This window comes from Coptis chinensis, chromosome 1 (genome assembly GCF_015680905.1).
Source record: "Coptis chinensis isolate HL-2020 chromosome 1, ASM1568090v1, whole genome shotgun sequence".
In the NCBI taxonomy this organism is placed as follows: domain Eukaryota; kingdom Viridiplantae; phylum Streptophyta; class Magnoliopsida; order Ranunculales; family Ranunculaceae; genus Coptis; species Coptis chinensis.
Genome location: NC_141456.1, coordinates 22,602,131 through 22,746,309, shown reverse-complemented (window position 1 = coordinate 22,746,309; position 144,179 = coordinate 22,602,131). Strand labels below are relative to the sequence as shown.

At 35.6% G+C, this 144,179-nt stretch overlaps 3 protein-coding genes, 9 long non-coding RNA genes and 7 pseudogenes across 27 annotated transcripts in view; 10 read left to right on the top strand and 9 right to left on the bottom strand.

Moving 5' to 3' along the window:
- The window catches only part of LOC147522959 (uncharacterized), a 19,093-nt gene extending 3,999 nt beyond the window's left edge, over positions 1–15,094 (top strand). For 2 of the 11 annotated variants that reach the window (XR_015215295.1, XR_015215268.1), the window contains 5 exons: positions 10,045–10,672; positions 10,765–11,767; positions 12,874–13,008; positions 13,139–13,232; positions 14,644–15,094. This is a non-coding gene — a long non-coding RNA (uncharacterized LOC147522959). Of the gene's footprint in view, positions 1–10,044; positions 10,673–10,764; positions 11,768–12,873; positions 13,009–13,138; positions 13,233–14,308; positions 14,378–14,643 lie in introns of all 11 variants that reach the window. The other 9 variants (XR_015215305.1, XR_015215287.1, XR_015215304.1 and 6 more) reach the window with 9 other exon arrangements.
- A 1,170-nt stretch (positions 15,095–16,264) lies between these two features.
- Positions 16,265–20,632, bottom strand: LOC147522958 (hexokinase-1-like; annotated as a pseudogene). The gene is made up of 4 exons (XR_015215260.1): positions 20,475–20,632; positions 20,318–20,373; positions 18,009–19,356; positions 16,265–17,919 (listed from the first exon to the last, which is right to left on the bottom strand). The product of XR_015215260.1 is annotated as a hexokinase-1-like (transcript).
- A 7,924-nt stretch (positions 20,633–28,556) lies between these two features.
- On the bottom strand, positions 28,557–29,608 carry LOC147522957 (uncharacterized). The gene is made up of 2 exons (XR_015195774.1): positions 29,390–29,608; positions 28,557–29,186 (listed from the first exon to the last, which is right to left on the bottom strand). It is a non-coding gene; the product is annotated as an uncharacterized LOC147522957 (long non-coding RNA).
- A 1,588-nt stretch (positions 29,609–31,196) lies between these two features.
- On the top strand, positions 31,197–32,998 carry LOC147522956 (uncharacterized). The gene is made up of 2 exons (XR_015195768.1): positions 31,197–31,400; positions 32,635–32,998. It is a non-coding gene; the product is annotated as an uncharacterized LOC147522956 (long non-coding RNA).
- A 10,172-nt stretch (positions 32,999–43,170) lies between these two features.
- On the bottom strand, positions 43,171–43,677 carry LOC147522955 (uncharacterized). The gene is made up of 2 exons (XR_015195766.1): positions 43,551–43,677; positions 43,171–43,449 (listed from the first exon to the last, which is right to left on the bottom strand). It is a non-coding gene; the product is annotated as an uncharacterized LOC147522955 (long non-coding RNA).
- A 109-nt stretch (positions 43,678–43,786) lies between these two features.
- On the bottom strand, positions 43,787–47,812 carry LOC147522954 (uncharacterized). The gene is made up of 4 exons (XR_015195765.1): positions 47,335–47,812; positions 46,207–46,362; positions 45,093–45,292; positions 43,787–43,896 (listed from the first exon to the last, which is right to left on the bottom strand). It is a non-coding gene; the product is annotated as an uncharacterized LOC147522954 (long non-coding RNA).
- A 182-nt stretch (positions 47,813–47,994) lies between these two features.
- On the bottom strand, positions 47,995–52,920 carry LOC147522953 (uncharacterized). Of its 2 annotated transcripts, none has more exons than XR_015195762.1 (3): positions 52,639–52,920; positions 50,904–51,178; positions 47,995–48,225 (listed from the first exon to the last, which is right to left on the bottom strand). XR_015195762.1 is itself a non-coding variant. In XM_086561069.1 (3 exons), exons 1-3 carry the CDS (start codon positions 51,848–51,850, stop codon positions 48,216–48,218), a joined length of 357 nt encoding a protein of 118 aa, XP_086417195.1. In that variant the 5' UTR covers position 51,851; the 3' UTR covers positions 47,995–48,215. The 2 variants fall into 2 exon arrangements, 1 of the variants encoding a protein (XP_086417195.1); XM_086561069.1 differs by lacking the exon at positions 52,639–52,920 and adding an exon at positions 51,779–51,851.
- Positions 52,921–71,083: 18,163 nt separating this feature from the next.
- LOC147522952 (glycine cleavage system H protein, mitochondrial pseudogene) lies at positions 71,084–71,776 on the bottom strand (annotated as a pseudogene). The gene has a single exon (XR_015215253.1). The product of XR_015215253.1 is annotated as a glycine cleavage system H protein, mitochondrial pseudogene (transcript).
- Positions 71,777–72,601: 825 nt separating this feature from the next.
- Positions 72,602–74,310, top strand: LOC147522951 (transcription factor MYB1R1-like). The gene is made up of 3 exons (XM_086596186.1): positions 72,602–73,276; positions 73,386–73,594; positions 73,686–74,310. The coding sequence occupies exons 1-3, from the start codon at positions 72,994–72,996 to the stop codon at positions 74,076–74,078; spliced, it is 885 nt and encodes a 294-aa protein (XP_086452312.1). The 5' UTR covers positions 72,602–72,993; the 3' UTR covers positions 74,079–74,310.
- Positions 74,311–80,343: 6,033 nt separating this feature from the next.
- LOC147522950 (uncharacterized) lies at positions 80,344–82,045 on the bottom strand. Its single transcript, XR_015195761.1, has 4 exons — positions 81,928–82,045; positions 81,300–81,404; positions 80,730–80,846; positions 80,344–80,644 (listed from the first exon to the last, which is right to left on the bottom strand). It is a non-coding gene; the product is annotated as an uncharacterized LOC147522950 (long non-coding RNA).
- Positions 82,046–82,940: 895 nt separating this feature from the next.
- LOC147522949 (tryptophan synthase beta chain 2, chloroplastic pseudogene) lies at positions 82,941–84,460 on the bottom strand (annotated as a pseudogene).
- Positions 84,461–87,923: 3,463 nt separating this feature from the next.
- LOC147522948 (uncharacterized) lies at positions 87,924–88,502 on the bottom strand (annotated as a pseudogene).
- A 17,087-nt stretch (positions 88,503–105,589) lies between these two features.
- LOC147522947 (putative inactive receptor kinase At1g27190 pseudogene) lies at positions 105,590–108,047 on the top strand (annotated as a pseudogene). Its single transcript, XR_015215225.1, has one exon. The product of XR_015215225.1 is annotated as a putative inactive receptor kinase At1g27190 pseudogene (transcript).
- Positions 107,642–112,834, top strand: LOC147522946 (putative inactive receptor kinase At1g27190 pseudogene; annotated as a pseudogene).
- On the top strand, positions 111,727–113,879 carry LOC147522945 (MDIS1-interacting receptor like kinase 2-like). Its single transcript, XM_086596167.1, is given in 3 exon segments — positions 111,727–113,170; positions 113,273–113,355; positions 113,357–113,879. Coding segments are annotated over 3 exon segments (603 nt in total). The 5' UTR covers positions 111,727–112,866; the 3' UTR covers positions 113,573–113,879.
- Positions 113,880–118,369: 4,490 nt separating this feature from the next.
- On the top strand, positions 118,370–126,218 carry LOC147522943 (uncharacterized). 2 transcript variants are annotated; one of them, XR_015195757.1, is made up of 3 exons: positions 118,370–118,435; positions 125,642–125,940; positions 126,092–126,218. It is a non-coding gene; the product is annotated as an uncharacterized LOC147522943 (long non-coding RNA). The 2 variants fall into 2 exon arrangements; XR_015195758.1 differs by having other exon boundaries at positions 125,639–125,940.
- On the top strand, positions 119,011–119,539 carry LOC147522944 (small nuclear ribonucleoprotein SmD1a pseudogene; annotated as a pseudogene).
- Positions 126,219–126,897: 679 nt separating the features above from the next.
- Positions 126,898–127,575, top strand: LOC147522942 (uncharacterized). Its single transcript, XR_015195755.1, has 2 exons — positions 126,898–126,951; positions 127,032–127,575. It is a non-coding gene; the product is annotated as an uncharacterized LOC147522942 (long non-coding RNA).
- A 10,842-nt stretch (positions 127,576–138,417) lies between these two features.
- On the top strand, positions 138,418–139,822 carry LOC147522941 (uncharacterized). The gene is made up of 3 exons (XR_015195753.1): positions 138,418–138,480; positions 138,927–139,064; positions 139,674–139,822. It is a non-coding gene; the product is annotated as an uncharacterized LOC147522941 (long non-coding RNA).
- The last annotated feature ends 4,357 nt before the right edge of the window (positions 139,823–144,179 follow it).

Sequence of the window (144,179 nt, the reverse complement as noted above, 5' to 3'; positions counted from 1 at the left end):
CTATGCCCCCCCCAAACAAAAAGCATGCTTTGTCCTCAAAGCATTTAAATAAAGAGGGTAGGAAAAATACCATTGAAACGCGTGAATTTCAGGAACATCTGCAAAACAAAGTTAGAACGTACTAATATAGGAAATAAAAACTGACACAACTCTATAAGAGTTCTACCCATTATGGGGTTAACATAATTAAATTGCTTAGGACATAAGCAGACACTAACAGAACTTAAACTTACCTCCACTCCCGTTGTTATTCGTCATCTTCGTCATCCTCTACTTCTATAAAGAAGTGAGGTTCCTTCGCGTCCTGCCATGCTATGATAATTTGCCAGGCTTCACGCCATTTATCATCTATGATTGCTAACCTATTAAGTGCCACTTGGTCTGATGGGGTGTAGGGCTTAACCTCGGTGAGGTTGTATCCGCCACCCATGCCAAGTCATTGCAACGGAAAGATCGAATAGTACTATTGGTGGGTCGCGACCCGTCTACCTTAATCCAATCCCGTGAAGCGTGTACAAAAAACAGGAAAGAAACATAGCATAATACGTGAAATTAGAACAGGCATAAGAAGGTACTTATGCCTCATGGTATGGGCTCGTGCTAAACTAGACATCAAAGTCCCGGGAAGGTCATAGAACCGGGCGCCCATTGGCTAAAGCAAGGAAAACGCCTGCAAGTGGCGCCATTCACGTAAGAAAACGCCATTCCCCTAAAATGTTTAGCATAATCCAAAACATAACAGTTCCTATGTTCATGGGACGGGGCTACCAAGGGAACGCGTTATAGTCCCCTTGGTCCTCAATCACGGAAAATGCCGCCCCATAAGCCTCGTGCGGCAAAGACTCATAAGTATAGACATGCATATTATCGAATCTAATAGCACCATGGGTCTTGTATCTCAGCCGGGCATAGCAAGTCCAAGAACAAATGCTAGCAAGAACCGGTAATTTCCATTGGTTCATCGTCAATGTTGATGGAGAACACTTGTTCTCCATCCGGTCTCAAAGAAAATGCAGTTATTATAAAAATAAGATGCAAGTCTTTGGAGAATAAAGTTCACCGGTGTTACCATAAGAGGTTCCCAACCAACGATGTGATCACTCATGAAACCAAGCACCGTAAGTAGTGCTTTGGAACAAATCTTCGAAAGACTGTTCCGTATCAATGTTGGAGATGTCATCTCAAAATTACGCTTTGGAATAGCTGCGAATGATCCGGATACTACGAAAAAACTGGAAAATTTCTGGTCCGGAGAAGTCGAGGCGCTGCGCGCTCGATCGAGAAGGCTCTTTGTATTTTTAGAATTCCAAGAACTTAGCTGGTCGCTTGACTTGAAGCGCTGGCGCTTCGAGCAAATTTTTCGACGACAGAAATGGGCGAGTGGCTTCTAAACTAGAAGCGCTGGCCCGAAGTTGCGATTTTGTGAAAATGGAGACTAAACGTGGGAATCGCGGGTGTGAAGGGTGAGTGATGGAGTTTAGGTGTAGTGTGAGTTGTGAGGATAGATTGTATCAAGTTTATATAGGTTTAAAGTTGCTAGAATGGATCGGAAGGTTGCCAAAACTAATTACGGCAGTTTCAGGAAATCCTAAAATTTCCAAACTCGAAAACGGAAACAACTCATCTCCTGGATTCTAATTCAAACCCAGTATCTCTTATTTGGATTTTATGACTGAATGTACCTATTTAATCTAGATTTCATCCTACAATGAATCTCAATCATAGATATGCCTAAACTACCATATTTTCACCTTACTCATGAGAAATTCTAACACTAGGGTTTTTATAAAAATACAACTTGACATAATCAAACCACCCCCAAACAAGTTGGGAAGGTGGGGGTCAATATGAAAAACAAGCACACAAACTGAAAATAACCCCTTATATTAAAATTTTTCATTCGAGGTCCTTTTCACTTACAAAATTCAAATTACGGAAATAAAAGTTACATTACAATAAAGACAACAAAATAAATAAAACAACAACTTATAAAACACAAATAACACGACTATCACGCTCATCCTCTCTAAACACCTCGCCATCGGGTGGCGGAGGGCCTGAACTTCAGTGGTGGCTCACGGGCTCCGAAGGTCCAAAAGAAGCCGTCCTTCGCCGACGACGCTCATGTCTCGTAGTTGTGTCCCCGGGCAGAATGCGAGGTGGGAAGCGTGCTAGCATATCCACTCTAAACCGGCGGCTGGGCTTCCATCTCGCCCGCCGCTGCTCCCATCTCTCATCCTCCCTGGGCGCGGATCTCGAAGTTGTGGTGAATGGTCGCTGTCGAGTCCGGAGGTCTACACAGAGAGTGTTGAATGAACGCGATGCCCCTATGTAGCATAGTGCGCCAAAGATCGACCAACACCTGGAAGGCATCCGTATCAAAGCAAGTCCCATCCTCCTCATCCTCCTCCGAATCATCCTGCTGTCCCCGGCCTCCTCTTCTTCTTCCTCTCTATCCTCGCCCCTCAACCAAACTTGTTGGACACACTCCCTATAGATCGCGGGTTCCGTGCGGGGTAATGTAAATCCTCTCAGATGCCGGAGTTGCCTTCATCTTCAGATGATCTTAGTGATAAGCACAGGAAGAGGTGCCAAAGACCTTCCGAACCCCCTGATCATGTTCAGCAAAAACTCCAGGATACAGAAATCATACTTCTGCTCCTGGAGTACCCAGAGGACGTGGAGGCAGGTCAGACCGATGTCACTGACCTTGTCCTTGCCTAGGACATTCCGACCAATCCACTGAGCTGTAGCCAGTTGGTTGGTCCTGAGGGAAGCCTGGCGAACACAATGGGAGTTTGGATTGTAGCTCCCATTGATGACAGTAATGCCCATCAAGGGCTCAACCCCGTCAAACTGAGGATCCTGTAAAGTGGCATCCAGATTGATTCTAGGCGGAATGCCTAGAATCTCAGCCAACAGGCCCGTAGTCAACTCCCTTCTCTTCTTCCTGACCATCACAAAAATCCTACTCCCCTCCAACTCCCTAGTGTTGTAGAATCGTCGGACCAAGTCTTCGTGGTAGAAGTCCTCGGTCGAGTACCAGAGACTATTCCAGTCTCTACTAGCCATTTCGTCACCGTAAAACGGCGCGAAATGGTCGGCAGTGAAAACTTGCTCCGGTATGATTCGGCGTTGACCCATCTAGTTTTTGGAATGGAGTGAGGGTTGAAATGTGATGTGGTGGTGGTGGAGTGGTGGCGGCACAGCACCAAATTTTGTAAATTTCGGTGGGTTTTGGTGGTTGAAATCGGTGGTGTTTGTGGTGGTTGGTGTTTGAAGTCGATTTGGGGTTGGGATTTGATTTTTTTGGCGTGGGTTTATGGTATTTCTTTTTAATTTTTATTTTTCTAGGTTTTGAGCTTGTTAATGGCGGTGGAAGATGGAAGAACGATGAACTGTTGCTAAAGAAGGTAAGGCCAGCATCTCCATGGGCTGGTGGGGCTGGTTGGCCCAAGCCCAAAATCGAAATTTTTGATTTTTTAGATTTTTTTTTCGCTGAATTTCAAATCAAAATTCCCGCTTAGCCGTTACGGTCCGATTTTTGCGAATGAAATATGGAAATGATCAGGAGAGAATTTCCTATCCAATGATCCATAAAACACTCTATTCCGACTTCAGATGACATACGTGATAGTGGAAAACGCCTCGAAATGCGCGTGCATGACGTAAGTTATCGCGAAAGCGAATGAAATCTAAATTAATAGATTATGTCAATCCGAATCGTAATACAATAAAACGCCTAAGCAACTCTAATGGGACATAAAACATTTTAGTATGGAAATTTAACACCCACCCCCAAACAAATTTTTACAACGAAGCTTCAAAATTTGTTTTAGCAAATTGGTCTTTTAAAGTCGATTCGAGACTTCCTAGATTACTATGTTTATTTTATTTTTTTATTTTTTATTTTAGTTTTAGAAGGAAAAACAATAAGCAATAATGACATAATTCACACCATAGAGAAACATGACTCAAAAATCCGAGAAAACATGCAAGAGTGGAAAACGTGAACTATGTGAACCGTGGACTTAGGATCCGGTACTTACAGCCACACACTCCATAGGGAGGGCCCGGTTACCTTAATGGTGCATTCACCAATATATTGGAATGAAAGGAAATGCACCAACACAGAAATTTGAGTCGTTTATAGTCAGATACTCAAGACTTTATCTAAAACATATGTATGAACATGCAGTTGATCATATATCAACAACCAAATAGTTGTGGATCATTCCATAAATAAATATCACAGAAAACATATCCAAACACAATCAAACACCAAGATTTCCCTCACGACCTGACCTAGTGGAATCCAAACGAAGTTGGATAACCCTATTGTGTAACCTATCATGCACCTTCTTTTTTCATTTTGAATGAGTGGGTGTTCTAGTAAATAAGTGTGGAAAAGTGAATGGTTGTGGAGAATATGGTGGATATGGATAAGTTGTAGAAAGACAGCTTGTACACAATGAGGATGTGGTTTTAGCATCGAACTCATTCATTATGTGTGTAGGGACTGCCTCGGTTCTGAAAATGAAGGTGTCAAATAGGTTGTCCTTCCGAAGTATCCGCTTGCTAGGAGGATTTAAAAATTATGAAGCACAGGAGAAACAAGAGGCTCGAGTGCAAACTCGAGGTTCCTTTGAAAGGGTGGAAGGAGGGGAATCGAGGTGGATGTTGTGCAAGTTAGTTCTTGATAGGGTGAATTGTCACCTACTCGAAGAAACTCATCAAATTCCTCATCAAGATTGGTCATATCCACATTACTATGGTAGTCCTCTACATCTTTGAGAAAGTTATCTATCCCGTCCTCATCAATAATATGTGTATCGACTAGTGTAGGAATGAAAATGTTGGAGTCTGACTTTCCAAAGGAAAGAATTTTCGGCATATGACTATCAGGGAACGTGTTGTTGAAATAATCTCGAGCAAAGCTCTCGATCATGCTAACCTCTCCATCCATAGACGAATCGGGTAACTGTGTCCTTGTTTTAAAAACATTGACTTCAACAACAAGATGGCCAAAAGACATGGACATTGAACCATCACGGCAATTAATGAGCGCATTGGGGTTGCCAAGAAAGGACGCCCTAGAATGATCGGGAGAGTCGTTAGCTTAATGTATCGAGGACTACAAAATCAGCCGGATAGTAGAAATCCGCACTTTTACCAACACATTTTCGACTACACCCTTAGGATACTTAATAGACCGATCCGCTAATTGCAACGCCATTTTAGTGGGTTGCATTTTGTCTAGACCTATTTGTCTATACAAATAAAATGGGAGTAAGTTAACACTAGCCCCCGTGTCTAATAATGCGGTGGTCGATAGGAATCTCCTAAGGTGCATTAGACAAGAGGATCTACCGGTGGTCCTTGTACTTAACAATTCCATTATGTTCGGATAAGGTTGGGAATTGTTCGTTAAAAGGCGTCTTTCGGTATATTTGTCTTTACGCCTAGTAGTACACAATTCCTTAAGAAACTTAGCATGGTGTGGTAGCTTTTTATAGCTTCGAGGAAAGGAAGGTTTATAGTTAGATTCTTGAAAACGCCCCTAATCTCCTCGTAATTTGTATCCCTAGTTAACATGGCTAATTTTTTGTGGAAACGGTGGTTTCGGCTCTATATTTAGCAATGGTATCATTTGGATGTTTAACCGTGGCTTTTCGTTTCTTAGGTTGTGTTGTAACTGGTACCTCTACAGTGGTAGGCTCTTCAGTTTCTATTTCGGTATCTAGTAAAATAGCAGGTGTAGGGGCTACTGGTGGGGTAACTATAGGCATAGTTACTTTGTTATCAACCACTCTGCCAGAACGGAGAGTGGTGATGGCATTTATCTCACCTACATTTTCATATTCATTACTAGTATTATCGGTGACCTCAAAGGCTGTGTTTGTTGTTTTAGGATTAGGTATTGCGTTACCTTAGAAACACACCTTTGGGTTGGGCTTTATCTTGAGCCAATTGTTGGGTTAAATTATTTACGGATTGTAGAAGCTGTTGGTTGGATTGAGCCATGGTTTGGAAAAGTTTTTGGCTCACTTGTATAAAGGTGTCTAGACGATCCGGTTGTGTGGGTGTAGTGGTCACGGGTGGTGTTACTGGAACTATTTCCCGTGAATTATTTATTGGTGGATTTTGATAGTTATTATTTACCGGAACGATACCTCTATTAGCATTATAATTATTATAATTACCTTGACCTTGTGCTTGACCTTGTCGAGGTTGCACTTGGTTGTTATAATTATTAAAATTACCCTGACCCTGTCCTTGTCGTAGTGGGGCTTGGTTAAAGCTTTGCGTAGGCCTAACATATTAATTATTGTACCCCTTCGAGGTGTGACGTTTTGGTTATTTCTCCAACCGAAGTTGGGATTTTGTCTCCAAGTTGTTAGGTTCACTATTAATGGAACAAGCCCTGTTCATAGGCTATAGACAATTGTGAATCGGGATGCTCGGGACTCCAAACGTAAACTACATGGATTTGAATTTACATTCATGACGGGATTGGCTTTTGTTGTACGTAAAATGGCATCTACCTTTTTAGTGAGGGATTCAATTAGAGTTTTAAGCTCGGGGATCTGATTTAACCTCAAACATACTTGGTAGCCTTAAGCGTGGAAGAAGAACTAGCGGAGCGGGGATATCATCACTACCCCCAGGTTGTTATTTCGCTTAGTTTGATCCTCTAAAAATTTATAAGCCTCCGAGGCTCCTTTACTTAAGAAACTACCCCATTCATTATGTCTAGGACTTCTTTATGGTGATGTTGAAGTCCTTTGAAAAGGCACACGAACTAACGTGTCTTTGCTAAGTTATGGTGTGGACACTCTATAAGCAGATCGGTGAAACGATTCCAAGCCTCTGAAAATGATTCATGAGGATTTTGTCGAAAAGAAATGAATCTTGGAAAGCATCTCATCCGTCTTTAGGGGTGGGTAAAATGTTCCATAAACGGTGAACAAGTTTAGCCCACGAGTCCACGTAATTAGGCTTTGGGTTAACCAAAGCCGCCTTATCGGCTAAGGTGAAAGGGAATACCCTTAATTTGATTTGTTCAACCAACCGTAGGATGGTGGAATGTTGTAAGGACTTGTTCAATCCTACGCGATGTCTTTGGTAAGGTTTTTCATGGTCTAAACCATGAAAACGGGTAACAAATTAAAAATATTTGGAGGGATTCTCAAATCCCCGGTGGGTCCGCTAGAACGATGCAAGATTTGGGGCTATCGCTCAAGGCTTTGTAGAAGTCCGAGAGGAGTCTCTTTCTTCCCCATTATATCGGTGGTGTGTGTGATATAGTAGCTAGAGGTGTAGTTTGTGGTATACTAGATAGACTTGTTTGTTGATGTTGTTGTGTATTTACGTTAGGTGTTTTTGTTCGGCCAGACCTTAATCTCATGCAAGGCTAAGTCGAGCTTAACTAAACATGCAACACTCCAAACAATTCTGATGTACTAGTATAAACCTCTAACGGAGACGCGAGGTGTGGAAGAAAGGAATACCCGACAAGGTCTTTGCTTCGCTTTATGAATAGCGTCTTGTGTACGCGTGTTCAGTGTATATAAGAGAGTAGAACACTGAAAACTTGACAACTCGAAGTTTGAATCAACCTCGCGGAAATCCGAAATTCCGGAATTTAAAGGTTGGCGCTGGCGCTTATCTTAGGCGCTGGGCTTCTATGTAAATTCGAAAGTCCGGTAACTTAGCTGGTCGCGCTCTTTTGCGCTGGGGCGCTTCGATTGTATTGATCAAATTCCAAGAAACATAGCTGGTCGCTCTCTTTGTATGCTGGCGATTGTATTTCCTCGAATTTTTCCAAAACTGAAACGGCAACCACAAGTATGAATCAAACAAGGGTGGGTGGGTTTAATGGGACTTAAAATTACTAATTCTATTATGAAAACAATGCTAAAGTGCAACTAAGATGGCGGCCATTTGATTACTATAAATGAATAGTCTACCTATTTAAAATGAACGATGAATCCACAACGTAAGTAAACTAAACTTCTACTTTTCGTTGCCTAAGTTATCAAATCTTCAACTCTCGAATCTATCGAAATAGAATGGAGTCACGGTTCGTTCCACTCCTAGTGCTCTAGCATGGATGTTTTCTAATCTAACTAGTCGTTTTTAAGTCTATGAGAGTTTTAAGGGAATTATACTACGATGCAACTACCCACAAGATGCAACTAGTCGGTTATCGAATACTAAGGGAATGCTACGTTGATTCTATGATAAGGAGTTAGAGGGGGATTGATTCCACCATAACTCATCTTCATCCACTAACGATTTAATCGTCAGTAATCGAATTGAATCGCTGCAAGAACAATTGGTTATTCCTAATCCCTAATTATACATGGCATTTCTACCAATTCATAACTAGCATGTGAACAATTAAACCCATTCTCATGGTGAACTAATCATTTTTTAGAGTGGAATAGAAAAAAATTAACGACTACGATAATCGAATCAAGCTTTCATCAAGGCTTCACAACCCCCTCTAATGGAGGTTTAGCCTTGAATCATTCATAATCATTTCCATTTATATTAAAACTAAACATAATATAAAGCATTGAAATTTATTTAATTAAACAATAATGAAATCTAATTTAATGACTAAATTGAACTAAGGACATGAATTGAAATTAGATCTAGAATTGGAATTGACAAAATCGAAATTGATAAAGAATACTACTTTATTGATCTAATCAAATGAAGAACAAGATTCAAGGTTTAATCTAATGAAATGAATTAGATATTGAAACTATACTTAATCAAAACAATTAAATAAAACTAGATCTAGAAGCTATTTTAATGGCTACTTTCTATTCTAAGCTAACTATTATTTTCTAACTACTTTATCTACCATTAATGAAGAGCTAAGCTTTTGTTTTTATACATTCAGATCCAAAAAACGTGCATGGGCTTGGAGCCATGTTTTGGGCGGAAGAATCGGGGCCCAAAACCCAATTCTTCAAATCCAAAAAGGCCTCTTCAGCTGCAGCTGGCTTCCACAGACTTTTCGTCCATTTCTGCTCCTCTGATTGGGTCAAGGCTTGGACCATTGCAAAGCTCTTTCCGCGCCGGTCGTTTTGACATAAGGTAGGCCTCATTCCGAGGTCTGAGTCCAAAGATATGGCATTCGGAAGTTCCGCTGACTTTTGCTCCTTTATTTCGCTAAAGTGGCACATTTCTGCACATAATGGACTTTGAAGCCTAAAATGCATAAAAACACGTAATCAGTATTAACTCTTACTTATTATTCACATAATTGGTCTAACAGTATGATTATTAAGGGGTTAAAACTACAGTTTTGGGCTCTTATCAAAACCCGTTAAGTTCGAAAGTTCAAATCACACGCTTCGCCCTTTCCATCACTTAAATTACAGCGGAAAAATCTCCGAACAGGCGTGCCCTTTCCATCACTCCTTAAATCACAACGAAAGGAAACAAAAAAAAAATAAACGGCACACAAATCTTATATTCACAAATCTCTAAAGTCTCTTCATCATCCGAAACTCTGTTACACACAAATTCAAATTCATTGTTTCTTTTTTGATTATTTATTGTTTTCGTTCTTTTTGTTTTACTGAACCGAAATTGTTCTAACCAGATTATCAATCTCTCTTATTCTGTCATCGGTTCAATTCATTTTCATTTAGTCACTCTCCAGTCCCAATGTTAGAGGTAGGTTTTTTCTTCGTGAAAATACAGCCTTCGCGGTTTCCAAATTAAAAAGAGAAAAAATAAAAAATAAAAACCGTTCCTTCTTCTTCTCTGGTTGTTATGGCTAATCAACAAATCAGGCTTTGCAAACAACTATGATTCGTTCTTCAAATCAAAAGGTCTGGCTGTCTTTTTATTTTTATTTTTATTTTTTTCTAATATTGTATTTCTTTTGGAATCCAAAATCATTACTTATGCAACTTTGGTATGGTACTATTTTCTTTGGTTTTCTTACTGTCGTGTGTCGATCTTCTCCTTTTTTTTTGTTGGTTTTACATTGCCATAATTTAGTATTTTCTTTTCTTTCAGATTAACTTCAAGGGTCTGTCAAATTACTCTCAGGTATGGTTCTTCAATTCTCTGCAATTCAATTCAGTTCGAAGTATTTGTTGGATTTCACATTTCGCAATTTCATGTTTTGTTTTCACTACTTTACCAAATTAAAAAATCTACCTAAACTCGGGTAAACAATATGGGTGTCTCTACCTAAGAAACTCCTATCTCTCAGTTTCTATGGTTGAAGTTTTTTTCCCCTGTATTTGTTTTTTATTATGTGACAATCGAAAATCTTCTCTGCAATCACATTTAACTCAGTTGTTCAAGGACGTTCGACGAAGCACTTCAATACCATATCTAGGTTAGTGTGTTTTTCTTCTTTTTTAAGCATTGCAATCACCCATCAGTTGAGTACTGTCTAATGAAACTGGTTTCAAGTTCATGAACTTTTTAAATCAGATTTACTAACTATCAAGTCTTCAATTGTTTTAGTTGATCTCTTTCAAGTTTAATGAAGATTTTGTCATTCCATGGCCTGAGCACTGCAATGCAATCACACATCTAGGTGAAAACATGCGAATTTTTGAATGAACGTATTTACTAGATGTCCACGATGATTTCTAAATGGAGTTGGGAAAAATTTAATATCTTACTGAAATCAGTAAGACATTTTCTTTCATTTCGTTTTTGTTCATGGATAGTATGTCTTTTCTTTATATATTCATTTATGTTTTTATTTTTATTTTTGTGTAGGAGCACAACAAAATATGAACGACTTGAAGTGTGAAGTGGAAATAAAGTAGTTGTATTTTTTTCTTATAGATTTTTCGAAGAGTCCTTTTTTCCGAATACAAGGTATGTTTCTGGACATTAAAGTCTTATGCTATGTGCTGAGTTTTTGGTGCTTTTGCAATGATAAACCTTTTTAATGCCAAACAGGGAGACACTATACCGTTATACCATGTTGTACAATTTCGACACAAATCTAATTTTTTTTGTTGACGGAACTCCTGCTTATTATGTGATTTTGTTAACATTGATATTTGTTGTGTTTGTGTACTCCCTTATATTCTTAACTTTGATTGTCTCTGAATACCGGTCTTTGTGTCCTTCCCTCACTTTGAAGTATTTGGTGTCTACATCAATAGGAGTAAATAAAGGACTCAGGAAGATAAGTGGTTGAATGGTTGTGAAGAGTAGATGGTCCAATTGGCTAAATATACACTTATAACCCCTTTATCAAGTTTTTGTCTGTTTGAATTGCTATCTAATAGTTGATTGTTTATGGTCTGAGTGATTGTTATTTGCTCAACTTTCATATGCAGCATCACAAAGCACGACATCTATCCTAAAGACAATAAATGCAACACGATTTTATCAGCTTGCTTACAACACTGTAGTCCAAGTTGTGTTACAAGACAAAGGGATTATTGCACCAAAGTTTTTGTCTGTTTGAATTGCTATCTAATAGTTGATTGTTTTTGGTTTGAGTGATTGTTATTTGCTCAACTTTCATATGCAGCATCACAAAGCACGACATCTATCCTAAAGACAATAAATGCAACACGATTTTATCAGCTTGCTTACAACACTGTAGTCCAAGTTGTGTTACAAGACAAAGGGATTATTGCACCAGAGTGTCATCATATACATGTGCATACTTTCAATTAAGAGAATCTCAACCCAATCAAGAGGAACACAAATCGAGTACCATATGCTGGAAGGAGTGCTATTAGATTCAGAATAGACAATCAAGGTAACCACTACATTCACCATGACAGTATGTGATGGTCCCAAACATTCAAGCATAATTATGCAAGACTTGCACATTTTCTTTTTTCAGTTTTTTTCTTAGGTATTTGGTTCTTGCATTGCCATCTAGATGTCATATTTCGAATCAGCAAGAAGTCAACAAATCACCATTTATGTGATTAACCATTTATGCTAATACTTTCTCACTGTCACCATTTATGACAGTTAGAAAACTATGATCCATTTTGGTTTTTTTTTTTAAGATTCTGTTTCGATAATTATTGCCTCATTTTGGGTCTGCATTTTGAGGATTGTACTTTGAATTTTCAGATCCATTTCATTTAGTTATCTCCCAACTAAAGCCAAAACAGACTAGGCGTATTCCAGGCTTTCCTAGAGTAGAAAAAAATAGTTCCTCCTCTCCCCTCTCTATGTATATGTCTCCAGTGGCAACTTAGCACTTAGCGCTTCTCTGTCACATCTTCCTCATATACACTGATCTTTCTCTCTGAATAAGTTTCAGACCCACTTCCCTATTTTATTTTCTATTTTTTTGTTGAGGCATTGATCCTGTCCAAATTTCTTAGGTATGGGTCGGATTACTGATGTCTATCCTTTCACATTTTGAGTTTTCATGTAGTTGTCATTTCAATGTTGTTGTCCCCCTCTTACTCTTTGCTTCGTCAATCCCCATCTTCATCTTCCAATGCACTCTGGGGTATAACTTCCTCACTTTGCCTCCCTATATTTGAAATAAACCATATAAAATAGTAGAAACCTGCACAATTACATCCACTCATCTCCGAAATCCCCTTTCACAGATTTTGCGTTATAATAGAAATCCCACATTGCATTTACCTTTTGCGTTTTTGTTTCTAATGTTTTATGCATGTATGTTTATAATGATTACCCTTTCGAGCTGCAGATACACTCCGGGAAATTTTATGTGATTGTTGTGGTTTTAATGACTTTTTTTCCTTTTAAGATTTGGAGATGGAAAGTTTGAATGAATGGAATCATTGTTCCATTTTTTTCGTCATACCTTTTTCATATCTTTAGTGATTTGACACAATAGTTTTGTTATAATGGATATTGGTTTTGAAACTTTAGCACTCAGTGCACAAAATAGTCAAGGTCCAAGATATTAATGGCTAATGGCGATTAATGGCTAATGACGAAAATATGGAGATTCATAATATGGAGAAATAGTCAAGATGCATTAAACGTTGGGGGGACACATTGGAGGTATTGTGTAACCCACAACATGTCTTTATATTGAATGCCCTTTGTTTTATATTTTTTAAAGTTAATTCGAAATATAATATATTTGGAGTTATGATTAAACTAATATATTTGAAATTATTGTGATTATTAGGCAACGTTTGTAGGAATATACTTCCCCCCTCTCATGCTGGTAGCCCGCGAGATATACATTGCCGTTATCAGGATGCAATGACATTAGTAAAGAGGTATGGAACACTTGATTTATTTATAACCGTAACCTTTAACTCATCGTGGCATGCAATTAAAGAAGATTTAGAAACTGGTAAAAGTTCACAAGATAGGCCTGATTTATTCACTAGAACATTCCATTATGTTTTAGCAGAACTAAAGCATGATTTATTTCATAGACATATATTTGTCAGAGTTATTGTATAGGTCCATGCATGTTATTGATTTTCAAAAAATAGGACTACCACATCCTCATTTCTTGATTATTCTACATGAAAATGATAAATACATAATCCTGTAGATATAGGTAAAATAGTTTCTGCAGAGATCCCCGATTCCGATACGTAGCCTTCTGTATACTGCTGCTAAAAATCATGTGACGCATAGTGCATGTGGAACTCTTAATATAAATGTTGTTTGTATGAAAAATGGCAGATGTGAAAGTGCATTTCGTAAGTTATTTGCACCTTCAACTTCAAATATATGAGACATGATAATGGAAGACATGTTCGTATAAATAGATTCACTATAGACAATCGTAACGTTGTTCCGTACAATTCTTATTTGCTTTTGAAATATAATTGCCATATTAATGTTGAGATTTTTTCAAGCATAACTTTTGTTAAATATTTATACAAATATGTTTATATAGGACCTTATCGGGTTTCATTTGGAGTTAGTACTAGGCCTTATGGAATTGCCGTTGAGATTTCACAATTTGTTAATGCGAGATGAATATACCCTCCTGAAACTTTCTGGAGAATATTTAAGTTTCTTATGAATGAATGGCATGTTTCCTTCAGTTGTGGCATTGCAAATACATTTGCCTTTAGGCAACAAGTTACTTACTATATTGGTGAAATGCTAGAAGATATAGTCTTTGTTGATGAATACAGATTGAAAACAATACTTACGGCGTTTTTCAGAACAAATAGTATTGATGTTCAAGCACACCAAATGATACATAAGCCAAATGATCTTGATAGTAAAATATAATTAATTCAATAACTTTAGTTTCCAAGTACCAATGCAGACATAAACATATTGTTGCTATGAATATTTTGTTTTAGTTATATATTTTTTTATATTGCAGATCCATAATTTTTATAGTCATTAAACAACTTCATTCACTTGGATAAAAGATTGAAAGATGAATATGCAGGTACATTACCGTAAGACTTAAAAAGGTACATCCTTTGAAGTCACATTGCCAAGTAATGTCTATAAATTTGAAGGTATAATCTAGCTCCCATGAGCTACTTCAAACCGGAAATACGAGAACCAACTATCTTAATGCTCCAGATCTGGATGAGAATTATACTCCTTTTAGTCTATAAACCTTTTAAATATTATAAGTATGTTACCGTTAGATTTGACAGGGTACATCTTTTGAAGTCACATTGCCAACTGATGTCTATAATTCTGCAGGTAGGATCCACTTCCTTAGCCACTGAATTTCAGACCGCAGTGCAAGATCGAAACTACCTGAGGAATCCACCAGGGTGGCACTCCTATGGGGCTTTATCGTACATCTCTCAACAAACTAATTAATGTGATAAACATGGTGTTCTGAATTCTAAATTCTGACAAGTTGATAATAAGAGTTTTGTATAAAAGTGACACTGACATAATATACAGATATATATATTTTGGAGATGACTGCCTCTCAATCTCACTATGGGAACAAAGTTGAAATAGCAAGGAAAACCCGATTTTCCTGCAGAGTTACAAACCCCATCCATGGTCATTTGTTTATGGCAGCATACATCTATTAATACTTAGCACTCGATCTTTCATACTCTTTTCATTGTATTTTTAAACTTATTGTTAATGTTCTCTCTTCTTGGACCTCCTAATGTAAATGTTGTTTATGTGTCAATTTCAAATGATGATTTTTATTTATTATGATTTATATCTGTGAAAAATACACGTTATCTTTCCAACTAAATTTTATATTTATGCCCTCTCTATAGGTCTCATCGCTAACATTGCTTAAAAGTTTGATAAAAGAGTTGAATTATGAATTATTATTACATAAATATATATGCCCATTTACCTAAATCTATATATAGCTGAAAATTAATTTTTCGTTGATATACTTTCTTATTCTTATGAATCTAACAGGAAAACCACAAACTAAAAACTTTGAATTGTGTACAATTGTTTTTTGGAATGCTAAAGCGCTTATCAAACACTTTCTTGAGTTTACTTGATTTTAGTGTAAATGGTTGAATGAGTTGGCAAATAATTGTCCCTATAACGAGTTGGCAAATAAATGGCTGAATGAGTTTGGCACAACTTTTATAATAGTTTTGTGTCATCATACTTGGTCCTTCAATTCCTAGATAAAACTTCACCATCGTTTTTACACAACACGTGCAACGACGTGCCCGTTTGCTAGTAAGTAGTAAAAAACAAACAGATTTTAGGACATACTTATAAGTGCTAGGAAAAACAAACACCCCCTAAGTGTTAGAAGTTATAAGTTGAATGGTTCGGAATCTCCAAAAGAGAGCGCAGAAAAACAAAAAACAATAAAACTCTAGACATTACTATTTTACAATCATATGACAATTCCTTTCAAAATAGGTTTCAGGCATTAAATAAACTTTTATGGTCGTATTTTTTTCTTCAGCAAAAATGGTGGCCGGCCGCCACCGTTAATTCTCTATATGTTATTGCTACCATGGTGAGCAAAGCACCATGAAAATGACGAAGAGGGAATAATAGCTGAAGACAACGTGAAATGATTATGGTGAACTGATCAACTCATTTTTCTTCTTTTCAATTTTCTTTTACTCCAAACTCTACGGTCTAAACTCTTGAGTAGACTTCATACTTACATACCGTTATAGGGTTAAAGAATTTAGACCTGGAATAGTTGAACCTGAATTGAAGATAAAGAAGTCCCCACTTGTCTGCATCGGTTTTATTGTTGCATAATCTGGTATTCTAGTGTACAAAGTCCAGAATTCCGTTAGAAAAGTTGTCCTTATAGGCGATATTGGTTTAGCAGTAGCGCTTTTTTAATAGTGAAAAAAAAAAACGATTTAGCACTTCAAAATTCCTTCCATTTGGTGCTTTGTAAGCAAAGTTGATAATGCGATATATACCTTACCACCCTATAAATCTTCCATTTCTACAACAAAACCTGTACTAGATGATACTTGCATAAGTGCATAACACTATTGATTTACCTCCTGGACAAAAATACAAGGCAATGCACACAGAAATGTACAGAAATGGATTCCCTTTTTGGAAGATACCTGGTTGCTAACAACTACACCAGTCTCAGACTTCATGTCATTGTACTGGGAATGTGAAGCAGCAATAAGAGCTGCCCCAATCACGGGGGACATCATTAGCATGCTCGATGACAACAGTGTCCTTAACCTCCTCCCCAGTAACTCTTTAAGGGTGTTCTCCAAACACTTGGTGAGTTCTGAGTAATGCTTAAATACTCCACCATCGATGGCTATCACTGTCTTCTGCTTGACTCCCTTTTTGACTGTCTCTCTTCCTATTTTTTTTTCAAGATGCCTAAGATTCCAGCTGCAGAAAGGCGAGCTCCACGCTCTGCAACAATGACACAGACCTCAACAACTACTTTTCTAGTTGTCAAGGATGTGTTAGATATCCCCAAGATATCTTGCAATATGCTTCCGACCACTCTTAGATCAGGAGAATTGTCGTGATGCATCGCAGACATTTCATGAGTCCTCAATGTAAATGGAATTCTAAGCTTTGAGGGAACGGTATCACCAAAAAAGTCAGCTTCTTCAGCCATTTTAAGTAATACCCTGCGCACAATATCCCCCATGTACTTACCAGATATAATCTTCCCAAAACTCTGTTCACCAACATTTAAACTCTCCACATCCAGAGCATGATCATATTCTGTCAGAGGAAGATGTACTGATCTGAAGTTACCCCACTCCATGTTAATAACCATCTCTCCTGATTTAGGTAGAACACCATGCCACTTAGAAATCGCATTTGCACACTCCACATATGCCGCATTTGTTCCAGTACCTAAGGTCACTGCAGCAACGACATCATTATTGAGGTATCTGCCACCAGCCAAAAAACTTAATTGTGTCGTTGACTACAGCCGCCACACGCATATCAACACCTTTGCTTTTCATGGATTGTGTCAATTGTGCCACCAGATCTTGGTCAACCGCACCATCTATGGATGACGAGTGTTTTGTGCATTTGATAGGAGTCCCGGATGTACGTGTCATAGGGCATGAGAAACTAAACCCCATTTCCCTTTGCCTACTAGGAGAAATATGAAAATCACCATCGCCTTCCGTAGCAACAAAGGTTGCTAATTCCTCAGTAATAAAATCACATAGTCCTTTAGAAGTTCCAACCATCATATGAGGAGGTATTGACACTTCAGTAGATTCTTGCTCAAGAACACGTCTTTTCTTTCTACCCAATTGTACACGTGAAAGGCAGAATTTTGTTCCACCAAGGTCCAATGCATAGAATAATCCGTGCTCATTCCCTGTAGGAAGATTATCAACAGAGCTGATAAGCATCCCAAGTGTACTTCCACCTTCTGAAGCTAAACCAGCATGCATTTCAACAGTCATGGCTTCAGCAACTTGTTTCAATTTCCCAAGTGGTGTATCACTCATGTCTTCGAATTCTTTCAGTATCGCCATAGCTTTAGCCCAGTTAGCGGAACTCTGCGTTCTGCATTGCACAATTAACGTCAATTAGGAAATGAAGGGGCATCAAAGATTTAATTTCAGAAAGAAAAATCTCATAGCTAGTGTTCTTACCGTTCACTCCGGGTGAGAGAGACATCAGAAGAAACTGATGAAGGAGGAGGTCCACTAATTGCTGTGGAGCTAGCTCCCAATTTGCTTACGTTTAAAGAGAAGCTATATGGATAAAGCGGATCGGGAGGGGGTGGAAGTTGTATGTACCCCTCAAGAACTTTCACCACCTTGCCCAAGGTTGGTCTGTCACCGGGATTGTGCTGAGTACACCACAATGCGACAATTGCCAATGTTGTTGCATTTTCTCTATCCATGTCCTCAATTCCACATTCCTCCATAATTTCGTTTACTTGTCCATTCTTAAATTTTTCCCAAACTTGTCCTGGAAACCAATTATCGCCTACACAAATTCTCCTCCTCCCCAAAACTTCGAACAACATCATGCCGAAACTGTAAACATCACTTTTGTAAGTTATTGGCATTTGCATCCACATTTCTGGGGCAGCAAAGCTACGGGTCCCTCTGAATTCAACCAAAGATATATTACTAACATCTCTTTGAGAAACCTTGGCAAATCCAAAATCTGAAATCTTAGGAGAAAGATTTGAGTCAATGAGCACATTACTAGCTTTTACATCATAGTGAACTATTACCTCGTGGCAACTTTCATGCAAATAAGAAAGCCCTTTTGCTGTCTCAGTTGCAATATCATACAACCTCTGCCACGGCAACTTAAGATGGTTCTCATACAAAATAACATCCAAAGATCCATTCTCCAAGTATTCATAGACAAGTGCTTTCATGTTCGTCTCAAAACAATACCCATAAAGTCTAACTAGGTTTCGATGAGAAGTGCTGCTCATTGATCTCACTTCAGCCATGAATGTGTATTCCATAACATCCACTGCGGTTTTTTTTAATTTCTTAACTGCAACTTTCTCACCATTAGGTAATTGGCCTTTAAAGACGTCTCCATAAGCGCCAGAACCTATTTGACAAGTGAAATATTCAGTAATCCTCATAAGATCTTTATGTGAATATCGTCGTATTTTCTCTCTTTCAAGTTCTAACGACACTTCCATTGCATTTGAGCTAACAATGGCCCCTTTGAAAACTTTCACCACTTTGAGACTTTCAAACATTTTATTTTGAAGCTTGTCCCTACCATCAAAATGTAGATTATTTACTCTATAAAGTTTTTCATTCCTTTTTTGTACTTCATCTACATCGTATTCTTTGAGTTCTACTTCTGATGTCAAATAGTTCTCCATTTGGCTTTCTCCTGTTCACGCCACTGGGTCCAAACTTCAAGACTTCAATCCCGAGTGATATAATACTCTAGCTTCAAGTGGCAGTCAAACCAACTATAATGGCAGTAAGACCGTAAGAGAGATTAAGAGATTCACGTCTGCGAAAGAATACATAAATATAGAATCTTTCAGTTTATGTATTGAAAACACTTAATCATTTAAGCATACCAGAGAGCTACACATGTTATTTCGAAGATCCCACAAATGAGCTAGCGCACAAAAGAATAATTTCACATGCAAAAGGATTTTTTTTAAGACAACAACTCTGTCGTTGGTAATTTTGTTTTATTCTAAATAATTTCATTACATGAATTAAAACATAAGCATAAATTTTATAAATATATCAGTCCAATATGTTCCAAAATTTAGAGATCCAATATACGCAATGATAATGATATTCTCAACTTTGGATTATTCTGCCAATTGAAAAATATTTTTTAGCGCGAGTATGTCGCTACGCTGCACATGGAAAAATGGGAGTAAGATCTCGGAGGAGAGTGGGTCTCAAGAAAAGTTAAGAGTCTCAATAGCTAGTATGTCGCTACGTTGCACATGGAAAAATGGATTTCTTTTTTATTTTGTTTTCCATAAACCATCTGAGTGCAACTTCACAAATCAAACAAGAAGCAAGAAAACAGAAGATACATGGAGCAAATATCATTAAAACAAACAAAAGACAAAGGAGAAACACAGAGCTAGGTCCCCTCATATTCCCCACTGGAGTTACTTCAACACCAACATCGATCACCCAAGTGTGTTGTTGGTTCTCCCAAAAAGAAGACCCAAAGATCTCCAAACTACGAAGCACGAAACTCTGTGAAAGCAACAAATTAGCTACTCCTAGAACGAGAACCTCACCAAAACCCCTACTAAACCCCCCCAAAACTAGCAAAAGGAATTGAAGGAGAATAGGTAGATCTGATCAGATTTAAGGTTGCGACTTGCAGAGTAGATTTTGCTTTAACTTGGAAAACTGGACTTTCCTGATATTAACCTTAGATTATAACACCAAAAGGTTGCACTGAGTTTTTGAAAATTTTCAAAGGAACATGCCATTACCTCGACCTAATCGACTCTGTAAGTTCATCAGATATCTTGGTTCCATTTCTTTGTGCCTGTAAAAGTAAGAGACACTTACTACGACTTGGTGTATCAGTGTATGTACAACTTTAAAACCATAGGCTGAAGTAACAAGTGGAGGCTTGGATATACTTACCAACTAAGCCGTGTAAAGATTGTCAGGGGACGTTTTATAGCATAACTTCCAAGCCTCTGTAGTCTGGTGCGGTGGTGAAATGAAGAACTCTGAAGTTCGATCAGAGTTTTTTGAGTGATAGACTGGACTGCTACTTTTTTTTTTTTTTTTTTTTAATATGGCAAGTGCAAATGCTGAAACAGTTTCCCTTTTAGTCAAGCAGATGCAAGAAGACTTCGTAATTCAGTTCACATTTACTTTTATTAAAATTTAAAAGAATAAATTCTTTAATGCGCGATAACAGTTCCAGGTTTCTGGAATTCCACTAAGTGCAGATTCACACAGATGATTAAATATTAATTAAATATACTTTCTCAAACTAATACTTAAGGGTAGAATTTATTGAGCTGAGGGCTCAGGCATGCTCGAGCTTGTTCATTTAATAAACGAGCCAAGTTTGAGTTTATATTATAGGTCGTGTAACAAACGAGTTTGATGAAGCTCGGTTCGATAAGTTAAAATAGTATCACCTTAGTGTAAAATAACCGAACTATTTGGACTCGGCTCGCTAAAAACTTGACTCGGGCTGGTTCATGTATTAACTTGAGCATAGTGAAATTCAGCTTGATTAGTTCGAATTCCATCCTTAGAGGCTTAGGGTTACGTGCATGGGTTGTGACCAATCAATGTTCCCATTCCAACTACACCAATCTTGTCGCAAACAGAAGTTTTTGCACGTCCTCGATTGTTGAAACCATATGTTCTATACTTCTATACAAGTTTGTACGGAATCTATACAAGTTTGTACGGAATTTTGTGTGGAGTTTGGAGTTTCATGTTCTGTGTTGAAGTGTATTCATTCTCATCTGCCGGCAATTAAGATTAAATCATGTGTCACCTAAATCAAATGGGATTGACCGCAAATTTAATGGCAATTTAGTAATTACAAGATTACATTGGATTCCCACAAACAATTAACAGACGGTGAACCTGATCCATTAGTTAAAAGTTGTTCCACTATCAAAATGCAATTTACCCTAAAAAAAAATTGTTCCACTATCTGTGGACCAGGTCCTGTGTTAGAAGCTTATATTATTGTAAGAGTTCAATTTGGAGATTTTTATACTTCATCAATTTTCATTTCCTTTCCTGTAGTCAATATTTCAAGAAATCAATCTTTTAACCAAGCTTAATTTTTCAATTATGCGGAGTAGATATCGTACATTGCACGCTAAGCGCAAGTTTTCAATTATTCAAGGTGTGCAAGTTCAACTCCTAATTATAAAATAAGGTCAGGTCTGCGTACTGTAATTATAAAATTGGTCACTCCTTTGATTTCTCCCGGATTAATAGCATTCCCAATACAAGTGACTAGGAGAGGAAATTGAGAGTTTTCATCTTTGTAGATAAGAAAACACTTGCCTAATGCAAGGGTGATAATGATGGTGACTTGTAACTAAGTCACAATGAGAGTAGCAGTTACTATTGAAATTAATTGTCATTGAGCTGTGAGTTTCGGACGGAACTTTTTATTCCGTCTCGTGTGTTTTTTTTTTATATTTTATTGGGTTTTTTTTTTTTTTTTTTTTTAGGACAGAATGAAACATTCCGTCCCGTGTGTTTTTTCGACCTTATTTTTGGGTTTTTTTTCTTTCTTTCGGACAGAATCCCACCGTTTTTTCAATTTTTACATTCAGACAGAATCAAACATTTCGTCCGAAGTTTTAAATCACTTCTGCATTGGGCAACATTTTCTTGTTTTTAACCACAAAGATAGCAAAGAGGGAAAATAGTCTTACGTGGAAGTGAAAAAAAGTGGTTTGCATTGGGAATGTTCTAATAGGATAGCTTGCAAAAAGTGAATTAGAGCATCCCAATGCAAGCAACAACTTGTTACTTCCACGTAGGCGCCACATGAGACTATTTCCCCTCATAGTTATTTTTTTGGTAAGAAGCTACTAGGAGTTGCCCAATGCAAATGTGACTTCAAAATTTAGACGAAATGTTTGGAATTCCGACAAATCGAAAAACTGAAATTGACAATATTTTGACATTTGACCCATGTCAAATTTTGATTTCAACAAGATTTCAAAATGATTAATATTTCGACCCTATGTTGTATTTTCCGGTTTTTTTTAAAATTGAAATATCCGGTAAAATTCCGACATTCTATTCGAAATTTTGAACACTGGTAGCAAGTACTACCCTCATTGTCACTCTTGCATTGTGTCATTGTTTTTGGCTCATAAAGGCATCTCTAATGGGGGGTGTAAAATTACACCTCCACATAGGCGCCACCTAGGCTTCACGACAACTGCAAATATCTCATTTGGCTTCTCAAAGTCAGAGTTAACATCAGTAGAAACCAATAAAAGCGGGAGCTTCAAAGTGATAGATGGAAGACTTAGGCCTGGCATAGGAAGGAGCCAATTGAACTTTCAAACCAGCCTTGACAAAAGAATAAGTATTTAGCTTGCAACGATGAATAACATCCACATCAAACATCCAAGGGCACCCAAGAAGAACGTGACAAGCATTCATATCAACAACATCACAAAGAATAATATCCTTACACTTGCCAATAGAAAAACTGAGAAGGCACTGTTCCTTAACATGTTGTTTGCACTCATCTTGTATCCAACCAACTTCATAAGGGCGGGGATGTGGCTGGGTAGCAAGTTCCAATTTCGCCACCATTTTCTTTGACACAATGTTCTCACTACTACCACTGTCAATAATCAGAGAACACAATTTGCCTTGAATTGTATAAGTAGTCCTAAACAAATTATGTCGGTGTGGAATAGAAACATGTGGAGTATATAACAAATTATGAACCACAAGATTAAAGTGTTCACCATCGTCATCACCATATGTCGGTTCATCGTCATCACAATGAATATTAGCCTCAAAACCATCATCCATATTAGGAACCTCGTCTGCAAAAGCAATATTATGTTTTCGACACTCATCTGAAGAATGACCAGATTTACTGCACTTATAACACGTACCAGGTTTGGGACGGAGATATGGATTGGTGGATAGAGGTTTAGGATTTTGAGTGTTAGTGTTGGAGGAATTTGGGAAACGAGTTGAGCGGGTATTAGGACGGTTTGGAGGTTGATGATAAGGAGGTGTTTTATAAGGAGAGGTTGTGGGTTGGGTAGAGGTATCATGTGGAGTGGATGGGCTAGAAGGGACTTCTGAAGATGGAGACGGTGAAACACTAGAAGATGGGGAATTATGATAAGATGGGTTGGATTTAAATTGTGAGGATCTTTGGTTATATGAAGGATGGTTAAAAGGTTTAGGTCGCTCTATGAATTGTTCAACCTTAAGTGCATTATTAATAGCGGCATGTAAAGTGAAGTGTTGATGTGAAACTAGATCTTTCTGAATATTCCAGGATAAACCATTAATGAATCTAGCAATTTGTAAATTCTCATTCTCTTGCAAATCATTATGAGAAAGCAACCGATAAAATTCATCAATATATTCTTGAACAGTACGATTATCTTGTCTGCAATTTTGGAGTGCAGTGAAGAGAAGTTGAGCAAAATTTGGAGGAAGATATTGCGCCATTAACATCTGCCTCATACATTTCCAAGAACGAATCCGTTTCAAACCTTGACGAATACGCTCTTGTTGTTTCTGCTCCCACCAAGAAGAGGCGCCACCAGTAAATTTAAAAGCCACAATCTTAACGTGCTTCTCTGGAGGAATTTCCATAATATCGAAAAAACGGTCCACGGATTTAAGCCAGTCAATAAAATCCTCAATATGCAAAAGACCATTAAAAGTTGCCAAACCTGCCTTGATGCGATACTCATTACTATTTCCACCAAAATTATGTCTGTTACCACCATAATTATTTCCTTGTCGACGAAAATTATCTTGATTTTGCAAATTTGGAGGATTATGTGGGATAACAATTTCCTCAATTTCATCGTCGTCGTCGTCTATACCATTATGTGGTTGGCGATAATCTCAAAGATTGGGCTGAAAAATTGGGTAGGGTGCAAAACCAGTTTGGGCTAGCCCATTAATGGGTGTGGTTTGAAGTGGTGGTTGGGCATTTGGGAATTGATGGACCGGACCGGTGGAATAAGAATTGGTAGGAATTTGGGGTTGGGTATATGGACTGTTATGGGATTGGGTGGTAAAGTTAGTGCAATTAGGAAAGTCCAAAAACACAGGTTGGTGTTGGATACGATGGTGTGCTGGAAATTCTTCATCTTCTCCAACTGTTGTTCGCCAGATAAGAGTGGAATTGATGCCTTAAGAGTTGCGTTGAAAATTAGGAGGCCGCGTTTGAGGAAGATATGTTGGTTGTATATGGGGTTGAAAATTAATGGAGTAGTGGGTGTGATGCTGACTGGAGGTGGGATGCAATTGGTTCTATAGTTGATATGGAGTATATTGGGGTTGGGAATTGATGGGATGGGTGTTCTGTAGTTGATGGGTGGGTTGGTGGGTGGGTGGATCGATCGGTACTGTGAGAAAGACGTTCAAGGTTGGAATCCGATGCACTATGGGTGGTGCTTTGAAGTCGAACTTGTTTGTCGCCTTCAGCCTGAGTTTTCCCTCGTTCTCTTTCTTTCTAGAACTCCGCTGAAATTGCCTCTCATATGAAGCGTTGATTTTCCATCGAAATCCGTAAAAGCTTGCTCCAAAGCACGATTGACATCTGCCATGGTAACAAAATCTCCTGTATTTTGCGTCCGGGAGGCGTGAGTCGAAAACATCATCGTGATGGGCCATCGAACCGGCTCCGATACCAATTGACGAGGCGGAAGCGAATTAAAAGTAAGAAGGTATGTAAAAGACTTTGATAAATTGATAATATTGAATGAATCCTGTTTATATCCTACGATGTTCTTATATAGACTAGTATATTACTAATTCTAGTATGGAAATAATTCTAAATACATTCTAATTCTAAAACAAACTAATAGATAATAAGAAACCAATCCTAATTAGAAACATATTACTGTCCTGCATCAGGTCTACTATACAAAAATGTAGGACTTATTTGAGGACATATGCCATTGCAAATAGGTTTGAGTTTAGGGTTAAAAAGAATGATGGTGACAGAGTGAGACTTAATTGCAAGGGAGAAGAATGCACATGGATGTTCTATGCAAGGGCTAGCAAATCCAAGAAGAAGGATGGGTATACTACCAGGTGTAGGGGTAATAGTAAGTTTGGAAACAAATTGGCTAATGTTGTATGGGTGGCTGAGAAGATGGAGGATATAGTTAGAAGACATCACAAGACTTTTAAAGCTAACATGATCAAAGAAGAAGTCTGGGACAAATTAGGTGTTAAGATTTCATATTATATAGCTTGGCATGCTAGGCAAAAGATAATGGAGTTGGTAAATGGTAATTATGAGGAAAGCTATGCAAAAGCTCCAGAGTTGTGTGTCCAAATATTGAAATGAAATTATGGTTCTGTGGCTAGCTGCTCTAGATGGTACTCTTGAGTTTAATCATGTGTGTATTGCATTTTCAGCTAGTAAGCAATTTTTTTATATTAAGGAGTATACTTACATATCTGCTGCATACCACATGTTTACTGTGCTTAGATCACATGGAAGCAGATGGTTAGTGAACCTAGATGCATACGAATGTAAGTGTAAGGTGTGGCAACTTCTTTGGAATACCTTGTATGCATCTTTGTTTGTATCATTGAGCAGAGGAGGTTGAACTATGCTAGGTTAGTTTTTCATCGTGATCTTCTTACATATTTTTATTATTATATGGTCTTTGATTGTCTTATTAATCAATATTTTAATTTTTGATGTGTAGATATTGTAATGAATACTTAACAATGAGGGCATATGTGAAAACATATAGCAGGGTTGTTCTTCCTATACCTAATGACAGACTAGGGGAAACCAATTACTCAAGTTCTCCCACCATCATTGAAAAGATAACCAGGAAGGCCAAAGAAAAATAGAAGAAAGAATGCAGATGAACAAACACAAGCAGGTGATGGACATAATGTTTCACAAGCTGGTGCAGGACAAAATAGGTGAGGGACAAAATGATTCTGAACCAACAACAAAACCCAAGCAAATAAAAAGATGTAGCAAATGCCACTCCTCAAGCCACACATCAGGACTTGCCCAGAACAAGCAAAGCTTAATGCCGAAACAACACAAGGTCAATCAACAACAGAGGCCCCACAAGCACATGAAGGAGCTCAAGCTAGTGCATCAAATAAGAAGAGGCCAAGGAATAAGAAACAACCTAGTACACCAGTTGCAGCTCAAGTTGAAGTGCCCCATACTGCAGTACCAGAAACACAAACATATGAATGTGCAGTTGAACCAGAGAGAAGTTCAGAAAAAAGACTTTATTTCAAGCCACCACCAACAAGCAATAGAAGAGGGTGGGACCATTTGAACATGTAACTTCATGCGTATTTTTAGTGGGTTTGTTAGTAAACCATGACTTGAGCAGTTGAATATTTTTCATCTTTTTTTGTGTTTTGGGAACACGTGACATGTGTTTTGCTTTTGTGTATGGAAGGATATGTCACTGGTCAGTGTAGATGACTGATTTATGTGAAGTGGTTTCAACTGAAATTCTCTCTTAATTTCTCAGAGGGCAAGAATGTTGTGTATACCGTTTACAGGTCTTTAACTTGGCGTAGCGACTGTTGGTTCAGTTGTTTTGCATTACCATCCTTATAGCTTTTTGTTAGATGGAAGGTGCTCTTGTATTCAACATATATAAAATCCTTATTTTACTGATAAAAGTTGGCAGGGAGTTCAAAAAAGGTGGCTGATATTTGTTGTTTGTAATGGACAGTTGGTCGATCCTGTATTGAGTGCCCATTTTGGCTGCAACTTTGATTCCTCGCACTTGCTTTGGCCCTCGCTTGATATATCATTTGTGTTTCAATCTCTGTTAAATTTTGTGGTACATGTTTTTTTTATCCAATCGTTGGAAGTAATATACTGAACTTTCCAAGTAAGTTGACAGGTCTAGTTCAGGAAAGGTGACTGATCATGGTTTCATCAATCTGGTTAAGAAATTAGAGCCTCTTAAAGCTGCAACCTTTCTAGCGGCAGCTTTCGTTCGTCTTCCTGGCAAGCTAAGTTGTATATTTGAATGGGGAGTACTGATGCCCAACGATGACAGTGAACGCTCCTTCCATCTAGAGTCCAACAAAGCTGATGGAACGACTTCAGATCCTGTACTAATTCCATGTAGATGATTGAAAAAACAATGTACTATGTACATGTGAGAATGAGCGCAACTCACTGCTAAACGCGAAAATCGGTGGAGATGAGGATCCTGTTGGCTTTTATTTTTATCTGGTCAAATACAGAATGACATGTGAATCTCATAAATCATAATTGTCATAGAATGAGTCTATGTTGCACGGACACGGACGCAGACACTGACGCAGACGCGGACACTAACGCGGCGACTCGGTTATATCTTAAAAAAGTAGGACGCGGACGCGGCAAAGGATACAGAAATTAATTAATATTTATAATTTTATTTTATATAAATTAAATTTTAAAAACTAAATTAAATGTATCAACATTCATAAATTCAAAACTATTAAAGATAAATAGCCACAAAATTAAGTTTAATATTTATTAATCAAACTTTAAAAACATGTCATAAGTCTTAACAAAACAAAAAAATGAAAAAATTGAGTTTTTTAATATTATTTTGATTTATTTTAAAAATTTTCCTATTAGGAGGTGCGTCCGTGCTTTAGAGAAATGAGTGTAATATTTTTAGTTAGAAGAGTTATTTTAAGACTATATTAAACCATTTCATAATGTGTGATTGAATAGGCAATCTACCTTCAGCAAAAACAAGTGAGACCTTTTTGGATTGCGACCCTAGAGGTTAAACCTTGGATTCACAACTGGTTGCTTTATGTCCAAACTTTTACAATTTGTGCATCAATGCATCAGTGCAGCAAAATGAATTGGGCACCCAAATGTATTAGCTATATTTAGCAGAACTCTTGCTTTTTTCGGCAAGAGCCATAGGCCTCAACTTACAGAATACAACAACTGTGTCTAGGTTTAGCAATATGCATAGACAACGTGATGTATATATAGGCTATATGAAATTCTCACTAAACTTCTTTCATTAAATATAGCTGTAATGGATACAAAACCTGCAGAATACAAAAACTGCAATGGATTTCTTACATATGAATTCAATTATTTCATTACAACTATTCACTTTATATTAAGCTTTGAAAATTCTGACAATGTCATTTTCAAAGTAGCAATTGATTCCACAGCCAAAGTAGTTGTCTTTGTTTCCTTTCTCAGTGCATCAATAAGCCATTCAAAGCTCCCACATGCATAACACTTCAAATACTTCTTCCCAGCATTCAACCCACTCTTTGTTGTCTTAAGTGTCCTCCTTCCTCTACAATTCTCTGTCGTGCATTGTAGTCCACCCATGGGCATTCTCTCTTCCAATGACCAGTCTCACCACATTCAAAACATGCAATGGTAGATGAGCTTGGTCCAATACCAGATAATTTTTCACAAATAGCTTCTTCTAGCCACTGTAAATAACTTGGGCATGATTGATATTAACACTTTAGATACTTTCTTTCTGGATTAGCTATTGTATGTGAGCTGCCCAACATTCGAATGCCGTGACAAGTAGGTTGCTTGCAAAGAGAGTACACAAATTCACACTCAATAGCCAAGTGTCCAAGTTGATTACACATCTGACATTCAACCTGGGCAGTACAATGCAAAGTCAATAACCACTTGTGATACCCCCAATTTTCATAATTAAATTAAAGCCCCCTCCCAAAAAAAAAAAAAAAACAATGCAAAACCTTCATACTTAAAGAAGAAGAAGACGACTTCATTTTAATTCAAAACTAACCACAAAATCTTATTTTGAAAGCATAACCATGGTTTAGATACATGATATTACCTTCATTTTGCCTAAAAAGTGTTGTGATTTGTACTTGGGCGTCGTCGTTGTTTGCTCTCACTAGAACCAGTAATGGTGGTGCGTCGTCGTCGTTTGCTCTCACTAGAACCAATAATGGTGGTGTGACATCGTCGTTTGCTCTCACTAGAACCAGTAATGGTGGTAGAAGGTGTTCTTACAAAAGAATCTCTATAATGGTCATAATCTCAGATCTAATATATAATAGCTTTTTTGATCAACGGTCATATTTAGGTAAGGGTCATCAAAGACCATTAATACTGAGTAGTTGAGAATGCTCCCAGTGACCCAGGTCAGCCCCAATTTTTTCTCTTATACTGACACATCAGATTTCACTTCAAAAAATGACTTCTACGCACTTTTTTTGGCGATTTCAATTGTTCGTAGCCCAAAATAATTAAAAACCTATTTCTGTACTCTTTTTTCAATTCTACTAAACACTCTCAGCTCTCCAAAAAAAAAAAAAAAAAAAAAATTAATCTCTTCAAACCCTCTCTCTTATTCTTCTCTTCTTCCAAAATTAAACGAGTGTAGCTCACACAATTTCTACTTTGCATTTTCAGTTTCACAAGGTTCGTGGACAACTCATGAAGACTGGTTCGCTTTGCTCATCAGGTGCCCATCCCTTTTCCAAGATTTGGCGAGAAAGTTGAGATCTCCTGCCTCATTTTTATGGCAAATCCTCATAGAACTCGTTATTATTAGGTTCAAATGTTCAATTAAATCTTCCTAAAAACTTCCAAAAGACTATTAAGCTTTGGAATACGCTGGGTGAATGGAAGTACATAATTCAAGAAGCTGATGGGCATAGTAATTGGGTCAGTAGTGTAAAGTTTTCTCCTTTTGTGGAGAATCCCACGATTGTTTAGCGCCGTGGGACGGAGATGATGAAGGTTTGGAATTTATCAAATTGTAAGTTGAAATCTACTTTGTCGGGTCATAATCGGCTATTTGAATGGTACATTTTCACGATGGAATGGGCTTTGTGCAGCGGTGGGAAGGATGGGGTGACTTTGCTTTGGGATTTGGTGAAGGGAAGAGATTGTATTTGCTTAATCTTTGGTGGGATTATTTATGCGCTTTGTTTTAGTCCTAATAGGTATTGGCTATGTCTTGGGGACGGAAGATGGGATTAAGATTTGGGATTTGGAAAGTAAGAGTATTGGTCGATTTGAGGCTGAAGTCCCCCGCACAAGGAAAGAAGCATGTAATATACTTTCACTTCCCTTGACTTAAAGTTGCATGTATTGTTATTGTTGTTTATATGTTGTTTGCATCAAGTCTTTTAGTTCTTGTTATTCTCGCATAATATGCATTTGGAATTGATTAGTTATAGGATTTTTTCCTTGAGAGCAAAAAACATGTGTCTGATTTTCAAAGATTTATTTACAAATATTATTGTTATTCTGCATCCTTGAGATTGAATAGAGTATTCGATCTCCCTTCTGAGTCCAATGCCTCCAACTCCAGCGTTTGTGTTTCATTTTCAAAATTTTATTTACAAAAGTTGTGTGCAGAATGGGCAATCGTAGAAATGCAAGGCGTAGTTGAAGTTCAACCTTCTTTTCAAGACCGTCTTCAAAACCTCGAAATCGGTCGCCTCTGCCACTCTTCGTTTCAGGTAAAGTCTTAATTTTTCATTTTTCTTGAAAACATCTCTTTACAATATATTAATTAACAACATCTGGTCCATCCCGAATTGGGGTTGGGTATGGTAAAGGTGTTTGATTGAAAATGGGGGGATCCAAATTGATTCGTCGAATTAACTGATTCAATTTTTTTCTTTTCAGGGGAATTATACTTTCCTTTGTTGGGTACCATGAATGCGGATCAAGAATGTCCTTGAAAAAACCATTGTTGGTATTGAAGAAAAAAAGAGATGGGGACCCAAGCAAGCTTGATGAACCTACCTCATCAAGGGTAGAATTGGAAGTAATTGGAATTATACGTCATCGGATATTGTTCAAGACCCGACCCAAGGCCTTGATATCAAGTAAGCTTACTTTCATTTGATGCTATTTTTTAATCGATCAAGTGCAGAATGAATTTCTGTAAACAAAGATACTAAAATGTAGAATGCCAATCTTATCTCCATTCTTAAATCTTATCTTTCCCCTTTTCTTAAATATTTAAGTAGACATATACTTAAATCTTATTTTTAAGTTGCTTTCTTGCCAAAAAGCACAGTTTTGATCCATTTCGCGTAAGAACTTAATAAAGGAGAGGATAAAAAAACCTTTTGTCAAAACTCAAAACCCCACCCGCCCACCCCGACCTTTACCAAAACCAATTCCAAAAAAAAAAAACAAACAAACAAACAAAACCCAGACTTCTTCTTCTCTAACTTTTGCTGATTTATACATAAAATTTTCATCCAAAAATGGTATTGGTAGTGTTAAGAACAAATGGGGTTTACTTTATATACTTAAAGTTGTTTCCGAAGATCGAAGAAATGATAAGAAATCTGATTCTAGGGTTTCTTCTGGTTTTTTCGCATCGACTGTTAATGGTAGGCTACCTAATATATATGGTGATTCGAGTAATGGGCATCATAATGTGGTTTTGTTAGTTTCGAAAGATCCGGAGAATTTTAGGGAAATCGCGTTTAGGAAGTTTGGGGAGTTGTTGAAGGAAGAGAGTGAAGTGAATGAAGGGGTTTTAGTTAGAGATGTTGGAAGTGTGCAAGTTCGATAAGCGTTTAGATGGCTATGTTGTGTTGGATTTGGTTAAAGTGCCTAAAGCAACTAGGATTATGGTTCGGAAGTTATGTGAGTTGGGTTGGTTGTTTAAGAAAGTGAAAGGGTATGTTTCTGAGAGTATGAATAAGTTTCCAGCAGAGGAAGTTAAGACAGTTGGACAAGCGTTTTGTGCTGCGTTGCAGGATGAGTTTTCGGAGTATTATAAGTTGTTAGCTGTACTTGAAGCACAATCGATGAATCATATTCGGATGGTTTCGGAGGTGGTGAGTTCAGGGAATTATCTTTCACTGAGGAGGTTGTCGATTTGGTTTGCTGAACCGACGGTTAAGATGAGATTGATGGCTGTTTTGGTTGACAGGTGTAAGGTTATGAATGTACTTATCCAAATATTGAAAATTTGGCACATGAGTATACTGTCATAAAAAATTAACCTAATTGAAATTTCCAATTGATAATGGTTATGTTTACCAATTTGCTAAATGCATGACCAATATGCTGAAGGAACTAAATTCAAGTTCTTTTGTTCAGGAGTACAATCACCAATGAAGGGAAAGGTTGGACAGACGAGTTCCACTGTCCAGTAACATGAAGGCATCTAAAGGCATGAAGCTACTGTTCCACCCTGCCCTCTCTCTCTCTCTGTGTGTGTGGGGGGTGGGGCTATTGCTCACATACATCTATTTTGGTTGGAATACAGAGCAAGAGAAGTAGCTCATTTATGTGAAACAATGTTAATTAGTAACATAAACCATGTTTGATCTTCCGATGCTGTACATAATGTATCATAGAAAATGGACTAGAGGAAATCCTTTTGGTGAACAGTGTTTGTCCCAGTCCCTGTTGTATCTTGATTTTATGAAGTTCATTTGATCCACGGAGTTTGAAGTAAACCTATTAGTTTGCCCTTGCACCTGTGAATTATGGTAGTTCATTATCACTCCACCTGTGAATTATGAGATTGAGAAGGTTAATAAGGCGACATGACTGACTCCTATTCTACTTGGTGATAATTCTTACAGGAGACCTTAAGTAGGACTAATTCTCTGGAGTCTAGGATCAGGAAAGCCACCAAGAAGCACTCAAGACAACAAAATTAATTTTGGAACAATCTGCATTTGTGAGAGACCGATGGTACGGGGATGCCGCAAATGTTTGATGAGCGACATTCGGGACGGTCTTTGTAAAGCCCGGTTACAATAGTGCCATTTGCAAGTCCAAATGGAGAAGCTCGCCAGATATTCCATCAGGTAAACATAGCATATATATTTGGATTTGTGTAGTAATTAAAATGAGAGTTAGTCATCTGCTAAGAGTATATGGTATGGTATCTGCAGGGGAACACACCTATATAGATGTGGTGGGCAAAAACACGAAGAAAGGATTTAGGGGTTCGTCGAGCTCCATTTTTCACCTCCCATTTCCCTACTCATTTTGTCGTATCTTGCTTTTGGATTAATACTGACTTTGTTTCATTACCGTTTTCAATAGGACGAACATGAAGAGATTCTTAGAAACAGAGAAAATGTGGATTCTCCACTAACTTGGAATGAGTACAAATCTATGGCCTTCACATCTCATGTAAGTCTAGCTAGGAAGCATTTGTGTAGTTTCATATTCAACTTTTCCAATGTGACATGGTCTAACACATTCGATCTGATTCTTTGATGTTACATGTTATTGATGAAACACTTGGGTTAGGAAACATTGCTCCTTTGATTTTTAGAAAGAGTAGGAGACATTCAAAATCGTGTATAAAACTCAATTCAATGGTGAAGATAACTATGTAACACGGCGAATAACGACACCGAATCGCTATTCCTCCACGGCTTTGTGAAATTTCGAAGTATTTGGCACTACCATGGCAACCAACATGCCCAAGACCAATTCGAGGCCACCACCACCACAACAACAACAACAACAAAGAAGCAGCCAGCAGAATAATGTGAATAATGCGAAGAGCAATGGTGGGAGTGTGAAGCGAGAATAACCAAACATACCCGAATCATCAGTCCAAGCATGTCTTCTATGTATGGGAATAGTATTAAAGGGAGGGAATCCGAAGACCACGCAACTAAAACTATGATGAAGGCGATGGCGAAAAGAGCCTTATGGCATTTAGCTAAAGGGAATTCGACAATTTGCAAAAGCATTACGGAGTCGAGGGCGCTTTTGTGTTTTGTTGTTCTTCTCGAGAAAGGTAGTTATGAAGTCCAATACAATTCTGCAATGACATTGATGGAAATCGCTGCTGTTGCCGAACAAGATGCTGATTTAACGATTGCATGCTTCACGTTGGAGTCTGCATACTCATGACCAAGGGTGGGGATGCATCATACAACTAAATATGTAACACAATCCAAGAATGACGACATGCCAAAGAAGTAGAAAAACTAATAAAAGAAACTTAGGTGATCAAACTCCTTTATAATCAAACTAACCTTTGGGTTGGTCTTGAAACAACCTATGGTTTTACTTAAACTAATTTAGATTTTATCTTCTTATATGATCATTTAGCTCTAGAATCTAGCCCTTTCCCCCTCCACTTTATATGATCTTGCAGTTTGTCATGTTCGATTGGTTCGGATCTGAGTTTGTAATTTGAAATGTCCCCTACAGATTGTTTAGTTCGTGAAGTGGCTTGAAGATGAGTGAAGCTCAATGCTCTTCACAACCCGGCGTCGTCGAGGTAGTGGTAATGAGAAAGCTGCTTTTAGTGCAAAGAAGTGCTCTTTGTGCAGCTTTAGGAGGTTAAGTTGAAGTGGGTGCAATGAGCGCAATTGCAGGTTAGTAATTGAATGAATGTCTTTCTCTTTACTTCTGATATATAGAGACTCACTGGTGACTTCGTTTCAAAAAATTATGGAAAATCACGAGTGAAGGTTCTGACTGTTGGACTAAAGATTAGGTCAACCTTACGTTTTTTTCTCCAAAAATATGATGTTTAAAGTGTTTAAATGAATTAATTGAGTTGAAGAAAATAAATAGGAGGCTTTAATCGTCAGTTTGGGAAAGTCCATGTTTCTTTGCCATGAATTAGGGGAGTAACTCAAGAACAACTTTTGATTGGTTAGATAAAAGACATGATATTTATTTTGTTCGCTGTCCTTCCTGTGTTCGGTCTCTGCAGGCGTTAAGGCAACCTATCTTCTTTGCGGTAGCTTTTTTGGAGATAATTTGTTTTAGCAGCAATGGTGGCATCCTTAATGGTGATATGGAATTGACTGCTTCTAGAAGTGCCTTCAGCCGTGTGTTTGAATACCTCAAAACTCCAAATCTATTACCGGTTGTACTTCAGGGTTTGATTGCAATTATCCATAGGTCCTTTGAAGCGGCCATGTCATGGCTGGTATTACTTCCATTGTGAACTGTGAACTGCTGAGTCTTATTTCTTTATTTTATTCCTTTTGGTTTCGCCCCAAATGACATGATATTATTAAATAATATTTGTGTGTGTGTGTGTGTTTTCGATAATATTTTGTGTGTGACTATGTGTGTTGTTGGTGCATTTATTCCCTGTTCTCTAAACTGCTTAGGAGTTATCTGTAAATTAGGAAAATAAACTTTAGTTCTCCAGGTTTTCATTTGTTGATTACTTGCATTAGTTATCGAGAAAAGGTTTTCTTATTCTTATTCTTTACTTTGGATAATTCTGAAGAAAAGAATATTGAGGAACTAATTCGGTACTAGCAGGAGATGTAGTGGGGTAAAGTTAACCGACTCCAATGAAACTTGCGTTATAAGGAATTTCTGTTGGAATTTTAACATGGGATGGAGTAAAGTGCTTAGGGTTGGGGAGGTGGTTGAGTTAGACTCTCTCACTTACTGGGTTTCTTAATTGATTTTTGGATATTATGGATAATCAAATTTATCTTCATTTTTCTCTTTTGTCTATCCTTCGTTGTACCACTCATGTTTTTTAGACTCCCTAATCTCAACAATGATTTTTCTCAGTATGTTTCAAAGAAAGGACATTTCCATGAAATACCTTTTTTTTTCCCTCCCGAAAGACCTCTTTGCCACGCAAGAATGTATTTAAGGGTCCCTTCACCTTTGCAAAACCCCTAAACTGGGTCAAGAAGGGATGGGAGGGTGTGTTAAAGCTATCACATAGGGACATATCTACCTCTTTCTTTTGATTCTGTATGCCTAATAAGTCCAACCCGATGATGAAGAAGAGGCGGGTTTTAACCCCTAAACCAAAACACCTATTAATGTCGGTCAATCGGAAGGCAAAAACAAACATTTAGTCCATGAATTAGAATTGTAGTTTCAGATTGTCACTAATGATTGCGAAAAGAGTTCGATCTTTTGAATCATTACTAGCTTCGAATCCGTCATACTGAATGGGTCTTTGTTATAAAAGTATTAGCAGCTATGCATAACTATGAGATATGAATATTATATTGACCACTCATCCAAATTTCTTGCAATGTGAAAATCTCACTTACAATAAAAAGAAAGAACCCACTCTTGGTAATCTTGTAATTTGGGGTTGGTGTTGATTGGGACGATGGGAAAGGTAAACACAATGGTTCAATCAATGGTGTTTCTTATTTGAAGCAAATATATATGCCCCTCGAAACTAATATTTGCTTAAACTAATATTAAGCAAAATTTTTACGTTAGAAGTATCTAAGGCATATCACACATGCAACAATGGTCTTACAAAGGATATGAGGAACTTAATATTTAATTTGTACACCAGACTTGATGAGGACTGGACAAAAGATCAAATCATGGTTAACAAACTCTAGCCAGATACATAATGCAGCTTATCTAAATCTTTCTATTGTGTATTTTGGCAACTTCAGTGAGGTTTTATCGTGTTTCTTTGTAGGTCTTTATAATGGATTAAGGGCAATGTATCTCATAAGTCACGAAAAAAAAATTTATTGAAATTTGACAACAAGACCATCAAACAAACCATTCTTCAAATGTAAAGATATCTCTAATACCTAAAAACAATCAATATATCAAAAACACTAATAATATGATATGATTTAAATGTTAGGTTCTATCAAAAACACTAACAAATCTGATAATTAAATGTTTAAGAGAAGGAACCAAAACCACTCTGACTCAATTCCAATAAGAATGAATATAGCAAATTACAAAACTATAAATAACGATAGCGAGTTCAAGAGATTTTGCGAAAAAGAAAAGTACCTTTGAGAGCGTCTGAATTTACTTTTTTGCTAAAGTAAACTGAAAATAGATACTCAAGAGACTAAAGAGGTTAACCATTTGCTTTCTTAAAAAAATCAGAGTGAGAATACACGTGTGGAAATTAGATATACAAATGGTGAATGTGACACAACGTGTTAAGTATACTAATGTGTTTAAAAATGAAGCCAACTTTTATCATGAAACCCATAAAAAATTGGACATCTTAATAATAATACACTCTAATACCCATTAATACAAAAATAGAGCCTTTTAGCCTCATCAATTATTGGCGTTGCTACTGAGTTTCAATATATTTTAGAAGTAAGATTGTTGATACATACTAATTCATAAACTTTTATTATCAAACATTACCAATAATTAAAAAAATTATATCAATGGTCAATACCCATTTTATATAAATTAATGGTAAACAATTGAATTAATGGTTAACAAATGCTCATCCATTATTGAACTTTAAGGATTTTGGAGATATACTTTAAGGAAATGTGTTAAAGGAAGGCAATATCTACACATTAGAGAAATTTGACGTGATTATTGAACTTTAAGGATTTTGGAGATATACTTTAAGGAAATGTGTTAAAGGAAGGCAATATCTACACATTAGAGAAATTCGACGTGTGGTTTGCGAAAAGTTATAGGCTAATTGAGAATGATCACAAGATCTTTTTCAAAACTGGCACATTAGTCACGCCAATGAATGAAGAAGGTATTGACATTGCAAATTTCAAGCCAAGTTGAAAACAAAACTCACCTAATAGGTAATATTTTATTTCAATAACCACTTTCCTTTGTTAACTCGACTATTTGTTGATTAGGTTTCTCCTGACATTTATGTGAAAACAATTGTAGACGTTATTGGCCTACTGAAGAGCGTCGGTAACATTACACCCAAATTTGGAACAATTTTTCAGGAGATTGTTATCATGGATACTTAACTTATAACGTTTTAGCACTTATATACTTTAAGCTTCGACTTTCTGTTATATGTCTTCTTATCTATTGCTTTATTTTAGATTTACTTTGTTTTTTAGGACAATAATACTTCAAAAAAAAAAAAAAAAAAAACATAAACCCATCAAACAAAATATATATATTATAAGTAATTAATCATTAGCTATCAATACACATATATTATTTATTCAAGTAGACTTTAGGTTTTTGAGTCATTAGCTATCTATGTAGCAAGTCCGGCCATAGGCCGGGCCAAATGGCTAGTTAAATAAAAAAAAGTGAGTGAAAGGGATGAAAAAAAAATGAGAGAGAAAGGGATGAATACGTGGTTTTTCTCTTTCTTTTATTTTCCCATCTATATCATCTACGGTCACATTTAATCAAATCAAAGGCATTTTCATCATGTAGTTTGAAAGAAAAATGAAAATATCGCAATAATATTTTCACCAAAAATCTTGACCAAGGTCAATGAAGCCAACTACCTGTTTGACTGACGGGAAGTTAGAATGTGGGGGGTAATCTGAATTAAATTATTATGTGGGGGGTATTGCAAAATCAATCTTCAAAACTGGGGGCAAACGCTAATTTACTCTAGTTGAATTAAGCACTTCAAATTTGGTAATCTCATTCTCTCAACAACCATCATTAACTCCATAGTCCAATGAAATAAATCTAATTCTAAAAATTGAACAAAAGCGGAAAAATATCCACGTGTACCCCAAACACTAAACAAATCAAATCCCCAATCATTGGCTAATATGAAACCTTATATATATTAAAAAATAATTACAAAGATACACAATTTAATACAAAAATGTCCATTTGATAATTACATTTAGAACAAAATAATTTGAGTTGCTATTTTAATTGCGGCATCTCTTCAACGTACATGACTTCATTTCACACTAAGAAATAAACAAAAACCCAATTAGTACGTTGACTTGAGTTTGGAAATTTGGATATGTACATGGCTTATTTTTTCTACAAACTTTTTCCTCAATTGTTGAATTGGATCATTCATGCATAAAAATGCAAAAAATAACAATTCCCTAATAGTTATTACAACAAGAAATTGGGCTAGAGAGTCTCATTTAAAAAAAAAAACAACTCTAAAGCCCTATCCATAATTTTTTTGGGTTTTAATACCCCTACATTGTTTTTATTCGCCATAAGTGTTTTTTTATAGAAAATCTTTAGAATCTAAGCTTTTGACTCGAGACCAGGTGTCACATGTTATTTTTTAATATAAATTATTCTCTTTTTCACCCTTCCAAAATAACTACTTGTAGATAAGATAACTACCAGAATAAAGATTGAATAAGATAACTACTTTTAGATAAGATAACTAATAGAACAAAAAGAGTAGATTTTGGATTTGAATAGAATTTAGCAAACAGTACCGTGTATTGCTCCAAAAGTTAAATTTGACACTCTGTTTTCATCCGAATGTGGACGTTATAAACTTATACATTTCAAAATGCAGATGCACCATGTTATAAATTATATATTTTAAAATGCAGGCACCACGTTATAAATTATACATTTTAAAATGCATACACACCACGCATTTTTAAATGCATATACAAAATGCATTTGATTATTTATTTTGTGGGTTTGATTAACTACTATTAAATGAAACGGGTTGGTTTAGAGTTTAATGTTTATAAATTTAGGATATAGGGATTAGGGTTTAGTGTCTTAAGGTTTAGGCTTTAGGCTTAGGGTCTAGTTTATAGGGGTTAGGGTTTAGTGTCTTAAGGTTTAGGGTTTAGGCTTAGGGTCTAGTTTATAAAGATTTTGGGTTTAGTGTCTAGTGGTTTGGAGTTTAGACTTAACGACTAGTGTCAAATGCCTCCACAAAATATTGGAGGCATAATATTTTTAGTTTTTTCATTACCGAAAAGCTAGTGTGCTGCAGGGTGTACTCAGCGTATAGCATCTGGGCCACTCATATAGGCACAAGTACTGGTGTATTGCAGCAAAGAAGTATTGTCCAAGGGCTCTCATTCCTGCGCACTCATACACTCTGATGCACCCTAGATGCCCTCTTTTCATTATATGCATTTTTAAATGTGAAGGCAGGTAGTTATAAGTGAATTTTTTGTGTGAAATTCAATTTTTTGTTTTGTATCCCACTATGTTACTGGGTAGATAGTCGGTTATGTTTGTTTCCAAGTGAGGATATTTTCGTCTATTCTGATAAAGTTGGATAACAGGTGGTTAGTTCCATATTCTGGTCAAATTGGGGTATTAAATTCTAAACAAATTTAAGAGGAGTCTTAGGACTACTAAATATTTATAACTAACTCTTCTAAACTAATTTCCCCGTTATTACAAGTAGGGCTGGAAATGGAGCGGGTTCGGGTCGGATTCTCACTCAAAACTCTTTACCATATTTGGATCCATCCGGATTCGGGTCGGATTTCGAATATCCATATCCATTAAAAAATACACTATTTTAATGATTTTCATATATAAATATAAGATATAAATTATTTTTTAGGCATTAAAATATAAATCTTGTTAAAATGATCCGGATTTTCGGATATTCGGGTCGGATTCTAGTCACAAACATATAAACCATATCTATTAAAATGGATTTGGATATGGTCGGATTCGAGTCGCATCCCGTACCATTTCCAGTCCTAATTACAAGTATTTCGTAGTTAGAGTACTCATATTATTAACACCCAAACCTCTGTATTGTATTTAACTAAGATTCTAGGATGGAAATCGGTCGAAGAGCTTGAGTCTAACACCTAGCCAAAGGCTAGAGAGTTGGATAGGTGACCTAATCTCGGCGCGAGCTAGCTATTTGAGCTGTCACGGTTCTAACAATTCGTCATTTTCTGACATGTGTCACATGAGCCGTTTTAATTGTTTATTTTTATTTATTTATTTTTTCTAAAAAATAGTCTCACTCACAAAAAACACAAAAAAATAAAACACGTGGCCAACCACTATAAAATTTTGGAGTTGTCCATCAATTCTAAACTAGTTTTCAAACCCGTCCTACAAACGGGCTGTTATATTATAGTGATCACTCATTCAATTTTTTTGTAGCGTGAAAACCCATAAAAAGAAACAACCCAGTTGCCGATTTCCCGTTAATTAATTATTCCTTACGCACTTGCTTTGAGTTTTCGATTTCTTGTTAATTATTGTTTGAGGTTAGTTCGATGTTGTTGCATTCAGTTTTCGATTTCCAGTTAATTTTTCTTAGAGATTAGTTTGTTGCATTTGTATCCTATTTCGAAATCCCGTTAATTATTATTTTATATTAGTTCGATGCATTTGCATTCATTTTTCGATTTCTCATTAATTATTCTTTAATGTTAGTTCAATGTAATTACATCCAATTTCCGATTTTCCGTTAAGTATTCTTTGAAGTTATAGTTCAATATAGTTACATCTAGTTTCTAATTTTCCATTAATTATTCTTTGAGGTTAGTCCTATGCAGTTGTATCAAGAATTTGCCGTTAATTATTATTCAATGTTAATTCAATGATTTGCATCAAGTTTCTAATTTCTCGTTAATTATTCTTTGAAGTTAGTTCAATGTAGTTACATCCAATTTCCAATTTTCAGTTAATTATTCGTTGAAGTTTGTTCAATGTAGTTACATCTAATTTCTGATTTTTCGTTAATTATTTTTTGAGGTTAGTTCGTTTGAAGCATTTGCATTTATTTTCTGATTTCCTATTAATTATTCTTTGAGGTTTGTTCTATGCAGTTGCATCCAAAATTTCCCATTCAATGTGTATGTAGTTACATCCAGTTTTCAATTTTTCGTTAATTATTCTTTGAGGTTAGTTTGATGCATTTGCATCAAGTTTCCAATTTCTCATTGAGGTTAGTTCAATGCATTTGCATTGCGAGTTTCCGATTTTTCATTAATTATTCTTTGAAATTAGTTCAATGTAGTTGCATCGAGTTTCTCATTTCCCGTTAATTATTCTTTGAGGTTAGTTTAATGCTTTTGCATCCAGTTGTCGATTTCCTGTTAATTATTTTTTGAAATTAGTTCAATGCATTTGCGTCTAATTTCTTATTTTCCGTTAATTTTTCTTTGAGGTTAGTTCAATGTATTTTCATCTAGTTTTCGATTTTCTGTTAGTTATTCTTTGATCGAGGTTAGTTCAATAATTGTCTCAAAAAAGACATGGGTGATTGTAAGAACTTCTGAAAGAGAGTAGATAGTAATGACTTTAACTACGATGTTGCAGGTATATTCAAGAATATGAGCACTGATATGTGTACTGTGTAGTACCTTAATCCATCAAGATTGTTCCAATGTCCCATTTGCCAAAGAACTCAAGAACTCCTCTTCATGGTTTAGTATTTTAAGACCATCTACTCAATGTAATTCTTATTAGTACCATTAGTACGTAACACACATATCTAATGAACGTAATTATTTTGGCTTGCTACGTATATAGTTGATGATCAGCTGATTGAAGTACCCAACCATTTTAAAAGAAAATGCAATTATATTATTAAGGTGTATTGGGTTTTCAAATTGGTTTGGGCATTTCAATTATTTTAGTTGTCAAGACCTTTTTGTTGAAAACGCATTATTTGTGTAAAATGCACAAATTTGTGACCGGAGTTGCTACATTAATTAGCACATCGTCACGTTAAATCAAATAAACAACTGCAAAATACATATTTAGTGAGCATCAAATTATATTTTCCATTCAACCATAGATAAACTCGACGTTCCTTCGACACTAACTATAATCACCAAAAACGAAAATCATTATAAGTGGGAAATCTGGAAAGAATATCTCTACTATTTTTCAGAAGGCTGCAAAGACAATTCACATTCATTGAATTCTGCATCATAGCTGCACAAATGTGTCCAATGGTAATTCGAGATGCCAAAATAACGCCATAATCTAAATAGACTTAAACATAGAAAGACATCAATACAACCAAATGAAATACAAAAAATATGAGAAAGAGAACACATAAATAGTCTTTCCTGGTTTCAAAAGTGAGGACGGTACCAAAAAGGGGTCACATTGTAAGAGCAACCGCCAAAGTATGCCCTCAATAGAGTACACAACATTGTATACGATCATAACTTTCCCATAAACCCCATAAGAAGACCCTAATCACACATCCAATGTCAGGCGTCATATTTGTAAATCTGATTCCTTGAGAAAACTTAATCTTGAAGTAGGTAATTGCCTGTTTTAACACTGTTAAAGAGAGTTAGTACAAAACGTAATAAATATTGAAGAGAATAAGAAATTGAATATTTAGAATAAGTGAAACAAAGACAAAAAACAATCTTATTCACCTTTATATTCTCCTTATTGAATTCTTCCTCTCATGGGTTCAAATGCAGTAACACCTTCTCATAGAGACAAAGAAATAACTTGCAATGAGTAATACATAAGTAGAAATAGGAGCAATGCCGTGCACAACTATGAAGAAAAAGATAATTACTGTACATATTAAGATGGATTAACCCATGCAAGAAAAATCATAAGCGGACAACAAAAACCGGCAAGAAGTTGAAGTAGTACCTGAACTCCAGTGGGGAGGTTGAAGGTTCAACGTAACCCATCTCGATCTGGACTCGAACAAAAGTAAGGTTCTTTTGGTTCAAATGATCCTCGGAAGGGTTCATTGGACGCATGCCCCTGTCCGCCATTTGGGAAGTTGTGAGGCTTTTTTTCTTTTAGTATATAATAATGAACAATAATGAAGTCGACTCAAATATATATTTAAGTAATTAAGCTTGGTCACCAATAAGAGGAATCATATTGTACTGGATGCTAGAATAAAAAAAAAGGTAGGAAAGATGTAGCTACTCTATAATTGCATTTTATACTTAGACTATGCTTAAATAGAGGTCTTAAAGAAAGTCTCATACTCTTTGTACCTTTTTTTTAGCACCTTAGCAGATCATGTGCATTGTTGCATATTGTCAAGCGAAAATTTTGATGCGCTTTAATCTATTTGATATAGTTTCATGATCAGTATTAACTTGTGTCCTTACTCTTCTACCTCATGTGACATCATCTTCTAATAGAAATATTTCCAAGCTTTCCTGGTATTTCGTTACAACAAATTCCCAACTGCATACTAAGAAATAACCCCTTCTACAAATTAAATCCAAACCCATAGAGAAGTCATATTTACACCATTTTATCTTTTATTCTATTAGGAAAACAATAATTTAAAACAATTAAAATTGGTTTACACCATTTAATCATTTAGTTAGTAGTTTCAAGTTTGAAAATGGAACGGCTCAGCGCGACTAAAATAGGAAATCAGCAGCCGTAAAGGAGTAGGAAAACTGGATCCAAGTCAATTCATTTTACGTGGTCAAGACCATTCACCTATTCTTTTCCACCTGTTTTATCAAAGATTTTATTTTAATACTAACCAAGCACTCTATGACCACCATAATTAGTGTAGTACACAAAGGTTTAGTCATCAGGGTCACTACCAACAATCTTTCCAATAAACCAAGTAGAAACAGTTTTATTTCCTAGAAGAATTGTCAAAAAGCTTCGAACGGTGACTTCTTCTCTAAGTATGATCCTATAATTAATTAGGAGACCCAATAACATAAGATATTTGAAATAACCTTTAAAAAAATTCCCTTTGGTACTATCCAATATAAACATCCTCACCGTGAGACTATGACCCCTCTACGGATGAAGTCCTTCTAAATATCATATCCATGTTATATGCTAATGACTACTCATCTGGTGTTAGCTATTACATAATCTTTCAATAATTTCAAGTTATAGAAGAACCATGAGAAAAAGGAAATAAGATCAGTGTGAAAGGTACATGGTAACAGAAATTTGAGATAAAAACAGTGTACCTAGATAATTAGTACTTGGAGTTGCCTACTTGCATATTAGATTTTCTCGATCTCTTGGCTGGAATGTTGCACTACTTGATACACTTAGCAGAAAAGGTGACAATCTAAACATCTTGAAATCCAGCACACTCAAATGACCTTTGCTCATTACAGTGACCACAATTTCCATAGCCAAATCCATAGCGGATCCCCTGAATGACCTGCATCATAGAGATCACTATTATCTACTAACAAATGTTAAATTTCTTAATAATTTGAAAGAACAAAAGAAGACTAATAATACATGATTAAGCATAACTTGCCTACTGTATAAGCATATTCTACTATAGATTATGGTGCCTAGATTTTCTTCAATTGCCAAGCTAGAAATAAAGAGTTTGCTTTTATGTATTTTTGTGTCTCGGATATGGTTTGCAATATCTTTGCGGCTTGGATTCAAGTGAAAAAAAATAAAAAAAATCAAATGCATCAAATGCAAAAAACATACCCACTACCACTGCAAACTGATTTAGAAACAACAAACTAATTCAGAAACTGTGTAGAATATTAGGTGTTTCTCTTGTGAATACTGGATCATTTAAATATAATAATATACTACAGTTGGACACTTTATCATGTCAAATATACTACTCGGGTCGTCTCTGTATTTTGTTTTTCTTAGATATAAGTATTAGTTTCTAACTAAGAAAAAGTCAACTAAAATTAATCGAATGGATTGAATATTGCTTTGCGCCAAAATAAACAAACACACCTAAGAAAGATTTTGATCTGTATTATCATCTTACATAATTTGTACACAAACACACACCCAAGAAAGAATATGTTTACTTAAGTTCCACGGCTTACTCATCCGTTATCTATTATCTGCAGTAGACTTAATTTATTTTTTATTTTTTATTATTTTTTATTTTTTTTCCTGTAGACTTAATCACCTTGGTCTCATTGTAATAAGAAGCACAAAAGATATATATAGGTCCAGCCATACATTAAGCATATATAAAATTCAGATGCGATAACTTGCCATGAGATTATCATGTAGTCAGGTTACTTTACCAACACAGAATTAAAAATTATATTTGAAAAACAAAAAAGAATATGGGGATTAAGTGCTCACAGGAAGAAGCATGAGAATGCCAACAATGCATAGTCAGTTCCATTTGTTTGAAGTGCTTGTTTTTCCTTATCCGTTAGTTCATCTCCCAAAAGTGCTCTTTGTAGCAACCCTAAAGCAGCAGCTACATCAATGGCTAATAGCCGAGTGCCAAAAGTCCTGTTGACAAATACCAAGCAATTATCTGTATCACAATTAAATTAAAATAACGAATTGGAACGGAAATGGGTTATAAACAACTTGCCCACTGTAAAAATTAAAGCAAACTTAACATAAGAAAAGAGTAGAATTAACACCTCATTGCAACACTATATTAGAAAAGAATTCTTGTACTGTATAACCCTATATGTTCATTGTGTGCTTTCATATTCTCCACTGTGCTAAAGTCGAATTTCAAACCTTAGCATGTATATGATAACTTATTCATCTGAGCGGCAGAAGATTATGTAACCATGGAGATCTGGTCTAATATTTTAACCTCTTAAATGGACCTTGGTCAATGATAGGGTCCACAGGTACTTGTGTCTCAGTCCCTTGCTATTTTTCAAAGTCTTTCTCTGCTTCAGACATTGGAGACACATAGCCTTCTGGGAATGGTGGTGAACGAAGGAGGGACTGATCCAAGTTGTGTGAATATAATATATTACGCAAACCACAATTCTTCTAAGAGAATTGCTAGTGTCCTGACCCTTTAAGGGGGTAGGACGGACCTGACCTACTATGAGACAAAATTAAGTGAAAGGAAAATGATTTGATCAGTTACTTGATTCAAAATTAAAAAATAAACTTAATACACTCTCCTTAAACTGCTCACCAGAAGTTCATCGGAAAAATAAATGCTCACTATCCACAAAGAAATAATAATTCAATGAAAATCCATTGTATAAACAACAACTTTCAAGTAAATATATGTTTATGTTAAAATGAAGTCTCTTGCATAATTAATTAAACTCAAACAAAATAAACATTTGAACACTTTTGTTTTAACCCAACAACTTTGAATCCCATAAAAATTGTTTTTCCACTTTGTTTTTTCTTCACTTAAGATTGGGTTTGAAGGTTATACAATCTTTTTTTTTTTTTTTTTTTTGAAATTTAAAAGAATTTGGAAAAGGTGTGTAAACCCATTACCGGATCTGACAATCGACAAAGTTATTTGTGTCTTGGATGGCACCTTTGCAATCACTACTTTATGAAAATCAAATCTGTACCATTCGCCAGTGTTGGAAAGTCGTTGGTGGTGTTTGGAACAATGGTGGCTAGATTGGGTTCTAACTAACTGTTATTTGGTTTGGAAGAATATAAGTGAGTCAACTCACTGATTTATTTGTTTTTTCTTATTGAAAAATAGAAACTTGTGTAAAATGTCAATAGGTAATTTATTTTGTCACGTAGTAGGTCAGGACGCTAGCAATTCTCTTCTTTTAATCTTTTTTTTTTATGGTACAACAATGACTATTGATTTACAACTGGAGCAAAGTTGAGAAAACAGGTAATTAAGAAAATCAACTTACCTTACGTTGTAATGATGCAAGAATGTGGTCTACTCGACTTTAGCTTCAAAGGTAACAGTTTCAGACTCGCTATCAACTGCATCACATATAACATTGTGGCTGCATCATAGCATAGAAAGGTAAACATTGACGTTTAGTAGCAACAAATAACGGGACGTGAACAATAAGAAGAGGGCAGCATTAAGTGTCATAATGGATGCTAACTTTGAGCCCATAAATTTTATTTTGTTATATCTAGCATTTCTAGTGCTGAAAGGAAACAGGTGGTATTGATGTATCATACTCTTATCCATAACCCACATGCTAGTTCAAAGTAATAGCATAAGTAATTCAACGGGATAAATTTTATATGTACCTGTGGTGAGTGACATTAATGCTCTTAAACTAAACTCACACTCCAATTCAAGGTAAAGAAAGGGGGCAATGAATCCAACACATGATGCCTTGTTGCATCCACATTGATGAGTTGAATTGCCTCCAAAATATTTGCATCGTTCATCATATGTACCTGCGAAAAGGAAGTGAAGATGCATGGTAAGTTTTGTTAAAAGAATTTGGTGAGCTTCCACTGTAGCACCCAACGCATACTACTCACAATGACACTATGATTCCATTCAAGAACTGATATAGAACTATATTGTTACAAAAAAATTGATATAGTAATATGTGGAATTACGCCCCCATGAGAAATTTCTAAATCAATTGTAATATATTGGGTGAAACGCTTAACAATTTCAAAGTAGTTGTTATCAAGTTGTATTTCATTGTATTCTTCGTCCATAATAGCTTGCATGTTTTGTTGATGTTGTTATGTTAGAATAACCCGCTACATAACCAATTATGAAGGTAATCGGAGGTTTCGGATAGAGGCAAAAATAGTTATTCTTGATTAATGAACACGCCTTCAAAAGTCACTATGTTAAAATCGATTGTGTATAATGAAGTGTTCCACCAATTGATATACCAAAACTTAGATATCTATCACTTGACTTAGTAGTATTGATATAAACAATGCACAACTAATATCCACAATACCATTACTCCTAATACTATTTGTCATATATATAAGCTAAGCAAATGCATCCATAGCTTACAGATTATCTTCACAACCCGCTTATTTGTTATTATGAAGTGGATTGAGGGGCAAAATGGGAAGCCAAGGGGATAATTTTGTCTAAGTACATAAAAGATCGAGTTGGGGAGAAATACCAAATCCAACACAAAATTACGCACATAGACGTGGATAGTCTCAGAGAGCTTGAAAAATTTGCTATTATATAATTTTACGGTGGGCGGTTTCATTCTGGCGATCTTTGCGGTGAAACACCCCGATGGCTATATAGAGATTAAGGATAGGTCCAAGGACATCATTATATTCGGGGGTGAAAATATCAGTAGCTTGGAGGTAGAGAGCTTTCTGTATCAACACCCCCCTTGTGTTTGAAGCATCAGTGGTGGCAAGACCAGATGAGTAGTGGGGAGAGTCACCTTGTGCCTTTGTCACATTGAAGCTAGAAGTAGATGGATCAAAGTCTAGTTCTCTGGCCGAAGATATCATGAAGTTTACAGTTAAACCAACCCAAAATTAGATCTGACTTCTTCTTCTCCACCAAGTGAAATCGACCCTTTCTCCTCCAGCAACCCAACTCCCCTACTCTCCAACACTTTTTTTTTAACTCTATTTTTTTGTCTTCATCATCATGACTACTGAAGAAGTTAATAACCCACTTTCTTTTCGTCATTACTCTAAGTTAAGTAAATATTTTTTCTTAGTAAGTAAACAAACCTTTTTAGTGTAGGTTTCTCAAGCAATCAATAAAAACTGCAAAAGAGCAGAAGATCTTCCCTGAAAAATTCCTCGCCAAACCCCTAGAGTCTAATGAGGTTGAAAAGAGAAATTAATGACTTCTCTAGGTGAGTGATTCGTTGATGCAGTGGCCAAAGTGTGGGGTTTAACAACACTTTGAAGTGCAAAGTAACTGGCGAAGATTGAGAGAGTTCCGGAGTGGGGTTTAACCGAAAGTTTTTTTTTTTTTTCCAATTACTCGAGGCTCAAAAGGAGTTAGTAATATTCCTGTGTTTTTCTCTCCTAATTTTTTGTGAGTAAAAATCTGGCGTGGACACCCTAAGAGAGCTTAAAAGGGGACTGCTATGATATATACTTGAAATGCCTAACTCTGTTACAGACATAGCATGCACTTCTTAAAAAAAATCCAAGCTAATCGGCATTTGTAATGCATACTACGTAAGTATGTACATAGTGTGGGTGTGGGTTGGCACTTCGTTAACTCAAAATGAGTGACCCTGCCTTAACTCTACAATCAATAACAATTAGCACAATACTTAAAGTGATCATGGAACACTCTAAACCATATATTTATGTGTCCCTCGATGCTCTATAGTCTATACTAAATTAGAAATCACGTCCGAGTACGTAATATTTGTATTAAGTAAAAGCATATAAATAAAGATTAATAAGAAAAATAAATAAATAATTTTATCTTGATTAATTTGCAAACAAAAAACAAAGTAAATTGGGTAGAACAATCATTTGAGAAAAACTATATATATGCTAAGAACATGGCAAATGAGAAAAACATTAAGGTAGCACTATTAAATGAACTTCTTAACAAATAAAGAGAAAAAAAAAATATAAGGTAGCACAATTAAGGGGGTGTGTAATATGCAACTAAGAGGAGTCCTCCGAGATCAATTAATTAATATGCAATTGTATATCAAGTTGGTTACTTCAAAAGATTCCCAATCGACTACACAATACAATTCACCTGATGGCTAATCCATTCTAAAACAAATAGTATACCTAATTTACTTATTAAAAAAAAAAGGAACACACAAATTAAGCATTGAAAAAAGTGTCAAATTATTTTTTCCAGAACAGTGATGGACTCTAGATAAAGAAGTTTCTCCCACTTTCTCTCCCCATAAATCACATAGCCTTTTATGTTAGCGTCCATCAATTTATCTACAAATTTAATAATAGCAAAAAAAAAAATTAAAATTAGAGATTCGTTACCTTGAAAGACAAACCAAGCATTACCAATATCATTTTGGCAGCTCAACATGAGTAAAGAATTGTTTTTCATATACCCCCATCATTGGTTCCAAGTCAATACAAACAAAAAATCCTCTGGAAAAATAATAACAGTTGTTTGGAAAAATAATTACCTGAAGTGAACCATATGAAATATCTTCTGGAATCCGTGAAACTTCCTCCTTACTCTTGCACAATAGAGAAAGGTTTGTGTCTTAAACTGCAACCATGGCAAAACAACACCATCTATTTCAACAGGAAGAAAAGTAGATCTTGTAGAGCACCCAGCAGCTTCACTTTCCCCATAATGCAATATAAGGTCTGTGTCTTCAACATTTGAAAGGAAATCATATATGTATCTCTTTGCATCCTCGGTTAAACACTTGGACATCCAACCTCTATCATTATTCTGGTAAAGAAGGAAAAATACACCAGGCGTATCAGGAAAAAAAGAACCAAGTGAAGTAACGTTTACTACAGTTCAAATCCTTAAGTCTTGCTAGCAGCTCATAGTTCAGGATGGAAGATTGTCGGTTTGAAATCAGTAACTTTAAAAGGCTCATAAAATAATTGGGCAAAAAAAGAGCCAATCAACAATGGTCGAACTAAAAAAATTTCATGTTAGATTTGTATCTATTAAATTGAATTAATGAGGATATATACTTGATATTGGAAGTCTATCAAAACCAAACATACATTTTCTTTAGGTAAAATTAGAATCGATGACTTGATTTGCTTGTTTTGTAGTAAAATGCGTATATAGGGCTCAAAAATTCATTTGAATACTTCGTAGCCCGCAAAATGCGTGTTTTTATTTGTATGTGGTAACAAAGGAAAGAGTTAATTCCAGTATAATTGAATCAGTTCTTTGGAGTTAGATGTTTGTTCTTCAAAACACAAAATTCTCCAATCAGCTAGTTTTTCTTCTAAGAAATACCAATACCAATGCCCTAAGCTTCAAACATAACTAATAATTAAAATCAATCTAGATGTGTTATGAGAGGCCTACCTTTCTACCAAGTGACGACTTTTCTTGAACAGCAGGATTTTTTCTCTCATAAGTGAAGACCTTGAATATCATGCACGGGGAGTCCCACATCAGAAATGTTGCACTTATCAACGATCCACGAGGGGATGAAATGTGATGGGATGGGAAGATGAAGTGTTGTTTGGGTTTTTGAAAGAGGTGCGGTGGGTTTTAGAGTGTTTTGTTTGCCGTGAATTCTTTTAAAAAAAAAAAGATTCTCTATTAGATGTTGTTGCTCTTTTTTTTTTTTGCCGATTCATTGTTTCCTCTCTTTTTTTCTCCTGATTGCTCATGACTATGTACTCATCAGAGAATCTCAAGGGTTGTTTAGTCGTGGGGGTTTTTTTTTTTTGGGAGCGGGGAACAAATTGGGTTTTTAGGCGGGTTTCCATTCTAAGTGGGAGACATCTATCTTAGTTTTTTTTTCTCCATTTTTTAAGTAATCCCTCTCCTGATTTCTCGTGAGTAAAATAGAGTACTTAAAATTTGCCGACGTGGACACCCTTATAGCGCAGCAAAAGGGCTGCTATTATATATATATATATAAAGAAGTATATTTTTTAGTATTGATTAAAAATGACTAAATAAAGGACCAATCGGCCTAACACATAGGAGAGAAGATACCAAAATGAAGGTCAATCAAACAATCACTAATTCACTATAGTCCAAGTGAAGTTCTTACAGATAGATATTCATTTGAATACTTCGTGCAAGAGATGAAAAACTAAATACAGGTAAGCAAGTTCAATTCTCTTGGAATCCAAAGTAGAATTTCAGAATCTAAGATATGAATCCACTATAACAGATACTACATCATAATAGGCAGTTAAGACATGTCATACCTAGAACTTTTGAAGCAGTGAGACGTTGGGTGGGATCAGTACAGAGCATTCCAGTGATCAAGTCCTTGGCGGATGCAGATATGTGATCAGATGGAAATTGCAAATTGGCAGCTCTGATAGAATCGAAAATCCTCAACTTAGTCTTCCCCCAAAATGGTGGCATCCCACTAAGAAGAATGTAAATAATAACCCCAGCACTCCAGACATCAACAGCTTGGTTGTAGCCCCCAGCTAATACCTCAGGGGCTATATAAAATGGACTTCCAACTGTCCCCTGTAGACTTTTCCCTGCATGCATAGTATTGTGATTAAACTTGATATAAAGTGAGCTATGCTAAAGGGTTTTTTGCAGCTATCCTGCTCTTACTCTAAGCATACTCGGCGTCGCCAGCGTACTTGTCTATCTTGCTCTTGTTTTAAGTGGAACCCAAAGTGCTGCCATTGTACATGGCCATCTTGCTCATGTTCTAGTTGTTGTCGGTTTTATCGGAAAAACAAACTGGAGGAAAGTTCACTGGGTAATAGATAATGAAAACTACGTGTAGTTCTTATTTGTAGTTAAAAAACCAATATGAAGCACACAAATCAGCAAAAATAGATATGAGTTTTGATGATTTACAATCACTTAAGATAAATAAAAGATCCAAGCCTTGTAACTTATAAAACAATTGTCGAAGCTCCAACTCAAGGAAATCACTAAAGGCATTAAGCATAACAGTTGACAATTGCAAAAAAATGGCACCCATATAAATTCCTCCATCCATTCTTGTGTTATGTTTCATCTCGATGCGAGGGAAGATAGTCATTGCGATGAAAGCGACAACAATGAGCTGAAATCAGAAAGAACATGCAGGATGTTACGACTGAACATTTAATAATATAGTTTCTTGTTCAGCAAAATTTGAACTTCAAAGGCTGAGCCGATCGAGGAATGTTCTAATGGTTGTTAGAACAATGAATTATATTGGAACTTCCAAGTAACTCAGCTTCTACTTCCTTATAACTACAGCTATTAAAATGGGCTCACAGCACAGCCATCTTTACATTACTTTCCTCTAACAGTCCACATACTGATCATGCATAGTGTCTATCGTCCAACTTTTTCCTTCCACAAATAGAGATCCCGTATAGAATGTAGAAATAAATATTTCAAAGCAAACAATTGGTAAAAGAAAAAAGGGTTATATTTCTTCTAGTAAGCACTACACTCTATCAATCCAAAGCCAATAGCCATTCCAATCTGACCTGACGGCAATTATGATAAATAAACTTTCTCGGCACTGGTTCTTGCAATAGTCCGACAATTTCAAAGTCACCGAGGAAAGCATGCCTTTGCCGAAATATGGAAGTACCAAACCAGTTTTCTGAAAATCTTTTTCCTAACTGCCATTGGCGATTGGAGGACCTCAACTAATCAATCTCTCCTTCCTCTACATCCGTTAAGGGGTCCTGAAAACTATTGGGCTCACATTCTTCCTCCTCCTCTTCGTCCTCTTTCATGTATAAGCCAAGTTGCTCCAAGGGGTTAGTACATCCTTGGAGCTTAGAGCCACCCATGCCATCTTCTGAGTGAATTGGACTTGTTTCATCTACAGAACAGGTTATCTTTGCGTCCAACTTTGATTTGTGTCGGTGGTAACTTTATTTTGGACTTGAAATCACAGATTTTGACTTAAAAGTCTTTCAAAAGAGTAATTGAGTTACATTTGACAAACTTAAATGAGTCTTCCGTGGATTAGGAAAAGATGGTAATTGTGTAGTGTTATGTCTCTCACAGATCTCTGTTTTGAGCTTGTTCATATTTCATGTCTTCATTGTGTTGAAAGAGTTTGCTAAACAACAATAATTTCAATCGGGCCGCTAACTTCGAACACTGTTGGACTTAATTTAGTTAAATTTCTTTGTCGGATTTAACTCCGTCGATATAAGCTAATGATGCATTACAAATTTTAGGTACTCACTTGCATCATTTTGAAGATATACACGGAGGAATTCCTCTTCATCAGCTGACCACTCCTTGAAAAGCAAGTTTTCAAAGGCTCTTTTTGTTGACACCATACTTTCGGAAGTTATCGGGCGGCCAGGTGGCTCTTTCTCTTGTCAAAAGGGTGCTAAGTTCTTTCCCTTGCTTGGCCAACATGGAACGACTGGAATGCATCTGCGAATTCTCGGGCGTAAAACATAGGAATAGGGTTCGTCTTTATTGGCCCAAGATCTTGGTACGATCTTTTCTTGATGTTACGTATGAGAGAAGAAATTACAGGTCAGATCTTAACATTCTACTTAGTTAATTTGACAGAATTGACAACTAAAAATGCGTACAAAATTTATAATTCAAATGATAGGAATAGAATGTAATTGGTTGAGTTAGGAAATCTTACTTCTTGCAAGAAGTATGCAACCCCTTTCTTTCAGGACATCTAAAACCCTTGGCTTCAAAGAACTCGAGCACGTTCTCCCAAGGACCTTGGTAGACGATCTGTCCGTCTGAAAGTAGAATAATATCATCGAAAAGATCATAAGTTTAAGTCTGGTGTTGGCTGGAGCTTTTCTACGTGAATTCAGAGGCGGAGAAAGAAGGTTTTCAGAGACTCGTGGGGTTTAGACTCTTATTTGTGGGGGACTCGTCGTATAATTGAACTTTTTCCCTCTCCTGATTTTCTCGTGAGTAAAAAGGGTACTTAAAATTTGCCGACGTGGACACCCCCACAGACCAGCAAAAGGGACTGCTATTATATATATATAAAGAATCTGGTCTTTTTTGGGTGGCCCCACTATAAAATTTATTATTATTTTGGTTTTTTAATAAAAAAAAAACAAATTAGAACCTACTATGTACATATATTAAAAAATAATTTATGTTCCCGTGCAAAGCACGTGCACAAGTGTAGTTAAGGTAATACAGGTGTACATGCAGTTAAGTGCATTTTTATATTTGAAAATTGATCGAGTAGTGGAAAAAAGAGAGGGAGAACGCACATTGTAAATTTAGTTCAATCATTAAGCATTTGATCCTTAATGGAAACTTGCAATGTATATTATAATAGATGTAAAGAACAATATTTTTGTTAAGTATATTATGGTTATTTCAACAAAATATGATCCAAATATAAAATGAAATAATGTAGAAAAATAGTGAAAAAAGTTATGTTGATAATAGTGAGAATTATGGCTGTCAACGGGCTGGACTTGAACATGACTCGCCTATGTCCAGGCCTGACCCAAATTAGGATTAAAATTATGAGGTTCAAGCATAGCGTTGGTCCTATTAGGACATGCGCTTAGCCTAGGTCTTCGTAAGGAATAAAAGCAGTTATCTTTCACTTAAAAGACATATTGAAATTGAATATATGAAGATTCGAACCGTATCTCCAATGTGGTGACATTATATTTCCACCATTCCACCAATTTTTTATGTGAACTATTAGCTAAAACTTATAAGTAGTCATCTTAAAACAAACAAAACTACTTTAGATTTTGGGCTGGATTAGGCTGGACTATAGTAAGTCTATAACAAGTCCTTTAAGCTATTGAGTTGAATTTTCAAAGTCTTTGTCGTTCCTTGTCGGGTTGGATTTAATCGGGCTTTGGGTTTGGCCCAAACTGTTGATCGACAGCCCCAGTGATAATGGTGTGATTGTACCTTTCTATTGTCTACATGCCCAAAAATTAGATGATAAGTCTCACAACGTTGTTTTTTGTGGAAAGTAGATTTGGGGTGTGTTTGTTAAATTTTAGCTCACTACGGAAAGGAAAAAAAAATAAAATTGGCGGTCCACTATGGAATGGAATGGAAAGGAAATGATTTAAATGGTATGTGTTTGGTAAATTTGGAGAAAAGAAAAAGTAAAACTAGATAAAAGAATAATCATGTTTGTTTGCAAAAGCTATGAAAATGAATAATTGTATTGTTGGATGTGCTAGTAGTAAGTCCCTAACTATTTATTTCCTTTCTACAAAAAATTCAGGAATTAACTAAGGACATAAAACTTTTTCCATTTCCATGATTTTGTTTCATTATGGAAAAAGCCCGGCCATTTCCTTTCCATGGGTAAACAAACACCTTAAAAACTATGAAAAATGTGGACCACTCTTATTTTCCAATGTGGACCACTCTTATTTTCCTTTTCTTTCCATGGTGTTTCCATCATAACAAACACACTATTGGTATTTATGTGTAGAATAGAAACTTCTTGTAGTTGAACATGACTTGTAATTGAACATGACTTGTAATTAATGTTTATATCTTTATTAAGAAAGGGAAATTTAGGCTTTAGTCCTATTTTTTTATAGGGTATTTAGGTTTTACCCTTAAAATTATCGATTATTAGACTTTAGTCCTACTTCTATCTATTATCTATTGACTGTGAGTCGTCTCAGTTAACCGTGGTCAAATTGTTTTCTCTTTTTATATTTTTCGATATTTCTGCAAATGGCCAAACTACCCTTGAGCATTTCAAAGTCATGTATTCCTACTATGTTGCACCTTAGACTACTGGATCAAATCTTTAGTTTCCTCTCCAATTTGCACGAACAGATCCATATCTCCCTCAAATTCCAGTGAATGAAATCGAACATCGAATCTTCCATGTGAACCAACCACACACTACCATACCATAAGCCTAGCTACTCCTACTACCACTGAATCATAGCCACTTACTATTCTCTATTTCACAGAAATCCCACAAGTCAAAAGAGAACCAACAGTTGAACTAAAGAGGCGCACCCTTCATCTTCATCTCGAGAAGACACAAAATTTTGTCCACTGTTTTCCAGACACCGCTACAACTCACCATACAAATGTTTTCCAGACTAAAACCTTTGGAAAGTTAAGATCTTTTCAATTTGGATTTAGGTGTTGTTGGGTGGATATATCTAGTTGAAAGATTGATATATTTGAATGAGTTCCAGTGTATATTTGTTGTAAATCAGATTGTTTGTTTCATTCAGGTGGTGGGTTCTTTTCGAATTGTTGTATGGTTGTAAGAACTGGTTTTGAAGAGAATGTCGAAGTTATTGATTTGAGTTTCCTGTTAATTGGTTTTGTGGGAGTGGTTAATGAGTGAAAGTCTTGAAAGACTTTTACTTTCCTGTTTCATGTCCAATTCTCTTAAGTAAGCCATGTGTGGCCTTTTGCCTAAGGAGCATTGTGTGCCTAAATCGGATTTCTCTACTCTTTTGTATTGCAATACCATCGGCGAGTGTCCAAAGGGGCCTGAATCGGATCTCTAATTTTGGCCATTGGATCAATGTGCGCTTCAGATTTTTAACACGTGTCCCAGCATGTCAAGCAAACTCAAGTGCAGTTTGGTCATTTGCAAAAATATTGAAAAATATACTATGAGAAAATAATTTGACCATAATCAACTGAGACGACTCACGGTCAATGGATAGAAATAGAACTAAAACTTAATAATCGATAATTTTAAGACTAAAATCTAAATACCCCATAATAAATAGAACTAAAATATAAATAACCCATTAAAAAAAATATATATATATATATATATTAAAATAAATAAATGGCAATCCATGTGTCTAGGACTTTAATGGGCTTTTATATTGGAGATTGATCCGCCAAAATTTAGGCCTTGGCTCTATTGAATCGATTAAACAAATAAGGGCGGAGACCCACCAATAGGTTTGCCACGTAGAGCGGTAGACCGTAGACACAATGGGTTACTTTCTTTGTTTTTTTTTGAATTCAGATTGGCTAAATAGTAAATATATAATCTCCACCGGCCCAACAATGAGGGGTTGCACTCATCACTCATTAGAGCATTTGCAATGCAAGTCATAACTATCACCCCCTCTATCACCGCCACCTCCTCACTTTTCACCCCCTCTATCACCAACCCGGTGATAAACAAGGTGAAGCTGTGCAATGCAAAGGTGATAAAAAACATCTCGGACGGGATGTTAGATTCCGTCTGGAGTTTTATAACGAGGCGGAATGTAACATCCCGTCGATATTTTATAACGAGGATGTAACATCCCCGTCGATGGCTCAATACCAACAGACGCGAACAGGCTCCATTTTCACTTCATTTCCACCAAAATTCGATTTTGTAGCCTCCATTCACAACCTTTGAACACAAATTTCCATTCATAATGACTTCTCCATCCCCAACCCATCCCCACCAAGCTCACCACATCAAGAGCATTCCGATGGTTTGGAAATGTCAAAATTTCAAAAAAGGGGCAAAAGGGATCGTCGTCGAGAGAGCGGCGTAATGTGGGCGAGGAGGGACTAAATTGAACTTGGGTTTAATTTTCCACCAGCGTTGTGAAATCGAGGACCACCCACCATTAAGCGTCAACATCGGTCCGACCGCGTAGCAAATCGAGTGTGGCGGAATCTCAAATAAGTTTTGATTTTTTTAAGTTAATTATTATTATTTATGTTAGTTTATATCAAGTTTGTTGTTGTTTGAATTTGTATTATTATTATTTTAGTTTGAATTTGTATTAGTTTATATTAGTTTATTTTTAGTTTGAATTTGTCATTATTATTTTAGTTTGAATTTGTATTAGTTTATATTAGTTTATTTTAGTTTGAATTTGTCATTATTATTTTAGTTTGAATTTGTATTAGTTTATATTAGTTTATTTTAGTTTGAATTTGTCGTATTATTTTAGTTTGAATTTGTATTAGTTTATATTAGTTTATTTTAGTTTGAATTTGTATTATTATTTTAGTTTGAATTTGTATTAGTTTATATTAGTTTATTTTAGTTTGAATTTGTCATTATTATTTTAGTTTGAATTTGTATTAGTTTATATTAGTTTATTTTAGTTTGAATTTGTCGTATTATTTTAGTTTGAATTTGTATTAGTTTATATTAGTTTATTTTAGTTTGAATTTGTCATTATTATTTTAGTTTGAATTTGTATTAGTTTATATTAGTTTATTTTAGTTTGAATTTTATCATTATTGCGTGTTTGTTGAATGTAGGAAGTACACTTATGGAAAGTCGTTGTGCACTTTCAAAATGTTAATGTCGTGGTGGCGTTGTATGAAATCAAAACGGATCCTAATTTTGTCACGGTTACCGATATTATATCCGCCACACCATTTGGGAGTTTTTTAATTGTAATTTGGGACAAAATGATCAAAGGCGTTGTTGTTTGGGATAGTTGGCGGTGGTGGCCAACTACCCACACATTTCATTTCCCATGGGGTGAGCTTGGGATTACCCCTCTTGATTTCCACAATGCTCACGGGTATCCCAATTGGTTATGGAGATGCCGTTCCTTTTTGATGAAACTTTAGAGGTTTTACTACGGCGATGAGTTTCTTTGAATGTTTTGATTTGGTTGAAGATGATGAGCAAGGCGAGTTTTTGAGATTATCGGTGAAGCAGTTTAAGGGAGGAGCTATAAATATGAGTTGGTTTACGTGAGATATTTGAATAGACTCAAGGAGAAGCCGAAAGACTATCATATTGGTGAGGAGTCGATCCACGAGTATGTATGCGTGCCTTCCTCTTCTACTTTGTTGGTGCGGTATTATTTGGATATCTTTGATAGTTATTTACGATCGGGTGGATGGCTCTTGTCTCGGGGCGTAGAGAGGATGTGGGATTATGGTAGGGGTCAATCCATCTTAGCATACCTTTACCGTGGCTAGACCTCATGATTGAGAGGCGAAAGCCGCTAAAAGGCAATTTGTGCGGCTTTGTTTGGATTATACCGGTAAGTCTTATTTATTAAGTTATTGTTTCATTTCATTTATTTATCTAATTATTAATGTTGACATGTTTATATATATATTGATATTGTATTTTATCTATTGATGACGGTATTGGTGAATACGAGCATTTTAGGTGTGATGCATCCTGTGTTGAAGAGGTTGGAAGAGGATGAGACTCATGACTGATTCCACGTATTCAAGCATGGGGGCTTCATCGTGAGCGAGAGGGGTATGGGGACCTATCACATAATATTCATAACACTTCGTCGCCAGATTGAGCTTTTAGGAGCTAGTCGAATTGAGTGGCAACCCCGGGGCGAGTCCTTCATCTTCGGACCCTTTATGCGGATATTCGGATGTTCCAGAGAACACTGAGTACCGTAGACTATCATATATGTGTCATAGAGCAAGGTTTCTTTCTCAGCGGCGAATGATACTTATAGGGTCAGTCACTGCATGGTACCTTGGGGACAGATGTTGGCGGCAAGTATCTGGAGAGATTGTTATACCTTACCCACCACCTATGGATATGACAGCCTCTGATATTCTTCCTGCTGTTCTTTCACACTATAGAGCAAACCCAAATGAGTGGCGGGACGCGATCGACTTTCGGTTTTCACGAGGCGACTATGACTTATATTGGAAGAGGGTTGGTCGAGGTCTCTTGCTAGGTCGCGTTATACGGGGCACCAATTTTGAAGGGTTATACGGAGCATTGAGGCCCGACATTCATTTCGAGGAGGAGTGGAGTTACCCACGATCCACACCCCAGGGGTGTTTCATGATATTGAGGATGCATAAAAAGAACTCCACGGATATTTGATGATGATGACCTTTGGCATTGGAGCATGATTTTCTTCGGGGGCAAGATATGAGAATACCTATTCCACCAGTAGATGCGCGGTGGTAGCAGATTTGTCGGTCTGAGATTCGAAAGCGATTAGCGAGGTTAGTATGATTTGAATTTATTTATGATTTGTTATTATTAGTATTCACTATAACCCCTAACTTGCATTTGTTTTGTTAAACGGGATGAAGTAAGGTCGAGCTCCTTAACTTCTGACTCTCTCACTTATGCTATCGTGGAGTCCTTCATGGAGTCCTCTCGTCGCAGTTTTGAGTACTTACAAGAAGAACGTAATCGAACTTTGGAGCTTGAGGCGTGTGCAAGAGTTGGAGAATCTTTGGAAAGTGGAGTACCTCAAGCTCAAGCTCAACCGGAGAGGCGACAACGACGTAGGGGGAGAGCTCTTCGACCGGGCCTTCGTAGGGGAGGAGGTCGATGGAGAGATATTTTTGTAGTTTGTAATAAGCGTGCGCCATTACTTGTCTTATGGCGTTTGGGATTGTTGTTTGTAATGAATTTTTGATTAGCGAGGTTTTCTTTGATGAGTTTTGGATATGAATATGTCATTAAACAAAGGAGGTTATGTCCATTTTTTAAGAAATTATAAGTTAGTTTTTTACCGAGTTTACGTGTTAGACTTGGGTGTTGTTCATGATTGTTGTTTGTCTTCTTTATTATTTTCAAAGTATATTAGCAGGTTTTTATATGAATATGTCAATAAAACAAATGAGGTTATGGCCAAAAAAAAATTAAAACTTATAAGTTAGTATGTTTCCAAAAATGGAACATTCGTTTATTTCGTTTCACATTTGTTTCACTAATTTCATCATTGTTGAAACTTGACAAATTTTTAGTTTGGAATATCACTCATTTTGCAGGTGGTTTGGTTACATGAGGTTCGGCGGGTATAGTGTATGGGGATACCCGAGGCGGAATGTAACATCCCGTCTGGTTTTTTAGACCGAGACGGAATGTAACATCCCGTCTGGTTTTTAAGCCCTCCTTCCTGCGCATTTTACTATTCCAAACAATGCAATTATGGATGGTGGCCCATTTGGAATTATTGAGGGTACATGGATAGACATTTGGATACAATGTGTTGTCACTTGGAGAGTGAACAAAAATCTAATAAAATGTGTTGTCAATTGGTAAGTGGACCAAAATCAAAGTATCACATGTGACCTTATCATATGTGACCTTACCTTTCATATTTCGTTTTACTCTTCTATCTTTTATATCAAACAAACAACATAGCCATCTTCTTCCCCACAACCAAGCTAAAAATAGGAAAAATGTCTAGAGAAGAAAAGAATTACATATAACCAAAGGTTATGGGGAGGATCTAGTAGTAATAGTTAGATCTTACGGTTTCACCGAATTCGATCTTACGGTATGGCGAAGATGACTACATGGAAAAGAGTAAAGAGATGAGCATAATGATATGATGATGAAGGAGGAGGAGGAGGTTGCAGTTATTATCCACTCTTTGGGGCATTAATGACTCAAGCAGCCATTGAAATTGAAGATGTGGATCAGACAAACGCGGTGGATCATGCGCGAGGCGAGAGTACACGTTTAGAGATGGTGGTGATTTGATGAAACAAAAGATAATGAGGGATTACTTCACAACACCTTGTAGGTGGCCTCCTCATAAGTTTAGGCGAAGGTACGGGATGACAAGAGAGCTTTTTATGTATATGTTGCATCTTGTTGCATCATTCGACGATTACTTTAAAGACAAGGTGGATGGATTGGGTCGGCAAGCAATTTACGGGTTACAAAAGGGACTAGGCTGCGGTTTGCACAATTAGCAACTGGTTGTTCTTCGATTCAACGGATGAGTATTTACAAATTGGAGATTCCACGGCAAATGTATCTATGAAGGCGTTGGTGCAAGGCAATTATCACGGCGTTTGAGGAAGAGTACTTGAGACGACCAAGTGAAGCCGGAACCTTTCGCTAGGATATTAGCTGAAAAATGCGACAAGGGGTTTTCGGGAATGCTTGGATCAATCATTTGTATGCATTGGGTGTGGAAGAATTGCCCAAGTGGATGGGTTTGGAACACATGTAAGGGTACAAGAAGGAACCAACTTTGATACTTGAAGCCGTTGCGGACAAACATTGTTGGATCCGGCATTGCTTCCCGGCCTACCAGTTCGCATAATGACATTAACGCGTGCTTCATCGTTCTCATGTTTTGAATCATTAGAGCAAGGTGAGGCTCCGGGCATTTGCATTTAATGTGAATGGTAATGACTATGATATGGGATATTATCTTGTTGATGGTATTTACCCAAAATGGGGCACATTTGTTCAAGCCATTCGTTATCAAGAAATAAGCATGAAAAGATCTTTACTCAAGCGTCAAGAAGCCGCAAGAAAGGATGTTGAAAGGGCGTTTGGAGTTTTGCAGTGCCGCGATGGCATATTGTTAAGGCTTAGCGGCGTTGTCATAGTGTTGTTGTTCTTGGAGATATAATGAAGGCATGCATTATAATGCATAATATGATTGTTGAGAATGAGCGTGAAAGTGGAGTTTGGAATTGGAAAGGTCGAGAGGAAAGAAACAATACCTGCGCTCTTTCGGAAGATGATGGTTTTCATTTTGTCTATCCGATGATTGAAGCAAGAAATAAGATCCAGAAATGAAGTTACACATACTAATCTTCAAAAGGACTTAGTTGAACATGTTTTTAATTGGTGGCATTGAAGAAAGACGGATCCGGTACCAATTTATGATCCAAATTGGTCGGATCCAGATGAGGGAGAAGGAGGCGAAAATTAAAATGGAAATGAAAATGTATTTCCTATGTATTTCCTAACGTGAACTATTAAGTTCCAACGTATTTCCTATGTATTTCCTATGTATTTCCTAACGTGAACTATTAAGTTCCAACGTATTTCCTATGTATTTCCTATGTATTTCCTAACGTGAACTATTAAGTTCCAACGTATTTCCTATGTATTTCCTATGTATTTCCTAACGTGAACTATTAAGTTCCAACGTATTTCTAATGTATTTCCTAATGTATTTCCTATGTAGTTCCAACGTATTTAATCAGTTGTATTTTAATGAACTATATTACAATGTATTTTAATTTGATTGGTAATTGTATTTCTATGAAAATAATTATATTGGAATGAACATACATAGTGCATTAATTAAAAAAACAGTTAGATAAAAATACATAGTTCATTAATTAAAAATACAATGAAATTAAAATACATAGTGCATTAATTAAAAGACAGTGAAATTAAAATACATAGTGCTTTAATTAAAATAAAATACTAGATAATTAAAATACATAAGCTTAGTTAGAGCTAGAACCACCTCTAGCCCTTCCCCATTCAAAGACGTATTTCAGCTTGTTGTTGCTTTCGATTATAAAAGCGGTATCGGGATGGAGGACACTTGTATCGGTCGCTAAAATCTTAGCTTCATATTGCATCTTTTGAAGCCGATTTTTTCCAATTGAACCTGATTTTTTCTGCTTGAATCGATTTTTTTTTCTTCTCTTGCCATCACAGTTCTTTGACCATATGCAAGTTCCCTTTCCCTAAGTTCTAAGCATTTTTGTGTTTCATTTGCATCTGTGCAAATGTATCCTCTAAACGATGTAAAGTAACCCTCCAACATACCAAATGATTTTTCTTGGTTCCTTTTGGACTTGGCTTTCTTCGATCCAAGAGGGCGCTCCATTTCTTTTGGAATGGCTCTATTTCTTGAGAACCCTCCAATTCAACTCCACCAACACTTGGTGAATTAGAAGTTGAATCTTCACCATCATTTTGCGACCTTTTCCCTTTGGGGGGCTTGACCTTGCCTCAAAAAGCGTTACTCCACTTTGGATTATCCTTGAGTATAACGTAACAATGATCAAGTGAAAAAGCCGATTTTTCTTGTAGTTGGTGCGTCATCCTTGCCTCGGACAACTAAAAAAATGGTGGTGGTAATTAGACTAAAATAATCACTAGGACTAAGATAATTAAACTGCAATAATAATTAGACTAAGATAATAATTAGACTAAGACTAAAATGGAAATAATAAATACACTAAGATAATTAGGCGAAGGCGGAAATAATTAGACTAAGACTAAGATAATCAATAAATTCCAAATTGACAACGTTGTAATTACCGGCTTTGTATTGTTGTACCACTTGCATGTCGAGCCTCCATCGCGATTCACAATTGCAACAAATTTGTTCATCATTTTTGAAATATATTTCCACCTTCCGCTAATTGAATCGGAGACCTATCCGACCCACGCTTGATTGAACTTCGTTTGTTCACCGCGATTCCAAAATCCTTTTGCATTTTGGAAAGCACCAACAATAGAGTCTTCACTAATTTTTATCCAAGCAAGACATAGAGCTTGATCATCGGACATGCTAAAGTGAGCTCTCGCTTTTGCTTGAGTGCTACCACTTGCTTGAGATGCTTGAGTTGATGCCATTTGATATTTGGTTTTTTAAGAACTGATTTTAAAGAAGAAGAAATATGATATATGATTGTTGGAAGTGTGAGTTGAAATGAAACAAATGTTGTATATATACCAAGTTTTTTATTTTGACCGTTTTTGACCGTTCGACTTTTTGACCGTTGGTAGCGTTAGGACTCGGGACGGGATGTTGGATTCCGTCGGTGAGTTTTGTAATCGGGCGGAATCCAACATCCCCGTCGAAGTTAACAAAGTCGATGATAAACTTCGGTGGTTGGTTTCACCTCGTTTTTGAAGCTGGGGATAATTATCACCTTCATTATCACCCATTGCATTGACGCCAGTGAGTTTTGGACCCAAGTAGGTGATAATTATCACTACCCCCTCTCTATCACCTGCATTGCAAATGCTCTTAGTGACTTTTGCAATTCTCTTGCACATTTTAGTTTTTTTCATTCATGAACCATATATTTGGATTTTGTTCATATCCAGTGTATCTGCAATATCCAGAAGAATATTTGGAAATATATTGTAGGGCTAACTCATAAAATCTATAGATGTATGTTACTCACTAATCTTCTTTGTGCTTTATGAAAATCGAAATGACAAAAGCAACTCTCTCACCCAATTTGTAATATTGCCTCCTGAGCTTCATCAATAAAATTTAGGGTTATATTGACATACCCCCCACCACTAGTTGCAATTAGGATTACCTCCCCATAATAATTGAAATTAGGATTTCTCTCCCAACTTGACAGTCAATAGGAGTCAACCAACAGTTTCCATCAGTTGACTGGTCAAGGATCATGAATTGTCCTAAATACCCTTTTTCTATAAAAATTACGAAATTAGCCATTGACACTGTTCAAAGCCCACAACTCAAAGCCCAAATTGAAATTAGACACTGTTTAAAGCCCACAAACTCAACAATATCTTCCAACTAATGATCACAATTGGGATTTGTTTAGCTAATTCTGCCCAACAGATTCATCCCCTGTCCGTTTGGCACATTGTAGTTACCAATATCTAAATGAGCAACATCGTTCTCGTACACCCCATTCGGTTTCTGTCAAATACAACTGAAGTAATTCATCATAATTGATTAAAGTTTTTAATAACTAACCAAATTCCATAAGCTGGTGACAAGAAATGCACACGTAAAGACAGAAGAAAAGATTGAATTGAGATAAACGAACCAGCCAATCCCATATGCCGGTTTGAGCAAATTGTTTGTGGATCGTGACATCGCCAATGGACAACGAATTGTTAGTATTACCAGCAATACCAAAGTGAATAATCCCTGATATATCAAAGAGATCTAGCATTTGTTGCGTCGCTGTTGCAGCATTTCTCTGATATACAAAGATCGACGCAGTTCAGAAATATGCAAAAGTATAACATTCTAGAATCTGTTTGCACGTTGGTAGCTCAATATCTTGCCAGTTGACTCTGAAGATGCTGGAGAAACTATTTCACTTTGCAAGTTAAAGAAAACTTTTACTCAGCAAAAGCTATTTAAAGTTGTCGATTTAAATTTGCTTCATACGCCATCCCCAACCTCCTTTAATCGTGTTGGTTTCATAGTTGACTAAATTAGCTAAACAAATCCCAATTGTAATCATCAGTTGGAAGATATTGTTGAGTTTGTGGGCTTTGAACAGTGTCTAATTTCAATTTGGGTTTTGAGTTGTGGGCTTTGAACAGTATTAATGGCTAATTTCATAATTTCCATAGAAAAAAAATATTTAGGACAATTCATGATCCTTGACCAGTCAACTGACGGAAACTGTTGGTTGACTCCTATTGACTGTCAAGTTAGAAGTGAAATCCTAATTTCAATTATTATGGGAGGGTAATTCTAATTGCAACTAGTGGTGGGGGTATGTCAATATAACCCTAAAATTTAACTTATCAAAAATAAAATAAATAAACCGTATACTTTTAGTAGGGAAAACAAATATTTGCGCTTATACGGTTATATCTTTATATGAACTATGAAAATTTTATTGAAAAATAGGTATATATGAAGTTATGAACCGAAGGTCTGATTTCTTAAGTTACCCAAAAAGTACCCCAGCAGGGCAGTATTTCTTATGAGCAATTTCCAGCACATTTTTTTTAGGTGGCAATCTGGATGTAATGTCCACTAATAATAGAGTTGTAGTTAATTATTGGTCACATTCAATCTGTGCGACATAAATTACTGTGTGGCAGAAAAATTCCGGATAAAGCAGTTAACTTATCTTAATCAGGATATACTGAGCTCTCTATTTTCTTCTCAGTTTTAGTTATTGTTTTTCTATGTCTGGTCTTTACTGGAGACACGATCATTATCACCCCATCACAAATTGACCAAAAAAACAAATTTCTTCAATTCATTCAACCTAAACTCTAAAAAATGCGCGATTCTGCTGTAACTTTTTGACGTGCCAGGATAAAATATATGCTTGATAAAAGTTTATTTTACCAATTAGGGTGTATTTGTTTCTTGGAACACTAGTGCTTGTACATCAGCTAAATTAAAAAAGGAGTTTGAGCCTGGACCCTGAAGATACTGAAGGTCTGAGTGTCTGACTGAGCACAGCTTAAGTATATATTTCTACAGTAGTAGACCAAACGAGGCTGGACATTTTATGCTTGCATTGCATTTTGACTTACGAGCCAAGCCTGAACATATTTTAAGGGCCATTTGAAGACAAGCCCCAGAAACTAAAAATGAGGCTCAGTCCTTTGGTTCTAATTCGGTTGAGTATAAACTCTCTCCTATCGACCCATATCACATAACTTTCCTATTATTTTCTGTTTTTATTTTCCATTTTATTTTATTTTATTTTTTATCTTTTTGGGATTGAAAATTTTTCGACTAATATGTAAATGTATTTTTACATAGTCATATATATATATATATATATATATATGTGTGTGTGTGTGTATGTGTAAAATTATATTTGCATAGTCATTGGAGCAATAAAAACTTAAATTTACATAGTAACTTTTGGGATTGAAAATTTCTCCTGACACCTGACATAATATATATAAATGTATTTTTACATAGTCGTATATATATAAAACTAAATTTATATAGTTATTGGAGCTATTAAAACTTAAATTTACATAGTAACTTTTGGAATTGAAAATTTTTCGACACTTGAAAAAATATATGTAAATGTATTTTTACATAGTCATATATATGTAAAACTATATTTATATAGTCACTGGAGCTATGAAAACTTATATTTACATAGTAATTTGATCTATGTAAATTTAAATTTACATAATAACTTGACCTATGAAAAATTAAATTTTCATAGAGAAAACAGGTCGATCATAACTTATACAAAATTATTTGAAATGAACACCATCCCAAAAAGATTTTATTTTTGAATTGAAAAAAACTTGACTTTCATATTCAAAATATTTAAAGAGATTTCATCTTTGAATTAAAAAATTAGACAATTCTCAGATCCGATTTTGAGTGGAAGAAATAAAATTTTCAAATCTTGATATTGTTTCTCAAATCTAATTTGTTTGGTTGGAGAACAACAAATTTCAAGAGAAATTGATTGAGAGAAAGAAAAGATGAATTTCGTATTTGAAAAAAATGAAAGAATGAGAGAAAGTGAGAAAGGAAAATTTTTGGTTGTTTTGTCATCTTATCTTCTATGTTAATTTGGTTTTGCATGATATCTAGGGTTTACCATAAGAGAGGATGCGGCGAGAAGAAAGAGAGAAGATAAATTTGAGATATAAGATTTTATGTGTGGGGGGTATTTTAGTTAGTTTGGGTATTTTAGAAAAATATGGGGTTTTTACGGGTTAGCACGTAATGAGAGGGTTTTTATGCCGGGATGTATCAACCAGGGAGATTAAACCCAAAATCTGCCCCATAAACTACTTGTTCCTCTCTAGCCACCTTCTAATTCGGTTCCATCAAAGTTATGAACTTATGTCTCTATTATTGATACATTCCTTATACTTTCCTTGATGTTCTTCAGGCTGTTTTCGAAAAAACCAAAGATGTTCTTCATACTAATTTTGCTGTTTTTGAAAGAAAGTTCATTTCCTTAGCTTTATTTTGCATCAAACACTTTAGAATTTTAGATCTTATTCTCATTTTTCACTTTTCATTTTTCCTTTGTGTATTTTTCGCATAAAATCAAGATTCCATGAACAAATTAAATACACCCTAATTAGGACTTTAATGTCAATTTCATTTCATTAACAACTTATCATGTATGTATACGATTAGGTGAACAAAGATAATATTTAGTGCAATGTCATCATCACCCTATACATCATAAGAAACGGAAGAAACCAAAAATAATTACTATTTGGACAGATTTGGATAAAAAAATAAAATATCTGAATAAGACTAGTCGACTAGCTAAAATGATCTTCTCATTCTTGTCCTTAACTAATTCATTTTAGTTAAGTAGACGGGTCTCTATCCGATCTCTCAACTTGCACTATTTTTATTTTATTTTATTTTTTCACTGATGGTGTCATGCTGGTGTCAGTTGTTAATTGTTATGTGCAGATCGTAATTGAATTCTAGTGTTTATAAAATTAAACATATCATTGTCACCGTAATCATCCATACATCATTTTGACATTATATGTTCACAATAATGTTGATTATAGTCTACTACATATTGGATTGGTTACTATAAAACAAAAATTAGTGATAATTAACTCACACATAATATTTATCGCCGAGCCAGGATATGATCGTTACCAGCTTTATAATGTACTTATCGATCTCAATCGATAGTCATGAATAACAAACACAACAAACCAAAGAAGAAAGAAAAAACACCATAAATTAACCCAAGTGGTAGATTAGAAAAGTTTAGAAGAGAAAGTAAAGTAGACCATATAAAACCCCCAAAATGAAGATAACAAAGTGAGAAAAGGACATCCACCAGCACTTAACCCACAAAATGCCAACCAACGGACATAAAAGGCTGAAGCAAAGATTAAATAAGTGGAACCTACATCTCCTTATCCACCCAAACGCAGCCCACGACGGGAGTTTAATAGAAAAAAAGTTGAAGTGGAGACAAAGAAATCTTTTTCTCCCTGAGGAAATTTCCCAAAAGAAACTAAGAGAATATGCTTAGCCAACGATGGATAGAGACTCTAAGTCTAAGCTAGTACTCTACTCTTTGACAATTTCACTACTTCACCTCTCTTCTCTCTTTCTTCAATTTATCTCTAGTACTGTTTTGCTTTAACAATGGACATATCTAGTAATCTACAACTCATTTTGCTGTCAACAACAGTTAAACAATTATAATTAGGTATAAACAAATCAATAATGTGACATGTAACATGTTGCCTGTGAGCAGTAAGGTTTATGCTCTGTTGGCCCACCAACAGACTAATTATGATTGATTATGAATCTTAAACATAACTCCTATTTTTAGGAGTTTTTCACATTGACCAATATGGACAGGCAGTGATTGGTTTATCGTGCATGTACGTATTTCATCAATCAAGACAGACAAAAAGAAAAAGAGTACACCATAAATTGTAGATTTAAAAAGTTTAGAACAGAGAGAAATGCCCCTAGTTCACTAACCAACAGGATAACTTGTGTCAACTTTGGAAGAGCGCAAGCAGTTAGTCCAGGAAGATACCAGATTCTAGTCTAATGAGAAGCATCTTGTTCTTCACAGAATTTTGTATATTCCTTGGAACCCATTAAGGTATCCAATTCTGTAGGAGTACTAGGCTTAACCTTGATCATCCATCCTTCTTCATATGGGCTTGAATTGATAATTCCAGGTGATTCAGTAAGCTTTGAATTCACCTCAACAACCTCGCCTGATACAGGAGAGTTAATGTCACTAGTTGCTTTAACACTTTCCACAGCTCCAAAACTGCTTCCTTTGGAAACTGATACACCTAGTTCTGGTAACTCCACAAACACAACTTCTCCAAGATGGTCTTGAGCATGATCAGTAATGCCTACTGTAGCCACTGAGCCTTCATGCTTCACCCATTCATGCGAAGGCGCGTATTTCAGTCCATCCAAAACTGTAGAGAAACATCTAGGGAGAGCAAAAGGTGCCTTGGAAGCACATGATATTTTAAGTGCATTGGCAGTTGAAGAAGCCCACATTCTCATTGCCACTTTTTTTTTCTTTTTCTTTTTCTTTTCTTTGTGTTTGTGTTTTCTAGCTTGGTTTCAAAGCAGATAGAAAATTGAAAGATAGTAATGGGTCGTCATATTTTCTATGAAATGTTGATAACGAATGGATGGTTGGATGACTGCCCAGTACTGAGAACCTCATCCTAAACCTCAGTGGATAAATCCGTATGCATGCATAGAAAACTTGGCCAACCACACTAAAATCACAAATGCCAACCACATGTAAGGATGAGGCAAGATTGAATAAGTGGAACCCACATCTCCATATCCATTGGAGTTTAATAGGAAGTGGAGACAAAGAAATATTTTTCACCGTCTATGCAAATCTTTCTGAAAAGCGAATATGCTAAACCAACGATGGACAGAGATTATACTCGTACACCATCCTTTTTTATTTGATACAGTTATCCTCGTCTTTTTGATTGTTTTGTATTAACAAGGAACATATCTACCACTCATTTCGCTGTCAAGATTAGATAAATAAATGTAATAATGTATAAACAAATATATGTTATGTAAGTTGTTGCCTATGAGCATTCCGGATTATGGCACTCTTAGCCCACCAACCGACGAATTAGGTTATGAATTTTAAACAGTACTCCTATTTTTAGCTTTGACCCCTCTGGATGGGCAGTGATTGGCTCAATGAATGTGATTTAATTAATTTGATTAAACAAACCCGTATTCAATTGATTCAAAGTGCAAAACAAAAAATTCAACTGAATAGTACCTAAGCAGATTTACCAATTGTAATGTACATTACTGCAAGTAATTGTTGACATAATGCTTCACAAATAAAATCCACATACACATAATTTGATAGAGTGAGATAACTGGTCCATGGCTATAATGGATCTCAATTTAGATTTAGATAGCTTTATATATATTCACCAAAAAAAAGATAACTTTATATATGCAAAACTTTTTCTAGTGTTCAGTTCAATAACCTCCATCCATCCAACTATCTCTCCTTTAAAATTATATATAAAAATGTCAATGATTAATTCTTATCCAATGACTAAACCACAAGTGGCCCCTTAACCATTATTTTCTTAAAATAACACACCTGAACCTCTATTATATGAGCCAGGCACCACCCTCCATTCTTAATTTCCAAAACATTTCTTCCCACCTTCCATATCCTCATTCCTCATTCCTCACCATCATTATCTTCTCTATCACACTCACTTTCACTACCTCTCTTTATCCAACTCTAACATGTCTCATAATAACTTCTCACAGTTTGGAGCCAATACTCATAACTCACCCACTTGTACCACAGAGTCAGGTAGCTGCCATGGTGTCATCCCCCCCGCGACTGCTTCTGGTGGATTCATGCTGTTTGGTGTGAGAGTTACCGAAGGCTCGATACGTAAGTCTGTTAGTTTGAATGATCTATCTCTATATGAACAACCTCAAGAACCTAATCCTGATCTTACGTCTGGTTATGCTTCTGATGATGTTGTCCATAACTCTATAAGAAATCGCGAGCGCAAACGAGGTGTGTATATTAGATCTATAAGTCGAAATAGAATAACATAAACTTCAGCTTTTTTACATTTATTTTACATGTTTGATTCTGATGTCTATGTATTGCTTTCTGTTTATAGGAGTTCCATGGACAGAAGAAGAACATCGTTTGTTCTTGTTAGGATTGAAAAAGGTTGGCAAAGGAGATTGGAGAGGAATTTCTAGGAACTTCGTGAAAACTAGAACGCCTACACAAGTTGCTAGTCATGCTCAGAAGTATTTTCTTCGCAAGAATAATCAAAATAGACGACGAAGAAGATCTAGTCTATTCGATATCACAACCGATACCGTAAGCTTTCATGACCAGTGCTTAAAACATTTTTCAGTTTCTTCATTTTTGTAGTTGTTATTGATTTCATTTCATTCTTGCTATATTACAGTATATGGTTGACGAAGAAAGCGTTCAACAAGAACCAACCCCACAATCACCACAAGAAATGAGCTGCAATCTGGGGTTCTCTATGTCGACTAATCCAGTGCCAATTAGTCCTGTATTGTTTTCAGAAAATCAGATGGAACAGAGTGACTTCATTGCCATACCAGCAAATATAGTCCGTCCCATCCCAGTAATTCCAACACCACAAGCATCAAGAATGGTTGATCTTGATTTAAATCAGAAATGTACAATGGATCCATCTGCTTTATCCCTTCAGCTATCTAATTCATTTGAGAAGCAGACTTCTTCAAGACATTCAGCTTTTCAAGCTATGTTGAGTTTAAGTACTGGAAACAATGTTGATTGTAGTGGTGGTAACATGATTAGTGTTGCTTAATTAATTAGAGTGGACTATTACTTTTATGCTGAGGGTTTGGTGGGATTAAGGTTTTTTAGATTGAGATATTAAATGATTGTACAGGGTTAGAGATGGATAGAGAATTCTGTGGGTGGTGGGATTCTTCTTGTCTATTTGTCTATTTGTCTAATTGTCTGTCAATGTTTATTATTATCTTTGAGATATTGGTGGAGAAAACAACGTGGCCTTGTACCGTTTGAGCTTTAGAAAATATCTTTTTGTTGCAAGTAGATCACCAAAACGTAAGTTACTTATTGATTAGGGGAATGGATGAATTTTATGAAATTTGATGAAATAAGAATCAGATTGTTGTTTAATTATCAGCCACATCTGATATGAACTGTGTATCAGAAATACTAGTGAACTTCTCTAGATGTCTGTTAGTGATCTAGCTACCCAGATTTGCGCAACTGCTGTCCCATGTCTAATGTTTAAAGAGCAATCCAGTACACAGCCATTTTCATTTATGGTCGTGCCTGTATACCCTGAAAATGTGCTAGTTTACACAGAGACATTAACTCAGAATTACAAATAAGACTTTGCATCCTTTTTAGCAGGATTTTGATGGTAAACCTCTACTAGGTCTTTGATCACCGCCAGTTGTTCAAAATTCAAACGACAAATAGAAACAATTTACATGGTAAATAAGCACATCCATATGTTGCATAGTAGAAAAACTTGTTTTTTGTCTTCCGATAATTCTCCATCATATTTATATATATATTATAGCTCTACCCCAATTGAGGAAGCGTTTTTAGAGTGTCCACGGGTCATGGCTAATTAAGAAAAAGTAGGAGGTAAAATAGGAAACATATATTTATCTTTATCCTTAGATATATATTATAGTTATACCTCATAGAGACTCCAGTTCTTTCTAAACTCTATTACTAAATATAAAAAAATATGATATAAATAAGGAAACAATCCCATCTCGAGTTTCATAGACTCGCTCTCCAACTTTTTCTAAACATTATAGCTAATTACGAAAAAAACAATCTTATCTAAAGTTTCACAGAATCTCCAACTTTTCCTAAACAATATAGCTAATTACGAAAAAAAATATGAGACAAAAAATTAAATTGCTAAAAACAATAATTTCCACCAAAAACGATTTTCCTAAAACCCTTTCCATTTCTTTGCGTCATCCATTTGTGTGATTTAGACATTTATTTAGTTAAGGATTAAAAAATCACAATTCACGGTACAATAATTACGACATATTCTAATTCCTTAGATATATATTATAGTTATACCCTCACCAATCTATTTTTTTGAAACACTTCATGAGCACTCCAATTTTTCTAAACTCAAGTTTCAGAGAGTCTCTAACTTTTCCTAAACACTATAACTAATTCTGAAAAAATAATCTCATCTAGAGTTTCATAGTCTCCAACTTTTCCTAAAAACAATATAGCTAATTCTGAAAAAAAAATGAGACAATAAACTAAAATTCTTAAAACAATAGTTTTTTTTCAAAAAGCGATTTTCCTAAAACCCTTTTCGATTTGATCGTCATCCACAATGGAATTTAAACATTTATTCATAGTTAAAGATTCCAAAAATCACAATAATTAATTAATTTATAAATTTTCAACATTATATATATAGTGTTGAAAATTTATAAATTTAATTTTCATAATTATTGTGATTTTGGAATCCTTAAATATGAATAAATGTTTAAATCAAATCGATCAAAAAAATCGAAGACAAGAATCTCTAAAAAGTAACTACTTAAGTTAACTTAAAATAAGTAAATGCGTAAAACTTCACCTACAAAATGAATTCAAAACCTAATTTGTTGTGGTTATGAAGCACTCACTATAATGATTATCTTCCCAAAATTTAGGTTCATTTGGAAAGATAATTAAAATTTGAATCTTGAGATTGATTAAAGTGAGCGTTAGGCTTAAATAAATTATATACCAAACCAAAACAAATTACATGTGAAAAATTAAATTATACAAAAAATAACATCACAAAATATATAATAGAAAATGAAAAAAAAAAAAAAAAACTGCAAAACAATAATGACAAATATTTTAAAACATATATAATACTGAATGAAACTAACGTCAAAGAACAATAAATGGAGAACCGAAAACTGGATGCAAATGCATCGAACTAACCTCAGATAATATTTAACGAGAAATAGGAAACTGGATGCAAATGCAAGCATTAAACTAATCTTAAAAAGTAATTAATAGAAAATTGGAATATAGATACAACTGCATTAAACTAACCTCAAAGAATAATTAACGGGAAATCAAAACTTGGAAGCAAATACATCAAACTAATATAAAAAAATAATTGTCGGGAAATCAGAAACTGGATGCAAATGCATTGAACTAACCCTCAAAGATTAAATTAACGGGAAATCGAAAACTGGATGCAACTGCATTGAACTAACCTCAAAGAAAAATTAATTATAAATTGGAAACATGATACAAATGCGTGGAACAAACCTTAAAGAATAATTAACGGAAAATCACAAACCGGATGCAATTGCACTGAACTAATCTTAAAAAATAAATTGGATGCAAATGCATTGAACTAACCTCAAGAAATACTTAACGGGAAATTGGAAACTTGATACAAATTCATTGAATTAACCACAAACAATAATTAACAGGAAATCGGAAACTAGATGCAAATGCAACCTTATCAAATAATAAACGAGAAATCGGAAATTATATGCAAATGTATTAAACTAATCTCACAGAATAATTAATCGGAAATCAGAAACTGGATGCAAATGCATTGAACTTATCTCAAAGAACAATTAACATGAAATTGAAAATTGGATGCAAATGTATTGAACTAACTGCAAATAATAATTAACGAGAAATCGGAAACTAGATGCAACCGCATTGAACGTACTAACCTAAAAAAAATAACGAGAATCGAAAATTGGATTCAACTGCATTGAACTAACCTCAAAATATAAATAACGGAAAATCAGAAACTGGATGCAAATGCATTGAACTAACCTCAAAACATAGTTGGATTATATGTTGTGTTTTGCATTTAAAATTGTGTTTATCTTATCTCTTTCTGTATGATTGGTAAGTCCTATTCAAGTAGCTTCATTATATCTGAACGGCTTGCAATCTCACAAAACTTCAATCAAAGTTCTATTATTAAACAACCAAATGAAGTTGAAAGGTTTTATCAAATGTGAGTTTTTCTTTAATAGAGAGTGAGGTTTTCACATTATAAGAAATTTGGATGAGTGATCAATATAATATTAATATATAATTGTTCTGCATATTTGCAAATATTTTTAGAATAATTAATATAACAACACCCGTTAGGAGATAATCTTTGCAGATTTCACATAGTAAGTAATGCATAATTTAAAGAATAATTAACGGGAAATTGAGAACTGGATAATCTTTGATGATCCAATATAGTAAATCAAACATAATTTATTTTTTATGTCATGTTTGCAAGGACACTACAGATGGATCAATAGAAGTTTGTATTATAATTAAAAGGAAATCGAAAACTAGATTCAAATACATAACTAAGTTAAAAAAGTAATTAACGGGAAATTGAAAATTTTATACAAATGCAATAAACTAAACTCAAAAAGTAATTAACTAGAAATCGAAAACTGGATGCAATTGCATTAAACTAACGTCAGAGAATAACTAACGGAAAATTAGAAATTGGATGCAAATCCTTGAAAAATATTTAATGGGAAATCTTAAACGGTATGTAAATATATTAAACAAACCTCAAATAATAATTAATGGGAAACCAAAAACTAGATGCAAATGCATTGAATTAAACTCAAAAATAATTAACAGAAAATCAAAAACCGAATGTAACTGCATTGAACTAACCTCATAAAATAATTGGTGGAAAATCAGAAACTAAATGCAAATATGCATTGAAATAACCTCAAAGAATAGTTAACGGAAAATCAGAAACCGGGTGTAATTGCATTGAACTAACCTCAAGAAATAATTAACGGGAAATCGGAAACTGGATGCAAATTCATTGAACTAACCTCAAACAATAATTAACTTGAAGTTGGGAACTAAATACAAATGCAATCTTATCAAATAATAAAGCGAGAAATCGAGGCCCCGGATGCAAATGCATTAAACTAATCTCACAGAATAATTAATCGGAAATCAGGAACTGGATGCAAATGCATTAAACTTATCTCAAAGAACAATTAACATAAAATTGAAAATTGGATACAAATATATTGAACTAACTACAAATAATAATTAACGAGAAATCGGAAGCTGGATACAACTGCATTGAACTAACCTCAAAAATTAAATAACGGGAATCGGAAATTGGATACAACTGCATTCAACTAACCTCAAAATATAAATAACGGAAAATCAAAAATTGGATGCAGATGTATTGAACTAACCTCAAAGAGTAATTAACGGGAGATTGGAACCTTGATGCAAATGTATTGAACTAATCTCAAAGGCTAATTAACGAAACATCAAAAACTGGATGCAATATATCTTGAATTAACCTTAATGAATAACTAACGGAAATTATAAAGTGGATGCAATTGCAATTGAACTAACCTCAAATAATAATTAACGAGAAATCGAAAACTTGATCTGTGCATTGAACTAACCTCAAAGAATAATTAATGAGAAATTGAAACCGAATGCAATGTACTACATTGAACTAACCTCAAAGAATAATTAATGGAAAATCATAAACTTGATGCAAATGCATTGAACTAATAACCCTAAAACATGTTTGTATTATATGTAGGGGGAATAAATGTCTCGACAAATATAGTTTTGCATTTTAAGTAGCGTTTATTATAATTTTGTTATTATGATTAAGAATGTCATGTTATTCAAGTAGCTTCAATATTATCTTCGTCACGTTGAGAATTCTCACAAAACTTCAATCAAACTTCTATTATTAAATCTAACAACAAAAAGAAATCGATAAATTTTATCAAGGTTTGATGCTTCCTTTTTATAGAGAGTGATGCAAGAAATTTGAATGACTGATTAATATAATTTTCATATCTCATAGCTATGCATAGTTGCTAATATTTTTTACAATAATTTAATATAACGGCACCCGTTTGTAGGACGGGTTCAAAAGCTAGTATTACTTAAAACAGAAACAGGAACAACGTTTAATGTAGCAATCCAAGTTGGCGGAGGACCCATGGCTTGATCCTAAGGGTCCATTTGGCAAGCTCATTGACCGCCCCATTAAAACTCCGATAAATCCACTAGAAAAACACATTAGACAACGGACTACTAGACTCCCTAATAGATACAACTAAGTGCTCCTAACACCAAGCTAAAGACAAGGAGGGGGAAGGTTTAGCCAAGGCCATAAGTGAATATCTCCCACTATTAAAGAAGAAGCATTTTCCAACATCCAAGCTAACTGACTGCAACTTCTGCTGCCATGAGCTCCGCTCTCTCTGCGTTTCTGGTTGTAAACCTTTTATAGAGAGCTCCAACTGCATTCCCCTATACATCCCATGACACAGCTGCTGCAGCTCCCATTCCACCATACCTGTCATAGGATGCATAAAACGATATTACACTTTCAAGTAGTGCTGATTTTTTTATCCCATGTCCAGTACAATATGCAAGTCCAATGAATATTAATATATTGGCTCAAAATGCAATCAGATGTAGGGCCCTATATAAGAGAGATTAATGATCATTTTTCTAAAGGATGGTTCTCGTTGTACTCTTCAAACTCGGAGCATATTATTGCTCAGTTCACACTTCAAATAATGTTTATGTTGGGTACTTGGGTTCGATACCTCATTAACTTTTATTAGTCCCACGGCTTGGAAGTGAACATATGAACGCTTACTAGACTGATTGCTCCGAATTCAGTCCCTTACTGATATGATATTCACTCATTCTCCTTCTAGCCACTTACGACCGTTTAGTTATGCCTATTCAGCTGGATCACCTGATAATCGCAAATCAACAACAGGGTTTTGCGTGTCTTTAGTGCCTTGTGTCTTGGGGCTCCAAGAAGCAGCCTTTAGTCTCAATTCCACTATAGAGGTTAAATACCGCTCTTTACACTACAAAAGAAACGACTTTACCCAACTGACAATAACAGTCGGCAAAGGCATTACCCGACAGACGAAACCTGTCGCAAGACCGTCGGAAATAAACTTCCAACAGTCAAAAATTTTAATATAGAAAGGAGTTACACTTAGTATCTAGCACAAGTAAAAAGGACAAAATGAATCGATGAAATTATAAATTAAAAACAACAACCACAAGTTCAACTCAAATGTTTAAAAACAATCCTACATGAACCAATTTATCACTTAAAAAACTAACATCAACAAACTGTACAACTCGTAAGGTGGAGGAAAAAAATGACGAAGGAATTGGAAGGACACTTTTGAAATTAATCTTCAAAGTTCGTTAGCGATTCAAAATGAGAAAGACACTTTTGAAGTTAATCTTCACCTTCACCGCAACTTTGTCCATTAAAGAATTTAAGCGATTTATAATTCGATGATGAACCACTTTAGTCTATCACCATTATTCTCCTTATAAGTTAACCTGCAATTTAAATTCCAAAACAATATAGTCCACAAAGTAACTTAAATAGTTAAATCATAACAAGATAAGCTGATATATTTCATACCTTGTTATCGCCATTGCCAACATCTTTGATAACCCGTACCAGGTTGAGTTGGTCTTGAACTACTAATACCATCACCTCAAATAGATGATCCTTAAGTGCCTTTTTCATAAGATATGACTGTCAATAGACCCATAAATTATGTCAGACAAATTAGTTTAGTTGAATGTGAACAATACAGACAACCTCACCATAACAATGAGCTTAATTAGCTCAATCTCAAAAACAACAGGTTGCTGCCCAAAGTTGACATTCACCTGAAACATTGACAGGAAACATCACCACAAAAAAATTAGCAGTACTTTGTTCTCTTCAAAGCTTTACGCATATACAAAAAAAAGAATCCTACCGCAGAGAAACATTAGAAGGTTCAAACAACACCACCATTCAATAACATGACACTATGATGGGTATCATCAGACTCTAAAATTATTACATTCAAGAGAAACCATTGAACACTTAAAATTTCAACATATATAAGCAAGTTTACAAAGAAAATGCAACATTTGATGAAGGTTAATGATGGCATGATATGCATAAATATGATTCCAGTATATAGAACCTGGATAATACCTTACACAAATAGCAATGATGATCATTAGATTGGAAAGCATGCAGTTTTTTTTTTTTTTTTACTTTTGGTCTTCTAGCTTTTCCTTCCTTCATCGAATTGATACTCTACACAGCACACACAACGACAACAAAATAATCTATCAAGCTAAGAAAGAACTTGAAAATGTGAAAAGATCAATTTACCGAGCTATTCTAGAAGGCCTTAAAATACTTTAGAAACAAAAGCACCACTTCTACAAACCTAGGACTACCCAAAAAAATTTCTCTTGCATCAACGTGTACTAACAAGCCAATGTACCCAACATAACCCTAAAAAGCAGGGGAACAAAATAAAGTTTGAAGCAGGTTGACCTACTTGTACTAAGAGAAATTCCCGCATAATATATGTAAAGTATGCATTCCAGTCTTCCAGGACTATATGTTTGTACTAGTGCAAGCAGAATGAAACATAACGTATGTGTCTGTGCCTGACCTTGCTTGGGATTTGCTTACAAAGCTTTGTACTCTTACTACATTTGACGGCAATAAAGACTTGTCATAAAATGATAAGAATCTCAAAGATGCATAAATTCATCAGAGTTATACCACACAAAAGACAAAGGATTCTTTAACTAGTAAGCTATATTACCTTGAATTCTTCCCTTTGAAACCAATCACAAATAAACACCCCTTTTGTCTTGTTTCAATTCACTATAATGGTCTCGTCGTGCCACTCCATTTTTGGAACTCTCCGTGTGTGAGTTGAAAGGACACTGAAACTCATATATAGGAATTTTATAGGGTGTGCAAAAATCATCAGCTAGATAAAAGAGTTCTTTAAGCAGAAAAAAACTACAGTAAAATGCAAGCCAGATTGACGGATACATACTACAAGGAAGTAACTTAGACATTCCCATAGAAAATTATACTATGCCCAAGTACATAGTCAAATCCTAAACAATTACGATATTGGCTAACAATGACCACAGATGGACTTCGACATGTAAAAATAAATTTAAGTGGATATTTCAAGTCTAAACATTAAGATTTTGCAAATAATCTATAACTATCATGTGATCACGACTAAAGCAATCGGGGATTCAGTATAATGTTTTATAACTATACATTAGATAGCTTAGGCATGCACAGCTACAATCACTGGAAGTTTTACACATGTGAGTCAAGAAACTTCAACGATTTAATCAGGAGGGACCCTACATAAAGTGGCTAGCTATTGACAGTACGAACACATTAAAGCAGCTAGTGACCTAGTGCATTAACTCACAAATGTGAATGAGTATGCCGAGAACTATGCAAATCACAAAAAAAGACAACACGTTAATATGCACCTTCTAGTCCATCTTAGCACACGCCTCCTTAGAATTTTTTTTGGGTGTTCAAAGTTAGCATGTCAGAGTGACGTCAAATTCTTTTTAGTGTCAAATAATCAGACGGAAAATCTGTATAAGATGCACTCAGGGATCCTGGTATAACCCCCATCTTAAAAAAATTGCACAATGTATGATGTCTCCATACAGATGGGGAATAAATAAATGAGAGTTAGCAATTTAGAATCAAGATAATATTATAGCCTGTATAAACTAATACACTGTAAATCCCCTTACCATTACTATAGGGGTGATAAAGTGGACCATCCTCTATCCTCACAATTCCAGTTCTATCTAAATCAGATCATAATATCTCAAAAGACATACTGTTACCGAACATTATTTTCATCTAAGAAGTCTAATGATTGGACTAAGTCAAGAAAAAATAACACTACATCAATTATAACATTAATAAAGTATCAAACCCATAGAACCTCTTACTTGACATACATAAATGCAATTCATATAACAATGTAATTTCCCAAATATTCATCATTTATTGTACAAGTGAATATTCATTCATAATCCATGACGCGCTAATACATTTATACTTCAATTCAATTACTTTTTTCCAACCCCAAATATTACTTCTTATTAGAATAACTAACAAGCTAGTTCTAAGCTTACACCACAAAACAAAGAAAAAATTAACGAATACGCAACGAAATAGTTATACCTTCATAAGGAGACTGAGTTGGCCCCAAAATCATGACATTAAAATACTGCATAGTTTCTTCAGAAGGTGAAGCACTAATTCCAGGAGCATGCCTACCACTATCTACGCCATGACCAGCAGCCTCCACCCTGATCAACCTCACATCACTGTCATCAACAAACTCATGGAATAGACCCATAACATTAGAACCCCCACCAACACAGGCAACTAGCACATCAGGTTTTCCACCCCATTTTCAAGAGCCTATTTCCTAGTTTCTTTGTCGATCCTTTGCATGGAACTCTCTCACCATCATGGGATATGGATGTGGACACTGAATCGACCCGAGAATATAATGAGTTGACTCTAGTACTCTACATTAGTTACCCAATCCCTTATAGCCTTTGATGTTGCATCCTGTGGGTGTTCCCGAATGGACTGCTTTCTAACTGCTCATGAAAATATCCGAATATTCACATTTGGCAACAAAACAACTAACTGACAACACAAACAAATAATCACCAATAGATATCAAAAGCAATAACAACAAACCTCAGTGCTGAGAAGTCGCATTCTAAAAACATTAAGCGATTGCCTCTCCATATCCTGAGCCCCCAAATAGATAATGCACTCCAATCCGAACCTAGCACAAACAGTAGAGTTGCAACTCCATGTTGACCCGCTCCAGTCTCTGCAATGATTCGTTTCTTCCCCAACCTCTTAGCCAACAATGCTTGAGCAACAACATTGTTAATCTTATGAGCTCCAGTATGGTTCAAATCTTCTCTTTTCAGATAAATATCCGGACCCTCACCATTGGGTCCCTTATAATGCTCAGTCAGTCTCTCCGCAAAGTATAACAGACTCTCTACCAACATAGTCAATCTTACAAAGATATTTTACAAAATTTCAAAAAAGATCACTTTTTTTATTAAATACCAACTCTAACATTTTCACTATTTCAATACCCATATCACCATTAACAAAAAAAAAGTTTACCTGGTTCACTTATGAGCTGCTGCTTTTCTTGATCAATCACAAAAAAACGATTAGATAAAAAGAAATTGAAGGATGGATCGAGAAAAGAATTAAAGAAAACAAACCTTGCGGATTCTTCGTGGTAGATTGTTGTTCGTCATTGAAATCTTAGAGAGAGAGAGACGAGGTGGGGGTAAGCAAGGAGACGGTCTGTTTTTGGGAGTGGGGAGTGGGGATGTGTTTTGGACTTTTGGTTTTTAGGTTTCGAGAACGCGACATCTCAATTTTTTTATTTTGATTTTTTCAATAGCGCAGCAACTGTTTAGTAGTGGGAAGAGATATGCAGATCGTTAACAACTCTAGTAGAACCGTCGGGTGCCCAGGGAGATTACCCAACAGTTGGTCAGATTATACCCGACGAACAAAATGTGTTGGGAACTTCCTATAGATAGAATCCGTCGGGTATTCTTTATGTCGTCTGTCGGGTAAACTTGTTTTTTTGGTAGTGTTAGGTCATGCAACAGCTGAAATGGTGTGGATACAGTTTATCATTCATGATTTAGATGTTTATTCTACTGATTGTCGGTTCTATATTGTGATAATAATATTAGTTCTAAGTAATGCCCGAAGGCACTATATAGAAGTAGATTATCAGGGTTCTCATAGATGGGGCACCTTTGGAGTAACAGAGAAGGCTCATGACCCCGTAAGACGGCACAATCGAGAATAATGCTAAGAATTCTACGTTCGTTCCGTTACCTTGTTTTGTTATTTAACTCCAAATCCTTCCACTAGATATTCATGTTCTTCCTTCCCAAGAGAATCTAATTTTAAGTCATCAAATTTCCTTATATTGAAGTCTCCGCCTTGCTTGCTTTACACAAACCTTATCAACTTCTTCACCAAGTGAAATTCAACCGACCAAACTTTAGAAGAACTTTCTAAGCATCCTCTCTATTTCTCTGTTGCAATTAGCGACACGAAAGAAGACTCAACTATGGATAAGATACTAATGACTACTATGGAAGCCTTTCCCTTGTTTGTAAAAACTCTCTTTCCAAAAGAGTTAGTCCTTCCAGGAGTATCTATAATTTCTAGATTCCCCTCAAAGAAAGTCAATGTTAAGTCCCCAAAAGTGAACTAACAGAAAAAGAAACACTATATGCAAAGATGTTGCCGATGTATTGAGGAACACCAAACACCTTCTAATTTTAGGTCAATGGACGGACTAGAACGACTTTTGAAGCAACTTAGAAGTCCGTCCATATGGCTTTCACCTTCGACAACACTTCAAAGTATAACATATGCCTATCAATGAAAGGTGAAACACAACCATAGCATCTGAGCGGATTTGGAGGCACAACCTGAATCACTAAAGAGGAAAGATCATACCAACAGATCTTGTATCCTACCCTCTCGGATTTGTGAAAACTCAAACTAGGGAACCAAATCGAGGAGTAGCTTAGAATTAACAGTCACTTATACCATTTAGGCTTAAAATTTAAACTTATGCTTAGCGACATGTAAACACACAACATACTAACCACCTTAATCACAATAAATTCCATTGACGTTGAATTTCAAAAATAGTGTCTGTTTGGGCAGTCACGATTTCTAAGCAATGCACTGCAACTCAAGCAAGGGAAGAAAATGCCCTTCGAGAAAAGTTTGTTCAATATGGAAATCAAGATATGCTCATTAATTCCTAATTTCAACAGGCAGTACCCGTTTCCATTTACTTAAGAGCTTCTAGGTCGGTTCTAATCTATCAATTGCAACCTTTGTGAAATGGAAACTAGATGTTCTAAAGTACTCTAATAAACAAGGCCTAACCTGGGTGAATATTGCTTTTGCTTTTGATATCCTAAGCATCATTGTTATTTCGCAAGGGACAATATTATCATTTATCAGCAATCAATACAACAACATAGAGTCATAAACTGCCAAAACAATTCCAAGATAGACGATCACAGCAGTGATATTCACTTGGCATATGTATTGTCATCTCCCTTCGCCCCAATTTATCAGGAAATATATGTAATATATCCCTCTCACATTTTACACTCTCCCTATCATGTTTCCCACCCTCTCCTTTATATTTCTCCTACTTCATTTAGTAGATTTCTTAGAAAGTCAGATTTCCACTTGCTCAAATCAAACACACTCGTTAGTGTATTACAAAAGTAAAATTTTGAAATCACGATGCAATCTCAACTGGTTAAATTCAAGGATATTATGTTATAGACCTTTCTCAATGTTATACTGTAGTAGGATGAATTTCATGGTATATAACTATATGAGGGTTTACTTTTTGAAATACAAAATTAATATCTACTCATCGATGCCTTTGTGCATCGAATGAATTCTAATCCCATGCGGGATAATCACCAAAACAACAATATGGGAAAGAAGTCCAAAATAAAGACAAGACCTCCACAAATAATGTACAGAGGCAAAAGATGGATGAACCAATGATCCCATGGAATGTAACTTGAGAACCAAGAAGTAGACGTTTGAATAATTTCATATATGGAACCAACATAAAAATGAAGGGAGACCATTTGAAGCAAAACCACATCAAGATCACATTGATCTTGGGATGTCCAAAAGCATGTTTAAATGTTGACAAATGGTGCAAACTACACCTCAAGAACACTTAATATCCCCATGAAACCATTAGCTCGAAGCACACAAGAGTGCATCAAACTCGTGCACCAAAACATACAACTACTTGACTCATAAGAATACGATAATTAAGTTTCAGCTTGTGCATCAACTTTTGGTAGTGCCTAGGTTTACCCAAAGAAAGAAACTACTAGACTGCCAAGACCCACCAAAGCCCTGAATATGCTAAATTCAACAAATCTAGAAGACCGATCACCATTCTCTCATGATGAGTCATGCGACCAAGTAAGATCCTGATACAAAAGCTCCATATAAGTAGCAACTATAGAGCACGACATTAAGTCATATGCCTCCTTAATGGCCTCCTCGAGATTATAGACTAAGTGGCCTTCTGCAAGGATTTAGGTACACATCTTATGCCTAGGCCTCAAGCCTTACAATGAAAACTGAACCAACTGGTTTTGAATTCGGGCCTCACATATCTAACATTGACGCACTCAACCCCTATTTTCATATATGAAGCTAGAGCCTCAATATCTTTAACGCTTCATTACGAATTTTATATATGCGACATGTTCTTCTTGATTTAAGTTTCAAGCATAATTTTCTAGGTACAATAAGGTTTATGTCTCCATATGCCTTCTAGGCTTGCCTTCCGCTTCAAGGAGGCACTCACCGAGGCTAAAAAAATTATCTGTAAGTTGTAACAATGTTTACTAGGGAAAATACTTTAAATAGTATACCATAAATACAGACAATTTTATGTAGTATGTGTGTACTTACACTACAGCTTGATGATCGACAAACTTCTTTTCAAACACACACATGCTAACATGTCCCATGTTGCAGAAATGTTTACTAGGTGCTCCACATTGTATCTAACATTTGTAGAGTTCGCTATAACTAACAAATAAATTTCAAAATACACAAAACTAAATATTTACTAACATTGTAATATATTAAGAAGGCAATATTTGTCCGGCTCCTTGAGAGGTAAAATATCAGATTCTTCTTCTATTGTCCACGCGTGCTTTCTTGATTCCATGCTTTGATTCTTGACAACCACTACTCTGTATCTTATGAAGCTTCCCCCTAACAAAGTTGACAGTATTGTTCATGGACGAGGATGTAAAATAATCGTCGTTGGATGACACTCTAGTGATTAAAAGGTCTTCACCCTCCCTTTTATTATTATTAATCTCTGCCCGTGATGGTTTATTTAGTCTAGCTAGAACTTCCCTTCTCCTACATTCCAATTTCTCCTTTGTGTCAATAAGGGTCTCGAAATTTGAAGCATATGACACATGTAACTTATTCCCAAGAAACACAAACTCATCCAATTTTCTCTTTGCAAATCTTGCATTGTCGACTGTAAAAACTTTATCCAAGATACACATCTGTAAATGGCTCACACTCCTCTTAGTCCATTGGTTTACATTCTTCTATCTCTCCATATGATTCCAACAATTTTAACACCTCATCTCCACATCCTAACGCCGGCACATTTTTAACGATCAGATATTTTGATTCGTCACAAACTATGTACACCCGAACAGCCGGTGTTTTGTTTCGCGGCATCTCGAATTTTTGCTCTCTCAATCAGAAAGTGAGCAAGGAAATTAAAGGCTTTATATTTCCATGGGCTTTTAAGATTCAAGCCCAATGGGCCTGATCTCATTTAATCTTATGTATTCTCATTTATTGTCTGTGATGACGTCATGACACAACATTTTAGTTATGACACAATTTTGTATTAAAGTTCTAAATATTCCTTATTCTGATGTTGCTTACAGATAGGTTGGTTGATCAAGAAAAACTGAAAAAGGTATTGAATCACTTTTGGAGAGAACTCAATGCAAGAAAGGAGCATTATTCTCAGAATATGCAAGGTAGAAACATTAAAGCTGAACTAATAAAAGTAAATGTGCTTTATACTATGTACACTGTACAGTGCGCCGTACCATCTGGATATATAGACAGGAATGCAAGAAGGTTCAAAGGGAAGTTAGAAACTGAAATCTGCTGAAACTGTTTGAAGTTTGAACAAGTATAGATCGGCGCATAAAACAACATATTCGAAGGCAGCTTGCTTACGTTTCAGAACTTTGGGGTTGGTTGATTACTAAATGAAACCTGTACTGGCTTGTCAGTGGGGCAGAAGCCAGAAGTAGGATCTGTTATACTCAATGCGATGTATCTATAATTAGTTCGAGAAAAGAGATTTTATAGACTGATGGGGTGCAATAAAGGCAAAGTGGCATTGGCATTCAGTGGAAGTAAAAAATAGGCAATCTGTCCTGTTTCAGAATTAATACAATAGAAGTTACCAAAAAAAGAATTAATACAATAGATGCCTTCCTAGGTTGCATTGAAATGAATTGGGTAATATTCTAAACAACACTACAATGTACCATTTCTTCATTTAGGCAAAAATGTTAATTTTGACCAATTTAACGAAAAGTTTACTTTTATACCATTCTCGCATAGCCCAGATAAACTCTCTCTCTCTCTCTTCAAATTCTAATATGATGTGGTTTTGTCTCTTGTTTGTATCACAAGATTATGTGTAAATATGTGTGATGATTTTGGCAAGGAGCGTGGGATTTCACAACCATTTGATTAGTTTACACTGATTTTTGGCAAGTAGGATTCTAATCGCCAACAGTAGAATTGGGTAAAAAGATAGGACAAGCATGGCAAACATTTGCCTATCCTCATATTAAGGTTGGCTACCACAGGTTTGTTTACTACTAAATGGCATGGTTCTCAACTTCTTAGTCCACTAGTACATCGGTATGGCACAGAAAAAATTCTTGAACAGTGGATTTTCAGCATATTCAACGGAATGCTCCTTTGATCCTTTGATGACTGTAAAATGCTTCTTCCATCCTTAAACTTTAGGAAAAATTTATGATAGTTGTAATCAAGTTCTTTATGCATGCTAAAGTGAAGGATTGTCTTGTAAAATATGTTTGTTGTGCACGCTCATTTGTATTCATTTCTCTACATTGCTCATTCTAGTATAGTAGTTGTATGTACAATTATTGAAAAAAAAATATATAGTAGCTTTACAAGATCATTCCGTTATTGTGGACAAGGACCAAAATATCGAATTCAGTGAATATCTCGATGTACCCAAAAACCGATATATATCGGATATATCGGAAATATCGAAGATATCTATTTTTTTGTTGACTAGTCAAAATTTTGTTTTGTATGTCGATATATCGGAAATATCAATCGATTATATCAGTCAAAGTCAACAATATCGGTCAAAGTCAACACTTTATATCGGATATATCGTATATACCGGTCAATATATATCGTTATATCGGAAATTATGAAATATATCATAAAAAAACAGATTCAATATTCGGTTGAAATACATCAGATATTTCAATCTCGATGTACCCAAAAAATGAGATATATCGGCGATATCTCGGATATCTCAGTGATATTTTGGGCCTTGATCATGCATGCCTTCAGAGTTATGCTCAATGTAATATTAGGGTAGGCGTAATAGAGTACAACTAGATTTTGGACCTGGGCATACGCCCGGGATCTATTAAATATTTTGTGTGCTGAAAAGGCTTTTACAAAATGTCTCACACAAATTTTCGAATCAAAATATATTTTTATTGAAAATAAATCGAAAAACGTTAATAAGCAGCGATTATGGGGCATAAGTATTTGGAAACTAAGAGATCAAATTGAGATGGCCTCTTCACTTTGTGGTTTAGGATATTAATCCGTAATTTTCAAAGGAAATTATCTTAAACTCAATTTAGCTTGTATAATAATTTTATTAGATTTATGGTGATTTAGCGGTAAATCATCACCGCTTGGCTTACGTACTAATGTGTACAAATCACTAAAACAGATTGATTGTTTCCATATCCTCAAATAATATACTACTCCAACTTGAAAAGATTTATCACATGAACGTGTCCTATGAACGGGTGTCGTTATATTAAATTATTCTAAAAAATATTAGCAATTATGCATAGCTATGAGATATGAAAATTATATTAATTACCCATTTAAATTTCTTGCACCACTCTCTATAAAAATGGAGCATCAAACCTTGATAAAACTCATCGACTTCTATTTATTGTTAGGTTTAACAATAGAAGTTTGATTAAAGTTTTGTGAGAATGCCCAATATGGCGAAGATAATATTGAAGCTACTTGAATAGCAATGCATAACCACAAAAAAAAAAAAAAAAAAAAAAAAAAAAAAATTATGATAAACATTACTTAAAATGCGAAACTATATTTGTTGAGACATTTATTCCCCCTACATATAATAAAAATATATTTTAGGGTTATTAGTTCAATGCATTTGCATCAAGATAGTTTCTGATTATATTTTCCATTAATTATTCTTTGAGGTTAGTTTAATGTAGTACGTTGCATCCAGTTTTCAAATTCTCATTAATTATTCTTTGAGGTTAGTTCAATGAAGTTGCATTAAGTTTCCGATTTCCCATTAATTATTATTTGAGGTTAGTTCAGTGCAATTGCATCCACTTTATGATTTCCCGTTAGTTATTCATTAAGGTTAATTCAGTATAGTTGCATTCAGTTTTTTATGTTTAATTAATTAGTATTTAAGATTAGTTCATTGCATTTGCTTCCAGGTTCCAATCTCCCATTAATTACTCTTTGAGGTTAGTTCAATACATATGCATCCAGTTTCTGATTTCCCGTTAATTGTTTTTCTAGGTTAGTTCGATAGTTTACAATTTCTATACAGTTTGCATACATGTAAGAGTTTGTTTTTATAAACTCACTTTTGTTTTGGATTCCTAATTACTCGTAATTACTCATGTGAGAAGGCTAAAAAAGTGGACATTTATACTTTGAGGTCAGTGCGATGCATGCAGTTACATCCGACTTCCGATTTCTAGTTAACTATTTTTTGAGGTTATTTCAATGCATTTGCATCCAATTTCTGATTTCCCGTTAGTTAATCTCTTATTTTAGTTTAATACAGTTGCATCCAGTTTTTGGTTTTCCGTTAATTATTATTTGAGGTTAGTTCAATGCAGTTGCATCCAATTTCCGATTTTATGTTAATTGTTTTTGAGGTTAGTTCAATGCATTTGCATCAAGTTTCTGATTTCCCGTTAATTATTTTTTGAGGTTAGTTCAATGCAGTTACATCAAATTTATTATTTCCTATTAATTATTCATTTAGGTTAGTTCAGTACAGTTTCATCCATTTTTCAATGTTTCGTTAATTAGTCTTTGAGATTAGTTCATTGCATTTGGATCCAGTTTCTAATTTTTCGTTAATAACTCTTTAAGGTTAGTTCAATATATCTGTATTTAGTTTCTGATTATTTATGCTTTGAGATTAGTTCGATGCAATTATATCCGGTTTCTGATTTCCCGTTAATTATTCTTTGAGATTATTTCAATGCATTTGCATTTAGTTCCCGATTTCCCACCAATTATTCTATTAGGTTAGTTTAACGCAGTTGCATTCGGTTTTTTATTTTCTGTTAATTATTTTTTAAGTTTAGTTCAATGCATTTGCATCTAATTTCTGGTTTCCTATTAATTATTATCTGAGGTTTGCTTGGTATATTTGCATATCGTTTCTGATTTCCCGTTAAATATTTTTCAAGGATTTGCATCCAATTTCTAATTTCTCATTAGTTATTATTTGACGTTAGTTTAATGCAATTGCACCCAGTTTCCGATTTCTAATTAATTACTTTTTGAGTTTAATTTATTGTATTTGCATAAAGTTTTCGATTTTCCGTTAATTACTCTTTGAGCTCAGTTATGTATTTGAATCCAGTTTCTGATTTTCTTTTAATTATCCAATGTGGTGTGCAATACCAACTTCTATTGATCCATCTATAGTGTCTTTGCAAACATGACATAAAAAGTAAATTATGCTTGATTTACTATGTGGGATCATCGAAGATTATCTAGTTCCCGATTTCCCATTAATTATTTTTTAAATTATGTATGACTCACTATGTGGAATCTTCAAAGATTATCTACGAACGGGTGTTGTTATATTAATTATTCTGGAAAATATTTACAAATATGCATAACTATTATATATTAATATTATATTGATCACTCAACCAAATTTCTTATAACGTGAAAATCTTACTCTCTATTAAAAAAAAAAGAACTCACATTTGATAAAACCTTTCAACTTCATTTATTTTGTTGTTTAATAATAGAAGTTTGATTGATGTTTTGTGAGATTGCCTAATAAGGTGGAGTTCATATATATTGAAGCTACTTAAATAGCAAGGAGTTCCCAATCATATGGAAAGAGATAAGATAAACACTATTTTAAATGCAAAACTATACTTATCGAGACATTGTCACAACGTATAACCCAACTATGTTTTGAGGTTAATTCAATACATTTGCATCAAGTTTCTGATTTTTTGTTATTTATATTTTGGGTTTAGTTTAATGTAGTTGCATCCAATTTCCAATTCCCGTTATTTATTTTTTGAGATCAGTTCAATGCAGTTGCATCCATTTTCTGATTTCTCATTAATTATTCTTTTCGATTAGTTTGATATATTTGCATCCAATTTCCAATTTCCTGTTAATTGTTCTTTGAGGTAAGTTCAATACATCTGCATCCAATTTCTGATTTTCCGTTAATTATTCTATGAGATTAGCTTAATGCATTTGCATCAAGTTTCAAATTTCTCGTTTATTATTTGATAAAGTTGCATTTTCATCTAGTTTCCGATTTCCCGTTAATTATTGTTTGAGGTTAGTTCAATTAATTTGCATCCAGTTTCCGATTTTCCGTTAATTATTTATTGAGGTTAGTTCAATGCAATTGCATCCAGTTTATTTTTTGAGATTAGTTCAGTGCAGTTGCATCCGATTTCGATTTCCGATTTCCCGTTAATTATTTTTTAAGATTAGTTCCACGCATTTGCATCATGTTTCCAATTTATAATTAATTTTTCTTTGAGGTTAGTCCAATGCAGTTGCATTCAGTTTTCGATTTTCCGTTAATTTAATCTTTGAGGGTTAGCTCAATGCATTTGCATCCAATTTCCGATTTTCCGACAATTATTTTTTTATGTTAGTTTGATGTATTTGCATCCAATTTTTGATTTTATGTTAATTATTCTTTAAGGTTAGTTTAATGCAGTTGCATCTATATTTTAATTTTCTATTAATTACTTTTTAAGATTAGTTTAATACTTGTATTTGCATCCAGTTTCCTATTTCTCGTTAAATATTATTTGAGGTTAGTTCGATGCATTTGCATCTAGTTTTCTGTTCCCTATTAATTATTTTTTGACGTTAGTTTCATTAAGTATAATATATTTTTAAAAATATTTGTCATTATTGTTTTGTCGTTATTTTTTTTTTCATTTTCTATTATATATTTTGTGATGTTATTTTTTGTATAATTGTTTTTAACTATGTTTTGAGGCCGTATTAAGGATATATTCGAAATAAGTCGATGCTTTATCATATACACTAAAATTGTATGATTTGTAATAGGGAATTAGTTTATACAAATCACCTATTTTTAACAATTTTTTTTATTTGATCAAATATATAAGAATTTGAACACTAAAAGTGTTTGATTCGTAATAGGAAATTAATTACCTTTTATAAATCACCTATTTTTTAGCAATTTTTTTTATTTGATCAAATATATAAGAATTGGAAATACACTCAAACTCTCCAAATATAAGAATTAGAAATACACTCAAACTCTCCAAAGAGGTTCCATGTACGTAGGATTGTAGGCTATTAGAAAAGACTATCTTTCATATTAAAGTGCCACATAGGAGAGAAAAAAAAACTAATTCTCATATTAGAGTGCCACATAGGAGAGAGAAAATTCTCCATTAGAGGTATCTGCTTTGGTATATAGACAAGGTTTTAGACCTGGCCATATGGCCGGAATCATTTCTAAAATTCACATCCTTTAAATTTTTGTGAGGAATTCAATAACTGATAATTATTAACATAAGTTTTTGGAGTTGATTTAGCAATGCTTTCTTATTGGAGTCGTATAAAATTTCCTTGTCAGATGTTGATTGACTTATTAGAGTTAGGAGTGCCAACGGGTCGGATTTTAACGGTTTCTATTTAGGTTTTACTATTTGCGGTTCTATCGGGTTCGGTTTTCAACGGTTTTCGTATGAGAATTATAGAACCCAACCCAAAACCATCAAACCCATGGTTTTTTTTATCGGTTTCGGTTCTAATTCGAGTTTTTATTATTTATTATGATTAGTAAACAATTTCAATCATTTAAACACTAAAACTTGTTTTTATTTTTATTTATTTTTTTCTTTTCCTACATGATAATATTTTATGTATAATTAGTGATGTATCAACAATCATATTTATATCAATCTATGAATATATATCAATCATACACGTTAAAACATTTACCATCCATGTATGTGACAATTTCAAGCTTTGATATAGAAATTAAAATAATCAAATATCTAACTCCAAAAATTTGATTTTTTTTTATGTGTATACACATATATTTGTTTCCTCTTGATCGTGTACACGTGCAATCACATATATTTGTTACCTTGATATATTTTACATGCATACACATATATTTGTACACGCGTATTAACTCGCATTATATTTTAAATCGAACATGCGAAAACATGTGTCTTACAATTATATCTCATCACTAATTTTTGACATGAACACTACATATTGGTTTATAATAAGTGCGTGTACCACAATATATCAAGCATGTGTATCCTATTTAAATATACACGTGCATAAGTTAATAAATATAAAGTGTATTAGTTGGTTCAGAATATACACGTTGACATTATTATTAACATCTATGATACACTTGTTTAACGTATTGTTATAAAATATATATTTAACAACACGTACACATTCACTATTATGCTATATATATTTAATAAATTTTTACACTTAAAAAAACATATTTTATATTATAATGTATTAGTTTGATTATCTTAAATGTAATATAATACTAAATTTTAGATATCGAAATCATACTAATCGGTTCCGATTTCGGTTCGGGTACTCACAGGTTTTTTACTAATTCAGTTCTTTATCGGTTCGGTTATTAATGACTCGTTTTAAATGAGTCTAATTTTTTAAGACCCAGAACGAATATTTGGTTTCGGTTCCGGGTAATCGGTACCCATTGGTACCCTTAATTAGAGTTGTATTGTATTAGAAAACTTCTTAAGATTAAGAGTTCATGTTGTATTAGGAAACTTCTTATGATTAATTAAGAGTGTCCACGTGGCATACCTATGTCTCAAGAATGCGCCACCTAAAAAAGAGATTGTCCACATAAAATGTATTATGCTTTAATATAGAGAGAGGTGATAGTAGATACAAAAGTCGCTAGATCATCCTAGTCGGGATGGACTCATCCCAAACAAGTCCCAAGGCATAAATTTTATTATTGTAATAGTAAAAAGTGTGGGAGGGGATAGGGGTGTTGGAATAGGCTCGGGTAGGTATCAAAGATGAACAATTGAGCAAAGTGAGTATGGACACCTTACTTGATGCAACCTCCAACAAAGTTAATATTTGATTCCATGCAACAACGTTGTAAAACATGAGTTTGGATAAATTGTCTGGAAAGTCGTTTAACTGGATTTGGCTTCTGGAGTCATTATGTTTGTTGATAAATTGTCTGGAAAGGCGTACGCTTCCCGTGGATAAATGCCTTTTAAAACAATGGGTTGAAGTGAAAAACTTAATAGGTCGTACTAATACTACTGGATAAACTACTACCGGGGATAACCGGCCACTACATGTCTACATAGAGTAGCTTTCTCTATCTCAATCTTGTATTAAAGTCATTAACGTTCCTTTATTCCGTGGTAGAAACTGTTTCCATGTTGGTTTACAAATAGGTTAATCAAGAAAAAGGTATTGAATCACTTTTGGCGAGAACTCATTCCAAGAAAGGAACATTCTTAGAATATGCAAAGTAACATTAAATTTGAACTAATAATAAAAGTAACCCCCTATTTGAAATGATTTTTTTAGATATCTCTTTGTTTCAAAAATCAATAGAGATAGCAACAACTTGTTATCTCTACATAAACGCCACATAAGACTATTTCCCCTCATAACTATTTTGTTGGTGAAAAGCTATCAGACGTTGTCCAATGCAAATGTAACTTTAAACTAAGGACCAAAATATCAATATCGGTGAATATATCGGTGTACTAAAAAACCAATATATATCGGATATATCTATTTTTTTTGGACCATCCCAAACTATTTAAAATATCAGAAATATTGGATATATAATATCGGAAATATCAGAAATATATCGGAAATTTCAGATTTACATTAAAAAATAGTCAAAAAATCAAACGATATATATCGTATATATCGATTATATCGGCTATATAAAATTTAATTTATATCGGAAAAAAATGGTTCAATATTCGGTAGATATATGTCAAAAATATCGATGTCGATGTACCTAAAAAACGATATATATCGGCAAGATATCAGATATATTGGTGATATTTTGGTCATTGCTTTAAACTTCAGATGGGATGTTTCATTTAGTCTAACTATATTTTACACTGAGATAAAATGAAACATCCCATTGGAAAAAAAAAAAAAACAAAAAAAATGTCGGAAAAAAACACACGAGACGGAATAAAACATTTCGCCATTTGAAAAAAAAAAATCCGTCCAAAATTCACAACTCAGTGACAATCTTTATAGCAAATATTACCATTATTGTTACCTAGTGAAGAGTTACTTCTATAGTCACTCTTGCATTGTCCTATTGTTTTTGGCTCATAATAGTGACAAATTGTTATTTCCCCTCAAATTCACCTGTATTGAGAATGCTAGTAGGACACGTTCCATCATTTAAGTAGATTGCATTTCCAAAACTACCCTTACCATTTGTTTCTAGCAGTTTCGTGCGTGGCATTCAATTCAATAGTCCAACGTGGCTACTTACCCACATCAAAATAAAGCCCGTCGTCAATTTTAGGTAAATCGTCAATATTATATTAATTAAAACTTTACTCAACATAGTTAGAATCGAGTAATCGACACACTGCATTGATGATCTTGTGCAAAGAATCACCAAGTTCTCAAAACTAGTTCCAAAATCATTAATGAATTTAGAATCAAATAACAAATTAAACGATATGATAATTCATGGAAAATTTTCCACAAAAATCTAACAACTAACATCAAAATTAACACAAAAATCAAAAACAATTTCACCCTTTTTTCTTGCTATAAGAAAATTGCATTATAGCTTCTATATCAGAACCCATTCACATGAACTCCATCGAAATTAGAAGTTCCCAATACCCCATTGAAATTAGCAATTACGAACCCAACACTACCAATCCATTTTCATGAAAACTTCATTCCCAATTCATAACATGGCAAAAATCATGCTCAATGGGGGTAGTAAGCAGGTTCATAGATAAAGCAACAATGACTTTGATGTTTGAACAGCATGGGCTTTAAGAAAAGGCAATTTTGTATTTCCATGAGACTACAAAGAGCAATTGGATTCTAATGGATCGAATGGGATGAAGACAACGATGCGGCCAACATGTTCTTTTGATTAACGGTTATGATTGAATCAAGTTGTTAACACACATGGACAAGTAAATCCACGTAGGAAACTGCTCCAAGAATGATTAAGGGTATTTGGGGAAGTTCAAATAACCTAACTGACCGAAAGTGTTAGTTGGCAGCATCATTTGTGTGCCAATTTTGCATTGGCTTGTACAGAAATCGGAATAAAGTCTTTGCAACAGAGATTTATTGTTATATGTGCATATCATATACATTCATATACATTGTACATAGAACACAGAAAACCTGAACTTGTACATAGATATACAGTCGTAATTTGCTAAGAAAACGATAATAACAGTTTTAGTTATTCAGCCAATTGCTTCGAACAAACTGAAAGAGCACACTGGGATATATAGCTAGGCTAGACGTACTGAAGGTAACTACTTGACCACAGGTGGTGGTGGAGGCGGTATCACATATGGAGAAACTTTGAAATTGCTCGCGTGTTTTCGATTGTTGTCATGAAACTTATGAATGTAATCTGAAGCTGCCTCATTGACGTCCTTCACTTCTCTAATCACATATGAAGAAGCTTTCCCTTCATTTGGATTCAAGAAGAGCGAAGAGAGGTTGGAGCTGTTCTCCAGCTCTTGCAACCTTAATTGCCCACTATCCTGAGTAATTCTTGTTATTTCCACAAATGCATCAGAACTACTGTTCTCATAAGTAATTGTCTGCGGCGCTGCAGTGCTGCCTAAACTCATCTGGGCAAGGGAAAGAGACGAGATTTTCATAATATTTACAACAATCTTCATGGTTTTCTCACAAAGGGACTTCTTGTTGTTGCGCTTCATTTTGACGGACGTGACTACTTGCTTGTACTAGTACTAGTACAGTAGTACTGAAGCTACTAATCAAGAACAAATTATCTGCTTGAGAGATGTTAACTTCTCAAGTGTGACCGGGTACTTATACAAGTTGCAATCCTTTCTTTTCAAGTCACGACGACTTGTACGCAAGCCAAAGTCCTCAATGGAAAGGATTTGTCGAGGCCTGCTTGGATTACAGCAAATGAAGCACCATAGTAGGGTGGGTCCTCGACCTTCTTTCTCTATTTGTCATTAAAGAAAAGATGTTGAGACGAAGAATCTGTCTTCTTCAATTCACATGAACTTTATGCACTTGATTCGATCCAAAGGAGTTATTAGCATCCTCGAAAATTCCTGTTTTTGCTCTTTAATAATGAATTATGAAAAAACTTCACATAATAAGATGATTCTAAGCTTAAGTCAAATCAATAATTCATTAAACGGTCACGGTATGGTCAATTTTTTTATAAGCTTGATCTTATGTTGAAGGGCATATTCTATTATGAATATTTGAAGAGGCTCCGGGGATATAGATGGAACACACCTAGTCTTTGAGGTACACGACATTTATCTATCTATCTATATCTTAAACCTGGCACACAATATATTTTTCAAGCTCTAATAAAATTTCACATCATATCATCTGAGGCTAAAAATGGGAATTTATCTTCCTACTAAAACAAGAATCACACTATCTATTCAAAATGAGAATTATTTTCTTATTCAAAACGGGAATCATTTTTCTAAATTAAATAATATATTTAAACGGAAATTTCTCACCTATTAAAACGAATATCACACTTTTAAATTAAGTTGGAAGGGTCCCTACTCCCTACCCCTATAAAAGGGTTATTAAAGCTTCCAATTTATGGGTTTTAATCAAGATAAATTTTAAAATAGTCAGTGTATATGCACGGGCATACAAAGTAATAGAATCTTAAATTACAAGATCTTGCGAGCTGAGGATGCCTAAGGGACTTGTTTTTATTACAGCTCAATTTCAACATAAATTGTACAAGACCTTTCTATTTATATATAAAGTACACTTGCCTTTTTTTGACATGTGCTTTATTGATACTACATAAAATTATTATTAGCCAATCTAATTCTACTAATAACATGTTTTCTTCCAAAAGTCCAGCACTTGGAAATTCTAATAGGATATGTTCACACTGAATTAGTGAACGAAAATTAAAGGAGGTGGGGAATGTGGGATTCAATTCAAGAACGACTTTACACCGAGTATTGGTTCTCTAATGTCTACAATTTCTTAGAATGGTTTAGTAGTCAATTACGTGCTCAAATATATATGTGAAATTAAACGCGCATTAGAAATGCTATAGTAAGTCTAAAAACAAGATTCTTCTGATGGTTCTATTCTTTACCGACTGTTTTTTTTTGAGCTTCCAAGTTCTTTCTATGTCTATTGGTTACCGTTGCTTTTTCATGTCCACTTAGAACATTCTTCCCACCCCATTCTTCACACAAATAAAATTGTCTATAAAGTTCGATCAGACCTCAATTTTATGTAGCGATCGCTTTTATGTATTACCTTTTGGTATTCTAGAATTTAAATTTAGGATGTTTATTATGTGGAGATAATCTCTATTATAAGAAATCTTTCAATTCCAAACAAAAAATCAGACCAAATGAACATGTGTATGTGAATATGTATGCCAAACAAGAACCTCCCATAATACTATTGTTAATAAATTTTCCATTTTTTTTTTTGTCTATTGCAAAGATTTTCACTATAAGTGACCAAAAGGGGCCTTTGAAGTTCAAAATACAATAGCATGTTCAGCTCAGTGTTATTAGACCCAGCTCGAATACTGACCCGGCAAAAAGACTGGGTCACTGGGTCATTGGGCCACCAGTTTGACTAGTGGGTCATTGTTAGGACTCCAATATTATATAATTAAAGTTTTACATGTATCTCACAATGTAAATAGTGGCCAGGTGGCCTTAGAGGATACTCACTTCCACTAGACCAAGGTTCGGTTCCATGTATTGTTAAGTGTGGTGTATTGGTAGAGCATCCGAGAAGTTTTCTAGGTAGACAAGGTTTGAGTCCATCATTTAAGGAAAAGATCGACTTCGGTCCTTAGCGCTTAGAACCAAAGTGTGTCCAAAGCGACTGAGGACCACACATTTAGTATTTTTTGTTTTTTTTTTTAAATTTTTTTGAAGACTTTTTGTGTTAAAATGCTGATGTGGATACCAAATGTGTAGTCCTCAGCTGCTTTGGACGCACTTCGGTCCTAAGCGCCGAGGACTGAAGTTTTTCTCATCATTTAATAGATTCAAATTTTATTATTTCTAACATTATTTATGACCTGGGTCTAAACCAAACGGGTTTAAGCGGTTTGCACGAAAACCGGATGAGTTAACCTGGTCCAACATGCATGGACCAATAACTTAAATGATCTATTTAGTGACCCAACCCAGTTTAGTGACCGGGTCACCAGTTTACCAGGTCAAACCACCAAGCTGGGCAAGATCTGATAACACTACTTCAACTAACTGATGGGCTCACAGCCTGCTCTCATTAGAACAAAAGTTAGCCTAATCACAAATCATCGATTAAAGAGTCTTAGAAACAATGGGTGTCACGTCGGCGTGAGGGGGCATTTCCAATTGTGGGGTGTGAAGTGTTAATTGTCTAAAAGATATAAAGTTTACACTCTCATTCTCAAAGTGGCCCCCTTTTTAGTTATAAACGTATCCATTTGTAATTTTGAAACTCATTCGTCATTTTAAGTGACATCCCTCTCACTTCAAGTGATGTCCAATTTTTAAAATATATATATATTTTTTTTTATATTTCTCTATTTGAAGCGGGAATTTTTTCAAATATTTTTATGAAATAAATTGAATATTTGGATAGTCTATAAATTAGTCTTCACTTTTTGGTTTAGAATATTGGGAATTTTCAAAATGGAATTATCTTAAACTCGATCTAGTTTGTATAATAGTTTTATTAGATTTATGGTGAGAAGATGTCACAAATTACATTAAAACTAGACCAGTTGTATTCTTTCATCTGCTTTCTCCTAATTATTGATGATTCATCATAAAAATAAAAATAGATCACCCTTTATAACCATACCCAAACCCCCTTATGACTAAGAAAAATCAAATAACTAAAATCGGATCAACTTCTTTTTTGGATCGGTTTAACTAGTTGCCAACTTGCCATTGAAGTTGGTCCATAGATGGCCACTACATAAAATTAGTGGGACAAGTAACTAAATAGGTTTTATTACATAGGAACATTCTCAATTCAAGAAAAGAATTATGATAAACATCACCCAAAAATGTAAAACTATATTTGTCGAGACATTTATTCCCAAACATTTAACCAACAAAATGTTTTAGGGTTATTAGTTTAATGCATTTGCATCAAGTTTATTATTTTCCATTAATTATTTTTTGAGGTTAGTTTAATATAGTATGTTGCATCCAGGTTCAAATTCGAATAAATTATTGTTTGAGGTTAGTTCAATGCAAGATTTCCCAAAGTTTTACCAACTAATTATCATTTGAGGTTAGTTTACAGGAACACACTATTATATTGATTATCCTAAAATACTAACCTTAATTATTTTTTAATATATATTAATTAAGATAAATTTTAAAATAGTCAGTGCGGACATACAAACTAGTAGAATCTTAAATTACAAGATCTTGGGTGGATGCCTAAGGGACCTGTTTTTATTATAGCTCAATTTCAATATGAATTGTACAAGACTGCTTTTTTATTTATATCACTCTTGTACACTTGCCTTTTACATGCGCTTTATTGATACTAAAAATGAACATTATTATCCGAAATTCTAGTTAACTATTTTTTGAGGTTATTTCAATGCATTTGCAAATTTCCGTTAGTTAATTCTAATTTTAGTTTAAGATGTTTGCATCTAATTTTTAGTTTTCTTAATTAGGATTAGGATTAGTTCACACTGAAGTACTGAACGGAAATTAAAGGAGGTGGGGAATGAAAGGATTCAATTCAGGATCAACTTTACCCTGTTAATTATTTTTGGTTCTTAATGTCTACAATTTCTTAGAATGGTTTAGTAGTCAATCACGTGCTCAAATATATATATGAAGTTAAACGCGCATTAGAAATGCTACAATAAGTCTAAAACACAAGATTCTTCTGATGGTTCTATTCTCTACGGACTTTCTCATCGTTGAGTTTCAAGTTCTTTATATGTCTACTGGTTACCGTTGCTTTTACATGTCCACTTAGAACATTCTTCCCACTCCATTCTTCACACAAATAAAATCGTCTATAAAGTTCATACCTCAATTTTATGTAGGGATCCCTTTTATGCATTACCCTTTTGATATTCTAGAATTTCAATTTAGGATGTTTATTATGTAGAGATAATCTCTATTATAAGAAATCTTTCCAAGCAAAAAATCAGACCAAATGAGCATGTCTATGTGACTATGTATGCCAAACAAGAACCTCCCATAGTACCATTAATTGTTAATAAATCTTCCATTTTTTATTTATTTTTTTCTATTGCAAAGATTTTCACTATAAGTGGCCAAATTAAAATGGGCCTTCGAAGTCCAAAATACAATAGCATGTTCACCTCAGTGTTATCAGACCCAACTCGGACACTGACTTGGCAAAGAGACTGGGTAACTTGGTCACCGGTTTAACCAGTGGGCCATTAATTGTTCGGACTCCAATATTATATAATTAAAGTTTTACATGTATCTCACAATGTAAATAGTGGTCGGGTGGCCTTAGAGCATACTATTTCCCACTATACTCAGGTTCGATTCCAAGTTAAATACTATTATATTTATTATTTATATCACAAGTTAACAAGGTGGGTTGTTGTGGTGTATTGGTAGAGCATCTGAAAAGTTTTCTAGGCATTCTAGGCATATAAGGTTCGAGTCCATCGTTTAACAAATTCAAAATTTATGGGTCCGACCTGGACCCATTCTCAAGGCACCCTTTTTTAATTACTAGTTTTGAACACGTGGCTACGCCACTCTCTGCCACAATTTGCACTGACCAATGTTTTCAAAAAAATTCTCAATACATTTTAACCCCTAAAACATAACAAATAGTAAAATAATATAAAAACAATTATCTTGTAATTGAAGATGCAAAATAGGGACAAAATCGTCCAATAGTTTGTATTGACGTAGACAACTCAATTAAGAAAGTTAACGCCATCAATAAAGTAAGGACTTTTAGCCCCTAAATAAAACAACTATTACATTTGTATTTAGCTGACTCTTTTTGTATTTTAAGATAGAAAGGGGTAAATCGTCTTACGAACGGAATTTTCCATTCTCAAACGGCTCACTTGCATGCGCCTCATTACAGGGTAGAATAGATAAACATATTTTTACTCTGTAAAGAAAACTCCTCAAACAACAATACCGTTTGGGTTGACTGAATTTTTATTTTTCCAATTTTATCCTCATTGCTTTCTTCTATTTACAGCCTCATATACTGCATCTAAGATGTAAAATATAATATTTAGAAAGGGTACAAATGTCATTAAAATTTAATTCTTTAAGTTTTAAGTCAACAATTTTTATTGGGCATTTTATGGATAGTACACAAACGGAGCGTGTACGCTAGTCCATTTGTAATTTTGAAACTCACTCGTCACTCTAAGTGACACCCAATTTTTAAAATCCAATTTTTTACGTGAATATTTATAGTCTATACGTTAGTGTGTAATGAGAGTTGTAAAATCCTAATCGTAACCTACCTATGTGGAGTATGTGGAGGTACAATTTTACACTCTCCATTGGAGATGTCACGAAGACTATACTAGAACTAGACCAGCTGTATTCTTTCATCTGCTTTTTCCTAATTCTTGATGATTCATCAAAAAAACAATAAATAAAAATCACCATTTATAACCCAAACCCCCAAGGGCCCAGCCCCTTATGACTAACCGAAACCCACTAATTTCCTATCGGATTTGTGTCGGGTTCGTGGATCGGGTACCTAGTTGCCAACTTGCCACCCCTAGTTGGTCCACGTTGGTGGCCACTACATAAAATTAGTAGGTAGAAATAGGAACATACTATTATATCGATTGTCCTAAAACACTAACCTTAATTCTTTCTTAATATATATAATCACCTCAAAAAAACTCCAAAAACTAAATCCCTCTTCTTGGAAATGTTACCAACTTAACATAGATTTTCATTCCAAACCCCACCTTAATTACTCCAAAGTCCAAACAAAGAAAAATAATTAAACTCTACCAGTCTACCGTCAGTCAAACACGCAATTATCAGCTCCATCCTCATTTCCCATTCAATTCAACTAACTACTCCTTCACTTTCTCTCTCCTCTTATTTGTTTTTCCAAGTCAATGGCCACCTTCTTCTTCAAAACTCAATAATCTCAAACACCCATTTCTAATACCACCTCAATCTACATCCCCAACATGAAAATTTCCAAACTTGATCACTACTTGATCTGTTTTTTATCCATTCTGTTTTTAACCTCTGTGGTAGTTGTTTCTATAGAAGATGACATAAGATGTCTTAGAGGAGTAAAAGATTCACTTAAAGATCCTCTAAGTGTACTACATAGTTCATGGAACTTTGGTAATACAACAGCGGGTTTTTTATGTAAGTTTGTTGGTGTTTCTTGTTGGAATGACCAAGAGAATCGTTTGATTGCTCTTGAACTTCGTTCTTTTGAACTTGGAGGTGAGGTTCCTGCTTCTTTACAGTTTTGTCAAAGTTTACAAACACTTGATCTTTCTGATAACGCGTTATCTGGTTCGATTCCTAGTCAACTTTGCAAGTGGTTACCTTTTCTTGTTAGAATAGACTTGTCAAAGAATCAATTTACTGGTTCTATTCCAGTTGAACTTGTTGATTGTAAGTTTTTGAATAGTTTATCTCTTGGTGGTAATCGGCTTTCGGGTTCCATTCCTTATCAGTTAGCGCGTTTAGATCGTTTAAAGACGTTATCGGTTGCTAATAACGATTTATCTGGTCAGATTCCTTCATTTTTGTCGAATTTTGATTCTGCGGGTTTTGAAGGAAATAAAGGACTATGTGGTCGTCCACTTAAATCTAAGTGTGGGGGTGGGAAGAAGAAAAATCTTGTGATATTTGTTGCTGCGGGTATTATAGGCGCGTTTGTTTCGTTGCTGTTGGGTTTTGCACTATGGTGGTGGTGCTTTATGAGGTCGTCACGTCGTGGTAAGGGAAAGTATGGGATGGGAAAAGACGATGATAGTGTTTGGGTAGAAAGATTGAAGCCTCACAGGCTTGTTCAAGTTTCATTGTTTAAGAAACCCCTTGTGAAAATTAGGTTGGCTGATTTATTAGCTGCGACAAATAATTTTGATCCATCAAATATTATCATTTCAACTAGAACTGGATCTTCTTATAGAGCAATTTTGCGAGATGGATCAGCCCTTGCGATAAAACGTCTTCAAACTTGTAAGCTCACTGAGAAGCAGTTTCGGGCTGAGATGATCAGTTTAGGACAGCTTAGACACCCGAATTTGGTTCCTCTTTTGGGGTTTTGCGCCTTGGAAAATGAGAAACTTGTGGTGTATAAAGATATGCCTAGTGGGAGTTTGTATTCTATGTTGTACGGAACTGCTAGGGCGTATCCTGCTGCATTGGATTGGACAACAAGGCTTAAGATTGGTATTGGTGCGGCGAGGGGTCTTGCTTGGCTTCACCATGGCTGTCAACCGCCATTCATGCACCAAAACATAAGCTCTAATGTGATTCTTCTTGATGAGGACCTCGATCCTCGGATAACTGATTTTGGACTTGCAAAGCTGATGTATTCTTCCGGTTCCCAAGGGAGTACTTTTAACCTTGGAGATTTTGGAGAGTTTGGTTATGTGGCTCCTGAGTATTCAAGCACCATGGTTGCTTCTCTGAAAGGGGATGTTTATGGGTTTGGGGTGGTGCTTCTTGAGTTGGTCACTGGGAGAAAGCCCCTGGAAGTCAGTAATGCCGACGAAGAATTCAAGGGTAATCTAGTTGATTGGGTCAATCAGCTATCTGGTGCTGGTCAGATAAAGGATGTAATTGATAAGTCCCTTTGCGGAAAGGGAGATGATGATGAAATTCTACAGTTTCTTAAGGTTGCATGTGCTTGTGTAATTTCTAGGCCCAAGGAGCGGTGGTCGATGTACCAGGTTTACCATTCATTGAAGACCATTGGCGAGGAGCGTGGGTTTTCAGAACAGTTTGATGAGTTTCCACTGATTTTTGGCAAGCAGGATCCTAATCACCAACAGTAGAATTGGGTAAAAAGATAGGACAAGCATGATCAAGCATTTGCCTCTCTGCATATTAAGCTTGGCTGCTGCAGGTTTGCTTACTGCTAAATGGTATGGTTCTCAACTTCTCAGTCCAGTAGGATTCCCTACTATATTCCCATTGGTCAGATACATCGGTATAGCACAGAAAGAATTCTTGAGCAGTGGATTTTCACATTCAACGGAATGCTCCCCTGATCCCTTGATGACTGTGAAATGCTTCTTCCATCCCTAAGCTGTAGGAAAATTTTAAGATATTTGTAAGCAAATTCTTTATGCATGCTAAAGTGAAGTATATATTGTCTTGTAATATATGTTTTGCACGCTCATTTGTATCACTCATTTCTCTACTTTGCTCATTCTAGTATAGTAGCTTTACAACTTTTGAAAAAAAGTATAGTAGTTATTGCTCATGCCTTCAGAATTATGCTCAATGTACTATTAGCAATGTCGTAGGCATAACCGCGGAAAGAGTGAGGGGGAAAAAAATACGGGTGTTGGCATAGGCTCGGGTAGGCGTCAAAGATGGACAATTGAGCAGAGTATGGACGCCCTCCTTGAAGCAACCTCCAACAAAGGTAAATCCTTGATTACATACAACAACGTCGCAAAGCATGAGTTTGGATAAATCGGCTCCTTGCATCGTAGAATCGTTGATAAACCATTGGTATTCATCGTATCATCTTTAGCTCCGCATGAATATCCGACAATCTCCCTTTTTTTTCTTCTTCAGTTACCGACATCTTCTCAAGAGTGAGCCTTGAATCAAAGTTTCCTCAGTGTTTGGACAATCTAAAACTCCAGAATGGATACTTGGGATAAGATCGAGCAGTTGCTAGTTGCTCTAAACGCTTGAAGACACGTTCCATTGTGCCAGAATTCTCGTTTATTCGAGTGTGTTGAGAGCGGTGGATTGACCATCGACATGAGTACTTAACGCGGCAAGTTGATCTTCAAAATTTTTAACAGTCATTAGAAGTGATACTGACCTTTGATGCCGCCTTGTGCCCCCGAGGAAAAGGCAGAATAAGCGGTATTACTGCTTTGGTTATTGACTTATTGTATTGCGAAGAAGAGTGTGAAGTTTGAGAAAAGGGAGTGAAATTGTTTTCAGTGTGTTGCCAAGAAGAGGGTGAAGTTTGAGAAAAGGGATTGAAATTGTTTTCAGTGGGTGTGTTGTTGATTGACCAACGCAACCTCTTAGAGGTGTTCTTTGAACCAGATTCCTTTCTCTTTTGACCGATAATGCAGACGTGTTCCTATTTGTACGAGTCCTGGTTGTGTTGTCCCCATCTAGACTTTTGTTACACAAATTATGGCACGATTACTTGAAACTTTGAAAGGTCATCTGTTCGAGTTAGGCTATCAATGGATCGGTTTGGTTTGGATTGGGTTCTGGAAAATCCAAACACAAAAAAAAAAAAGGTTATTTAGGTTTTGGTCCTCTTAAATAATAGGTATTTGGGGTTTGATTTGCACTAATCGGTTTATTAGCTTTTGGTCTTTCTAAATCGTCTTAACTAATAGTCAACCAAATTGACTGTCACAAGCTGTTAGTCAAAATAATTTAGGATGACCAAAGTCTAATAAATTGATTAGTGAGGACCAAACCCCAAATACCAATTATTTAGAAGACCAAAACCTAAATAATAATGAATTATACTTGAAAGTTGTTTATTTCTTCACTTATTTTTGGCTAGAGTACAAGATGAGGGGTGCATATAAGAAAACGTCTCTTACTCAGTGCAACAGTGAGTTCTTGCATTGCTTATCTTAGTGAGCATGGTTAATGCGGAACACCTATTACTCTTATGAGGGCATGCAATTGAAAGCCTCGTCTTGATTCCATTTTGTGAGTAACTTCCTATTTGTTTCATAATTTATCTGTCATATTTATGTCGTTCAACTAAAAGCGTATCATGCAGTAGGAAAGATGTGTTTTGATAGTTGGTACTATAAATAAGTTAATAACCATGATTCACGGTGAAGTTGTTAATCATTTATAAGAACTAAACGTGTGTTATCTTTTCTACCTAGTACAAACTCTGATCTTATTAGTAAAGTTGTTTCAATTATGGAAAAATCATTTTATTATTAATCTTTTTAGATTGAATCATTAACTCCAGACAATCATACCAATACAAGTAGACATGTAATGTCTTCGATAAATATTTAAGTAGGTAGACTAGCCAATCAATGAACTCTCCCTAATACAACTTTAGACATATATAACTGCTACAACTGAAGAGATCAATTGAGGGACATAAATATGACATATAAGTTATGATAGATATGAAGTTACTCACAATGTGGAATCAAGACAAGATTTTCAGTTGCGCATGCCTTCTTAAAAGTAATAGGTGTTCAACATTAACCATGATCACTAAGGTAAGCAATGTAAGAACTTACTGCTACACTGAGTAAGGGCATCTCCAATAAGGAGTGTAAAATTACACCTCCACCTAAGTGCTATTAGGATTTTACAACTCTAATTGCAAATTATTGTATAGCCCATAAATATCCACTCTCTATTGTTCCCAACGGAGAAGTGTAAAAAAAATTGATTTTAAACTCGGACGACACTTGAAGAAGGACGTCACTTCAAGTGTCATCAAAGTTTAAAATTTTCAAATTGTGACTTTAGAAATAGATAGGGACGTCACTTCATTTCTTTGTTTAGACGTGTATTCAAGTGTCGCCGGGCTATTTATCAACTGATAGTGAGATGTGGAATTTCCCACCCCCTCTATCAACTAATAGTCTATTACCTACGGTTTAACACCCTCATTGGATAGAGTTTTTTACACTTGGAATGTAAACTTTCTACTCTATACGGTTTACACCCCAATTGGAGATGCTCTAAGAGACACCCCCTTCCCTTGTAATCTAACAAAAAATAAATGAAGAAAGAAACAACTTTCAAGTATAATTCATCATTTTTTAGGTTTTGGTCCTCCTAAATAATTGGTTTTTGAGGTTTGGTCTGCACTAATCAATTTATTAGGCTTTGGTCCTCCTAAATCATTTTAACTAACGGCATGTGATAGTCAACTTGGTTGACTGTTAGTCAAGACGATTTAGACGATTTAGGAGGACCAAAACTAATAAACCGATTAGTGCGGACCAAACCTAAATACCCATTATTTAGGAGGACCAAAACCTAAATAATCCTAAAAAAATTGAAAATCCAAAACCGAATAAAAGATAAGAAAATTGAGAACCCGAAATTGAACCGAACCCATAAAATAAATTACAAACCGAAATCAAATCGACCCAAACCGAAAACTATAAAATTAATTAAATCAATTAATTCCAACCAAACAATTGATAAGCATATACAAAATTAATCATAAATATTACTAAAATATCATCTTATGGGTTCGGGTTCATATCAGTTCGGTAGAAGACAAAGTCGAAACCAACCTAATATCTTATCGGTTCGGTTCAGTAGAGGGCAAACCAAACTACCAAAACCCAAAATATTTTTTATCGGTTTAGTTCGGGTTGGATATCGGGTTATGGAAACCATTAACAGCCCTATTTCGAGTGCACAACTAAGGCGCTAAGAAAGTAAGGTTTCTGTCATTTTTGCGGACTTTCTGTTAAGTTCAAGACTTCAACGTTTGTTTTGAAGATAAGAGAATGCTATTTCAATTGTCTTTTTGTTGGAAGATGTTAAACCTTGTTTGCTTTTATAGTAATTGCTTTTTATTAATTCTATAGAATGTGAGGTTTAAGTATTAGTAATTTTAGTCGGAGGTATAATCTAGTCTTAAAATGAATCAGCTTTTTAGGGAATTTTGTTTAGCTCTTATTTCTGACTGCTTATTCTTTTACGAAAAATCTTTTATATGCTACAGTAATTATCTCCCAGGTCAAAATCATTGATCAGCAATATACTAGTTTAGCATGGGGCTGATGTCAAGTTCGATGGGAATACTAAAAGTCTAAAACCAAAAATGAAGTCAACTCAGTAACAGAAGTCATCGTCCGTCAAGAGCTGTAGTCAGTTTATTGCGAAGTCTTCCAAGTCAATGGCTATTCCCGTATTAATTTGCGAAGTGCCTTCATTCATCTTCCTTTTCCACCTTGAAATACAAACAAATAAAGAAATCAAATTCGGAAAACAGCTCTCATATATAGAGAAAACAACACACGCTATAGTTCCACCTAGAGTCTCACCTTGCCCATGACCAAAACCAATCGTTATGTTCTCTTCTTCACGGTATCTTCTCTGTTGTTAACTCTATAGAAGACGACATTAGATGCCTTCAAGGTTTTAAGAACTCACTCAAAGATCCTCAAAACAGACTTGCTTCATGGAACTTCATCAACACTACAGCTGGTGCTGTTTGCAAATATGATGGTGTCACATGTTGGAGCGAAAATGAGGATCGCCTTATTGCCATTGAACTGTTATCGATGGAACTTGGAGGTGAGATTCCTGATTCTTTACAGTTTTGTCAAAGTTTACAAAGTCTTACTCTCTCTGGCAACGGCTTTTCTGGTTCGATTCCTTCTCAGATTTGTGAATGGCTTCCTTTCCTTGTTAAGCTTGACCTTTCCAACAATGATCTCTCTGGTCCAATTCCTCCAGAACTTCGTGATTGCGAGTTTTTGAATGCGCTTTCACTTGGTGATAATCGATTTTCGGGTTCAGTTCCATATAATCTTTCTGAGCTCAAAAGATTAAAAGTGTTATCATTGGTTAATAATGATCTATCTGGGGAGATACCTTGGTCATTCTACAGATTTAATTCTTCTGATTTTGATGGAAACAGTGGACTATGTGGTTACCCTCTTGGATCCAAGTGTGGTGAGCAACGGGTCAACATGTTCATTGTGATTCCTGTTGTTACCACCATCTTTCTTGTATTAGTAATACTTGGAATCTGCTATGTCCGCCGAATGAAACTGAAAGTACAAAATGAGGTGAAAGAAACAAAAAAATGGAGATTTATTTTGTATGTGGAAGTATGATGGGAAGATTGCGTATGCTGATATCCTTGGAGCAACAGAGAATTTTGACACCAAATACTGTATTGGAGTTGGAAGTTATGGGAGTGTTTACAAAGCAAAACTTCCCTCTGGAAAGACGGTGGCTGTAAAGAAACTTAACCAATCTCCAGAGCAAGCGTTTGAGAGAAGTTTTAGAAATGAGATCAAAATTCTAACTAGCAACGACATCGAAGTATTGTGAAACTCTTCGGGTTTTGTTCAGATAAACGAAACATGTTTTTGGTTTTCGAGTATATGGAAAGAGGAAGTTTATTCTCTGTGTTGCACAATGAAATACAAGCAGTGGAATTGGATTGGAATAAAAGAGTTAATGTTATTAAAGATATTGCTCATGCTTTATGTTACATGCATCATGATTGCACTCCCCCGATAATCCATCGAGACATGTCAAGCAACAATGTTCTACTAAATTCAGAACTCAGGGGCTGTGTATCTGATTTTGGTACTGCGAAACTACTAAACCTTGATTCTTCCAATCAAACTCATCTTGTAGGCACTTACGGATATATCGCTCCTGGTAAGTTGGTTTGAAACATGTTATCATTTCCATGCTTTTGGTCCTATGTGAGTTTTTATTCTGGAACTGTCTGAGCTGATTTTTTAAATTCCTGTTTTGCAGAGCTAGCTTTTACGTTGGTAGTGACTGAGAAATGTGATGTTTATAGCTTTGGTATGCTAGCCCTAGAGACAATAATGGGAAGACTTTCCAGGAGATTCCATTGCTTCATTACCGAGGTCTGATGTATTAGATCCACGTCTTCCATCTCCAACGGACCAAAATATTACAAGGGATTTGGCTTTTATAGTGGAAGTGGCACTTTTATGTGTGCTTTCAAACCCTCAACACCGTCCAGCCATGCAACAAGTCGCTCAAGTCCTTTGCCGCGCTCAACCTTCTAGACTTGGGTTTGTGTTCTAATATGATAAGTGAACGTCTCACTAATAGTGTGGAATTCTTCCCTTGATGTAAAGCTATTCCCGAAGGTGTGCTATATTGGCCTTGAGAAAATTCTGAAGGATCTTGTTTTTCCTTGTAACAACGTAATTCAGGTCAAATCATGAATATTGTGATAGAAATAACATGTATACAATGCCTCCCCTAGTTGAAAGATGGTTTTATAGTAAAGGAGGATGCAAGTGGTGTAATGTATTCAAGATTTTAAGTAATGCAGATCTTGTAACTACGATATTCCAATATATATTTACTGTAGTGCTGTTTTCAAGAAGATGATTTGAATAATTATTTGACCATGGTGTAGCCGGTTTAGGATCATTCGTGCATACAATGCCACTCAATGTGATATTCTTTTGGTGTTGAATGAAACATCCTAAAAAAATGCAAATCGGGATCTAGAAGTCATTCATGAAGCATTGAAGCCATCCCACTTCCCTCAAATATACCATAAAAATTTGTAGTGATTCGTAATTTAAGAGCCAACATAATTTTTACACCAACAAAGAGCCAATACCGAAGAAAATAGTAATATGTAAGAAGAAACATGATTATTATCTACATACATATATTCCAATTGAGCCAACAAAGAAATTGATTAGAACTCGGTACTAGCGGATGAATTCTGAAAATACACTCTTCAGCAGGTCCGAACGTACTGGGCAAGTACTTCAAAGTATTAACAGAAGTAACCTTTTATTATCATTACGTAAATTTGACAAACTCTTTCGAGTATTTACTAATTAATATTTTCCAAGCATTCAATTCCACTCTGAAAAATGAACTCCAGGCAGCCAGGTATACCTTGATCAAAAGAAATGTTGGCTATCCAAAATATATAGGTCATGCTCAAAAGACATTGCTAACAGAATATTGAGACTGCTGCTGTGAACAGTCCAGAAGAAAATATCCACCACGAGTTGCAAACACCTCTTATAACGTTGTACCTGCAGACTACTACCAAACGATTGAATTGGTACACCAGTTGGTCCGTTGAAATTGCAGATTAAAATTTCAACTGCAAACACACAACTCCACACTACTACAACTTTCATCATCATCTTGTAAAAGATATTTACGACATTACGTCCACAGCAGGTGACAACAGAATTTCCAAAACTTATAGAAAAGAGGGAAAAATGCAAATTTAAACAATTATGAAGAACATTATTATTTTCTTCTACACAAATTTAAAGTGAACTCAAACAATTGCATTAAAGTTGAGAAAGAAAATTGACTACGCCATTCCAAGGTCTTAAAGTCAGCCATAATAGGGCGAAAGCTTCAACATATGTGAAATTCTCTATTCTTATAGGCCTCCTACCAAGTCAGTCTGAATCATCCAGAATCACATGGTTGCCCAAATTATTATCTTTGCAAGAGAGAAATGGAAATGCAGCGAGACACGAAATGAAACTTCCACTCATATGTGATTTCATGATGATGTTTTTCCCAAAACGCCGCTATTTTCAGCATTGGACAATTTGCTTTCAAATTCAACTTTAAAAAATGATATGGAACATGTTAGGAATATACAACTTAAATGTACTTATTCTTTACCAATCACCAAACAGTACAAATATTTTGTCTTGTAAGTATCTTGTATTTCTTTGTTAAATCCGAGCCTAGTGTAGAACCACTATGTCCTTAAGACAGATTTTTCTCCTCACGATGCTTGAAGGTTGATGGGAAACTGTCTCCCAAGATAGAACGGATTTCCATCTATAGAAAGCTAGCACTTTAATTCTACAGAATCAGCGAACACAACAGAGTATTTGACTAAGAACATAGGGAGAAGAGAAAGATCATAAAATGTGTGATCTTGGTGTGTCTTTCTCTCCAAATTCATCCATTATTTATAGGTGAGAAGTGTCTTTCCGAAACAGCACAGTGACTCTGTCACACCCCAAATTTCCAGAATATTTAAAATAGGGAATTATCCAAGATATAATTATCTCAATCGTCACCCTATTCAATCATCTGAAAACCTATGATGAAACGAAACCCTAATAATATATTATCAACTACAATATTAAAATCTGATATCAAATTTAAAACTAAAATGAAAAATCATTCAATCATATTATTAAACTACAAAGAAACTAACCAACTCTATTACATCTGTCTCAAAAACAAAACTATATACTTCAGAAAAACTTAAACTAGAAGACTCCAAAAACAAATCCAAATCACGTGTCCTCATCCACTGCACTCCACCATCTATGTTTCCAAGAACACACCCACACCTACGTTACAAAACAAAGCAAACATGGGTCAGCAAATTTAATTTGCTGGTATGAGTAAGACTAAAATAAAAACAACATGTTCAATATTTCAAATAAAGGAATATAATATTACAATCATTTCAACTTGGAAGACAAGTTAGTTCCGTTTTCTCAAAACGGCATGTAGTTTCTTCCCAAGTAATATTTCACCCCCAATATACAATTCCAAAAATCTCATATAACAGTACTCACTATTCTCACTTTCCAAAATTATTCATAACATAAATACCACTTCCATTCCACTTATTAAATACACGTACATATGATAACCTAATTAAATATAAGTTTGATACACCTTACCTTTAAGCCAACACGTCGTCTTAGGGTAGGATATTTACGTCCCTGCATAAAAGATTAATAGATCCTACCCTCCTGCAAAACAGAGTTAGACATCACAATAAAATGATTTATCTCAGCCAGTCAAATTTACATTCATAATTAAACATCATTTAAGACATTTAAGTCTAATTGATACAATCTTGTTCGTCTCGCATATTCGGGGAATACCACTTATCATAATGCATATATCAAAGGTAGACATTCACATGACATCATTACGTCATAAAGTTTCTGCGCGTATAACCATAGATCTTAGACTATCACAAGTCATTAATATTTTCGTAACAACATATCAAGTTATAGTCATTTCACAATCACATAAAAGATCACAAACATTCACTAATATTATTCACAGTCACACTTCACATCCATAACATCACACAAATTCATATACTTTTTGTTCATTCAATTCCACAATGTATCTTGTTTATTAATCACTTATTTACTGACCTCACCTTTAGTTCCTACTCCACGATTTGCACTTCACACATTTGCCAAATCACACATACCCGTGTGCCTCTCTCACACCGAGTACCACTACAAGAAATATGTCCCAAGCGAGGATATCGCCTCCAGGAACATATTTACATCTTGCAAAATTGTAACTTGTGAGTCACAACTATCTCTAGGCTTTCCATTCACATAATCACAACCTTTTATGGGCATTCAATATCTCAGATCATTCATGGCACATTCAATGAATACCTTGAGTCATTCCCACCACATTCAAGGAATACCCATCATACACTAACAGGTCATTCATGACACATTTAATGAATACCTTGGGTCATTCCTGCCACATTCAAGGAATACCCATCATAACACTAACAAGTCATTCATGGCATATTCAATGAATACCTTGGGTCATTTCCGCCACATTCAATGAATACCCATCATAACATTAACATGTCATTCATGACACATTCAATGAATACCTTCCTATCACATGACATCTCAAGTTATAATATATCATTACCAAATCCTGAGGCGTGAAGAGTTCTAAAGGTATGGTCGACTCGTTGAAAATATTATTCTCAGTGTTTGGGTAAGAACTCACCCGAACACACTAACGATCTTGTTAGGGAGATTGTTGTAGAATTGTTGAGACTGTACCTTCAATGGCTGCCTACGTATCCAAATCGTTCTCTGGAATCAAGTCTCTCAAATGAACGTAGTTCTTTTTTTGAAATGATTGTTGGGTATTTATAGGAATCTTATTGCTTAAAATACCCTTTCCTTATTTGATGAGATATTTCCCTCTTTGTATGAAATCTTTCCCAAAGCTTCATATAGAAAAAATCCCTTGACATATCTCCGGACCTGCTATATATAACTTGGGTGTCATATTAGTGGGTAGTGTCATTGCTCTAATAAGGGGCATGCCCAAATGCCACACTAGTAGGCAAGCGGACTGCTGCCACAAGATGGCGAGCAAGCAACGCGCCTCATTAGCGGCTCTCTTATAGTAGTACCCAATGATAGTCGTTCGTAGGGGTACGAGTACACTGGTACATACACCGCCCCCTCTTCGTCGGATGGAATTCGTTCCTTGCGGCGAAGAATAAACGTAATATTCACTACACCAAAACAGGATATTAGTAACGCTCCAGTTTTTTGCTTAGTAACGGTTTTAAAGTGTAACTAGGTTCCTAACGTTTTATAAGTGTTACAATTATATATAAAGTGTTACTTTAATTTTGCCAAATATGAGAATTAATTTGTTACGTTTTAAAATTGTTTGTTTGGACCAAAAAGCGTAAATAAATCGTGAATATTAAATATAACATTAAAAATAATAACTAAATTAGAATTTAAAATTTCTAAATTAAAATTTTCGGTGAGGAAAGAAATTTCGGTGAGAGGGAAAGGCCAAAATTCTCGCGCTCTTTCCCCCTATTTAAGATTACTAATGAATAGCCCTATTTTCATCCTTCTCTCGTTCAACTTTCATCCTTCATCCTTCTCTCGTTCAACTTTCATCCTTCTCTCGTTCAACAAGTTCATCCTTCTCCTTCAACAAGTTTTGGGAGTCAGCACCGGACGCCGCTGCTACCGCTATTAGGTAACGTACTTTACGCGCTTTCTTCTTCTCTGATTTTGTATGTTTCATCATCTCATATCTCTTTTTCAATTTTTCACACTACTACTAGGTGATATCACAACTGAAATTAACTTGGGTGTTGGTTGGCTACAGTTATAACCAAAGGTGCGATTTTTATTACTTGTTTTATTCATTAAAAAATTCGATTTTTGTGGTTTGATTTTGCTCTTCTATATGTAATTAGTAATTACTTATTTTAGTTATGTTATGATTTATATTTTTCCTGGTTTGTGGATTGTTAGATTAATATTCATGCTAGCAAACACACACACGGTCTGTATAATGAATACACCAGTCCTGTTGATGACAAACCCAAACCCAAACTCAACTTCATACGGTTTAAATATCAGACCCAAGAAAGATACGGGTGTGGACAAAAAGGCAACTAATAATAATGTTGCTCTTGAGTTGAAATTGTTGGAGAAATTTCGTGAAGATATAAAAAAGTTTCGGATGATAAAGGGTTGGAAGAGTTTATAGGTGTTCGGTTAATGGGTATGGGAAAGCGGTATTTGCCGGGTATGGGTGGTATAGGGAGAGGGATTGGGAAGAATGCGGAACGAGATGTTAAGGTTGTTAGTGTTTGAAGGTAAATCTGGTATAGGTTTTGTTCTTGAAACTAACTAATTAAGGTACAAGTTTACCAAAGAGTTTTATTATAACGTTATGAGTGCCAAAGAATGAACCCGAAAGTAACTCCTCTCGACTTAAACCCTAGTTTTGGTTTCTTCCTCGCCTCAAACAACGCGGACGACAATGAAGCTCGTCGGGTTTTGATGAAGTTGAACAACGAGACGATTGTCGATCGAGCTTAAGAACGGCACTATTGTTCATGGCACCATCATCGTATTCATACTCATTTGAAGACGGTTAAACCGACGCTAAAAGGAAAGAATCCGGTGACTCTTGATCATCCATTTGTGAGGGGCAGCAAGATTCGCTATTACATTCTCCCCGACAAAGATAAACCTTGAGACTTTACTTGGTTGAGGAGACACCTAGGGTCAAGCCAAAGAAACCAACAATTTGGGAGGCCTATGGGGACGGTCGCGGCGTGGCCATGGGCGAGGACGCGGACGGCGGTGGTCACTAGAAATGTTGGACTTCGCAAATTTTGCAGGATTTGCTTATGTACAAGAGTGGGCATATGGAGAGATTTGGTGGATGTTAAGGATAGCCGATTTTCGTTTACCATTCTTACTTTGTTGAAATGTTTTTAGCTTAAGCCTACTTGGATGGATGCTTAGTAGAATTGTAGAATTGTTTGAACTCATTTCATGTGAATGCATAGTACAATTTGGTTCAAGATTATTTATCTTTTGGCATTTGAGGATTATAACAATTAGAATTGATAGATTGGTGATAACCCACATTTCTCTTTTGGAGGGAAGGTTCATAGAATGGCCACCTTCTTTGTTTAATGACATTAAAATTCAGATTTGAAGAAAATAGGTGGCCATGGAGTTTCATTTTCAAAAAAAAAATGAACCCGAAAGTAAGTTGTTATACTTTACTATATTGACCAAATGTCATCTGTTAGTGTCCTCCCCTTCACCGGTTGAATGATTCTAACACTGGGTTAATATCTCAGCTCTGTCTTGAGTGATTAACAAGGTATGCTCGAATCGAAATGACAGACTCCCCATCCGATGTAACAACCGGCCCAGCTTATCGCCTCACATAATAGGATTAAAGCTACCCATTGTCGAATTGGTTTGTGGATTGTTAGATTGTTAGCGGTGGTGGAGCTAGGGGGGGGTGGTGCGCCGCTCACCCTCGGATTTTTAAAGTAAAAATTAGTGTTATTTTTAGAGAGTACTAACTTTACTTATTTACTTTGTTTGGAGTACTACTTTCCATATATTCAGCCCCGAAAAAGCAGTGATTTGAAAAACAAACCCAGTTTCACCCCTCCATAACTTCCCTCACTTATAGATAAGATAATTTTCATTTTCAAAGAAAAAAATTTAATGGCGATATTGTGTTTGAGGGAGTAATTTGGTAGTGAATTAAAATGAACCCAAATGCTTCTCTAATCTAATCTAATTCCATTTCTTTAATTCAAACTCCCTAAACTCAATCAAACCTTACATTGAAATCCGAAAAACCAAGTAGGCATGTTTTAGAAATATTTTTTCAATCAATCTCTCTCTTTTCTATGGAGTGACAACTGAATAAAAGAAAGAAAAAGATTGGACTGTGGAAATATTAATGAGAGGGGAGAATCAACAAACAAAGTGGTGGGTTATATAAGTATTTTCGTTTTATTTTGGTGGAACTCTCATTAACATCTCTGTATTTATTATTTCAATCTTATTCATCTCTCTTAAATTTTTTAAATAATGGCGATAACTTGATTAAAAAGAGGTTGCCTTCGAAATTGAGAAATGTGACCTTTGGATCTTTGGAAATTGAGAAATTTAACTAATGGTTGGATCTTTTTGTGGTCATAGACACACCTTTAATTTCGGGGTTAATTGAGTTTATCATAAGAAGAGATCAAAATGCAAAATTAGAAAGAACTTTCAAAACAAAATAATTTCTTTGAAAAACAGAAAACAAAGATACGACGGAGAGACAGTAGAACGATGAGCTCTCTAATTTTTTGGCATTTTTTCATATTATTTTTGTATTCTTGTTCGTCTAATAGATGTGGTCTCTACGTAGATCGAACTAGCTAATCGTGATGCACACCATCCGACTCTAAACTGAGATAACTAGTAGCCGTGGTGTCTATGAATTGTGTTTCTACTTTCCTACAAGTTATCTCTCTACCCACGGTTGTAGCATTCATTGGCTCACCCTGGAACAAAATCCTGGCTCCGCCACTGATTGTTAGTAGTATCTAACTCATTTTTTTTAAAGTTTGATAGCGTGGATAGGGTTTTCTAGAGTTCATGCTGGAATGGGTTGAATATTTAAACAAAGAATAACCCATGTCTTGTTTCTGGTAACTGTGGGTTTTAAAAGATAAAATCTGAACTAGTACACAAAGTATCTCTTTTTGAAATTCAGACTCATATTTGAAGCAAGTTCAAAATTTTCAAACTTGTATCGAAGTGATTTGACAGATCAAGATCCTATTGGTGAGCCTTTGGAATAAAATCTACAATGAACTACATGAGTTTGTATATATGTGCAAACCGATAGCATATATTTTATATTTTTTAAGACTGAATTTCGTGCAATTATCTTGTGAGTAGAGTGTAACGATGTTGGGGAATGAGAAGTCTTTTATTTTGTCTTGCATTTTGTGCTTATATGTTATAATGCCTTCAATGTTAAAATGTAGGCACCATTTAGCTTGTTTACCGAGATAGTTCAATATTTATAGAACGTTATGCATCAAATTTTCATAAACAGATAGTGCTAAAAGCCAGGCTAGTAGGAAATGACATTGACCCTATCACTTGTTCCTTGTGTTTACTTGATGTGCTACTTGCAGAATGTCTCAACCGATTCTAAAAGATTGGATGAATGAAAATGACAGACTTGGGAGTGTGTATAGGCAGGGGGTTTCCGATTTTATTCTATTCGCTAGTGGCAAAGACGAAACGTTGACCACGTGTCCTTGCCCATGTAACAAATGTCGAAATAGGAAAAGGTTTGCATATGATATAGTTAGAAAACATTTGATTCATAACGGTATAGAATCAACATATCGTGTATGGGTTTTACATGGTGAAAACCCATATAAGGATCGAATGGTAAACCGAGTTGAAGAAGAAAATAGTGAGAAAGGACTAGGGATAGGGAATTTCGTTGATGTTGCTTATGGCATGCATGAAGAATTAGTGGGTGATTTGAGTGGAGGCGATGGAAGTCAAGTCAAGATGTTGAACCACCTATTGTTCTAGAACCTGATTTGGGTAAGAGGTACAATGAATATAAGAAAAAGCAGAAGAAAAATTATACCCCTCATGTGAGGCTCTGTCACAACCCTTTCAAGAATTTGTGGACCTCCATAACTTGAAGAAGCAAAGATAATTGGTCGGAAATAGTGTGACCGCCGCTTTTGTCTTTGTTGAAAGCGTGGTTGCGGATGGAAACACTTTGCCTTCTAAGTATCCCCGCAATGAAGGCAATGTTGAAAGATCCGGGAATGAAAGCCGAGTGCATAGATGCATGTGAAAATAATTGTATGCTATATATTATAAGGCTGATTTGATTTGACAATGTGTGTCCTCAATGTGAAACGCCTAGGTACAAAGTAAAGGAGGGAAATCTGGAAAGAAAGAAACAAAAGAGGCAAGAAAAGTATTGAGACATTTCCCTTTGATTCCTAGACTTAAAAGGTTGTACACTATATCATGGATAACACGTGAAATGGCGCGGGCACATGAGAATTGACACCTTCTTGAATTATATGAGGCATCCAATCGACTCGCCCGATTGGAAGACATGTAAAGATGATTGGCCAGATTTTGCTAAGGAAGGGCGTAATGTTTGGCTTGAATTGCAAACCGATGGATTCAATCCACGTGGTGTTCAATCCATTTGGTTATAGTTGTTGGCCTATTTTCGTGGTGCCTTATAATCGCCACCGCCTTTGTGCATGAAATCTGAGTTCCATATGATGTCGTTGTTAATACCGGGGCGAAGGCACCGAAGTCAAAACATCGATGTATTCCTTAGACCACTAGTTGATGAGTTACAATAGTTATGGGAAAGAAGGGTGGCGACTTATGACATGCACAAACAGGAGCATTTTACTTTGAGGGCTATGTTGATGTGGGGAATTCATGATTTACCAACAGATGGCAATTTATCGGCCGCGGTAACACATGGTTACAAAGCCCGCCCTATTTGTGGTGATGAAACTCCGTCTATGCATCTTCAAACGCAAGGAAGATCGTTTATACAAATTACCGGATGTTTCTAAATCTGATCACCCATTTAGGCAAGGCAAGTACTTAGGAGTTAAGACAAAAGAGTTAAACCCTCCTCCGCCAAGGTTAAAGGGAGAAGTAATTGAGAAAATGTTAAGTCGCGGTCCATTATGTACACGGGGAAAGTATTAAAAGGTACCAAACGGAGTATAGATGATGTGGATGTGGTTGCTATTGGAGATGATGAAGATGATGAAGATTATGAAGTTCTTTGAAGCATGGTATAAGAGGTCTATTCTCTTTGAACTGGAATATTGGCCGAAGCATAAAATTCAACATGTTATTGACGTGATGCACGATGAGAAGAACGTGGCAGAACACATAATAAATGTGATTCTTGACAAGAAAGACAAAACAAAGGATACTGATTCGAGCACGAGGAGGATTTGAAGAAAATGGGGATTCATAGTGGTCAATGGATGCAAACAGACCCAATCACAGGGAGATCTGTTAAACCAAAAGCCCCATTTGTTTTGAATAAAGATGAGAAGCTTGAGTTCTGCACAATTTTGAAGAATTTGAAGCTTCCTACAGGTTTTTCATCGAACTTAAAAAACATTGTCACTTTGAGTCCTCCTGGTTTGCTTATAATGAAATCACATGACTATCACGTGATTATGTGTTACTTGCTTCCAGTTTTGCTTCAGCACGCTTTTCCAAAACACCGCGATTTGCGTAGAGCTATTCATCAGATTAGCTTATTTTTTAATCTTCTATGTTCGAAAGTCTTAATCCGAAAGGAAATCCAAGATGCCAAATACATGGTTGCAGAGGCATTGTGTGTATTGGAAAAGTATTTTCCAACCGCTTTTTTGATATCGGCATCCACCTCTTGGTGCATTTGGTGATGAAGGGCTGATTTGTGGACTGTGTATCCTAGGTGGATGTATCCATTTGAGCGGTATGTAAAATGCCTTTACTTTTATTTTTTATTTAGTGGCAATTATTATGTTTAAACTACAAAGTACAATTTTGGTTTTGTTTATTTTAATAGGGCAATGAAGGAGTGTAAAAATATTCCGAGCAATAAACGTTATGTTGAAGGCTCCATTGCGGAGTCCTATATTGTTTTTGAGTCTGTTAGGTATGCTATGGAGTACATGCCAAATTCTCGGGATGGAAATCACAAAGCTACTCGTGAGGCATTTCTAGATGAAGATGGAGAATATAGTGATGAGGGGCCTATACTTGAGGGTAAAACTGTGATCCTAGGCAAGGAACAATGGATACAAATCCGTAGGTGGGTTCTTTTTTTTCGACATCGAAAAGCTTGATGAACATTACAGGTTTGATTGTTTTGATAGATTTGACTCAAACATTTACTAGTCTAAAAAGTCGTAATAAATAGTCGTGTCAAACTGTATAAACAAATTGTAGTGAATATCGTGCCTTGCAAGCAAATCTATGACGTGCGTAAGAAAAGGGGTAGCAAAGGCGAAGTGGAGATCTGAGGACTAAGTTTATTGTGTGGTTATATGACAAGGTATTGTTTTATATATAATTTAGTTTAGTAGGATATTACAATTAGTATTTTAATTTTATCTTTCTAATTGTCATTTTTTTACTTCACGGTTGTTGGTTGCAAAAGACACTGATTGTGACTTATGGCGATTTGTCCAAGGACCATTGTTCAAAGCTAAAACATATAAAAAGTACCGTGTTAATGGTTTTGTGTTCTCTACTAGGTCGCATGATCTAAAACAGTTTCCACACAAGATAGTGGTGTTTGCATGAAAGCAATCACTACGTTCGCCGTCAGTAGGAAAGACAAAAATCCTATTGATTCATCGACTAAGTGGTATGGGGTTATCGAACAGATAATAGAGTTGGACTATATAATGACTTTCCAAAGATGTTGTCTTTTATTGTAATTGGGTGAGGGTGGAGGACAAGACCAATGGTTGTAAACTTTGTCCGATTCTAATTTAGTGATGGTTAATCTCAATAAGCTAAAGAGTGTTGATCAATACTTTGATGAGCGGTGATTCTTGCTTCCGAGGCTAGTCAAGTGTTTTACTCGGAGGATTTGAGAAATCCTAACTGGTGGGTAGTCATAAATTCGCCTAGGCGATTGACAAGTCGAGTTGATGAACGAGATGCACCAACTGACTTCCAATCTATTCTTGAGGACCAACCTAATTTGCAGCCGTTGATGGAAAGTCTAACCTGATTGTAATAGTTGCACTCTCATATTGTGAGATTTTTAGTTGCATGCGAACTTCTCATTTTCTAGTTTTAAATATATAAACTCTTTCTATTTTGAAGTTTGTCTGTGCAGTTGGGTGAAAGGTGTGTTTGAGTTGTTTTTTTTTTTTTTTTTAATCAAGAATAGTCTCTATAAATGTATACTTTTGAACTTTGTCATTTTTTTGTGGTATCCTAATTTTACCTATTTGTTCTAACATTTTTTGTCATATAGTAGGCTATTTAATAATGGCACTAGGTCAATCTCAATCTATTGCTTCCCAGCCATCGAGTTCAGTCCCACTTCCATCTCATAATTCAACTTCAGACTCTCACACATCTTAGCCTTCGGGAAACTCACCAACGATTACCAAGTTACCTATAGAGTTCGATGAGGATGGCGTCGCTGTGGGTCCTAACCATGCCAAATGGAATACCCAGGTTGGTATTTATGTTCGATCTCGTATTCCAATTCATTACAAGGATTGGAGGAAAATAGATGGAAGCTTCAAGGATAATGTCTGGAATAAATTAATGGTAAGATTTACATGTACTTTAATTTCGATGATAGCATCCATTATTCTTGAATATTAGTATGTTTTTCAAGTTCTATATCTACATGTTGTCCAGCCCTATGTATGGAAATTTACTTAATATGAAATAAACAAAAGTCACTTTGTTCATGTAGGAAGAATTTGAGCCTAATGTTCCCCAAGCAATGGCACGCCGAGAAGTTGAAAAGGACTTTCCCCAAAAGTTCAGATCAGCAAAGTATGCCCTGCGGAAAGAAATTTTGGCGTAAGGCGGGGAGTGGAAGAAGCTATTGCAAAGATGCCCAGATGGTAAGGACCCAAATCATTGGGCTGTGTTTGTTAGAAATGAGAGTACCGCTAAAGTGAGAGCTAGAAACGCATAAAGAATGCAGAGAATGCCAAAAGAATATATATCGACATACTAATGGGCGGGACATATGCCCATAAACCGGATAAAATGGTAGGTGTCTATTCTTGCACTAACGATTTCTTATCACGTTATGCTAACAACTATTAAGGATTTTTTGTAGGATAAAGAAGATCCTAGCAGAAAACATGGACGGGTAGATAGTTGGAAAAAAGGACATGAGCGTCGTGGATGGAACTATATTAGCGAAAGTGCTCGGACCCATTATGTAAGTTTTAATAACATTGAAGCTTGAACTTACCGTGTGTTGGTATTGTATATAGACTATGTTGCATATTGTATTACTCATATCGGTGGTTAATATTGTAGGAACAAGTGGAGGCTTCTCATAAAAGAAGAAAAGAAGCAAGCTGGTGGTGAGGGGGTGTAATGGAAGTAGACTTCGATAATGATGAGTTGTCGAAGTCTTTGGGCCCGACAAAAGGAGTAGAACTCGTGGAATCAGCTCCAACAAGTCTAAGAAGCAATTGCAACGCATGTATTGCCAAGGCATTATTGCGACAGAAGCAAACTCTTCATCCATTCGAAGTTGAAGGGGAAATGAATGAGATGAAGTCTTCCTTAGTTAATGGCATGGGCGTGTTAAAGGTGAGTTTGCAGTTTGCACTTGTGCTTTATTGCATACAATATCATTATGTATAACTAATTGTTACTATAAATTGTGTCAGGATGTACTTAAGGCTGTCAAAAGCAATGGAACACCGATTGCTCAACCACCGTGCAGCCAAACAACACCAGAAACTGAAGTCGGTTCCAGTTCTATTCGTCACTCGACTCAACAAAACTTGATGAATATGTTTGCAAATTTGAATCCTCCTTCTGGGACGCTTGGTTCTTCACCAAATGTATCTTTATTAGATAGGGATGGTGTAGTGGTTGCTAAAGGGTATGTCATGACAGAGACAGCTGGAGATTGCAATGGCAGAAAAGTTCTCGCAGGTGAAAAAAAAGTCTACATAGAGGAAGTCTTGGTTGGTGATGCTCTTGTTTACGATGGGCCCCAAGATGGAGTTAGATTTTTGGATGGCTTTAGTGCAGGAGGTCCTTTAATTTGGCTCGAGTCAAGGATGCAAACTTTCTGAACTTGGAATTTTTCAGTATGGTTTGGTTACTTTATGTTTTGAATGTCGTTTGTTTTTTATTTAATATGGATGTCATAGTGACTTGACAAACTTATGGTCTTTTTTTGGTATGGATGAGTATTGACTTTAATATGTTCGTACTATATCTATTTATTAAATTTGATTGCAGTATATGTATGCTTGTTTGCTTAGCGGGTTGAAGAAAGTACTAACCCATTTTAACTCCACTGTGCAAATCAATATAATTGGTTTGCAATTTGCCGGTCCCAAGCCCGGATAAAGGAGGAGGGAGGATGGTGGAGCCTTGGACATTTCCTGCAAACGCTTATAAAGAGAAGAAGGAAGAAGTGGAGCCAGAGGGCGAGGGATCGATCCGTAACGAGATCAAAGGATCATTTGCGTGTCAATCGCACTGGTTTAGCCACATTTTAGCATTTTGTCGGGTTTGGGGTGCAAATGACAAGTATAAAGCGGTTACCGGAAGGCTCTTTTACAGCCCTTCGCTCGAATGAATGTTGTTCTCGTTTGACTTGACAAGGGTCGTTGAAGAATTGGTATATAATAGCATAGATGCGGCTTCAACCAAGGTATAAAATAAACCCAAGAATTGGTACATAATAGCATATTATCGTAATCATAGTTCATTATACTTATTATGTTACGACTTTATTATTATTATTATTTATACAACACATTATTTTTATAATATTTATTGTTATACTTGATTATTTGCTAGTAAGCTTTATCGAAAGTCGTATCTTTAATCTCAATGCATTAAAACATTCCAAGGTACTTCTAAAGAAAGTTTAGTGGTAGTATTAGGGCTTCATTTTTTGTGTTTTGAGTTCTAATTTGCAAGATAGGTTTCTATTATTTTCCCTCCTATAAGATCAAGTGGCATATGTTGTTTCGGGTAAATGTCGTTATTAGTGTTGCTTGTTAAGCAGGTTATGTTAAAGTAGAGGATGATGGTGAGCATTCATTTTCTTTTCTTGTTTAGATCACTCATGCATATGTTAAACTATAATAATGTTGCATTCATTGTGCATTCGAATGCGGGGATGTGGAATTACTCGATGGATGGTCGGTGCCGTTAGGAGAAAGATACGGTAACTATGTTTAGATATTTATTTCAATACATTCTTCACTTATTACTGGCACTCTTTAGGCCAAGTATCAATGAGAATAGGAAAATCCCGTGATATAGCTCAAGATAATTTGGGTTTGTCTTTTCGATAGTGTCTAAAACTGCTAAATATCCGGACATTACATTCGGGCTTGAATCGCTTGATCTATACTCCACATGAAGCAAAACTGGCTTAAAAATATATACAAAATCTCTGACTTAATCCAATATCCCCCTCATATAATCCAATTACAAGTGTAGTTCTTCTCAGTTAAGACGGGGAAGCAATCAGAGCTTGGGTCTCAAAGGTTCTAATATGAGAAGAAAAGGGTTTCTTTGAGAATGAAAGGAAGTGTGGTGGTAATGTACCAAATTCCTCCTCTTCCCCTTTCTAACTGATCCTCTACTCCGTGTTTAAGACCTGCTCCACCCCCCCCCCCCCCCCAAACACACACACACACTGACACCCACCCACAAGTTGGAGCTGTTTACATTTCAATTTCTCTTTTCGGCTGAATGGTACTGCAATGATTAGTCCAATGTGGTTAGTTTTTCGTTTGCTATTCCTTGTTGTAATGAGTTTTGTGTTGGATGTGAACAAAGCAACATCAAAATTTCACTGCTTGGTTTGGCTGGATGTGCCTTTCAAAAACTTTGGTTTTCGAGGTGAAGCAATAAGTTCTCTTTCGACATCTCCTTGTTAGAGGTCACAACAAAAGCTCGTGGGAGACCTAATGGATATCGCAATATCATAAAGGCATGCATTCTTCTCCTCTGTAGAGTTGATCTATGATCATTTTCTTGACCACTTTGGTTGGTTCGCTGCCTCGATGTAAATTTGTGGTGTCATCTCTATCCTACTGAGGGTTGTAAGTGTTTATATCTCGAATTGATGACAATAGGCAAGAGATGGGTACCACAGGTAACATCTTATGAATCATCTCAGATAATGGATTAATATGTATAGGATAGGAGTGACAGGCACTCTCAAAATTTAAGCTTTGATTTGCTCTCGTTTACTTTATTTGAAAGTATCTGAAGAGTTTATTTTCCGGAGATAAAGGGATTCATATTGCAGCCATATTTTTAGATTTGATTGTTTTTGTTAATTGAACTGTTATTAATAAGAAATCACCATTAGCGATGAAGAATGTAAACAAGGAATACAATGCTTAATATGATAAAAGAGGGCTTTATCTGCTTATATTAAGGCTAGGATATCTTCATTTTGTGTTAGTCACAAATACTTTGAACCTAGGAACTTGGGCCAGTGTGATATTCCTTTAGCATGTGTCGTGGGTATACCCAACTTTTTGCCAAACTCACGAGTCAATCCGTGTGGAAACGTATTCACCATTCAGAAAGAGTGTTGATGTTTTGATCTAATTGAAGATGGACAAGAGAGATAGCGCAAGAGAGGAGAGCAAGATATATGGAGAGAGAGAGAGAGAGAGAGAGAGAGAGAGAGTTACAGTGTAAAATGGTACAAGGGTATAGCCATGTCCCATTTTACACCCACAACAGTAAAATGGTGGAAGGGTAGAGCCATGTCGGTTTACACCGTGAATGCACGGATAGAGATAGTGAAAATAGAGAGGCATTACTTATATTCTAATCTAGATTTAGGGTTTGAAGGTAGAAGAAAATCAGATCTATCAGGTTTTACTCTTTTGTAGAAAAATTATGATGCAATGCGACTTGAGTGTACATAATTATTATTAGGGCATAATTTATAAATTTCTAATCTGAATTTTAAATATGGCTCCATCATTGGGTTCTTTGGAAATTGTTCTAATCTGAATTTATAGATGCTCTATCATTGGCCTTGTTCAGAAATTGTTGCAAACATAAAGTGTACTTGTATAAAGAGTGTTAAACTGGGAATTGTTACAAAAAAGGAGAAATCTTTAGGGTAACAGGCTTTGTTCGATGCATGAGCCTTAAGGTCAAACTAGAACTATCAATATAGTTAAATTACACATAAATCTTTTTATTTTTAACTTTTAGTTGTGACCTCCTTGCTATAATACATAACATTTGCAAAGAGAAACTTTGATAATGCATGTGATATTCAGGTGTATGATTTCTTTGGCAGATTTCTTTGAAGGCAGATGAAAAAGACGCGTGTATGTTTATCCACTAGAATTCTTAGCAAGAACAGATTGATTTGGTTACATTCCTAAGCAGAGTTTGGAAATCGAGAAGTGTTATGGAGATGTAAGGAACCTCAAGTTTTTCCTATTTTATTACATTAACATACATGTGTAATGTTTCGAACCAATCTAACCATGCTATTATATTGTAGAGACACCGAGGAAAATCAACTCTATGGTCAAATTCCTCGGGGAACTTCGTCAGCCTCTGAGAATTTGTTTTCACTGTGAGTTATACTTCTGATGTTTAATATTAGAGAATGAATCTCGAATTCAACAGGGCACTATTTGTGTTTTTTGTTCGTTTTTGAATTTTTTTCACTGAGAATAGGGGTTCACTCGTTTAAAACAAAACAGTAGGCCGAATTGGACCCAACTGAAGTTATGCCGCTTATTGCTTAATCTGTTAAAATTGGACATGCTTTGAACTAGACGATTAGATTGAATCTGATGGAGAATGTTAATTTTCAATTGTGTAAATATATTCTTTAACTGTTTACGTGTCCTTCATGTGTCCGTATCCTACTGTTTGAAAAGTGTCATATTCGCGTGCCGTGTGTCGGGCTTATCCATGTCCCTGTTTTGTTAATGCGTGTTTCATAGTGTTCAGACGTCAATTTTATGCGTACATGTTAGGTACTTAAACCAAAGTTCTTATACATGGGCCTTTGATACTTCAACAATCAAAGAGAGTCGAACACGGGAGACAACCAAATTTTATCTCATCTAAGTAATCACCTATATTTTGGGGAGCAGAAAAAGGCAGAGATGGATCGATCCTCTTTGATACCATGTCTAGAAAATAGGAGACTTTTTCTTGAGATTATCGACATTATACATTTAGTGAGATGACTTAATTGTCTAGAGACTAAGAAATTCACTTCAAGAGTGTCTACAAGGCACCGCGTGCCGTTTGCAAAGACAAGGTGATATAGATTAGTTTGGAAAATTTGGTTATCCCTAGATACTCTTTTACATGTTGGCGGTCTTCTTAAATAGTCTATCATTTCCCAATTTAGATTGTTGCAAAAGAAATACTAGTTAGGTCTCTTTCTTTGTCCAAAGAAGAGAGAACTCAAGACCTTTTTCTTAGCTCACTTGAGAGAAGTCTTTTTATGGAAGGAAGCACTTTATAGTTATAACCACCGACACAAGGAATGCCAATAGGAGATGTCCTCTGCACTAAGGCTTTATAGAAAAACCGAGTGCTTTAAAATCGGCAAGCCCTTCATATGTGCAATGTAGATTTTCTATGTAACGGAGAGGATCGAGAACCTTCGGTGATGTTTTAAGCCACTTATGCCCCTGGAAAACAAACCGCCTCGTGTGTTATGGACTTGTGGTGGCCTATACTTAAAAGCCAAATAACTGAAGTCACCGGACGTGTATGGTGACTAGAAGATCTATTTAGAAATCGTGGGTTGCAATTACAGATCAAGAACAAGGAACCAAACTACTGCAAGTCCACCTAAATTGGAGCATATTAAACTTAAATACGATGGAGATAACGAATCCGAGTCTTTGGACATGGTGCAATAATTAGAGATGAATTTGAGAGGGTCCTAGTGGTGGGGCTACAACACTTTTCAAATATTTGAAAGTGATTTAGGTAAGACAGAGAACAAATGTGTGGACCTACAACTGTTGCACATACTCGATTTCTCTAAGGGAAGTTCAAGTTTTGAACAAGATCGAGGAGTCCCCGGTCATCTTGTTTAAACCTGTTTAAGTTCTTCCTTAGTGTTTGTGTTTTTCTTACATGTATACGGAGAGCCTAATGGAGTGGCTGAATTCGTGGATCTCACTTTCCAACTAACTAATGTTAGGCAATAAACATAAGCAATTTGCCAATCCAACTAAGGATCAGAAGTGTTGGATGTAACATCTAAAGGACGGCTTCTATCGTCCGTGTATAGACTGGAAAATTGTGTCATTTGTTACCTACAATATGCACAAAACAGTCAATAGGAAGGAGTCATAGTCAATTCCACCAACATGCCTAACTAATAGTTGAGAGTCTGCAGGTGCCAACTAGCAAAGTTGGTAAAACCTTAGTGATGATACAAGAGGTTTGGGATCGAAACCACCCCCCACCAAAGATCATTTTCTTGGTTTCATTTAAAAACAGGCTTGCCAATCAAAATAAAAAATAAAATAAAATAGTAGAGTCCTCAACAGTTTCAACCAATAGGTCGAGTGTCTTTAATTGATTCAAGATTGAAGTTGGATCTTTTTGGTCCTAAAATGAAGTATCGCGACAATATACATTTGAAGATTGAGTTTTAGAGGTTTTTGTCCCGAAATTAAGATTGCAAATTAAGTTTTGGGTTTTCATTCTAAAAATCTAAAAATTAAGACTACACAATCAAGTTATTGCGTTTTTCTTTTTCCTGAATTTAGGATTATGCAATTGAGTTATGGACTGTTTGGCCTAAAATTAAGTTTATACAAGATACTACAAGTAATGTATTTTAAGTTAAGGATGACACAATTTCTGCCTTCCAATATACTCGAGAAAATCTGCAATGTGTTTCTTTCTAGTGTACATAGCACAACTATAACCGTGTACATAGCAGTATAGCACAAGTTTTTTTTGCATGGGGGATAGCGTGTGCATTGGGTCGTGATTTTGTGGTTTAGAATTTTGCACCCCATATAGCATATGCATTCGTAGTACTCTTACTTCAGCCCCACATTCAACTATCCTCAACCTCTTTAAAAGATACTTCGTCAAGTTGATGAGTCAACCCAGGCTAAAGTTGAAGTTTCCAATCATTAAATAGAAGGTGCAAGCCAAGTCCCAAGAGAGTTCTCCATTCTTTGTAACTTCGGCATTTCTTAGTGGCATACTGTAGATGACTTTGAACTCAATGTTGACTCTTGACAGGTTGCCCACCAAATGTGTCCATCCAAAATGGTACTTCATTTCTTCATCTCCAAGCTGGAAGTGGATGTTCTTGGCAAAAGAGTTTCCTTTGTGACTGATGATGCCTAGTGCAGATCCATAGAAGGAACCCGACGGGTTTGGTGTATCGCAAAGAAAATTTTCCACTCTATATAAGCTTTTGATAACTTCCCTTCATAGTTTAACCATCTTGAAACCTTGATTATGTCCAAGCCACTTATGTTTTCTTTATCATACCATTTCCACTTCATTAATTTTTGTGAACTGTTATCAACTCTTTTTTAATATTTTGAAACTTGACTATCTCTTACGCTTTTTAGATTTTAAAGACTGCATCTGGTTTTGTTTTTGTTTACATAACATTGTATTATAACAACTTGCACTTTAATTTACTTCCTCGGTTCTTTTTCTCGCTTCATTCTTGTGGACCTAACCTTGTACTCTATGTTTGAAACGCCTCATGTTAGCCTTGCACCTTGTTTTGTGCTTGGTTGTTGTAAAAGATTCCTAGCACTCAAGATTGATAATATCCCTTTTTACATCTTAGTTAGGTAGTTAGTTAAAGAGCGGTACTACTAGATTCTTTAGGCTTAATATTTTTCCTGGAGGCATCAATAATATTTTACATAATGCTATCTCCATTACTTTGTTTTAACTGTTTCAAACATCTTGGTTAGCTACATAGCTTCGTAGCTTTAAGCGCTTAGTAGTTTTGCTAAATAAGATTTCTTGAGCAGTTTATGTGTTAGACATCGTCACGTCACCACGACCACCGCTACTCATAGGTTTGTTGGTTAGGATTTTTGCCCATTTCTAGAGTGTTTTTTCGGAGCATCAATTTCAACTTTTACACCCCAAAATTGTCCAATCACACACCATGAAGTTTGATGTAGAATAAAATCATAGTTGTTCCATTGTTGCTTTCTAAAATTTTCACAGATATACATGTTTATTTCTTGTACATTGCCATATTTGGCTTGTAGTGTTTTATGAACAATAGAGTAAAGTAATTTAATTCTCTGAAACTTAGTCTCCTTCTACATACTGGTAACAAGTAATATAACAGTATTTTGGGTAGTTTAGGTGTATATAAATTCATCATAATTGTTGTTATTAATATTATTCTAATTGACATTGACACGTATACAGAGTGTCCGAAATGACAACCTGTGTGAACTAAGACACAGAAAACTAATGGAAAAGAAAACCATTGCAATTCTTTGGTTACACAACTAATTCTTGGGCTCAAGACCTTATGAAGACACCTCCTTACAAATAAATAACTATGAAAGTGGCATATGTGGAGTTGTAACTATGTTAATAGATTATTGTCTTAGTCTTTTAGGGTACATAAGAAACCCTAATTTGAAATAGTAAGTACAAAGTGTCCATGTGGCGGACACGAGTGTGGAGTGTCCATGTGTGTGCGCGGACTCGTGGTTCGACATGGATTTTTGAATAATAGGGTCCTTGAGACGAAGTTCGCACAAGAAGCCAAGAACAATAGGATTCTGAATAATAATATTTACTATGGCTATTACTATTATTATTGTTGTTAATGGTATTGTTAATGTTATTATTCCTCTCGGGGAAGAACCTCGGGTTTTAGACTTTTAGGACATTGGCTCTGCGGACAAATGTGTGTTCAGTGCACCTTTTGACAGATCCCTAGCTGATGCAATCTTGACCGGGTCATCCTTCTCATGATCTTAGTGGCAAAGATGCGACCGCACAATCCACCTCCATTTTCTCAAGGAGCTCGGACAAACCAAAGGCCCGTCCCCACTCCATATCTACTCGAATAGTTGTTGTGGCAGGAATTGTTGTTGTGGCAGGTGCAATATTTGTTGTGGCAATATCCCATAGGAATTGTTGTTGTTGTGGCGGGGAATAGTTGTTGTGGCGGGTGCAATATTTCAAATTTTGAAAGCGTGAAATTCTATCTTAAAGTCTTTTGATGAAAGATTCTTTTCCGGGGTAGTAATTATTTGTTTCCTTTTGTCTAACATTTTATTTTTTTGGTGGTTTGTTTGTGGAAGCTTTTGGTTGTTAGACCCACAATACTTCAAGTGGATTCTCTAGTTTTCACCAGAATAGCGGCCATACAATTAGAATTCACAAAGACATTTTATTTTATTACTTTTTCATTAGGGACTAGGTTATGTAAATTGGAACTTGAAATCTCAAGTATGCTTGTGCATGTTTGATGGGCATTTTAGCCAATTTTGGTAGAACCAACTTCATAGTTTCTGTAACACTTAAGGATTAAGAACAATTGCAGAATTTTTTGTAAATTTGTTAAAACTAGCGCATTAGTTCCATTGAAATTGATCAAAAGTGGTAGGAATTGTTATATTAGTTCCATAGTGCTATATAGCCTTTGAAAGGTTGCACTATAAAAAAACTTGTAATTTTTATACTTGCAGTATCTTGTTGGTAATCATTCTATTTTTCTTATTTTCTAGTTTCCCATTCTTTTATTTCTGTGGGATATCTCATCCTACATTTTTGATATTATAGTTATATATAGATATACACCCTATACCGATAAAAAAAAAAAAAGATACTTGATCTGTTATTTTTTGCTATTGGTTTGTTGATTGGTGTGTCTGTGGGTCATCTGTGTGGGTACCGCCTTTTACTTGATTCGTTTACCATATATAGAAGAAGATATGTTTGCATTACTTGGAAAATAATTGCACTGGGCAGTTCTGATTTTTCGTTCTCTTATAGGGTGTGGGAAAAGGACAGTTGTAAGATATGTTGCTTTCGCCCGCTTGGGTCTTGCGTAGTTGAGTATAGCTGTTATGATATAATGGGATCCTCCGAGAAAAAGGTTTACGTGGCTAGCACATGCTTTCAAAGCAAAGAGGTATTTGAAGCAAGTGAGCTTTGTTTATGACCGACATGGCTTGTTTTCGGTTCGATGTTGTAACTAATACATGACATTTTTCAGCTACTCTCCAACAATACTTCTTCTCCGCCATTTTGAGGTTTTCGGGAAAGTTTCTTCTCATGAGGGATCATCGATCAAGTTGGTCTTACTCTGTTATCGGGGAGTTGACTCACCGCTTTTGATGATCAAGTATCTTGCTCTGGAGGAGAGGTGGTGGCTCTACTTCTCTACTTCCTATAGGCATCTGTTAAAAACTTGTATAACTTTGTTATTGTCCCGTCCACAAAAATGTCCTATAGTGGTTAAGCATTTACACTTAAGTTACATTGACAAGGATTGTGTCCCTATCCAACACAGATACAAAGTGTCTGACATGGCGAAATACCAAAAATTGAGGTATATGAGTATATCACATAGAATATGTTTGCATGTCGTGTCTGACACAGATACGTGCACACGTAGCCGACACGGATTATTTTTAGAATATGGCTTGTCCTTGTAACATAGGTTTATAATATCAAGAGAATTGGCGTCTGGCAAGAAATGGCCTTCTTGTATCTTTCATAAATACACAGTACTATCTCTTACACTTCTCTTGATGAATATTGTACTTTAACAGATCTATTATGGTTCTTGACAAACTTCATAAAAATAAGATTCTTGGTGATCATGATTATTATTGTCAAGAATCGATGTTTTAATCTTATCTTGCCAAATCAGCATATGAAGGATGCTTTGAGGATACTTGGACATAGGTAACCGTTAGTTGCGATTCTTGGCGATTCGGAAGGTCTTCCGGCTCTATTTCTATTAGACGCCGGTCATGAGATAAGCATGCGTTAGTTAAGTGAAGACCGAGAGTCGATATGCTTTCCGCGATTCGCAGACCGCACATGGAGTCTCAAGTGATGTGAGTGAATTTTGTTGAGTTTTTTTATAGTGGTATGGTATGAAAAGCCTGTTAATGCAGTCCTTGCTGGATATTGATAATAATCTAGCTAGCTAGCTTGGCTTATTTTTTAAGCCATTTTGTAGGTGCAGTGGTAGGTGATATTGATCTGATTTAGTTAGGTTTGATGGGAATTATAAGATTTAGGACGTGCTGTGCTTTATTAAGTTCACATACATTTTATTTCCTTGTACATTGTGCTCTGAGGAGATTGAATGGTTTTATTCATTTCCATGTTAATAAATGGATTTTATAAAATTGAAATGAAAATAAATTCCTGTGTTACTTGGATCCGTCTATAAACTTTTAAAGCGAGCGACATCATAGGCTGCCTATGGACCCATTATCTGCAATTACATTAATCACTTTCCTTCTAACACTCAAACAAAAATCTAATTCAATTGTTGGCTTACAGATCATGAGAAAGAAAGAGGAGAGTAATTTGCTTTCATCCTTAGAAATGATATAAATATATTCATCATTTGTTTTTGTGCGCTCTTTCCTGTTTGACTGATTTCATCGTATATATATTCTGTAAAACTGAATTGTACATGAACTTTTGACATCCATAGTGTTCGTGTTTTGTCCTTTGCCGCTGATTAGTACAGGTGGAACTCAATATTCTGAAGAGACTTTGCCAATGCTGCTCTTAGTTTAATAACTGAAATGGCCATTCCTTGTGAAGAATGGGCATTGAAGAGTCAAACTGCGGCTCTTATTGCTGAGGTAATTTTGCTTATAGTTTATATATTTTAATCATTACAGGACTCATTTCTATAGTCACGATAGATAGTCGAAAGGAAGGGTAAAATCTCGGCAAGAACTCCTACCATCTCAAGTTTCCTTATCTAATCACGGGTCCTATTCGTACTCTTCATCCGTTTATTGTCTTTATTACTCAATATTCGGTATTGATGATTCTAATTTCTTTTAGGGTGAAATTTGGTTTCCATGTTCTTGAGATGGCTTCCTCAAGACATTACAGTTCATAATGAAGACCTTGAAGGTTTATTATAGCGGCAGTAAATGAGTATAGTTTAACCTTTAAATTATCACCTTTTTAATTGTTCACCTTCTTTTTTATATTATTTATTTATTTATTTACTGTTTGAGAATATCCTTATGGACAAGGGTAGAATTCTTGAGTTAAATAACAATCATAACCTTGGCTCCACCAAATATTATTCCTTAATTATCTGCATTAGGGCATTATGAGTGTGAGACCATACGTCCCCATTTGGAGATAAGCTCTAGTGCCCAAGTTGATGAATAACTGCTAATGTTCAAGGCACCTTCCAGCTTTGGTAGCCTTATTTCAGTGTTGTTAAAATTGGATCTCAAACTTGAAGAATCAGTTTTATATGTAAATTAGTTTCACTTTGTTCGTCTAGTCATTTGTGACGTGCAGAAATTCAGTGTCCATTCATCTGTCTTTTCATTTATATCTGATAGAACACTTGCGGAAAAGTTGAATATGACTTATGACGAGGCTGAAAGATGGATAGTGAATCTTGTGCGAAATTCAAAGCTTGACGCAAAGATTGATTCCAAGTCGGGAATTGTTGTCATGGAACCCAATCATGTGAATGTGTAAGTGTTCAACTAGTGTTCAATTTCTCCTGTATGTCTCCATTGACCTTGTTCTTTTACTTTTTTTAAGTAGAATAATTTATATGGAAATTTATGTATGCCTATGCTTGACTTAATTAAATGTTCTGTGATAGCTTTTTTTGGACTCTATGAGCTTCTTTAGTAATAATCAATAGAACTGTTCTCTTACTCTTCCCATGGAATTAATAGAGTCTGTAGGGTTGTATATGAGACGAGAGAACACCTCCTTGCGTCAAATATTTTTCTGGAAGGCACAAAACAGTGTCAAAAGTAGGATCTTTGAAGACTGCTCAAGTGGAACAGTTTATTGGAGTTTGAATTGCTCATATTGTTAGGAGTATGAGACCTTGTTGCCACATTTTTGTGAGTTTGGTTGTTGGACGTGAAAATAAATCTTGAACTTTCCGATGTCTTGGAAGGGACAAAACATACCGCTACTTAAGAATTATGCTATCATACTGTTTTCTGAATTCCATAGTTTGAGTATAAGGAGCTACTACTTAAGAATAGGATATAAGTATATATCTATATATACATATTTGTTTTCTCTTCTTTCGACTCTTTTTATTTATTTCTATTGGTGTATAGGATGAAAGGGACTTTTCTGATGATACCATCCCAAAGTCATCCCCTGATGCTTACAACTACTGAAGGTGCTAGTTTTGTACAAATGATGTGAGAGCTTGAGTTTAAGGACAAGTCCCATTGATTTGGAAAGCAGTGTGTATTTCATTCGTGGCAAGTCTTATTTATGAAAGACGTTTTGGTGATGTTATTTTAATAAAAGATTATGTGATTGGATGTACTTGTGAGATTTCTTGTTTATATTATGGACGATTGTAAAATACCCAATAAGTGGGGGCATCTTTATGCAGGTTAAGTAGTCTCCCAAAAAATGAAGGGGGGTTTGGGAGATTTTTGTTTTTTTTACATATGAAATAGTTTTGTAACGGTTCTTCACCGTTACTAAGCTTTGCAATAAGTAACACAAAAGAGCGTTACTAACTTTATAAAAGCATTACTAATGTTAGAAAAGAGTAACACAAAAAAGCGTTACTAACTTTATAAAAGCGTTACTAATGTTAGAAAAGAGTAACACAAAAAAGCGTTATTAACTTTATAAAACCGTTACTAATGTTAGAAAAGAGTAACACAAAAAAGCGTTACTATTTTTATAAAACCGTTACTGATGTTAAAAAAGAGTAACACAAAAAAAACGTTACTAATGTTATAAAACCGTTACTGATGTTAAAAAAGAGTAACATCAAAAAGCGTTACTAATTTTATAAAATCGTTGCTAAAGAGTAATACAGTTGAGCAAAGAAAACCGTTAGTAAATATTTTAGTAACGGTTAGAAACCGTTACAATAAATAATTACGTAACGGTTATAAACCGTTACGAATATTAATAACGAATTAGCAACGCCCAAACTGTGACGCATAAAAACCGTTACAAATATTTTCAGTAACGGTTTCTGACTGTTAGGGATGTCCTGTTTTGGTATAGTGATTACTGCAAAAGAATGGAACATTGTGATTGAAATATCTGCGGTGCAAGTGCATGACAAAGTTGATAGTAGCAACCGCCTGTTTGACATGACATCTGTTAATGCTAGTGTTGGTATTGATGCCAAAAAAGTCGTGGAGTGGGCAAGCAAGCACGCAAACTTCACGGCTTTTTTATGCGTGGAGTAAGGTTTTGCAAACGCAAAACTCCACGACTTTTTGATGCGTGGAGTAAGGTTTTGCAAACGCAACCTCCACGACTTTTTGATGCGTGGAGTAAGGTTTTGCAAATGCAAACTCCACAACTTTTTGATGCGTGGAGTAAGGTTTTGCAAACACAAACTCCACGACTTTTTGATGCGTGGAGTAAGGTTTTGCAAACGCAAATTCCACGACTTTTTGATGCTTGAAGTAAGGTTTTGCAAACGCAAACTCCACGACTTTTTGATACGTGGAGTAGGGTTTTGCAAACGCAACCTCCACGACTTTTTGATGCGTGGAGTTGGGTTTTGCAAACGCAAAACTCCACGACTTTTTGATGCGTGGAGTAAGGTTTTGCAAACGCAAAACTCCACGACTTTTTGATGCGTGGAGTAAGGTTTTGCAAACGCAAATTCCACGACTTTTTGATGCTTGAAGTAAGGTTTTGCAAACGCAAACTCCACGACTTTTTGATGAGTGGAGTAGGGTTTTGCAAACGCAACCTCCACGACTTTTTGATGCGTGGAGTAGGGTTTTGCAAACGCAACCTCCACGACTTTTTGATGCGTGGAGTAGGGTTTTGCAAATGCAAATTCCACGACTTTTTGATGCGTGGAGTAAGGTTTTGCAAACACCAAACTCCATGACTTTTTGATGCGTGGAGTAGGGTTTTGCAAACGCAAACTCCACGACTTTTTGATACGTGGAGTAGGGTTTTGCAAACGCAAACTCCACGACTTTTTGATACGTGGAGTAGGATTTTGCAAACGCAAACTCCACGACTTTTTGATGCGTGGAGTAGGGTTGCAAACGCAAAACTCCACGACTTTTTGATGCGTGGAGTAAGGTTTTGCAAACGCAAACTCCATGACTTTTTGATGTGTGGAGTAAGGTTTTGCAAACGCAAACTCCACGACTTTTTGATGCGTGGAGTAAGGTTTTGCAAATGCAAACTCCATGACTTTTTGATGCGTGGAGTAAGGTTTTGCAAACGCAACCTCCACGACTTTTTGATGTGTGGAGTAGGGTTTTGCAAAGGGTTTTCCAACTTTTTTTGATGCGTGGAGTAGGGTTTTGCAAACGCAAACTCCATGACTTTTTGATGCATGGAGAAAAGTGTTGAAAACGCAAACTCCATGACTTTTTGGTGCGTGGAGAGAGGTGTTACAAACTCAAACTCCATGACTTTTGGTGCGTGAAGAGAGGTGTCGAAAACGCAAACTCCACGACTTTTGGGTGCATGGAGAGAGGTGTTGCAAACGCAAACTCCATGACTTTTGAATTTGTATATGTTATTTTTTTACGCCCGTCATTGCTAAACTTTGAAAGAGCTCACCCGCCCGTCATTGCTAAACTTTGCTTCACAGTCTTTGAAAGTAAAAACTCGTCTAACTGTCCATTTTCAACTAGCTTCTGTATCTTTCCCCTGAGGGATCTGCAATCTTCAGTTTTATTTAAGAACGACTTCTTGGCCAGTCTTTGTGGGGTTCTTTAATGTTTTACGGCAGATTATACAACTTCTTGACGTCGATTTCTTACGGTCGCCCCCAGTTCTGCATTTTGTATGCAAGATCCTTCCATTGAGTTTCCACCACACTCACATTGCTCATTGTTTTCTTGATAATGTTTGATTGTTGGTCTGTGAATGTAGCAGACGAGCAATACTTTCTTGACGTACTTCATCTACATTGGTTTTTGAATGAGCTAGTAATTCGTCATTAAGACCATCGTCTAAGGCAGCAATGCGGGTTGTCCCAGCAAAAACTTCGGTAGGTAATACGGCTTCTGCTCCAAAATCCAAGTTAAATGGTGACAGTCCTGTTTAGCGCTTTGGAGTGGTTTTATATGTCCATAGAACGGCTGGTAGCTCTCTTGTCCGCTTTCCTTTAGCTTGCTCGAGTCGACATTTGAGGATTGCTAAGATTGACTTGTTTGTCGCCTCGGCTTCCCCGTTCATTTGAGGGTGATAAGATGTTGAAAAATTGTGTTGAATATGGAGACTAGCACAGAACTTGTGTATTTCTTCTGCATCAAACTGTTTTCCATTGTCTGATATTAACTCGGCAGGGACACCAAAATGTCACACTATATCCTTCTATAGGAACCGGTTCACGTCGAAAGCTTGTATGTGCACTGAGGGTTATACCTCTGCCCACTTGGTAAAGTAATCAGTAGCAACCAGCAAAAAACGGACATTCCCTGAAGCTTTAGGGAAAGGCCCAATGATGTCTAAACCCCATTTTGTGAACTGCCAAGGTGAGAAAATTAGACGCAGTTCATTTGCTGGAACTCACCTAAACATAGATATCTTTTTTTACTGAATCCGCTAAGTCCAAAGTTGTGCGCATGGCGTAAAGGACGGCTTCATATTCTACTACATTGTCAGAGGCCTTGAACTTAGAACGAACTGAGCTCTCAATAGTCAACTTATCTGGCTTGATAAAAAACACATCCTAATCCAAAGCCAAATTTGTTATGTGAGTCATCTGTGTAAACAATCCATGAATCGGATGAAGAGTCAGTATGCTTTGGCGGGGATTCCTCGCCCCCAACTGTGGCCGATTCACTAGAGATACCTTCGTCTTAGTTGATTTCGGGGATGAAATCGTTGATAGGGAAATCTATCATTAGGGATGCAAGTGCATGACCCTTTTTTGAAATGTGAGGTTCGAAGGTAATGTTATAAGTACTCAAGTAGATGTCCCATTCCGTGAGTTTGCTTGATTCCTGAGCACTTCGGAAAACTTTGCGAAGAGGATACTCCATATATACTTTAACCAGTCTTCCATGGAAGTATGGCTTAAGGCGCCTGTCAGCATGAACTAATGCTAGAGTGATTTATTATTTTTATTTTTATTTTTCCTCAAATATTTGGTTTCCGCCCCCGTTAGTGTCTTACTAATGAAAAAGATCGAACGACCGTCTTCTCCATCGACGAACAATATTACACTTACTGCAGTATCTCTGTAGTGACGAAGTAAGCTCCAATAGGTTGCCTTGTAGCTGGGTTGGCCAAGATTGGTGGTGAGACCAGGTATTTCTTGAATATCTGGTTTGAATCTTTCTTGATGTTCTGCATTTTGTATCTTTAGAGAAAATCATCCAATGACATCTTCATTTAATGCAAGGTCTTTCCATCGTGTTTCAGCCACACCCGCATTGCTCATTATTTTCTTGATAATGTCTTTGATTTGCTATTTTGTGAATGGTGCGCCTGCGACTTCTTGATTTTCGATTTTAGGGGTAACTTCGCTATGCTGCATCTCATGGTGTGGGTAAGCCCCGGTTGTTTGCATACTTCCAAAATTTTGGTTTTTGGATCTGCGAGACTGCGGCCGATAATACAAAGCAAACCGGTTGAATTGGGGAGTAGTTTCTTCGGTGTGG

Excerpts from the sequence above, each read along its gene's own strand:
- LOC147522953 (XM_086561069.1), bottom strand. The coding sequence starts at position 51,850 with ATGATATTCAAGGTCTTCACTTATGAGAGAAAAAATCCTGCTGTTCAA. Across the intron at positions 51,179-51,778 it reads AGTCGTCACTTGGTAGAAAG|AATAATGATAGAGGTTGGAT; the intron begins GTAGGCCTCTCA and ends CTTCTTTACCAG.
- LOC147522951 (XM_086596186.1), top strand. The coding sequence starts at position 72,994 with ATGTCTCATAATAACTTCTCACAGTTTGGAGCCAATACTCATAACTCA. Across the intron at positions 73,277-73,385 it reads AAATCGCGAGCGCAAACGAG|GAGTTCCATGGACAGAAGAA; the intron begins GTGTGTATATTA and ends TTCTGTTTATAG. Across the intron at positions 73,595-73,685 it reads TCGATATCACAACCGATACC|TATATGGTTGACGAAGAAAG; the intron begins GTAAGCTTTCAT and ends GCTATATTACAG.